Source organism: Xiphias gladius, chromosome 15 (genome assembly GCF_016859285.1).
Source record: "Xiphias gladius isolate SHS-SW01 ecotype Sanya breed wild chromosome 15, ASM1685928v1, whole genome shotgun sequence".
Taxonomy (NCBI): Eukaryota; Metazoa; Chordata; class Actinopteri; order Istiophoriformes; family Xiphiidae; genus Xiphias; species Xiphias gladius.
In genome coordinates this window covers 13,479,043-13,601,613 of record NC_053414.1, presented here as the reverse complement: position 1 = coordinate 13,601,613, position 122,571 = coordinate 13,479,043, and the positions used below count along the sequence as shown (strand labels likewise).

Here is a 122,571-nt window from a genome sequence, read left to right as displayed (position 1 = left end):
GGTTTTCTCTCACCACTCCCATCAGCATCATTTCCAGCTGCTGAAGATTGATGTTCTGAGCAAAGAAAGCTCTGGTAAACCCACTGTATGTTACGTGGCCAGACAGATAGACAGAGTTAGTGACTAGCTGGTGCACACAGTGGAGCATTTAGCAGCTAAATGGTCAGACATTTCCTAAGGACCAATAACAGAGCTAAAGAGAGAGTGAATGTTGGACTCACATTCACCAACTGACCAGAAATATTACTTCAAATAAATGATAATGTTGCTCTGTATCTGCTGGATGTGTAAAACTGTTTTACTAACATATTCGCCAGAACAACTTTATAATGTGGTAATATGTCAATAATGTGTTTACAGCTTGTTACACTGCCCCTAGGTGGCTAAAAATCAGTTATTGCAGATTTAAGCATTATTTGTAATGTTAAGTAGCTAAAACGAAAAAGGAGCCATGTTGCCATTCCCAGAATAATCAGCAAATCTACAACTTTCTGTAGATTTTGGGCACTTGCAACTTATTGTTTTGGTTTACTAGTCTGTATACTAAAAATCTCCGCACTCTTCACCAACTCTCTGTATAAGTTGTGTGATATTTAACAGGTGGTGAAGCTACTGTTGCTCTGTTACGGCTTAACAAGTTAAGTAACTGTTCGCTGTCACATTAGCCAATAGCATTTGACTGTGTTGTTCTAAGTTTGTTTTGGAGTCTTTCTTCTACATCTTTGTATAAATTGTTTAATTCACCTTTTAAAACAGTAACTTATTTTACAGCTACCATAACAGCAACAACATGATCTTCAGCTCTACCGTGTTTCTAAGTGTGTTGATAAAGGACATTTTGAAAAGCTGTGAGGCTGCATGAAATAGGACAATTAGTTTCATCATGGAGCCACAATAATTATAAAAATAGTGATCTTAAGACTTTAGACGCTTCCCAGCCAATGAGTTAAGAAGGGAGTTTCACCTCATCTCAACCTTTGCATTGATTTTCCAGAGAGTGGGAGATCTGGGGATTACTTTGGAGAGCAGCAATGAAGACTTAGCTTATTGGGCCTTTTTTGTATTTGGCAAATGGGCTTGACAAAGATGGAGGAGACAAAATCTAGGGCTTACACCCAATCGGGGGAACTTGAAAGCAGCGCTGGGATGGGAAGCTGGGAGAGAGGGTACCTCATTTAGGAGTGGTGAATTTGGACAGGGTGCATGGGGAAATGCTTAAAGTAAACCACAGAGGCCCCAACAATCATCAGGAATTGAGACGTTTTAAACCTTTAACGGGGGACTGTGATCAAAGCGGCAACGGATCCGCACTTGAGTGTGAAAGAGGAACCGGAGGGAACAGAGGGGATTGTGGGGGATCATGGCAGGTTGAAAACGTAAAATCAGCACATTAGCTTTATAAGGGCGTCAGAATATAGGATGATCAGGGGATCATTGGACCCATGGGGAACCAAAGAGAAGCCAGTATGTACCAAGCTGAGCGGAGGAAAAACCAGGCCACTGCTGACAGAAAAACCTCGCTTATCAAAGATGCAGTTAGAGGAGGAATATTGTTGCTTAACTCTCACAGAAAATAACTTCATACACAAGTTTGGCTTCAAAACTGTAAAATTCTGTGAGTATGTGTTGTCATTTGCAAATAAGTCTCATGCTACCATATCCTTTACTGCTGGTCTTTGTGTTAGAGTCACAAATGAGCAGCTTTCATCAAATCAAACTTTTCTATCTAAAGTTCAGTTTCAAAGTCATTTACAAATCTGACCATCATTCCATCTAATCAGAGAGAGAGAGAGAGAGAGACAGAGAGAGAGACGCCTATAAAACAGTTCTTCCTTAAACCTCCCTATGCCATTTTCTATGATCTATTGCCTACAAAGTGCAGGTATGGACTTCACGTCTCCTTCCCTTTTTAAACCCACCTCAAACAGAGTACAAATTAGTCAGGTTCTTCCCCCCTCTTGCTGCAGCCTCTCCCAGTCGCAGGGCTAATGCAGAGGAGCACTAGCCTTGGGTAGCAGGGGTTCTTGCTATGCTGAATTATAAATCAAAGAGCACTTACATGAAACCACTTGCTAATTACATGTTCACTTTGCTCCTTTTTCTCCTTACCATGTCATTTTGTAGTGGCTGTAATCACTGGGAGGTAGGGAAGGGTACAGAAACCTGTAACTGGCTTTGGGATAATCATGTCTAAGTGACCTAGCGAAGATGATAGCAGTTATTTTCCTGTGATTAGGCTACCATGTGCTTCATTGATGTTCATGCCCACCACTTGCTCACACTTTGGGCTCTGTCCTTGATGTGTGCTCCCCAGCTAATACGCCCAGAATAGAGGCCAAACTGCATGGCTACAAAAGCAGCTCTCGCCCCTCTTCTCTGCTGTACCTTCAGCTTAAGATATTTTTATCCCGCACTGTATTTGTGACTTCCTCATCCCCTTCATGTCCTCTGAGTGTCATTCTCCACCCCCCAGTCTGCGAGGCAAACCAATTTATCACCAGCCAAAGCAGGGCCTTCACTTTGTCTGTTTTCGAGGTGCTCCCTCCATAAGCTGCTCTCCTAATGAAGAGGGTTGCTGCGTCCCTGCCAGTCCACGGAGACTTAAGGGAGCAAGACGTCCAGTTCCAAGCCCAACTTGGGGAGGTAATTACCCCTCCGGTGGACCGCTGAGAGGAGCCCTGCCAGCCGGCCAGAGCAACTCAGACACAGTGGACTTTCGCTTATAGGCCCGTGGCCCAGCCCCCATCATTAGGGAGGCCCCTGAAGCTGTATGTCATATGACCCGAACGGGGGTGATGTGAAGGGGTCGACTCAGCACGCCTTGGCCTGTGTAGCCGGTATTGGCGAAAGGATCAGAGGATCGGTGCCAAACTCAGCAGAGGAGAGGAGAAAATGGGGAGATGGAAGAGGAGGGGCTTTGACAGGAAGAGGAATTAACTGTCAGGGAGAGATAAATAACGAGGGGAAAGCGGGCAGCAGGTGACCCGTGGCAGGGCTGCCTCGTAGGGACAGTGACTGGCTGACCTCCGGTCTGGCTCTCGCAGGGGCCACCCACTGGTCACCTACATCTACATTGTCACATCACCCGAGAGGCTGGAGGTAGATACCCAACACTATGGAATACAGAGCAGCAGAGCTCATGATCAGCAGCAGACAGCCTTTAAAAAAGAAAAGCAATGTTAATGAGTTTGGCCAGAGGAGGAGCTTTAGGTCAAGGAATCAGAGGACACACACACACTGCTCTGGACAAATTTGTGGCCCATATACCACACACTACTTTGACAGGATTGAAAGGACCTTATTCACTTTGAAAGTAACATTTACTCAACCATTGTATTTGCATACAAATTTCATACAACATACAACATATGATGATCTTATGAAATATGATCCATTGTTATACATTAAACTACCTGACAGTATATAAAATTGTTCAAATTAGCTGCACCTCAATCAACTGCAACAGTAAAATGCTGTTCACACGTTCCAATATAAGGGGCCATTATTTTCTGCATTACGAATAATTTTACTTTTAATATTTAAAGTACATTTAACTAATAATACTTAAATTCTTTTCAACACAGGAGTTGTATTTGTAATGGACTGTTTCATATTCTAGTATTGCTGCTTTTAAGTATGTAAAGTATCTGAATAAGTCTTCCTCAATTACTTCCTGCAAATATATTCTTTTAAAATGATCATGCTGAGGCGAATATGATATCATAACCAACTCACGAGGGATTCTTGAGGTTTGGGATCAGAGAATCAGCTCTTTTTCAACTCAATATTTCAAGCAAATTAATGACAACAAATATCATTTTCAGAACTCTTTCACCCAAATAATCCCCCAAAATTGGTAATCATTCATGAAAAAATTACGCTGATTTTACACAAACGATAACCTGATGTTTTGAGAACTGAGGGTCCATAAATTTAAGAGCTAACTTATGCTGAAAAAAAACTCCCTCTGGCTCATGAATAAGTGAATAAATGTTTGCGTTTCTAATGTAATTTACTTCGGTGAGATGCCTAGGATGCCCATCATTCGCTCTCTCTGTTCCCAGTGGTCTGATCCTCCACTCAGGCCAATTTGAGATCAAGTTTGAAAGACAAACTAATGCAGTGTTGGTCTTGGTCTTTTCTTGGGAATCATTGATAGTCACAGTGCCCGGCTGTTTCAGGACATTATTTAGCCTTTTTAAATAACGCAATTATGTATTCACGGCATGTTTTTTTTTCAAAGGATCTGAATGAATTTGGCTTCATGGCTTGGTGGAGAGAGGGAGACAGGCTGGGGAAGTCAGAAAGCATTGAGAGACAGACTATTGGATTGTTTATTTTGGTCTTTTTATGGGATTTGTTTTAAACAAAAGTATGGAATATCACCAGCTTCATTCTTTAACATTTAGCCCATTGTTGATTTTTTTCTTTGTTTGTGTGTATAAATGTCAGGGGTACTTCTGTTTCTGAATATTGTCAATATTGTTGTTGTTGTTTAAATTCTTAATATTTGCCTCTGATCTTAAAAAAATAAGATCCTGTTAATTTCCTAGAACATTTTTTAAGGCTCCTGAAGTGTCTTTATCGTAGAAAGTGTCAGCATAGAAGCAGTTTAAAGGAGCAGACTTTAGATTTATTAAATACGATGGGTCACAGTGAGTAGTTTGATTTCCTGTTCAATGAGAAGTCAATGCAAAAGGATCCAGAAACTGGAGCATTATTTCGGCTCACATTCATAGTCTTGATAAGACTGTGGCCCCTGGGAAACAGTGGCTACCGTAAGAAAAGAGGGCCCAGTTGAGAAGTTTCTGATTGTATGTGCATGTGTGACTGTGTGTGTGTGTGAGAGATAGAACGTGGTGTGAATGGAGCTCTGTGCGCTCCTCCAAACACCTCTTTGCAAAAAGCAGTCAAATGAACCCTATTCCCTAACAGTCACGGTTTTGCCCCGAGGAGAGGTGACAGCAGGCCAGGCCCGAGTCGTCATGGCGATGGCCCGTGCAGAAAGTCGATACTTGGAGGGAAGGGGAATTGAGGGGAGGGAGCAGAGCAAGGGTTGAAGGAAGAGCAGATCAATTTTGCTGTTTGATCTTCCACAGGCTCTGAATAAATGTATATTTTAAGATGTCTTTTTTCCCTCTCTCTGTGCAAACATTGACATTCTTCATGTTGGTTCTTGACTTTTGTGGATAGAGACTTGATTTTATCCAACATCTTGGACTTGTTATTCCTGCAGTGGTTTTCCTGTACTTCTGCAGCCGGGCTAAGGTGGCTGGGCATGGGCAGGGCGCTGAAGGTTGTGGCCACGACGCAGGCACGCTCCTCTTGGCCCGTTGTTGCACAAACACAGACGGCAGCTATTCTGGCCACCATCCATCGCCACACACACACACACACACACACACACACACACACACACACACCAACACACATCATCCAAACCCAGCCAAAGTCATCTGGGCCCATACTAGACTGCTATCAAATAACAGTTTTCTCTCCATCAGTGACTCCTTCGCTCCTGACCACACAGTCATGGATCCTTTAAGGCACACTGTGTTTGGTCAGAACACACACTTCACCTACTTCTTGCTTACACTTGACGCTCAAGACACATGCAGGAGAAAAGACAAACATTATTTTTTATTCAAACACTGATGCAAGAGTGACGTAAAATGCTCCAATGCTCGGATAGTGCCTAATACCAATACACAAATGGTAAACAGTGTTGTGGTTGGTTGCGTTCGGCTCCAGCGGTGCTATCACACAAATTGAATGAATGTTGATGTTACAGTAAAATACAAAAGGCCTTCACGACTGACATTATGAACGGTTGGAAGAATGGGAATTTACATTGTATTAGTTATCACAAATTAATGCTGTTTTCTTACTTATACACTTAAAAGAGTCACTACAAGATTTACTTTTATACTTTTCCTGTCTGGCCATTAGCAGGTTAGTTTTCAGGTCATAGCAACATTATTTGTGATCTGTGGGTTTAAAATGTACCCTCTATAAAGTGCCAAGGGTGTTGGAGGATTTGGCCCGTTCATAGCCCTTCCCTACTCCTCCTACTACATGGGCTATCCATGCTACATCCCTCCATCCCTGAAGTCCTTCTTGTCCTTGATCTGGTTTAAATAACAGACACTGCTGCCATAATTATGATTTTATCTCGTTTAACATCACTGGATTAAAGTGTTTCAAGGTCGGACAGATTGGAAATAAAGAGGGATTTGATCGAGAGTTAATGAATTATACTGACTGGACATTTGTCTAAATTATTTATAGTCTGTATGATATTAAAGCTATGTGGTGATTAGCAATTTAAATGTCTTGAGGGGGAGTTTTATTATGTTCTATATAGGGTATGTAAAAGAAAAACTAAAACTGCTACTTGTCAGGCCATGCCTCTGTAATGTGCGTTCAAAAGACATATTTATTCCCTCGCTGCTTCAGATGCATAAATTATGTAATTGACTGGGAGTGAAACTGTTTTATTTGCTGAAATGCATCACAAGTGCTGCAACACTCAATGCAAGATCAAATAAAATTACATAAGTTAAAGGAACATGAGATCCCAACAGCGGTGACCATGGCACTTCAGGTTGTACAAATTGTACACTTTTTTTTTTAAGGGTTTTTATGATGACATCTTGAAAATAATGTAATTTTCTTACTACTGACCAGCAACAAATATCTGTTGTCTACACACTGTAAATAATACACATACATAATAATGCACAAGTTCTCATTTTAATGTGACGTTAAAAAACACAATCCATGATCCAAAATTAAGGAAAAAGTCCTTTAATGTACGGACTAATGTGAACCCAACAACAACTAAAATGGACCTTTTGGTGAGGTTGTTATCTCAACTGCTCCAAGAGCAAGAATGAAGTTTGTCAGCTTTTATCCAACACAGATGAAAAGTCCTTAAATTGCTCAGGGAAACTGAAAATTTGAGATGTACAATTTCATGACAACTGGATGACTGTTATCTGCTGATGAAGATCATGCGATATTATCGAAAGCTCCAGAACAGCTTCTAAATTGACCTTGTAGTTACATTGTTTTCTCAACAACTAAATCTCAGGTATGGTTTTCTGATGATGTTAAAGGTCAGTTTTTATCATCAAAGTAAAAGTATTTAATCTTGAACATTGGGCCCAGTAAATGTTAAATTATTACATTTTGTATTGTAGGTTACTATTAATGATGCATGCATTCGTACATAGCATTTTATCATTGTACTTGGTTGAGGTTGAGTATTTTATATACTGTTGAGCGGCTTAATCTATAACAATGCATTGTATTTTATAAGATTATCATATATTTTCTAGAATCTTTTGTTGTAAGGTAACTGGCTGCAAAGTAAATGTAGTGGAGTAAAAAGTATAATGTTTCCCTCTAAAAAAAATACACAAAAGTATATATTTTTTCATCTATAACTCAAACTCTGCAAATACACAGTATTTTTGGATTTATCTTAAATTTATATGGCCTCAAAAATTAAGGATTATTCCTTTAATCTGTATTTCACTTTGTCAGTAATAATACCCCCAGAAAATGTGGGTAAGTATGTAAAGTATGTGTGTGTATGTGTGTTTTATTCCACCAAAAGTCTTAAATCTCTTGAGCAATTGAATTTTAAAGCAAGGTAATAAAACTGAATGATCCGCACCTAGAGGAATATTTGACATACAGAGAGAATAGGGGTGCTTATGGGATTCCACTCTGTCAATATGGATCTTATTTCCACTCAGCCTTTCCATTCTATGTAGGCTCAATGTGTGTGTGTGTGTGTGTGTGTGTGTGTATGAGAAAGTGCATGTAAGTTTTCCTCCTTTCTGGAGAGTACTCTCTATGAGTGTATACATTTTGTATTCTACCGTTCACAGCTTAGTGTGTGTGTGTGTGTGTGTGTGTGTTTGTGTGCGTGTGTGTTTGTGTGTGTTTGTATAGGATCCTCCCAGGAGCTGCAGTGGACCATAATGTGCGACCTGCACCGGCCCCCGGCAGCAGACTGTGAGCTAATAACACAGCAGCGGGGCCTGCAGGACTGCCTGTGTGTTGGCCCCTGTGCACCGCAGTGCTGCAGCTCTCCCCTGCCTGACTCCGTGACCTCGGCAAGAGCTAATGAGCCGGTAGGATGGCTGAGCTGGGGCCTTACAGCAGCTGAGCTTTGCTCCAGGTTCCAGATGATGACATTCGTCCTCATTGCTGAGAGACTGTGAAGGAGGAAGCTCAGAGTGAATGTTTTAGTTGACAAAATCACAAGAGTTTGCAGGTTAACATGCAAAATCACATGGGATTGCACATGCACACACACAGCACACACACACAAATATAGAGGACAGCTACATTAATAATTCGCTGATATTAATTATGACATGCCAGTTTGGTGCCATTGCTGAGGGCATGTTAACGTGACTATGTCTGTGAGGACCACCCTTTCCTTTTCTTTGTCTCTCCATCCTTTCCCCGCTTCTCAGGACCAGCCACTGCTACCAGCCAGCCTTAGCCACAGGGACCTAATTAACACAACATAAATTATGAGATGCTGATAAAGCAGTCACTGGTGCAATCGCAGGGCAGCATGCCGCTGTGCCGGCTTTCACTGTCCACACAGCAGACCGACGTGGCCGTCTGTGTTTACTTGGTAGAGTGAGTCTATTTTGCTTGCTTGCAGAGATGTGGGAAAGAGATGTGTGTGTGTGTGTGTGTGTGTGTGTGTCAGGCCAATGCCACCTCAGTGAGGGTGTGCTTAACTCTAGCCTGGCAGTACACCGAGGCTGTGCTAATTACTGCTCCACACATTTTAATAATTTCACTGCAGACTGGCCATCCTTCCATCTTTAATTTTTAATTAAAGGTTTAAAGTTTTATGAGGTTTTAGGCATTTATTCTTACTAAACAATAATAAAAGAAGTAGTCCGTTTTGAATATAAATCGTATAAAAGGTAGATAAAGGGACTTCTTCTTGTGATTTAGATTGTTTGCATGTTTTTTTAAAGGAATAGTTCAACATTTTGGGAAATGCGCTCATTCATTCATTCATTTTTTTTTTTTTTTTGCAGAGAGTCAAGATCGATGCCACCTTCATATCTGTCCTTTACTATCGCATGACTATGTCTTGGCCTGGTGCGGTGACTTCTTGGTGTCTTGGCTGATTGCCAACCTAAAACTGACGACACAACCTCACAAGACTCCAAGAAATCACTGCACCTCACTCGCACAGATGGTGTACTATAAATACACATATTGGTCTCTGTACAATCACGTCATATCTTACTCAGAAGAGCTTCATGCACTTCATTACATTTGTCATGTGTAATATTAAAGGATAAATTCACTTTAAAAAAAACAAAACTGTTAAAACATTATGCCTTTGTACTTTACAACAGATTTTGTAGATGTTCCTCCTGTCCATTCAGGGCATTGCAAGTGTTGTTATAAGATAGATTTGAAAAAATGTATGTGCCTATCCTTTTAAAAGCCCTTATGACCTTCTGAAACATTTTCCACCTTCTGCCTTTCAGAAATTTACACAATATAACACATTTCCACACAAAGTTCCTGTCATTTTGCTTGTAAGCCTTTATCAACTCAGTATCCATTCTGAGCAGATGTCGAACCTGTATGCAATGTTCATAATAGATGTCAAAACATAAACACAATGTAATATTCAACTCACACAATTTCTTTCTCTCATTTGCCACCATGGAGAACACCAAGGTTGGCTGCTTTAGGGAGAAAATCAACCCGCTGATAAATCTCTGAGTAAGGAAAAACTAGCAGTATGGTATCCGGTCCAAAACAGTATATAGTAGTTTTATTTATTTTGCTCCTGTCTTCCCCTCCTCTTCATCTGATGGAGATGCCTGGGAATGAGATGGTTAGAGAGAAGTAAAATGTAAAGTATGACTGATGCTCTTGGACTTTGATGAACAGTGAATATATGTATTTGTGTACATACAGGCACTCACATACACAAGTTAGAAGCTTGTACTCTTTGACAGTGAACAAGGACGGCTCTCAAACACATGACTGCGACAACAGGAAGCCCCTCAGCTAATACAAACATGGTGGCAGTGTTCCTTTGTGGGTTTATTGCACACACACTGAAACCAGAGTATTGCTGGTAATTTTCTGTGAACCATGACTTACTGTTGAACATTTAATATAAAAGAAAAATATCTCTTGTTGTGTGTTTGCATAACCCTTTGCATCCTCACAGTCCTTTTTCCAAGTGTCCTTTTGGTGCCTCTTCAACTTGACCACAAAAACAAAAGGCCATCTCGTCCACAAAAATATATTAATGTTGCATGGCCAAGCATACTTTACAAGGAAGGAATGGGGAATTCACAGTAAAATCAGAATGGCCCGAACAACCCTGTGTGCCCTCCCTTGAAAATACTTCTAAATTGATGTTGAACAGTTCAGCTCCAAAGGAAACATGTTAGATTATTGCATTACTGCAGTTTAGAATTCCCCACTATGGAAGAAATGGGATTCACTGACCGGTAAAATGATGTCTCCAGAAAGTGATTTCCCCCCAAGCCCCTTCACTCCTCAGCAGAACGACTGTTAAACCTGTGCCAGGCGCATTTCATATCTGTCAGGTCAGTGAAGATTCAGTTCAGGATACAAACACAGAGGGACTGGGCCAGTAATGTATCTCAAGTACTGTAGAAAAATGTGGTGAGTAGTCGCTGGAGAGCGGATTGACATCAGAGGAGTTGTCTCCTCGTGTCTCATAAGCTTACAGTACAAATACAATAAAGGAAGTGCATGGAATTACAAACACAACTGCCAATGTCCAAAAAGAAAAAAAGGTCATGAAAACAACGTGGTACATCTTGAGAGTGGAAACGCATTTTATAGCACAGTTATTTATTTGAGTAGATTATTTTTTTAGTCTTTTTTCCAAGAAATTTGCATGTAATTGTTTTTTTATTTTTTTATTTATCCCGATATACATTCGTACCAAAAATTACAATAAAAGTAAAACAAATTTAGTTTGAGAAATGGCCAGAGATACTCATGCATAACAGACCAGCTCTGCACACACAGGCACACGTGGCAGTTAAAAAACTGCTGGCGGTGTGGCTTTGCAGTCCTCCCAAGCATGTGGGCAGCTGTCCCAGAATCCAGTGTGCCTGGGGCAGACCTGAGGTGACCCATCAATGCTCCCCGTCAGCGACAGCAGGGGGCCAATCAAAGAGGGAACTAAAGCGCTGACCCTTGGGTGAGGGTGACTGTGGATCAGGGCTTTGAGGATGCTGAGACCCCTAACAGGCAACACAAAGAGTGGATTCTTTTGAAGTAAACATAAAATCTACATTTACTTTTAAGTACACAAAATGTTTACAGGGTTGTTAAAATCTTGAATTTATGTTCTGTTTACTGTTTGGTAAATATTACTGTCATGTAAAAGATTTCATCCTTAAAATGACATAAATGGAACCTTAAAAAAAACCCGAGTTGTCTAAAACTATTAAAATGACTTTTTTTTCAGTAATTCAAATAGTTTCCATGATGGGAAGACAACTGAGCCAGTCACATTTTTGTGGAAAGGATGAAGAATGGGAACATCATCTTCCTATGTATGAGCCAGAACAACAGTGACAAAAAATTGTGTTGCAAAAGCTTGGCTGAAATCGATACAGCTATACACGTCAACCTTCAAAGTTAACAACTCAAATTAGCATGTTTCTTCGATCTACACGGCAAATGTTAATTTAACTGCCCCTAGTAACTGCTACTGCAAAAAAGTAACAAAGTTGCTACTGCTTGGTTAGGGTAAAATAAGCCCTCCCCAAACACCAAATGACTGTCAGATTAAATGATGAACTGAAAACAAAATGGCAATTTAGTCTGGTTAACAGGCCTTTTTAAGAGAGGATGACAATTATACATGCATCATTGAATATGCAACTGCACCACAATAAAGTCAAGCCAATAAGGCTTAAGGTATTTCTTGGATGATTAGCTGCGATTTCTGGCGCTGGGTGTTTTTTAGAGCCTTGAAAAAATACAATATTAATATTGAAAAAGTCTGCATGAGCGTTGGGAGCAGGCCTGGGAGTATAGGGAGAGACGAAATAGAGTAGACAGCGAGGCAGTGGTCGATAAACTAAGACAAGATGAGAATGGAAGTCTGGAGCCATCTGTTAACTTCCAGCACTTGAGGAGACAAACCTCAGCTGTAGTTAATGTAGACATGTCAGGGACCAGCAAAGAGAGGCAGTGGACTTAAACAACATTATGGGCATGATAGCTAGTTCTAAGAAATAAACGAACGAAACAGTGGGCTAATGAGCCATGAAAAGATAGAACCCAGAGGTACCAGCATCTCTGCCAAAAAAAAGGAAGCAAGTAGATAAAGTGGGGGAAAAACAAAGAAACAAAGACTTTTTCAGCAGCCCTTGGCTCTTGAGGAGAATCAGGCAGCGCTCAGGTAGGCTTGTTCTCTGTTTATCCGAGAACAACAGAGAAATTGGCCGAGGTGTGTTCCTCCAGGTGCATTGTGGGCATTGCCCACGGATGCGCTGTTTGATTTGCGCTCGGCCTTGCTGTTGTGCTTGTCTGTGAGCTCTTGACATGTGCACTGCCGCATGAATAATTGAGGCCTCGCACGCAGTCAGGGTCCAGCAAGCACTGCTTGCTCCCACTCTCTTTCGCTCTCCCTCAGTCCTCCTTTTTCTCTCTCCCCCTCTCAACCATCCCTAAGTCTCTTTGTCTCACTTTCCTTTCAACTGGACTCAGCCAGTCCTTGACAGACTCTGTCTTGAAGATGTTGTGGCACCATAGTTTTAGTGAGATCATAACTGAGCCAAATAGTATGTTGCCCTCTGTCACCCATTACTTATATTTTCCAGTTACTGCCCTGGACTCTTCTGATTTCATCCTGCTGACCTGGGATAGTTCCTCAACTATAGTAATGTCTGTTTGTAGTTATAAGAATCCGTGTTGTTTGTTATGAACAGATACACTGACAGAGTTTTATTCTCCAAAACGATAGAAACATGAAATGCAACTCTTTGATTAAAAATATATCAAAACATTTTAATATGGTGTCCATATGTGCCTGTAAATTATGTTCTTGGCCTTGTTTAGTCGTTTTCGAGCTTCTTTGACTGACACACGCTTGGCAGGTACTCCCGTTGAGTCCATACCAGAAGTCTAAGCCGGAGTGTGAGATAAAGAAAAAAAGCCGTACCTGGGTCAGACTGTTGATGAAGACATGCTAAATCAATGAGAAAAGACTGGAGGAGATGAGAATATATGAGTGGTCTGTCTCTCTGTATCTCCCTCCCACTCTCTGTCTCCCTCCTCTTCTGCCTCATACTCAGGCCAGTACAGTTATCAGCCCCAGCAGATAAACAAGTCTGGCTGCCAGATATAACTCCAATATGTGAAACTCAATCATAACTCTGGAAACCGGCTGGGAATATGAACGGAGGAAAGAGGAAAATGAAAGCTGCCATGCCCACAGGGCAAAACCCAAGGTCCCTTTTGGCAAAGTAAAGCTCCCTCTCTTCCCTCTTTTCTACCACTTATTTATCGTAGAAAGTCAAAAAAAAAAAAAAAATCACCATGCAGCAAACCTTTTTTTCTAACCCCCCTTTAAATTTTTTTTGTGAACATGTTCTCACTAGTTTTTATAGTGCATAGTGGTGAAGATGTGCTTGGTGTCTTCATTCTTGAGTTCAGGACCCCGATAGCTGTAGGGTACATGTTTCTGAAGTCTTCTTCACTCTCTGTCTTTTGCCAGTAGGAACTCTGTGATTTCCACTTGTCAATGAGGGCCAGTCATGCAGAGGGGATGGGACCTGTGCATCAGAGGGAGAGAGAAAAACTTAAAGGGAGGAAGGAAAAAAATACAAGTGAGTGTGTTGACGGGGGGGAGACTAGCTTTGACTGGACTCACTCATGCTTTGACATTGACGGCCCTGGGAGAGGAGAACAGGACTGGCTACCCCAGAGGACCATAGATAGAGGGAGAGAGAGAGGGTGATAGAGGAGGGGGTGAACTGCCAGAGGCTGCTCTTGGCTTTGAAGCGAGGACTAGAAAGGGCTGAGGGCACAGTTAGCCCCCTTGAAGTGGTTTCAGCACTTGTCACTCTTTCAGGCATCGCCTAGAGCTGTGGACAGCTCTGCTCTTTCAGGATGAGGTCCCACAATGGACTCTGCAGCACTGATGCTCACCTTGATGTGGTGGCTTGGATCAATAGACGGACCAGTGAGCCACTGGCACCAGCATGTTGTGATATTAAAAAGTAGCCGAAGTGCGCCTCTATGTCTGCACTTGGCAAACGAGAGGACGCCACTCCTGTCAAGATCATCTCCGCAGCAAGCTGCAGGCTACAAAGTACTGAAAAGCCACAATGGATCAAGCTATGAAAAGGTGTTCTGTAAAAGGATGAAAATGATGGAGAAATGGAAACAAAACAGATAAAAAAGTAACTTTTTTATATTATACTTATACTCAAACGATTGTACTGGTGTCACTTATGGTCCACAACTTTACTATTTTGGTTCATACTCACTGCTTTCGACAGTGTTGGTATCAGACTCATGCAGGCAGCTATTTCATTGAAAATGCTCTAAAAACCCACTGTAGCCGGCTGGTGAACATTTAGCGGCTTAAGACCCAGATATTTCCTTCAGGAGGCCAAAACAGAGCTAAAAGGAGAGTGAACAACAACCATTCGGTAGATGGCCAGAAACACAACTTCAAATGAACACTAATTCAATTCAGTTCAATTCAATTCAAATTTATTTATATAGCGCCAAATCATAACAGAGGTTACCCCAGGGCAACTGTCATATAGAGCAGGTCTAGACCGTACTCTTTATAGTTATATTTACAGAGACCCAACATTCCCCCATGAACAAACACTTTGTGACGGCGACAAGGAAAAACTCCCTTTAACAGGTAGAAACCTTGTACAGAACGTGGCTCATGGTGGGCGAGAGGGAGAGCGAGAGAGAGTGAGAGAGAGAGACAGAGACAGAGAGAGATAGAGAGAGAGAGAGAGAGAGAGAAAGAGATGGGGGGCAGGAGGGAGGAAAGAGAACATAGTACAATACAGGTACCACATAAAGATGTAATATAATAATGACACTAATAATAAAACTTATAATTGTAATAATAGGGTGAATAATAATACAAATAAAACTAAATATAATAATTATAGATGATAATCATAATAATTGAAGCTGTGACAGTTGAGCAGGATCATGGGGGTAGTAGGTGGTTTCCAGTCGCAGATCCAGACTCTGCAACACCACGGGCAGAAATATCTGCAGAAAGCGACAGGAGGAAGGATGAGAGAGAAGAGAAAGCACAAAACTACGGGAGAGAGAAGAAGTCAAGTTAGTCAAGCCAAGCCTGAGCCAGCCCTAACTATAAGCTCTATCAAAAAGGAAGGTTTTAAGCCTACTCTTAAACGTGGAGATGGTGTCTGAAGTCTAATGTTGCTCCCTATCTGCTGGATGTGTAAATAGGCAACTGTTTGCCATGTCAACCTAAAAGGTGATGATATGTCAGGTTATTTCTGCTGCCCTCAAGTCTCACAAATCACGTCACATTTGTAAATTAAAAAACAAAAAACAAAAACTGTCGCTCCCCTGTCACTTTACACCTAAAAGTTAAAGGTCATAATTTACAAGATATAAACTCAGTGGCCGCTTTATTAAGTACATCTGTAAACTCTAATGCAGTCCAAATCAACAGCTCAGCCATAAGCTCTACCTTAAGAAAGATGATAATGTTCAGTTTTGACTGACACTGTCAGAGAGGTCTTAATTTAACTACTGTATTTGTTTATTATTGAGGTCGAGTTTGCAGTGGTGTTGAGCTGGACTGCATTATATTGAGAGATGTTTCTACCATTTTTCCCTCTTCATTTACAAACCAGAGGGGAAAATATATTAGAAACACATTTCAATATAATGTAGTCCACCGCTAATTATGACCTCAGTACAAAAAACATTAAGGTAATTAAAACCTCTTGGAAGGTTTTACAAAAACTGGCAATTATCAGCTTCATAACGGTAGAATATGCAGAGGTGTCGTAATAGATCGCTGTAGATTGTATAGGTGTACCTGACAAAGTAGCCAGGAAGAGTATATCTAATCAGTAAATATTTGCCTCACACACAGCATTGAATGTTTTCCATTTTGGAGGACAATCTTATTTATCTTATATTTCTTGCTATAAAAGCCTGTATCTTTGTGTTAGTAGCCCAGCTCAATAAATAGCCTGAAATACTCCCGCTCCCAAAGTACCCACTAAGTACTATTAGTATTTACTGCCTGTGTTTCCGCTGGCCCCTCTTTCGGCCTCTCCTCTCCCCAAAGATAGATTACATCCAAGACAGCCTATGACCGATGGATGGGGGCACAATGCCTTAGCCTTTGGAGAAATATGCGCTTATGAAATCATAAATATTATCTCAAACACTAATTAGCATTAAGAGCACTGGTGATTTTATTTATCAACTTTAGCCACAATTAATAACCACAGCCTTGAGAAGAGCACGAGGCAGATAGGCAGGACATGTTTGCCGCGTCAAGGCCGTAAACCCATTACACACATAGACTGATTGAGGCGGCCCCACTGGGGGAATAAGTAATTGTGCCTGAGAAATTTTAATTGCCCTGAAATGCATTCTAAATTACACTACCTTGTTTTCAGACAGATGTAACATGGCTGAAGGGCTGGGATAATGGTGGAGTGTCGTGGGTCCTGTAATGGGTTGCTAAACATCAGACTACCTTGCTTTTCTTCTCTTTTCTTTTTTTTAAAACGGATTTTATCCCGTGTTTCTTACTTCTTCTTCGACTGAGGGCTCACTGGGCTAATGTTCAGTGCATAATGTTGCAAAATGTTTTATTTTAAGCTTATATCTACAATAACTTATTTTTTTTAGCCACTTGGGGGCAGAGCAAATAGTTCCATCCTTTTAAGTCGATATGGGAAACTTGTTAGCATCACTTGCTTATTTACACATCCAGCTGTTATGGAGCAACATTATCATTCATTTGGAGTTATGTCTCTGTCCCCCTGATAAAAGTAAGTCCAATTTTTACTTTCTTCTGTTTACCACCTAGTTGATCACTCTGTCTGTCTGCCGTTTGGTGCTCAGCAGGTAGTGTACATTGGGGCTTTAGAGATTTGAGTTGAAAACATCTGCTTGCTGTGGCCGAAAATGACCCCTTTCACACTTTCACATTGATTTCACATACATTTTTGGTAATTTACTTATTCGCTTTCATGCTGAGAGCTAGATGAGAAGATTGATACCAGACTCCTGTTTCATACGTTTGGAAAAAATGAAGCTACTGACAGCAGTAGAAGACTGGAAATGGAATGACAGCTAGCCTGCGTCTCTTCAAAGGTAACAAAATCTGCCTACCGGCACCTCTAAAGGCCTTCACTAATAGACAAGTTATACGTTGTTTGTTTAATCCGTAGAAACACCCAAGTATAAAATATTTCAATCTCGCCGACTGCTTGCTCTGGCTTCATGGTCTATTTAGCAACAGATATTGTGAGTGTTATATATCCTTTCATTTAACACTGCTTCCTCCTTCGTTCCCGAGTCATTCATTCTACAACTGCTAGACGGAATTGTCAGTTGAATGTAAACTTATGTAATTTTTGGGTGTTTGCTGAAACGACTGAAGCTCTTGTTTGTCTTGGAAATTCACGTAACAGCAGCACAGAGACAAGCTAAGAGGCAAGAAAACACATTAAGAAGTATTTGAATGAGAAACATTAAAAAATAAGATAAGAAATAATAGAAATTAGAGAGATGACAATAAAAAGCAGACCGATATGAGAGTAGTATCCATTCTCTCATCTAACTCTTGGCAAGAAACAAAACATGTAGTTCCCAAAATGGTAAATTTTTTACTTCAAGAGTAACCTGTTAATTGCTCCACTAGCTGAAGACATTACCAGTCTGCATGTATGAGAGGCTCATTGGTCTGACAGATAGTGTATAGAACAGGGTTGAAGAGGGTTGAATGGAGGAGAGGAGATGGAGGGGATGAGTTAAGCACAGTTCAAGGAGGAAGGGGATGAGATATCCAGGGGATACGGAGCTGGTGGTGGTGGGTGGGGGGCAACAGGCGGCAAGTGGTCTCATTGCTAATTATCTTTATTGTGCTTCCCTGGCAGTTTTTCTTTGCAGGGCCTGTCATTGGGTCTTGTGTGGAAAGCTCTCCAGAGCCCACCTCAGTGGCCCTTGTCTAATAACCTCTGAAGGAATAACTATGAGGTCACACGCCTTGGCTCTGTAGTATTTTAATTCCTGATGGATTCATCACACTGCCAGGAATGTGTGAACCAGAACCGGTTCTACCCCTGTGCTGTATAGTGGCTAGCGGCAATTTGTAGCTCATGGGCTTTTAGGGAGTTCGTTGAGGCTCACACTGGGACATGGACACCCAAAATGTACGCTCCAGATATGCCGTGGGCCAGTAGAAGCCCTGCCTGAGAGCAAAGCACAGTGTCTGGATTGGGAGAAACAGTCAGGCCATAAAGGTGAATTTCCACCTCACCTGCTTCACACGCTAAACCTCCTACTCTCTGATTCTCACCCTCACTCTGGGGGTGCTTAGATGAGTCCTCTGCCTTGAAAAGTGAAGTGACCACTGGGCAAAAACAAGAAGGCTCTGACAGCTCTGTAGGAGGCGGTAGCTGGATGTTGTTTTTCTCTGCGATCCATGACAAGCACTGTGTTGAATTACCTTTCATTCAAATGCTAACGTGCACGCTCTTTGTCACGGTGGAGCACTCTGAGAGATTTTTGATGATTTGTGTTTCTATGAGATCTTGCAACCCTGTTTTGACCTGCCGGTTGTTACTGAGGATTGCATCACCTCCAAATATTTTTTGTGAAATTCAAGAGGGGAAACCTATCAGATGGATGAAGATCGGACTGATGTGTTTGCAGAAAATCAGTAAACAACATTAATTTCATATGAATTAATAAGAAAGTATAAAGTGGCAATTCTCACATGGGCTTTTTTCTAGTGATACTCTTATCAAGCTGATAAACTTTTGAGGCAAAAGGAGGATATTAAAGTTTTGAACTGATGACTCTAAGTCATTTGACAGTAGAAGCTCTTCCATGCGCCGTTTTATTCATAAAATACATTTTTATGAAAGATGTACTAAATAATTTGTCATTCTCTAGCTTTTAAGAGACCTCATTCAGGCTACGTGCAAAGCTGCTCAACGCTGACAGGGGGGCTTGCCTGCCAACTCTGTAGCAAAGACCTCTGTACTGTACACTTCTACAGAATTAACACAGGAGCAAGTTGATCTTTGTCGCTTCAGGGGAAAACAGACACCATAAGTAAAGCCAGATACGGTTTGAAAGAACCCTGAGATCATACACTGTCTTTAACATCAAAAAAGTGTCCACATGGATATTCTTAATGGGTTTAACTTGGATGAATTATTCAAATCTTCCCCCAATGCTTCTCTCTGGCAAGTGAATCCACAACGCACAAATGGTCATAGCTAAATGCTATCACTCTTTTAAATCTTTATTAGTCAGTTTTTCAGTGCAATCTGTCTTCTGAAAGTTGATCAAAATTTTCTATAACTAATTGGTCTGTTGAGAGTCAATAGAAAGCCAGAGTGTTGCAAACTGTTTTTCTCACTGGACCGTGATATTAAATCTAAATGATTGAAATTAAAAGCGTACTCCACTTGATGGTATAATGTGACAGTGGGAATAGTTCAGTCAACAAAGCCTGTCTTAAAACACATTCACTGTTTGAATTTCAATCTGTGTTGAGACAATATCTCCAAAGTTTCTAGTTTACTTTGGTGGTTTGCCCAGCTATAGGCCACAAGTGTAAAAGCTACTCCCTTCATATGAATGCACGTGTCTTCAACTCACTGATAAGGGTCATATCTTATTCCCTTTATCACTCAACATCACACAGTATATAGCACATACTAAGAATTTGGGCTTGAATTATTACATCATTAATATTTTCATCTGCTAGTTGGCAAATTCAATTTGAATCATAGAGCTCTGCAAAATGATGGAGAATCAGTGAAGAATTGGTCTCAGAAATGAGCAACACAGCCGCCTGCTGTGAACCGTCAAATCATCCTGATTGCTTGACTTTTTGAAGCTCCTGCCACATGTGGTCTGCTTCACGAGGCCCATAAAGAGGAAGCTCTGCTAAAGCTCGGTGGGGCACCCACTTTGATACCCAACCCAACATGGCTTACTGTGACAACACGTCACAGGGGGTCTCTGTGAAGCTAATCTCTAATAAGGGATGAAACGCTGCTTCTGGTGAAGCGGCTGAATGCCAGGTTGATCTTTACAGAACTGCTTTAAGATTGACTGTTAATGATGATGTCTTAAGATGGTTGAAGTAGAAATGTTAATGATGGGCCCTCCACTCTTGGATCTGCTTCTGTTCACTGAAATGCCGCAGTTATTTGTTTATTTCTTTACATTTTTTATTTTATGACACACTTCACTGATTTATTTATAAAAAACCAAATATAACCTAGTCACATATGTAGAAGAAACTTTCTCATAATATCGAAACAAGAAGCCATAATCATTAGACAAAAAACAATAATAATAACAATAATAATAATAAAAGTTAAGCTGTGGATTTATTAAATATTTTCTTTAAAAAAAGTGGTGAATGGCTCTTGCTTTAATGTAAATGAGTGGACAGCTAATCACATAATCAGATGGCCCCTTTTGTTTGTCTTGATTGAAGACTTTATTAAAGTGGCATTATTTAACAAAAAGGTCACTTGAAAAATCTTGCTATAAAAACAGGCTTTGGAAGAACAATTAGAAATAAAAACTGCTGGAATTAAATAAAATCTTTGGATGAAATAACATTTTATAATATTAAGTTTTAAAAATTAATTGGATTATTTCAGTTTTATATATTTATATTCAAGGCTGGATTATTGTGCCGGGCAAAGCGATACCCAGGGGGCTCCAAAAACCCCAGATTGACTCCATGTCATTTGGGTCCACGTAATTTGATTAATCGCAAATTTTCACCACTGAAGTAATATATCATCTCTGATGGCCCCTCCCATCTTGTGGCTCTGGCCTTGAAGAGGGACTCTGTGTCAAAATCTATTCTTATTTTTGTTAATATTGAGCTCATATGTTGTAAATTCTGACAATTATTTTCTTTGATAATGGAGTGATTGTTCAGTGTATCAAAAATGTCAGAAAATAGTGAAAATGCCCATAATAATTCCCCAAAGCCCAAGTTAACATACTGTAATGTCTTGTTTTGTCCGACAAACAGTCAAAATCCCAAAGATGTTGAATTTACTATAACAGAAAACTATGAAAACTAGCCAATGTTCACATTTGAGAGGCTGGTACCAGTGAATTTTTTCTTTTTTTCTTTGTGGCATTTTTACTTAAAAAATGACTTAAACCAGTAATCAGTCATCAGAATTGTTGCCAGTTCCCTGGGGCCCCCTAGGCAGGCATGGTTATATTACATACATTTTAAATAATATGTATTTCTTCATAATGCTGGACGTCCAGCACACAATGTATCGCTGTCGATAGGAACAGACAGCAAAAGCAGACGAATCGCTTATGTGTAAGTTTTGGGAAAGACGGATGACATTAGTGGTTTGAGGTCATATAAATTGAAGCTCACTTTGACCGCCACCTTTTGTCCGGCCATTTTGGGGATTCCCCTCTAGATTCGCAGGCCCTGGTACCGGATTAGGTGGTTTTCCTCTGGTTATAATTTCTTTTACACCTAAAACACGTTAGGTTATATTCCATAAATTTTCAAGCTGTAAGGGCGAAACAAGAGGCAAAGAAACCGCGTGTGCGGTGAAAGGGACAGGTGCATGCAGGTGTTGTAAAAACAACAGTGGCTGTGACACAATTAAGGTAGGCAATGCAATTTGTTTCAAAACACCGGAGTCATAACTCAGTCAAATGTGAACACATGGACATGGTACACATATTTTTTACATTTAGCATGACTTACACTTTCCAAAGATACATTTATCTCCGTTGTTCATTGCAAATTAACGTCCATAAAGCCGTCCATAGAGAAAAAAAAGACGCTCCTTATAAGTCCAGAACTTGCCTGGGAATCGTCAGGTTTTTAAGTTTGCTTTAGTATCAAGGTAATTCACTGATAGCTACCAGTACATCTTATAGAACATATCAAACGCGAACTTTAAATAGTGAATTCGGCGTATTCATTTTCCAAATTGTGAAAAAATATAGGGTAAAAAAACGGGTTGTAGCCGACAACATAACTCAATGTATCCATGGTAACGTTATACTTCCTGTTTCTCCAAAACACCACTGAAAATCAGTGTAGTATGTGAGAGGTTGACGCAGCTTTGGACACGGTAGAGACAAGGAGTTGGCTTTATAATTACTTGACATGTAAGCATCCTATGATGCGTACAGTAAAGTACAATTTTTGCAAAATAGGATAGTTAATAAAGCTAATTTAAGCTAGCTAATAAGTTAGCTAATGTTAAAATAAACTTGCCAGGCGCCTAATGTTGTTGACAGACTTGAACATTAGCTTGCAGAGGCATTCACATATACTTTAATGACACCCCTAACATTACTTTCATTGTCAGTGGATGTTACACTGATGAAGCTAACTTTATATTTTTTAGCTCAGTACTGCGGCACCTACTGGCATGAATCACTTTGTACCTAACTGAGAGGATACTGTACTATTTTCAGATGCTTGCGTATAGTCTTGTAAATTTTAGAGGCAATTGTTGTAATTTACACTGTGACATTTTACTTGTTAGGACCTAAACCCACAAATGACATATCTTTTAGGTGTATGAGCAAAAGAAGTCTGTAAGACAGGTTTATTGCTACTATACCCAGCCTTTACACTTACTAAAATGCAGTACACGGAATTTTGATTTTTAATATTGTGACATTAACTATCAATGTGATATGGTAACGAAATAAAAATGTTAAAAAAAAAAGAATGTATATCCTTTATAGACTATTATATTTATCTCAAGTGGTTTCTAAACTTGAGGTCAGAAGTCCTTGAGCAACTATTCAAATGAAGGGCCGTGAGTAGATACCGATTTACTTTAAAGGGTCACAAGGCAAAAAGGGTGAGAATCGCTGATCTACAACATGAAAACTTACAGGTAGTAGGCTGCTGATATTAAAACATGTTCTTATTGACATTCAGAATAGCTGTTGAATGAAGTGCAAGTTTATTTGGGCCAGAGCTGCAACGATTAGTTGATTAATCAATCGTTCGATCAACAGAAAAATAATTGGCAACTATTTTGTTAATCGATGAATCATTTTAGTAATTTTTCAAGCAAAAAATTTTGCATTTTTTCTCAGTTTTAAAACTTTGTCCACCGCATATCTTTGGATTTTAGACAGCTGGTCAGACAAAAGCAAGACATTTGAAGACGTCATCTTAGACTCTGGGAAACTGTGATGGACATTTTTCACTTTTACAAAAAAATAGTTTAGAAACAAAGTGATAAATCAAAAAAAAAAAATTAACAGTAGAGGTGCAACTAAATACTATTTTTATTAACAATTAATTGCTTGTTGTATAAAACATAAAAAAATAGTGAAAAATGCAAGTCATAACTTTGCAGAAACCAAAGTGACATCTTCAGATGTCTTGTTTTGTCTAACCTAAAGTCCAAAACCCAAAGATATTCAACTTTGTTATTACACATGACAAAGATATCTGCTATTTTAGAAGCTGGAACCTGAGTGTGTAGCATTTTTCAATTTTTTTTACTTGAAAAGTGACTTAAATGATCAATTATCAAAATAGTTGCAGATTATGTTTTTGTCAGTTGACTGATCTATTAATCGACTAATCATTTCAGCTGTAATTCGACAGAATAATTGATAGGGAAAATACGTAAATTAACCCTAATTTGGACAGACTTCTTCACATGTTAAAACAGAGAAACAGTTGTGTAAGTAGCAGCCTTAACAATGCCGCATTCCATTTAGGTGAAACAGTTCCAGCATCCTGGTATTGTGCGAGCTCGCGGGAATATCTTCCTGCTGTGACAAGTGTCTGTTTAGGATATGTTTTGTTTAACAAATAAGATGGCAGTTCATCCACACAGTTTTGAGTTTTTTTTTTTTTTTTTTTAGCTCAAAAAAAAAAACTCTCAAAAAAACAAAACAAACAAAAAAAAAAAAAAAAGGAAAGCAGTCTCTCTGGCATGACAACTTCTTTTGTTTTTAGCTGAAACACAGACCAAACAGACTACTGATGATCTCCCTGTCAGAGCCTGCCATTTCCTACGTAACAGATCAAATTATGAGAGACCTTGCAGTGCAGTGCCGGGGCTCAGCACGGGATTAGGGGGCAACTATCTCAAGGCTGTGCTTCTCAGATAACCGCACCTAAAGCAACCTTTTCTCAAACACACAATTACCAGTCTGCTCCCTCCCCCAATCCCCTTCACCACCTCCCTTTTGAATTTCATCAGGGGCTTAATTAGTATACAAATAAAACTTCCCTTATCTCCCTCTCGCCCTAATTGGCCTGTCTTTAGTTATGCCTGGTGAGTGTGTGTTAGTGTATGAGAGAGCTGGGGCCCCTGTAATTAGGGTGACCGTGTTCACCTTTCCTCTCAGACGCACGGGTGCTCAGGCAGCCCGTGGGGAGGGTGGGGCTCTACATTGTGCTGTAAGCTCACATAAATGTATGTGTGTGTGTTTGTGCGTGAGTGATTGTTTTAGGTGTGTATGTGTGGTTGTATGGGGGTGTTGGGGAGGTACGCTCAGGATTATTGCTCTGCAATCATTCTTGGACCGTCCCAAAGGCGTTCTCATGAGCCAGGAGGGCTTTGGGTGCTGCTGGTTCCCACTGAATGGAAGGGGCATCTTGCTTTTTTCATTCTCTTTTCTCTCTCCTCTCCGCCTCTCCACCCTCTACAACCAAAGTGTTTATCGATTATCTCGGTCCGCTTTCCAACAACTTAATATTGGGTGACAGTGCACCGTGTTCTGACTGTAATTAGAGTTCAGCTCTGAGGTGGGGGGTGCGGGGTTGTGGGGGGCAATTAGAACCCTTTGTTATTAAACTTGATTCATCTTCCTCCTGCACGGCTCTGCCCTGCTCTACTCAGCTCTCGGATGCTTACCAAGGGTATCAGGCCATCCGGCCTCCTGAAATTGGCTAACCTGCAAATTATCATGTTTGCTGCTAGACTACCCCCAGCCCCCGCACACCGCCCCCCACCCCAAACCCATCCTGCCAATTCTGTTCCCCTCACGATGCCAATAACACAGAGTAATAACTGTAAAGATCCCCATTCAAATCCACTCAGATGCCTGGACTTACAATCACAACAGAAGTTCTCAAGAGCCACTGAGAATACATCCTCTACTGTATGACTGCACACCGCATTGAATGAAGGTGTTTTTAAGTTTGATCATGGTATTTATGACTATAAAGGTTTTATTTTCACTCAAATTATGAGTCCTAATTAATATGAAATATTTCAGTTGTAGATACTGTAATTTTTATATCTGCCAAGGTAGTTGTGTTTTGTAGTTATTTTTTTATTTATTTTTTGTTAGTTAGTGCATTGAAAAAATATGGTCAAAGATATCAATGAAATTTGGATGAAGATTAGGCCATGAGCCAGGGAAGAAGTGATTAGTTTTTAGTGGGAATTCAAATCCATTGGCAGATCAGGGAATTTTGCCAGAGGATTTATTAACACTGAAAAATTGACATTTTATAACCTTTCTGCTATTTTCTCATGAACGACTACATTTTCTGGAATGGAAAAAAAAGTGGCTAATGTATATAATGGTTGTCTGGCATGTGTGCTTTGATGAGTGATCCAGATGGAGACGTAAAACATCTTAATGTTTTTATATACCAATAACAGATTTATAGTTATTTGCAGCCGTGGTGGATGTATGCCATACTTTTTATTTATCTTATATCAAACCTGACAGCAACATAGGTACATTAAGTTTTAATATAGGGTCAGATCTGACTCCATTTCTACCAAAAACTGCTTTGCTTTGAAGGGTAATCAGAACTATGTCGAGCATTTTATCATTATAGTTTAGACAGTTGTATGTAACATTTTGTTCAAAAAGTTTCTTACATTTCATTAGAGTGACATTCATCAGTGCAAAAGCAAAAACAACGCAAAAATCAATGTGACATAAGTGAAACTTACTGTATGTTATTGTAAATTACTCTTAAGGGTAGGATAACAGCAGCAAAAGCAGCTCAGTTACCATTAATGAGGGTCTAGACACACTTGAAATTAATTCGATTTTCAATTAAGTCACTTTTTGTGAAAAAGAAAGAAATGTGGAACCTTCCTTCCTTAGACCGTATGGCCTTTAATGAAACTGTATACAACTGCAGTTACCTCTTAAATACTAACTATGTATAGAATACATTTTATTGTAACCGTTCTTTTAAGTGCCTTACTGAGAGGAGTGATATGTAACGCTCATTATTATGCATTTCAAATTAAGTGCAGCTCTTCAAAAGTGGAAATAAATGCTGTCACAGATAGCCTATAGTCAGATCCTCTGATTGGCCAGTGTCTGTTAATTGGGGAACCTTCAGATTTTTTAATTTCAGCTTGGTTTAACTACCACTAAATGCTTTTACACATTAATTACCACCTAATTAATGAGTAAAAGCATATTGCCAAATATATGCTTATTAGGTCCATTGCACGGAAGACTAAACAATTTACAGTTTACTATAGTTCAAGTTTAGATAATTTTTCCTGCCACCACCGAATCAGCCTCCCAACCATCAGTCTAACCAGTCATAGCAAGGTGCAGTAAATTATCTAGATTTCCATTTCTTAAAAATGGATTTCATCTGCATAATAAACATTTGCCTTAAGTGGAAATCAGTAGAAATAAAATTAAAGTAAGCAAATAACCTTGAAAGTTGGGCTACTGCACTGTTTTTTGTTTGCGTTAAGTGTGACCTCAGAATCATCTTATGGGCACAGTAAAATACCAGTTTGACTCAGAGTGATTTCTCACTACACACCGCTTAGGCTTTCTCTTACAAAAATTTAGTGTGGTAGTCCTGGCAAATCTTTTAATCAAACAGACTGAGGTGTGTTATTTAAAGAATCCTGTAACTATTTTATTTTAAATACCACTGTTACTTCACTCGAGTAAAAATAATAGACAATTTGATACTTGTTCACGAAACATAACTGCTGTTGGTAGCATTAGGAAATCTAGTTGTTGTGGTGTCACTGTGAGCAACAATTTAGCAAAAAGAGTGAACTTCCTTCTACCACCACCAATAGAACTGTCAACTTCGTGTTCTCTATTTCTTCACTGCACCAAACATTGTTAGTTTGAAGAGGTGATATGAGTTGACAATATTCTCCGTTCTCTCCCTTCCACTCTGGCCGCCTCCCGAAATCCTTATCCCCCATCCCTCCTCTATTCTTTGTCTCCTCCACAGTCTCTAAGAGCTTGATGTGGAGCTTATGGGGAAAAGGAAGAAGATCAATCCTGGTGTAGCAGCTCAGCACATATCTCTCCCAGTAACGGCAGGACAAGTGTCAGCTGGAGGAGAGGCAGCCGCCATGCAGAGAGAGGGAGAGAGGGGGAGAGAGAGAGTGAACGAGGGGGAGAGAGAGAGAGAGAGAGAGAGAGAGAGAGAGAGAGAGTGAGCTAAGGGGAGAGAACAAGGGGGAGAGGAGGTAAGGGGTGATGGGGGTTGGGGGGAGGATGAGAAAGAGAGCCCTCTGCATGGCAGCCAAGCGAGTGAGCAAGCGAGCGGCGCAGCCCAAGGGAGTGCACCTCCAGTAGACAAAAGATCAATTCTCTCCATTTCACTCTCAGCTCCTGATAACAAGCAAAAGTTCAGCAAGCCCAGGAGCTGTCTTGCCTTTGAAATGTGCATTCTGGTGTGTTACACACATGCCGTTGCACAGTTACACTCTTATACAAGTGGCCTGCACACACAGACAATCACTCTCTCACACGATTTAATTGAGAGGTCCAGTGGTTATTGTGATTATAAATGACTGTCATGTATTTGTTCTCTAGACATGAGAAACAATTATGAGTAGAGTTCATGATGGAGCAACAATGTCTAAAAAAGATTTTCATTGTGTTAAATGAATACAGATAGTGTTTGTGTCTTTGAAATTCTAGATGCAGTCATTGTTTCCTTGATGAGGATACATGTTCTCCAAGTTTGTCATCTGCGGCGTCCAAAACTCTTGATATGTTATTAAATGTCCTTCCCGCAGCAAAAACAGCATCCTCTCGTTTGCATTTGTTTCAAGATAATAAAACAGACAGTAAGAGAAAACAGCACCAGACAGGAAGCTGTTGCATTTGGTCAGAATCAAAACATAATTTGTGACAGCGTGCCGTGCCAAGGGTGTGTGGTTTGGACCGTGATTGCGGGTAACATTGTTATTGGCAAAGGGCTACGGTCAGTCAAACCAGAAACATGCATTTTGAAGAGCTTCATTTTGTTTTTCCTGCGGACACAAGTGTTATTGATAACATTCTCATTTGGGGGAGTTTATGGAATATATTGTTTCCTTCCTGTTTGTGCTGGTACTCAAGTCACAGCACTTGTTTTTGTTAAAATTTTAAAGAGTTCCCCCAAAACCACATGTTTTCGGCTGAGCCATAACATGTTCCTCATTAAAAGGAACAACTTTTTCAAACTTCTAAATAATTGAAATAAATATGTGATGAGATGTCACAATTACATAGGCCATTCCTTTTCCAACACTGACACACTCTCTTTAATACTGTATTTCGAAGTCTGAGCATCTAAAGCTTTTGCACCTTTTCCAGTTCTCATAAAACTCACATTTAGGTCAAGTAAAAAAAAAAACTTCTTAAACATGTTGCCAACGTTCTAGAACTTGAAAGTCAACCAAATTTCACGCAAAAGTGGCCAGAGTTTATCTCATTTTCCTGTTTTGTGTCACTTGATGAGTCCTCATTGTCTATTTTGATCTGTTACTCTGTCTATGAAGATCTATAAGTCTCTGCTGAAACCCAGGGAGGCTGATGGTGTGTGACAGTTCTGTAGCTGGTTCTGTTTAAGACGACCACAAACAGAGAGCAATCCTGTGGAGGTTAGAGCCTTGCCACTTCTCATCAGAGTGAAGCCCAGAGAGAGGGTCACTCTCTGTCAGTATTCACGACAGGCACTGACCCTCTGTACTACAGTGGAGCCTTTTCACAGAGGCTGTTGGCCTGCTCTTCAGCAAAGCTGATAGAGTTTGGAATTACTGTTATTTCCAACCTCCTTCGTCTGGAGTCCAAATGTCATAACAGTGTCTGTGTAATGTACCCGATGATTAGCTTTCTCTCAGGGACCCCTATCCATGGCCTCCAACAGATGGCCTGTACCTCTTTGTGTATGCAGATTTATTCACTGGGAATGTTTACAGATATCGTCATTACGTGGACATCCATAACTAAATAAGCAGTAATTGAAGCAAAAGCTGTCAACCAGTCAGTGTTGTTTTTGTCATGTTCTGGCTGAAAGGAACAACTAGCAGAGAGGGACAGCCAGTATCACACAATTGACCTTTTACATGATTTTCAATTACTGAGGAGAGGAGAGAAACTGAGGGGTCCCTGTAGTGCAGCTGTCTCTGCTGTCTCCTTTCCAGAACATCTGCCCATCGAACGTGGCAGCGGCTCCTCTTTCTCCCCGTGAGGTCGCCTGCCCTGCCCAGGATGGGCAGGTGTGTGCTGGGCCAGGCCCCTCTGTCATTACGCGGCCCAGCTGTGCTGTCACGTCTGGCATAGAGGCGGGTGTCATCCATGACCCTGTCTCAGCCCCCTCGGAGGAGCATACACAGACCTTGACAGGGCAGCTGAGGGTAAAGCCACGCATGGAATATCTATGAAGGACGACCACGTCGTCCCCTCCTTGCACCCTGGTGGGCGCCACCTCCGCATGCTTGCCTACCCTCCTGCCAAAGTGCAGGATGGGCCTTCATCAGCCGTGTCAGTCAATAAAAAGAGAGAACATCACATCTCCCCTCCTGCTGTGTCCTGTGTGTCTTTTCAAGGGAGAGTAACACACTCGGAAAGAAGGACAGAACGCTGGTAGGCACTTTCACTGATGCACTGAGGAAACCAGAATAATTAGTAAAAACCAAATTGATAAGTTTTATGTGATAAATACCCTACAAAGTGTTCACTGTCACAGTAAATTGAAATATGCAGTGCTAATTCTTCCAACAACATGATCTTGTGGAAAACACTGTAATCGACCCCCCCCCGTCCAATTTCAATCAAGCTTCAGCTAAGTGCAGCTAACGTCCTCTCGCAGATTATCCACTGGAGGAATACAGAAAAAAAAGACATACCTTGAAAAGTTATTTGGTACCCTAAAATCCTCAGGACTAGTAAACTGCAATTCCGTTGCAAATTTTTCTTCTTTAAGGTAAAAATGTGCCTAAGTGTTTCATGCTCAGTAGCAGCAGTCTGATCAGGATAATTCATTAGCATTTGTCTCCCAGTTGGCTACACCAGATTTGTCAGCAACTCAGTATTTCATGATATCATTAAGAGTCAGCGCCATATTTCATGCACTTCAAGTACTTGATTTTCCTGGGACAAACATGTTACTAACCACTGAGATACTGACATAACCCTAACTCATCTCTTTAGCCTCTACACATGCCATGGAAGAAACCAGCATCCTCAATGAGTGAGCAGTTTGACTTGGTCCTGGGAGGTGGTGGCTCAGCAGATCTGTCTGCCCCGTCTGCATTTGCAATATAAGGACCTCTGGTCAATGTAATTATGTACTCCATATTTACTAATGGTTTCTCATTCAGCTGCAGAATGGTAATTCTACTCCATAACTTCATGATGGATAAGGCAGAAGAAGAGAGAGATATTCAGTGGAGAAAGGAAGGAAAACAGAGAAATAGGATTGAGATAGACACTGCTGAATCCAAAGGTCATCAAACAGGAGCTGAGAAATCTATCCATTAAGTGACTATCAGTGGTTTAGTCCAGTTCAGATTGTGGGAAATTGTGTCTTAAAGCAATTGTTGTCCCACTGAAACACACAAGTGTCATGATCAGAGCTATGATATGACTGGGAAAAGAGATCAGATGGAAATCGCTTACCGGTTCTTGGAAAGAGGAGGTGAATATTCATTTAGACTGGCCGTGTTGCACAGGTACAGCTGCTCCAAAACTGATTGAAAGCGCTCACATTTTTAAAGGAAGATAATTTTGTGAAAAAAGGAGGGGCAAACAGAACTGCTTTTAATATACTTAATCTGCACAGCATTATCATGTAATGAAACAATATATAACAAAGCATTTGTGAGAGGAAAAAACAATTTGTTAATCAATTGTTGCTTGGTAGCAACGCGGTAATGAAATACAAATGCAGTGTATGATGTGAAAGAATGATCTCATTTATGACAACCTCAATTTTACACACAGTATGTCTGCACAGACATCTCAGAAGGAAATTTAAAAAAAGGAAAGAGTCACATTAGTTTGTGTGAATGAGTGTGAGACACAGTCCTTTTCTTTCTATACTGTAACTTGTTTTCTACAACATGCTGCCATTTGCCCGGTCCTTGAGATATACTTGAAATTTAAACAATCAGAGAATGTTATGCTAGAGATCATTTGATACTCTGACATTTCCGTGAACTCTTCTAAAGTGGTGACTGCAGTAGAGAGACACATACGGGGGTATCTGCTCTGGCCTTTTTGGTCGGCTCTTCTCAGTGGCTTTATCAAATCAAGCAAATATTTCCAAAGGCAGCTGCAGTTATCTAAAGTGAGAGAGAGAGAGAGCCAACATGGTCAAGGGTCAAGTAGTCTTACTGAAGAATTTTTTTTTCCCCCCTTAAGTTTACTCTTAAATATTATTATACATTATTGAATATTATTTTTAAGTGTAATGGGAGTAAGATACTATGGTTTAGTGTCAACGGGAAGCCAGTCTATTCACCCCTGTGCGCAGGCCTGTCGGATGTATGCTGAAAGAAAGAACTCAATTTGTTATTGACTGTACTTACAGTAAATTATATACATCTTCACGCAACATGTTGGCCTTTTGTGTTATGGCTATTGTAGCTTCATGGTCATGGTCTTTTTAGATGTTACCCATTAATATGGGGTATGCAAATTGCACATTCTCAGAGATTTGCCAAGTGGCATTCAAGTGACACTAATACATTGATGATATCAATATATTTGTCTAAGGTATGAAACTAAATAGCCTCCCAATTCCAAAGTGTTGCTGACAGTTATCAAGCCCTGCTTATCTCATTTTTTTTTGTAGGTCAGGGAAAAGAAATCTCTGCCCTGCATAAAGATTGGATTAATTATGCCTTGGTTAGTCTGTCTCCTGATGTAGGGAAAGTTGCCAGAAATTTAGGAGGTATCTTTGATGGCAATCTAAGCTTGAATATCTCAAGTGGATGAAGTTTTGGATTTCTGTGCTGAAAATCTCTGAAATAGGATTTCTCTGACGCTATGCCGCTACCTCCACACTTCTTTTTCAGACAGTATCTATTTTGTCTGTAGCTTGTGCAGAATCCTTTTTTCTGGTTCCCAAAGATTAGGAAGATCATTTCCATCATAACACTTTTTACATTTTGTTAGTGCACATCTTTTAAAGTGCACTGGGAACTGGGAATTTTTGAGGTACTGTATGTTGGGTATAGCTACAGCTGCAGTATATAGCCAGTTTGAGTGTCTTAAAAGTCCATAGTCAATAAATAAACAGCTCCTTCTACACTATGACGGGGCACAAGATAATTTGTGATTATGAGCTGGACGTCCTGCGATTAGAAAAGTCCTATATGAGCTTTAGGGATGCTCATTGATAGAGAGAAACACTGTGTAATTAATTGTTAAGCTGTATAATTTCAAGTTCACAAATACTGTATACTAGTCTTGTCTGTCATGCATTTCCAAAATCGAAAACCCTCAAGTGCACATTGCTGCATCCAAACCAGAATGCAAATGGAGTTTTCTTTTGACCAGCAAGAAATCAAGTATGTGATGTTTGTTTGGTCATTTTTTGAGTTATTGGATTTTCTTAGTGTCAGTAGTGTAATTCCCAGCCTCACCTACAGTGTATACACACAAGTCTGGTGTTATTGGCAGCGTGCCTTCATCCACCGACACCTCCAGCGTCCCTGGTGGCCTTTGTCACAGAAGAAAGAGAATGATCAATATCCCAGTTAAACTAGACTTTCAAAGCTGATCGTAGGGCCTCGTTCTGGGGCCTTCTTCTTTAATGAATTTTCTTTCATTCCACACAAGTTTTTAAACATCAAACAATAAATCGGCCAGGGCACAGTAAAATATTTAGATCTATTGACTGTGTTTGAAAAATGTAGAGGGCAAAAACTCTAGTGGTTTGATGCTGATACAATCTGAACACTTTAATCCACCCGAGTGTTTCCTTTTATCTGCCTGTTTTTCTCCAAAAGAGGGGAAAAGGGCCTCAAGAATGTTCTCAAAGATCCAGCATCTCTTTCTTAAAAGCTACTTACCTTCAACTGCTCCTCTCTAACACAACGATTCTCAGTGTTCTTAGTACCAAGGCACATGCAAAAAAAAAAAAAAAATACATCCACGGCACACAAAATCATCAATTATGTGAGAAGATCAGACAAACCCTTGGATAATCGTTCAACTCAAATGCAGGGACCTGTTTCAGAAAAAAATTCTAATCATAAACGTATGACATTGAATTTCAGTTGAGTAAATTCTTTAGTCTTGTTTGCCCATAATTTTCATCGTCAATAAAATCTCACATGTGGAAATGTGTTGTCTACAGCATGGCAGTGCGACATTAAAAAGGTTGAGAACATGTGTTTTACAGCATTTACAGTTTATTGTAGTAGTGTTGCATTTTGTCATCTTCACCCCCAAAACAAGCCCAGGAACAAAGAGGTGATAAAAATTACATCTGTGGTAAGAAGCCATATTTGTTTTTTCGTGGAAATGGGTTTTGACAAAATAGCTTTATTCTGGCATGAAAGGTTCCACAAAAAACGCAAGTCGGGAGGATTCCTTCTGTCTTTCAATATTGACGGGTTGTTTTTGGATGGTACAAGCCAGAGATCAAAAAGAGTGTCTGAAAATATGTTATGCTGTAGAAACATTTCCTGAGACTCAGCAAGTTTGAGCAGAACTACATTTCAGTCAGGTCGTTGTGTGTATTTAGTGCACATCGGGGATTTTTTTTCCACGCTACAAAATCTTGTCTTTAGGCTGAGTGACATCTCTGTTTTGTTATTTTTGGTCAAAGTCTCATCAAGGTGAACATCAGTGCCTGGGTCTGACCCCTTAAGGAGCCAATCTTCCAAATGTAGTATTAAATTTTACTGTGTGTGTATGCATGTCTTTGCGTGGCTGGTGTGTGCATGTGTGTTTTTGGCTGGCGTGACAGCCTGGCCTTGACGTTAAACATCTGTTGGTTGATTCATTTCGGCTGCAGATGTGGAGTGACACCAAGCCACATCTGCCGAGGTGCGGGCCATCCCTGCAACCTGCCCCTCGTAAGGCCCCAGCTTCACCACCGATACCACTTTTTCTGATGATTGCGTCATTTTCCCTCCTCTCCACCGTGCCTAGTTCACAAAAGTGACATCCTGCTTCTTTCCCCAGTTGTGTACGCTGGAGAGGAGCAGATGCATGGCCTTCGGGAGATGTAGAAATGGCAAACACAATGAAACTCAAGAACCTGGGAAAAAAGCTGTCCCAGATAAAACCTCATCTTGTCTGTTTTTTTTTTTTTTCATTGCAGAATTAACATAATGCTAAAGATATAATTTGCTTTTTGCATTTTGAATGTAGCTAAAACATTAGAGTATAGTGGACAAGACTAGTGCTTGATTAATTGATTAGTCAGTTAACAGAAAATAAATTGTGAACACTTTATAATTGAGAAAAAATTCCAAATACTTACTTTCAAGCCTCTTTAAAGGTAAGGATTTGCTGTTTTTCTCTGTTTATATATCATTGTAAATTTAACATCTTTGGGTTTGGGACAAAAACAAGCAATGAGAACACTTGTTATGGTTGTTTTTTCTTTTTTCTTTTTTTAACCATTTTGTGCACTAAACATTTAATTGACTAATCAAAAAAAAAAAAAATTGAATCGATAATGAAAATAACTGTTAGTTGCAGCCCTAGACAAGACTAGAACAAAATCGACATCAGAATGTATTATGTACTGAATTTACTTGAGGGATGTTTTCAGTATTCAATGAGTATTTTTTCAGTCTGCTTTAAGAAAACCCATGTTAGACAACAATGAATTTATTCCGCCGAACGGAAAGATTGAGAAATCATTTGAGTTTAAGTGACAGATGCTTCTCTTCACTACTGTGCGGCGCATTGTAATCACTTGAATGAATACAGCTTGACTAATTAAGGTTATGCAGTTGGCTGGCTCTCTCCAAACAAAGCCCAAGTAATGTGGATTGTTTTGTAGAACAGCCCCCATAGTATAGTACAGATGAGAGTGGAGTTGATATGCTGTTCAGTCTGTCGTGTCCGTTGGAAAAGTGCTAGAAAGATCAATGTCTAGCACTTGATTTTCAACATCACATTCATGTTTCCACTTAGCTAAAGATATTATTTTTTTTTGTGTGGTAATAAGCTCATAAATCGATTTACTATATTGTCTAGCTGCACTGCTCTCAGCCCTGCTGTTACCATGACGAAAACACAGAGGAATATGACTGTAACAAATTAAACAGAAAGAGCCGATGACTAACAAACACAACCAGTGCGAAGATGATGACTGAAATGCGTTGGATAGCCCTTCCTGAGCTCGCTGTGCATGTCTGGCACAGATAGAGTCCAAGGACGCACAAGGCCTTTGATCCTGTCTCTGTGGCGTCCCAGATGTTCCTGCACAGGGCAATGTCAAGTCTGGTTTATTTGCAGAGGTAATGCCCAGCCATTATATGTACAACTCATCCATCAAACAAAAATGAACATTTCACGAACGCTTTTTTCTTTGCACGACTGAGCAATTGAAGGAGTCTTGATAGACCATAACCACATCTTCAGCTACATGTGCTTTAAAGGGCCCGGGACACAATGTTTAGTGAGGGCGCCCACGGGACATTCCCTCTCCTAGTTAAGGCAGATGTCTGAGGATATTATCTATCATTTGAAGTAAAACTAAATGTGATATTTCATTTCCATAGATGTCATTGAAGTAGAAGCTGTCCTTACTGAAATCCTGAATAATTTTAATCATAAGGAACTCATTTGAGTGCACTCTGACTGATTGAACGTTGTTGAAAAAAGTCTCAACCAGTAGGTGGCAGTATGATACCTGAATCTACAACTTTCCAAATCAAGACTCTTCAGTCATCACTAAGAATAAGCACCCTGACTATTTCAATTGACATCTTGAAATATACAATAAAATCTGGTCCCGTTATTATACACAAAGTGGTATTTGATAATAATAGGTATTTAAGGATTATTATTATATAATATTACAAATCAAACATTCATATTCAAATGCAAAGTCTGATTTAGCATTTTTATCACAGCATAGAATAAAAGCATCCACTTTCTATCCACAAAGCTATATCATTCTACTGAGCAGTGATTTTGGCCTCAGCAATCAATTAGAAAAACAGAGATGAACACATATTTTATATAAAATAAAAACACTGTAGTATCTAAATAAAGGATCAGCCTTAATTTTAGCCTGACCTATTGATTAAACTGTGAACAACATGCTCAGGGTATTTCCAATCAGCTTCATATACAGTGGTTTGACTGATGACTAATGCACTGCTAAAAAAAACATTCCTATCTTAAATTGCATTAAAATATAACTTGACGAGATATAGTTTAAGATCTGGAGAGTACTTTTTTGATTTAGCCTTCTGTTTTTTTTTTTTTTTTTTTCTGTTTTTTTTGTTTGTTTGTTTTTTACTTTTAAAAGATTCTGCAATTATAAAACAATTTCTTTTACATAGAAACATTTTGTTTTGGTTCTTTTTCTGGTCAAAAATGGAAAGGAAATTTTATCTTTAGCTTACTCCTTGTAAATACCAAAAAAAGGTCACCGTAAGGTCTTAAATCATTTTTCCTTTATCAATTTAAATAAAACTGCTTTGGCAGTTCAGCTTCGTGATATTTACAACATCGTCTTCCACTTTGCAACCCCAGTGCAGTATTTACACTTAATGCTTGGAATCTTTTGTAAATGCTTTCTTCTGATATTGACGGTATCAATCTTCCAACTGGCAGGGCAGAGGGATAGGGAGCTCTTGTAAATGCCTATGTGACACCATTTTCCTTCCAACTATAGCTTCAATCCCCACTGAAAGCAATTAAAAGGTAGCTGAAATCCAGAGGACTTAATGGGTTAATTTCTGGGCTTGTTGCTTCGGCAATCGTAGCACAGTGAATTCTCTTTGTTTGTTTCGCTGCTGAGATAAAGGTGGACTTTATTGACTCTTGTCAAGTTACAGCATGATGAAACTTGTGGCTGCACTGAAAACAACAGGCCTCCTGGATCAGACAAAATGATAGGATGCTGAATATTTTTGTAGCTTATTAAGTTAGTTCTCAAAATGCATTTCCTTCGGTTTTTAAAAAAGGGAAGGTGCTTGTACAATCTGCAACATTCACTGCCTCAACTCAGAATTAGAGATTTATTTTCTGAGGAGGAAGAAAAATCAATTAGTGCAAAATTTATTCATGGATTTCTGCAATCAATGCTAGTCCACTCAGAGGGGCTCGGTGGGACCCAGTTCATCCCAGTTAATGTGTTTGAAGGGGAATTACCATTGATGTTGTTTTCCCTTCCTCTCAGGTCAAGGAGCATCTCGGAGCTGTCACGGCCCGCCTGCCACACGGGAGGAACTTCCCTCCAGTCCTCACCGTTACCCACAAGGCACCTGGACAGGAGCGAGGATGATGAGGAGCAGCGGTTGATGTGAGGCAAAGACAGTCAGGTTGGTTGGCTGTGCTGAATCTAACATACCCACTGTCAGGGAGTCTCTCACTAGAGCTAACTGTGAATCCAATCAAGGATGGGAATACGGCCTATTGATTTACCCCACTAAACACACACAATAAACAAATACAGAGGGAATACATTATGTGTGGATTCACTCACAAATGACTTTTATGTCCGCAGAATATTCATAAAACCTAAGCTCTCACTCCCTATTATATTGCTTATCTGCTAGGTGAAAAACAGCTGTTCCTCTCACTCTCTTAATCGGCTGCAACCACTGTAATTTTAATTCACATGACCTATCATGACTTCTTGATTGTTTTCATAATTCTTGCATACTTCATAATGCTGCTCCAAAAGACATTTGGTGTGATCCTCTGAAATGTTCCTTCAAGGATATTCTTTTTGCTCTCCGTATTGATTTCAAACAGTTCCTGCACACAGGCTATATTTCAGGTCAATTAGACATATTTGGGCATTTGCAAATCATTTTTTTCTCTCAGATCCTGGGGCTCTAAAACTGCACTTTTGGCCCTAACAGCATTGCGCAGATTCTCTGTGGAGCTTGACATTTTGATCTGCAACAGAGACTAAATGATAACCGTTTCCTTGTAAATACTGTTGCCTGCGGGGGAGGGCTTAAATAGACCGAGAAAGACTTTTCACTCACTCACTTGTTCATATTCACAACTCATCTAAATATGGACAGCTAAAGCATTTGGAATATAGTGTGCATTGCATGCAGCGGTGTCAGGCTGCAGAGTAAGTAGTGGAAGGGGAGACCCATAATTACAGCAAATTATTGTCCGTAATTTTCTAAATTCCTCTGCTTTTACAATTACAATTACGTAATTATGACCTTTTCCCAGAAAGATAGCAAATTGGTTGTGATTGTTCAGTTCAGACGTTCCTCACCAAACAGTACAGTACAATTCCACTGTCTTTCTTTCTGTCATTCACTTTGTTTTGTTTTTCTTTAAAGAGAATATTTTTAAAGTATTTTTTCTTTCTGTTCATCTATGAAAGAACAAGCTGCCTTTGTTTGAAGTGTTTGGTCTTGGCATCTGTAATGACTCTCATCAGGACTCTCCTCTCAATGAGAGCAAAAACACTCAAATTCATTTATTTTTATTTCAAACATATCATTGACTGCTGTCTGATCTTGCATCCACATCTAAGAGAAAGTATTTATTTGAACCTAACTAACGCCCCTCTCTCCAACAGTTTTAAATATAAATGGAGGAGGAATCGATTAGTCACTCACTGATTTTTTGTATGTTTTTCCCTCCACATCTGAAAAAACATAAAACGAGTAAATAATTTCTTTCAGCAATAAGTGCGGCAATTGGATGGAATATTTATTTTGCCTTTAGAGAAAGTCAGTGCTGAAGTCTGACCCCTGTGTATTGTCATGACAACCTAAGGTCTCTGATACTTCACGGCATGTTGATGACAGCAACCTCCTACTATCGTGAACATGGTGAACTGGCAACGCCCACACAGGGGAAGATTTACATAAACACATTTTAATTGAGCTGCAAATGTTGTCATAAAATGGAGCCATTATTTTAGCACCCCTAAGGGGAAAATCTGCTCATGCAAAAAGAAAGAGAAAGTCAGCCAGTCACATTATGCCCAATGTGAGGCTGCACAGATAGGATAATATTACATTTTTACAGTGGCGCTCTGAGCCATTCCCAGATTGCTGATAGTCTTCAACGCTCAGTGGCTGGCTCCAGGGAAAGATTGCTCCTTGTCACATCCTTATCAAAAGAGCGTTTTGTTCCTTCTCACACATACACTTCTTATTCCACAAGAAGGCTTGTGATCTGTTATACATGTGTAGATCTTTCTTCACCCCCCCCCATGCTCTGCTGAAAATCAATTGTGTTTGTACTGTATGTGAATGTGTATCAAAGAGTCCCCACAGTCAATGCCTCCACTTATAAGGTAATGTACTGACATGGGAGATTCCACTGGGACTGTGCGGAGCTCTCCACGTACAGAGGCTATGCAGCAGAGGGAAGGGTTGGGAGGAGGGGGAACACAGCCGTCATATAGCGTGGGAGGAGGAAGCTGGATTGATAACACACACCACTTACACAATACTATCTTCAAGTGTAAAAAGCAAATATGTCACTACATGCAAAGAAACGCAAACACATACACGATGTTGGCAGTGGCTGGTTTTCAACATGAAGGTCTCCCGACCTGAGTGTTAGCCATGCTGATTAATCCCCCATCGAACACCTATTCCGTTTCACAGACCCACGGGGGAATACACTGTCAATGAGAACTTTCATAGCAGCAAAAAAACTCACCCAGTTGTTTTATTAATCCTTCAGACTTATGAAGTTAGCTGTCCGTGCAGAAGGGGAATTATTCCCATGCATTTCAATATTATATTGACCTTATTACTAGCCAAGTTTAAGTCAGAAATCCATAGTTGCTCCTGTCTGAGAAGTGGGTAGCCCGGCGCCTACCAGCTCCACCTTCCTGAACTCGTTCTTTTACAGCTGAGGTGGGAGGCAGGTCAAATACAAGGCTGGGGTTTTGCTGGATTTAACCCAGCCAAAGGAGAGAAGTGGGAGGATGCAAGTGATGTCCTGTGCCTGTGTGTGTGAATGTATGGGTATTTAAAAGCAATAGGGTGCGGGGCGCATTGTCCTCTTGATGTGTATATGTGATTTTTTTTATGTGTGTGTATGAATGTGTGGATACATAGGCGGTGACAAAAGGTGACCCCTGTGTCAGTGGTTTATTATGTCTGGTTCCTTTGCTAGGCCAGACTCCATTGGCTGTCAGTTTTACTGCCTGACTGTGTCAGCTGGACACTGTTAAGTCTGATGGAGTGTTTTTGCCTCTGAAGCCATCCTGAACAGAAAGGCAGGGAGAGCTTTATAACAGGCTCAGTGACAGGTTCTCAAAACAGGGAAGCCATGAATATGCAAGTTCTTCCACAAACAGCCAGAAAAAAAACCTGCTTGATGTGGCTGAATCTGAAAATAAGCAATTTTGCCATACACAAGCTGCAGCACTGACACTTTCAGCGTATTTCTCTGAGAGTCTCACTGTCTCCTCAATTTTATTTTTGCAGCAGGAGTTGGAGGAAAGAATTCTCCCCTGTTTCACCACTAAGTATTAAATAATGTTTCACTTTACTGTCACAACATAAGGAAACCAGGAAACGCATCTGCTAAGGGATAAAAAGAAATCACAATCATATATTTTTGCGAAGTTATGGCATTTGTGCATTTTTTAATTATGTGATTTTGCACAAGTAACATGTCTTGATTGATTGGGATAAGGACCTCCTCTTAGCTCCAAATGTGCTTCCACCCTCCCATGTTTAATGCAAATTAAGCAAACATGTGCCTTTGATATTGAAATGATCTTGCTGCATTCCTACAAACATTACAGCAGACGAAAAGGAACTGTGTGTGCACTTTCTCACTGTAAGTTAGGTTTACCTCACCACAGCCTCGAGTTTCTTTGGGACCCAGAGTTGCTATTTTATTTAATTTTTTTTTAAAAAACAACTGATATTATAGCTACAAATTATCTAAAAATGTTAAAACAAGTTCAAGACAAAATAATTTCACTCATATTACATCAAAATGTTACAGATTTAAATAAACAAAGCATAACAAGTGACTAAGGTGGGATAGTTGTGATATAATAACTGAGTTTTGGTACCTAAACGAGGCTGCAACTAATGATTTACCTTTTTATTATTTCTTCATTAAATGTCTGGTTTTTTAAAGCATCAGAAAATTGTGCAATACGCCCATTACAATGTGTTTTTTTACTAGTTAAGGAAAAGCAGCAAACACACACACACACACACACACACACACACACACACACACACACACACACACACACACACACACACACACACATATTTAAATGTGTGTAAATATATAATATGACATAATATGACATAATATGATATAATATAATATATTCTAATATAATATAATATAATATAATATACATGTTCTGGTGTACATGTGCTTCAACAAGACAAATACAGTGATTACACTACATGTAATAGTAGCCTTGTGTGGGTCTTAGGAGCCATAGTCTTGTATGTTTTTTTCACACTTCGTGTCCTTTCAGGACACTGTGTTGCATGGAAAATGCACACAGGCTCAGTGAGAGTCCCACTGCAACAGACAAAGCAGCCCAACCTCACTGCTCGGCTCTCCCGAAGAAACAACAACACCGACTCACTAATTACCTGCTATTGGTTAGATAAGCAGTTGTAGAATTATTGGCTCGTCCTTCTCTCAACTTTCTATTTCTTGTTTTTCTGTAGCCTTGTTCACATATCTTGTAGATAGAAGACAAATCATTTGCAAACAGCTTTATAGGTAGCATTTTTATGTCTCCTGCCAGGTGCTTTGTACATAGCAATTGTGGGGGAAATTGTGGAATATTACTGTGAAAAGGGTTCAGGATAGGATCAGATTGGCCCACAGTTAAAGTTCTCCTGGTCTGGCCACCGTTCTGTACAAGGGGAAAGGGTGGTGATGCTATTAACTGTACTCCTTTCCTGTTTAGAAGAAGGGGCTGTACATTCCAGGACACACACACACACACACACACACACACACACACACACACACACACACACACACACACACACACACACACACACACACACACACACACACACACACACACACTCACACACACGGGCACTTATGAAAACATTCTTGTACATGAGCACAGATACTTTCATGTGCACCACCTAAACAAACTTTACACTTAGTATACATTTTACGGCAGATACACACGATTGTGCACTCGCAACTAAATGCATGCACACGCCCTACTGCTCCGACACACTCGTTCACTCAATGACTCTGTCTTCCTCCCCTACTTTGTCTCTCTCTCACTCCGTTTACTGGAAGGCCACTCTGATAGGCCCCCTCATAAGGAGAGACACACCATCCCAGTTGATTCCAGGGGGAGTCCTTCAGAGGCAGCACTTCCAGTGGCTTCAGTGCATTAAAGCTTTTACCTTTTGCTTCTAAAGGCATCGGGACAAAAACAGGCCGAGCTCTTTCTCTCCACCAGGGAGACAGAGAATGCATTGTCTTGTAGAGGACACTGATTACTTAGGAATCAGTCATCAATTATTCAAACGATGGCATACTGTATTGCCTCCACCTTTAGTGACAAGACGGCCTTTCAAGGCTGGGAAATGCATAGACACACCCTGCCCAGTCCACAAGAATCAATACAGGCCTGGGTAGTTTCCTTCCCCGCTTTCGTTTTGGTCTGTCTCGCTCTTTATACCAATGTGATTTTGGGGCCCTGGCATTACACATTTAGGAAACCTTGAAGGGCCAGCTGCTGAGGAGGCCACAGGGGTAAGGCAGGCCACCATGGAGGCCTGCAGGGTTTGGAAGCACGCCCTTGGCTTGTCCCTCAGATCACTCCGCTGCCTTTTTGTCAAATTCTACCCACTCCTGTTGGTCTCTCCACTGCCCCTTGTCTTAAGTCAGCTGATTAGCTGCAAGTGAGCCTGATGAATGTCCGCGTTCATCCACAACACCTGGTTTTCAGGAGAGTGGAGGTTGAAGCTACCTCAAGGATGGAGACAGACGAAAAAAGGGGACTTTCTGCTAGAGCAGTCCAACGATGGGACCACCCAGGATTTGCATACTTGAGGTTTTTACTTTGCTTTTCTTCCTTGCCTCCACTCAACGGTGTTGCCGAGTTTTCCCTGGACCAGACTTCTGGCACACCTCACACTCCCGCTCCTTAGTCACTGTCACTGAAACACAAAGAGCCCAACACACAGCCCTGTGTCCTGTCCCAGACTGTCTGACCTCCCCTCTCTGGAAGCCATCCATGCCTTGCAATCTTTGCTAATAGAATATCCTTTTACTCTGCTGTGGAGCCAGAGCTCTTATTTTGAACAACCACAGACCACTAAAAAAGGTCAAGCATCCCAGGTCAAAAAGACAAACAAAGAAATAAAGTGTAATTCACACCTGATCAGCTGAAGTGGATAATTTCCTTTATTTTTTGCTTTTGCTGGTATTCTGGAGAGCTTTTCTTTCCCTGTGTCAAGGTCAGTTTGCACACCACTGCTGTTTATTTGCAAGCCATTTGGCTTCTTAGAATATGCCTGTGTTGCAGCTTGTGACATGAAAGAAAATGTGAAAGGGAGAAGAAAAAATCATAAGAGTGAGGAAAAGTATGGGAGGAGCTAAAGGGGGGGGGTTCGCTGGAGGAGTTGGATAACAATGGCTGGAATCCAAGGCTGGCTAATAGTATCTGACACACTGCAATTTTGAGGCTTATATCAACATTGTTTTTACAGCTGTAATTAAGCCACCTAATCAGAAGCACATTGGTCGGGACAGTCTGGGGCTGTGAGGGGGCAGACACACAGTGAGCTGTGTTCAGCCCTGCGGCAAGGCAGCAGCACCGCACTGGGCTTGGGCTAGGTGGAGGCCAGCCAAGGGAACTGTGGGTGGGAGAGCATCCTGACTGTGACACACACATGCACACAAATGTACACAAGGGGTGTGCATTGTGCACACTGAATGAGCAGTTTTTTTCTATATGTATGCAAAGATCTCTCTCTCTCTCTCTCTCTGTGTGTGTGTGTGTGTGTGTGTGTGTGTGTGTGTGTGTGTGTGTGTGTGTGTGTGTGTGTGTGTGTGTGTGTGTGTGTGTGTGTGAGAGAATTCTTGTGGTAATACATCTGTCTAAATTGTGTTTTTGGCTGTGTGTGTTGCAATACTCTCCTGGTAACGTGCATATCAGTGTTTATCAAGTGCTCAATTATGCCCAAATCTTACTTATGCACGCATGTGTGCTCAAGTGCATTTCCATGTTTGTTCAGTGGACATTTTATGGTGTGTGCCTGTGCGCAAAAAATAACAGCGTGCACTCGCTCACATGTGTATATGAAAGAGAGAGGGAACATGTGCATGTGTGCGGTCGCCTCAGCCCCACAGAGGTTCACCCCACCCTTGTCAAGGCCCAGTGCCGAGTCACCCAAGTCTCAAATGGCAACAGCACACAGACACACACACACACACACACACACTCACACACACACACACACACAGAGCAGGACGCGAAGCTCAGCTGGGGCCAAAGTCAACAGATGAGCTGGTCTGAACTGGCTCGCTGTGTGTTCTGATTGTAAATTGCGCTGGTGATGATTAGAGAACTCCAGCACAGGATGTCGACTCTTAAAACTGTCCAGAGAAAATAATTTTCTACTATGTTCAGGAAACTTTTTTTCTTTCTCTCCTTTACACTGCTCCCCACTTCAACCACCCCTTCCCTCCCTCTTTAATTTAAACATCATGGGGCTGTATGTGAGGAGGTGGAAGGAGTTGGTGTGTAAATTGGTTTAAGGCCTCCAGAGTAAAAAAAAAACAGACAATGGAGGCTGTTTAGAGTTTCATCTTATCTATGCAAGACCCGTAGATTTTTTTTTATGCTCATGCATACCCATGCATGGACTTATTCCTTTGATGACGCAGTTTTTCTGTGAACATCTGCATGCACTTCTCTTGATCTGTGTAGATTTGAGAACAGGACATTACCGTGTGATATTTCACTGTATCTAGGTATGTGTGCATTAACAGCATTACTTAGTTGTTAATTTTAGTGTGGCTGTCAGAAAGTGGGAAGGAAGATCAATGAGGGCTTGTGTAACAGAGCCAGAGGTTGATGGGAATGAATGATTATCGTTCTGTTCTTTACTTCCTACTCATTGTGTTGTGATGTCATCATCTTGAGACACATAATACTGGGCCAGCCCAGCTTGTTGTTTCCTACATCCCAACAAAAACCACAGCTTTGTGACTCATCACTCACTGACATTACATTGGGCTTGTCAAATGCATTGTACTGAGAAACAAACCTAGATAGATAGATACCTTTTGATGTTGCTTACATTGATTATCAACGTCGGTAACTTTGTGATAGTATTCAGATGTCGGTGGCTCGTCTTTGATTTCCAAAAATATTTTGGCATCAATGAACATACCTAAAATGACAAGCCACTGAAATCAGTATATTTGACTGGACAGAGTCTGGACAGACTTGAGCAGAGTTTGCTGAACGTCCTGCAGTCTGTAGCTAGCTGGCAGATTTTGTCCCACATTCTTGCACCCCTGCTGCGTCACCCAGCTTGGCGACCATGAATGTGTTAGCAACTACTGAGTCCTCTCACCACGTCCTAATTTAGATTTATGTCCTGTTTTAAAGACTTTGCCATTCCCTTCCCCTACAGATGACATTTTTGCTTCTCAGAGGCATATAGTATAATGTATATACCGACTCATTTTTCAAAAATAGAATGCTTTGAGAAAATGAATGGATAGAGGCAAAGGAGGTAAAGATAGGAGAGAGAGAAAGATAAGTTTGTGTGACTTGCTGGAACAGTGTGTCACTGCTTGCCTGGAGTTTGGCAGTAGTTTCTCTCTCCCTTCCTTCTTACTCTCCCTCCTTCTTTCCCACCTCCACAGAAATGTCCAGCTTGATTTAATCAGGGAGCCAGAAGGGAAATCGAACTGGGTGTGGCACCAAAAGCCTCCATATGGGGACAGGCCTGGTCCTGCGACCTAATCGACCCTGGGGGCAAGCTACAAACAGTCAGTGGGTTTGTGAAAGAGAGTCTGTTTAAATTTGTGCAGTCATGACTCTGTATGTCTATGTGTGAGTGTGAGTCGAGGAGGGGAATGACGCTGGCATGGAGCCGGGGAGGACGTTAATGTGTCTCTCAGGTGGCAGCAACAGCACAGTTGCACACAGACTTGTGTTTGACATAAAGGTGGGGAGAGTATTTCCTATCCCACCATTCCCTCCTCTTCCTTTTCCTGCTGTGCGGTTCAGATGTTAGAGCTGGCATTAAATTCCTGTCGTCAAGCTCTGGGTGGGGAATGGGCCAAGTTAGCCGTCACTGTGTCCCCAGGCCCTGCAGGAGAGTTGCAGTCTTTCCCCAAACATGCTACACCTCTGTCTTCCTTTTGTTCCTCCGAATTTTTTTCTTCCCCTCCTCCCTTTCTGTTCTCCTTGTTCCCTCCCTCGTGTTTCATGACTGTTTATGCAAAATGACGGTTCTTCCTCAGCTCGCCGGCTTGTGGTTCACCGAAACAAATAAATAGATCCATGAGGACACAGACATTCATTCACAAACAGTCTTCGCACACCCCACACGCACATAACAAGATGAGAGATGGAGAGAAAATGTAAGCTGTGAGAAGAGAAAGTAAATTAAAAATAAATCATGGCATGGCTATGGAATACAACTCGCGAATGGAGAAGACAACTAACTAAACAACAGATACGGGATTCTTTGGCTTTATCATCTATGTTAAACAATAAGCACAAAAAGTCCAGATTTAACCCTGCTGCCAAATACCTTAGAGGTATGAGTCATTCTGCTGAGTCTCACAGTAGTAAAGATGACATGAGACTCTTAATTTATATTAGCAACATGGTAACAGGACAGTTTAGAGAGGACCAACTAACACCTTGTCTTGCTGAGAGCATGTTATTATAGTCTCAGTATAACCCAGCCGAGGCTGGCTCCAACAAGGGCAGGGTATTGTGCAGCATGTATTCAAAGTGCAGTCATAGGTCCTGTGGGACTTAGTGTGTCTCAGTATGTGTGTGTGTATGTGTATGTGTGTGAATTCAGTGTTCAGGAGAGGGACTTGGATGTGAAAAGACCCAGATTTATACGTTTTGCTCTTGGAATATCCCGGAGATATGTTGGAGGCAGCAGGGGGATTTTATAAAAGTCTTCTCCGGTTTCTCTGGTTCAGCATTTTGTCGTATTAAGGACATTACGTGGTGACAACAGGCATTAAAATACTGCCCCCTCCTCCTCTTTTCCCATTCACACCCGTCTGTCTCTCTTCCTTGCTCCGTCTCTTGCTTAATTCTTTTCCAGACAGCTATTTCTTCCTTGAAAATAGGGTTACAGCCAAGTCACAGTTAAGCTATATAGATGCTCATATTTTCTTAAATGTAAAATGAAACAATTATTTCAGCTGGACTAAAATGACATTTAGTGCAATGGATGACCTGAACAATGTGAATAATGGGAAACAGTGGGAAAACGAGCATACAGGCCGCTGTATGTAAAGGCTGTCCTGAAATTGTTCTTAGCCACATCCTGCTCCAACAAATAATGAGTCTTTCCCTCTCAGATAGGTTGCTACTTCTACTATTACAGCGAGGGCTTCATTTCAAAGGCTTTTTCCTTGAAGCTAAATACTTGTCTTATTCTAATGGTACTCCTGAGAACAGACCGCTTATCCTGATATGAATTGAAAATTCACTAAAGGAAGCAGCCATGGCATGGAATTTGAAGCATAAAACATAAAACAGGGCACGATACTTGAATAGGTGATGCAGAAATATTTACGCTAAGTTCCAGTTTTATTATTAATTTACAGTATGCTTCAGCAAGGTTCACTCATATTACATTTTTAAGAGTCTGAGAAAAGTCAGGAGGAAAATGCATCAGGAGCACATTTCATGATGTGACTACTGTATGTCACATTGCACATTTGTGTGTGTGTGTGTGTGTGGGTGTGTGGGTGTTGTGGGTGCGTGTGTGTTTGCTGAAGACCGTTTGGACATTCAGCCAGATTAAAACCCAATTCATGTCTTGGGTTGCTGTTTCCACAGTACAATAAAGAAATCATTTAGGCCAGAGGAAATGATTAAGTGTTATTAATATTGTGCCAGTGCTCTCTTTGTGGATATGGATGTTAAAGAGAACTGGAAGACCAAAATGGTCTGTTTGGGTGGTTGACTAGATGTGAAACCACATGAGTGTCCTTGGGACTAGCTGGTTCGTCTGTGTGTGTGTGTGTGTGTGTGTGTGTGTGTGTGTGTGTGTGTGTGTGTGTGTGTGTGTGTGTGTGTGTGTGTGTGTGTGTCTGGGCAAGTGCGTGTGTGCATAAGTATATGTATGTGTGTCTCCACCAGCTCTGGCAGGAACTTGGGAAACCACTGGGAGCTCCTCCAGTAGTACCTAGTGTGGACTCATTTGTTGACTCAGAGATGGTTAGAGGGGCAAGTGATGCCATCTAAACACCAGCACAGTCGATTGGGAGACACACACACAAATTCGTGCTTCTATCTTTGCGAGGACACTGATCGACAATAATGCTTTCCCTAGCCCCTTATCCTAACCTTAACCATCACAACTAAATACCTAATCCCAACCCTTACCCTAACCATAACCTAAACAGATTTCTAACCTGAACCCTAAAACCAAGTCTTAACCCTCAAACAGCCCTTTAAAGGTGTGTCAGAAAGTGAGGACCAACCGAAATGTCCTCACTTTTTCAAAATGTCCAGTGGTTTAAAACTTAGACTGGTCCTCACAATGTATAGCCATACAAGTACACAAGAAAAGAGAGAAAATAACATCAAGTGGTGCTGTTAAGAAGCTTTGGTGTATAGCTGTAGTGCAATATGCCTCCTCCTCATAGTAATCCACAGTGGTTTCATACAACTTGAATGACAAAATACACTGGCAGCTAAAGGGCTAAAGGGGTGCATTTGGCTGAGGAGAGAAGAGAGACTGGGACCTGCACTACACTGCCACTCAGGTGTACTGTGAACCTCTGGATGAAACCACATGCCTATTCTCCAGTGGCACTCCTGGACTCTGAGCCTGGAGAAAGGACTTTATTTTCCCTTACCTAAAATGGTCCGGTTTGCAGAAGAAGCTCTGATTCACACATAGCTGGCTGTGTTATTTTTAATTTATTGGACAAAGCCTCAGCTGTGGAAGTCATCAGAGAGATTTTGGTGGTTCAAGTGTACTCTAATGCAGCCCCAAACTGTGTATTAATAGTTAAAACTTAACAGCACAATCAGATCACCAAACCAAACAACACTTAGGTCTCAGTAACAGTCAGCTTCCTGAGTCTCTCACTTAACTCTCTCATTCTTTTCAGTGGATGTCTAGCAGCAGCATTGAAGATATAAAGGTTCAGGTGATTTAAGTATTACAAAATCCAAACAAAATTATGTGGTGTTATTTCATGGAATAGTTATCTTCATTAACATTTTAGTAAATTCCATCTGGGTATTGCAAGCGATACAAATTTATGCATTTCTAGTGGTTACTAATGTTAATTTTCACCTCTCATATTTTGTTTTCACTTATCATACAGTAATGTGGACCAGTGGGAAGCCTATTGTTTAATAGGAAGGCCAGATATAATTTCAGCCCACTGTGTTAAAACACAGGGAGTTGCATCTGGTGAATGGTGGTCAATATCCTCGATCGATGCTTTACAAATTTGGGAAGCCATAGGGCCTGACTGCTATGAATTGTATTATTTTGAGCAGAGTGAAGAATGGACGAATTGGGATTGTTATGTTGTGGGAATTTAAGACCAGTATTTATTTTGTGTACATACATGATTTGGAGTTTGGAATATGAGGCATTTGTTCTGGGTCAAATCACTCCAGGCTCTTCAAACTTTAGTTCCTAAATTCTATAAAAACTCCACATATAATTGAGAAATATACAATACCAGCTACATGAGGGTTCTCATTTTGCTTTTATCAATGCAGTTTCTAGTAAAGCTACTGTACATATTTGATAAGGCATTGTGATTAAATAATGATGAGTAAATTCATATTTCCTCATTCTTCAGGAAGAAGTTCATCTCCTTAAGAAGGGAAATAAGACTGAAGTGTTCCAATGTGTTCTAAATTGGAAAAGAAGACAATTAGGTTGGCTTGTGGCTGTCAGTCAACCCACTGTTGCAAGGTGTTTTAAGAAGTGAAATCAAGCAGGCGAACTAAGGGAGAGGTGGTGTAGTGAGATGGAGAGCCCAGGCAGCCAGGGGGCTACACTAGAGTAGCCGAGTGCTGGGGAGGGAAACACTATTGTACTGTTCGTTTGGAGACATTCTGTCAAAGCTGGCCCAGGCTGACACCTTGGATCACAGTTTGATAGACGGAAGAGTAGCTCTCGCTGACTAGGTCCTATTAAGGTGGATGTTTTCAAAGTTTGGGCCTGGCACTAGGGAAAAAATAAGAAGGACACAGAGGGGAAGTGGAGCCTGAGCGGAGCTGACATGCTTCAAGACCCTCTTCCCCAAACGGGCAGTTGGGGGTCAAATCGCTTTCTTTCCTGCGCCCGGTCTGGCTTGGTGTCCAACTTACTGAATGTCTAATAGAGAGGAGGCTGGAGAGCCTCACAATGCTCCACAAACACACATACTTGTACAGTCACATTTGGAAATACACATCGATATAATGCACATACACGCACCAAACTACAAAGCATGCACGGACGCATGTTAACACGTGCTCGCAAGCGTTCATGCAAGCACAGAACCACACAAATGTGCATATCTGCATATGTAGTTTTGTATTCCATAGTGAGAAGACTGAGTCGTGTCCAGTAGAATTAGTGTACGTAGGTTTCCATGCAAGAATGTTTGTACCCCACTGCATTCCCCTCCTCTGGATCAATGCTCTCCCGCTGTCACAGTGCAGTGAGCAGGCAGAGGCAGTCAAGAGAGGCCTGCTAGACCTACAGAGTCACAAAAGCATTGAGAGGTAGTAGAGGGGGATGGATGATGGGGGCAACACTTGAATGTGTGTGTATGCGCGCTGCTAGTCGTCAGAGAAGGGCGAAAGCAGACACACTGCACCTTGACCACCTATTATGAAGCTCTTTGCCACGATGTCAAGTGAAAGCAAGTTAATTGGGTGAAGCTGTAGAGCATGTTAGGGCGGTGGTTGAGGGCTTGCCGGCTTGACAGTTGAGTGTCAGTGGGACCCAGTCAAGTGTGGCTGAGAGACAGAGCCCTGTCACCGGGCCTAAAGCAGGGCCGCTGGGGCTGTTAGGGAGAGAGACTGACCCCTCCCTGCACACATACTCACACACACTCACACACGCTCACACACACTCACACACATTACACACATTGACACGTACACCCAATTACATTCACTCATACCCTCTGGTGCACACCCACTCTGTCACAAATTAAGATTATTTCAGAGTAAATTAAATAATTATCTTTTCTTAAAGTAAGTTAAAAGAAAACATCTGATTTTGTTGTAACAAGTAGGAGTGATGGTAAAGTAATAGTTGTATTCAATGATTGTTGAGCCATGACAAAAGTTTACTTGTTAAGTTTGGATTTTTTTTTTTTTTTAAATACATTGCTTGTGCAGTTAATGGTGCACATGGAATAGAAACCAAAGTCGTACAGTACGTCATGTTTTTGTTAAGTTGTTTTGAATGTATTTTACAAAATTATTTATTATAATAATTATATCAAAAGAAATATTTATAACATCTCCAATGACAATATCTTATTTTTGTTTGTTTTGAAGGAAAACCACTGAATCAGTTGGCATTCTTTAATATTTTTCTCTCAATATTATCAGTTAATCACTATCGATCAGAACTTAGAACCATGACTTTAATTGCTATTTTATCTGCCAAACTGACCAATTTGTATCATTGTTATAGTGGTTTTATTGTACAACAAATCTGGCAAACCCACAATTTTTCCCTTGTAATTCCAAAAACTGAAATAGGTTACCCATATCCTTGACTGTTTTAAACATTATCTGCATTTTCAGTGGTTTGAATTTCTCTTTTCCCTGAATGTATTCACTAATTAAACTGAAATGAGTCGGGTACCTGACAAGTTATTGACAAACCTAAGCAGAACTTAACGAAAGAGGCCCCAAATGTTCACTGTTAAGCGATTCCCCGGGGAGGGTTATAGAGCAGCTTTGCAGATAGTGTCGGAGGGTTGCTGGATGCCCATTTATCTTCCTAAAGCTCACATTCAATCTCCATCACACTGTCAGATGGAAATGCGACCCCCTCTTTTGTACCATTGACACACCAGAATTGCTACTCAGTGCCCCTCTCTCAGTATGACAAAAAGACCCTAATTAGACAGGATTGAATGATAGATGAGAGGAAGATGGCCTTGGCCTCCAGATCATTGTGTTTTACGCCATTTATGGCTGTAATATTTGTGCCGAGCAGTGTGGGAATCAAGCTTGGCAGCAGATCCCCTGCAATGGGTGTCTCAACATACTCAACGATCCATAATGTAGGCCTTATGAAACTGATGGGCCAGAACACAGTCTCTATTCTGAAAGGCACAAAGCATTTGACAGGGTTGTTAGGACTTTGTCCAGCCACAGTCATCATTTAGGCTAATTCTGTGGATTTGTTTGTATCAAGCAGAGCAGAAGTATAGAATTCACCCTCAGAGCTCTGCCCCCAAGTTTAAATCCACCTGCTCTGTGTCAAGGTGTTCCTGAATTTCCAGTTTAGTCAAAAAGTAACAAATTTGTGAATTTAATGTATTTTTCACTAAAATTTAGGCCATTGACTTGAATTTAAGGATATACTGTAATTGATCAAATCCAACCCTGCAGCTAGACACAAGCCCTTTGACACTGAATGAATCACTTGCCTCAGGCAGCTCTGAAATAATTATGTTAATTCGATTATCCTTCTAACAGTACAATATTTATGAAGCAACCGATCTCACCAGATCCACATTGCTCAATTTTAAAGGTTAGAGTCATCCTAAACATATTCTTTGAAACAAAATAGTTGGATAAGCTTCATGGAGAAGTCCTCTAACTGGTCTTTAGCACTTACTGAGCGTTTCATACAGTGTAAACTCCAGTTATTCTTGCAGACTGAACCCCACAAGTATCACCTTAAACCTGAGCACCAGCTTAGTGCAATCAGATACGCTTTTAAAATCTAATTCCTTAAACATTTCTACCATTGTCCAATTGTTAGCCCCCTGTCTGATTCTACTTTGTGACTCCCTACTCCTCTACTAACAGCTTTGTAAACTGCTTAAAGGACCATTACTTCTCATTACTTCCTGTGTCATAATGGGCTAAATGTACTATAAGCAGTCAAGTCAAGCAGTTAAGTTAAAAGGCTGTAAGCAGTCAAGTCATGAACACTACCTCTGTGATAAAATACTTTTTTATTGCCATCTCTGTGTTCTATTAATCATTTATTATCCTGATCGTAATAGAAAATTACTGTAAATCAGTGTTATGAAAAATTAAATTCACCTCAGTATGCAGAATATTTATTTATACTGTGCATGGTATATTTTGGTCGCCAAAAAACTACAGTATTCACAATAGTCCATGGACATAATTATAGTCAGAAGAGTCATTGACATTGCATGATAAAGCTCAATATTAGTTATAAATATCACCAAAAAAATAGATATTCGAAATGGTTATTCTAACCTCAGCAGTTGGCCTTTTTACTGAGTTGCTCAATTAATTTAATTTTGTAACTACTCATGACATACTGGATCACTTTTTATCTTTAGGTGAGTTAACAAATTGTGGAATAAAACTCTACATTTACTAAAGCCACTAAACCACTGAAACTATACACAGAGTACGACTTGCCAACATAATGAACTGGTAGGAGTATAAAAAAAGATTAAAAAGTAAGGTGTTATGTTTAGGTCAGCATAATTTAACATTAACAATGTTATATAGTTTTTTTTTCATCACTATCATTATTATTAATCACGTTGTACAATGTTATTTCATCCCACTGCCAACAACTTAATTCACTGTATTTATACTGTAATTACATGACAGTCTGTAGTCTTACTAGAATTTGGTGCCGTGTAATTCCTTAATTGCATAACAATTTAAACATTTCAATGAATGTAACTATACAGAAGCTGTGATGACACAAGAGACCACTTTCCTTATTTTTCCATTCCGTTGTAATTAAAAAAAAATAAAGATAAGTTTGGGGTCTAATTTTTAAAAGTTCCTAACAAAGAAAAAAGGGACGAGAAAATCAATAAGCCATTTTAGTCTCTATCTATCAAAGCGGATTCCTTCTTGTCTGTTTTAAAGTGGGGATGTGGCACTTTAATAGGATAGCGCGAGGCTGTTTGAAATGTATGCCAATGATTCCTGTCATTTCATGGCAGCCTGGCCATGGTTCACTGAGCGCCCACTTCTCCCCTGTCAGCCCGACTGGAGACAAGCATTTAGTTGCAAACTTTGAGCAGGTTGCGCAAACCAGAAATGATGTGACTGCTACTTCCAATCCCCATCCTTCTCTTTCATGCTGCAATGCCACTGGCGGTCAAAGAAACGGGAGAGGAGTGTGCTTTCCCTCATTTAACTGAAGAACATGCTGATTTAGTAAAAACCTTAAAGGTGAATAGACAAGATGGGGGTCGAGATGACAAGAAAAGAAAGTATGGGGAGGAGAGGGTGAAAATAGGAGCGGTAAAAGGAGGCAGGAGCTTAGCACAGGGGAAGTCAAAGGTTATCAGTTGCCTTTTTTTGCCATGTGTCAAGCTCCAAGGACAACTGCTTTGTTAAGTTTGCTGTCATTGTATTAGTTAAACCAAACACTGGATTTAGGTTTGTGTACTCTCTCAACCCATAGTGTTTTATCCAGAGGATTTCAGCTTTCATTCCTCGTGCATGGCCACGTCATTTTTCAGGTATTGATATATTGTCCCGGCCACACATTTTTACCGATTCAGGTGTTTTATTACTGGGCCAGTAAGTCAGTAACAAGTAGTCCTGCTGGCTAGCTGACAGTTTGTGTGCATCAAGGCCATGGCCCTGTATTTTCTGCCTTGTAGCACACCAAAGTAAAATCGCTTGTCAGGCCGAGGTGTCTGTGAGCTGACAAGATGCCCCAGTGACATTTCAGCTCGAAAGAGCAAGTGTCTTGCAACCGAGTGGTCAAATATCAGAGAATAGGTCAAGCAGGGCGGAGCTGAGTGCTATCCGGAAGGCCAGTCTCTACCAAACGCCAAACGCCCCCTTGACTTTGACAAGTGGGACTGCCGGGGGGTCAGTGAGGGCAGCGAAGGGGCGGCTGTGCGACGGAACAAAGTGATGTTCTGTTGGGCATGGCCAGACAGTGTGCACCTTATTGGCTTCAAAAGGGAAAAGACATTGACATTGATTAATCTTCTTAACCCTCCTGAACATGAAGAGAGTGGTGGGGAGCTTAGCATGGGGGGGGGGGGTTGGCAGCCCCATAAGATGGGCCACTCCAGTGGTTTGTACGGAGCATGGCCCCCTGAAATGTACTCTGACATTCATTAGAATATCTTTGACACCTATCATGGGGGAGCCAACAAGGCAAGAGGAGAAGAGTACTGTCTCCAATGATCTCAAGTCACCCCCAAAATCTTTTAGATTGTGTCATGTGAGTGAAATCACTCCTAGCTAAACAATGGTAGTTTATCAAGAGAGGACAGAAAGTCATGTGTTTATTTTGCATTTGCAGTTTTGTTTATTGTAGTTTATTTAACAGGGGCTGCATTAATTAGAATACAAACTCAGAAGGAGTTTGGTGAATTGTGTATTGATATGGCTAAACAGATCATTTTCATCCACAGTCGTTGGGACAGTCCCCAGTTGGTTTTTTGGCACCAATGCACACTGGCGCATAGAGTTTTGAGTGAAACAAAGAAGCACCTGAAAATAGTGCATGCCTTTGCATATACAGTAATGCGTCATTTCTAACGACCAGTCTCTGTTATAAATACGTAAAAGCCTCTACTTTTAGCTTATGCCTTTTGTGTTTTTCTGTTGTTTTTCTGTTTTTGTTGAATTTTAATGGAAACAGAAAGAGAGAGAGAGGGAGATAGATAGATAGAGAAAGAGAGAGAGCATGTGTCAAAGTCTTGACAGCCATCAAGGCAATACGGCGGTGCTGACATAAATATTTAACACTGAGGGGCAACCTACAGCATGTCATGTCACGGCCGTGATTAGGGTGAACGGTGACCCCCTCTCATATAACATGGTTTCATGTTGGAGAGTGGTAGGGGGGCATGTGTCAGCGCTTCATAGGCTCCATATCAGAGGGCGGACGATCCTGCCTTTAACCCTCATTTCCATAAAGCCATTCCTTTGGAACAGTGTTCCCCACAGGTCTCAACTCCCTACCTTGCAGAACGAGCTGCCTCTGAGACTATGAGATCAGGTCTGTTTGAAGTGTGTTTATGAATCTGTGTGTGTGTCACTCTACTTGACATCAGACCTCTTAAGAGCCTGATGGTGTAGGTCCAGGAAGCAGAGCTGTTTATCATTCAGCCAACATCATTTGGTTGTTTCTCATCGATTGGTTCAAAAATGTTTTTCCAATGTTATGTCATTGTTTGCAGGCCGTCAAGGGTTAGCCCCCTGTGAATAATTCCAACCTTAATTGGAAAGAAATCCATATGTGGAACTTAACTTGCACACAGGATCACAGTACCTTGAAGAAACAATTACAAAGCATAGAGAGGTAATCAATTGCTGAGCCTCGCCATGAAATGTCACCAGATGAAACTGAAGTGGTATTAGCATTTATCAATGGCTTTTTCTAAAGTATGAAGGAAATAAAGTACAATTAAAGACAGTTAGGAGTTGCACATTCCATATTAGCTAAAAACTAATGTATGTACGTATATGTATGTATGTAAATTAAACCTCAACTGCAGTGTCTGCAGTTAATTAATAATTGATTTACTTTGGCAGCTGGTGTTTTTTTTTTTTTTTTTTTTACCCTTTAACCCTCTGGTGCTTACACAATGTTTCTAAATCTTCTAATAATCCATTTAAAGCATCATATGCTTTAAATAGATTATTAGAAGATCATAATGGTGCTTTAAATTGATTCAATGCAGCTGACACAGTCAAATGCAGTTATGCATTCTCTAAACACACCTACAACTTGATGGAGAGAGAGAGTGTGTGAGAGAGAGAGAGAGTAATGAGCTCGCTCTTTTTCTGGAATCTTCCAGTGCAACAGGCCACAGCTGCATAATGTTAGAATTTATTCAAGGTTTACTGGGGCCAGGCCTCCCTACTGTAAGTTAACACGTTTATCATACTGATGCCTTAACCTCCACTGTTGATTTGTTGCTTAGATTGCCCCAGAAGGAAATGGATAATGCTAAAAAAATGAATTTTAGTTAGTTGATGTAAGTAGGTATTTAAAACACTAAAAGATATAAGATGGATTCAAGGATGAAGTAACTTTTTGAGTAAAAAAAAGTTTCTAACTTAGTCTACCTTTATAATCAGTATTCTTCCAAAGAAATTATGTCTGTATTGAAAAGAACACAAAACTGCAAACAAATAAGTTTTCTCTAACTGGATAAAAAACCTTATTGATAACAAAAAATAAAAATAAAAAAACATGTTTGCCACAAAAGTAGGACAGACGCACTTGACAGGATATAATTTACCTTCAGCACTTGGGAGTTTACTCCTTTTCCAGTAGGCTGAGCCGATAGCTCTTCCGGTAGATGACATATTACACCAGTCCTGTGGTCATGCCCAGGCTCCATCTATCCTGTTCTTTGTCCAGTCACATATCATTCTGTGGGCTCCCTTAAGTGCATCTGTGTTTGTTAAGTGCCCAGACCGTAGACCGTGGTGTTAATCCAATTTGTCCTTAACATTTTTTCGAGCAGTTGCCATGTGGTTGGGTGGTTAAAGGAGGATAGTGACACACCTGGGAGAAAATGAAATAACTCTCCCAAGGTACAGGGATGGGATGAACTTGAAGCAAACAACACGAGAGGGGATGAAGATGGGCTGTGAGTGCTGTTACCTGTCCCCGTAGTCGTTTACACTCACACACACTCACACACACTCACACACACACACACACACACACACACACACACACACACACACACACACACACACTCACAGACATACAGATCGTCACATATAGTGAGAGACAAAAGTCTCTGATTAAATTTTAATGGGAAGCCTTTTTAGGCCAGCTCTATTGTCTTTCCCATTAAAGTCTCGGGGATACTGGTATCTCTCTAGTGAACGGTGACAATAGAAGGCCCTCATATACTTTCCTCTCCACCTCTCTTGCAGGGAGACGGAAGTGGGATGTTATTATTATTTCATGCCCCAGAAGAGTCCTGTGCTCACTTTAGGGCTTGGTCACAGCGGTGGAGCATCCTGCTCGGGGAATGCTCTGAGAGGTGCTCTGAGTGCACATACCATTGTTCACTTCAGGTTGTGTGCCATTTTCTTACATGCCCCCAGAGCGCAAGAGAAGCGTTGTTATTTAAGCCTTGCTTCGCATGGTAAAACAAGAAAAGCATTTAGTGCTCCAGAGCGGGTCAAAGGTGATGGGTAGAGTAATGGACAAGCAAACTGTAAAATCCTCTTCACAAGGCCTACACACAATAAGAAAACAAAATGAAGTCTTAATTACAGCAGCAATATAAAAACACTAAGTACATATGGTAAGTGTCAAGTATTGAACATTTTACAACTGTGTTCACAAGCTTTAAAGTATTGCAAAGGCCAAAGCCAGTGTGCAAGAAGGTGCAATAGACTTCATATAAACAAGTTTTTGTCAGGATTTCTTTTCCCCTGTATCATACAAAGGCCTCATGTTTCAAGGTGCTAAATTAATCTGATTACTGATCAGCTGTGTTTTGTCTCACATCCAACAAATAAATTACACCCTAAAAGACTGTGTTGGGAAACATTGCAATACAACCCGGGATGAGAGACTACTATCCAAATGAAAAAAATTCCAACCAAACTTACTTATTGATTAGTCGTCAGTGGTGACTCTGCAGCTTGTCCTGTCCTCTGCCACCTTCCAATTTGGTTGGAAGTAAGCCTGCCATCTTTGTCCTCGAGGGGGCCCTGGGTTGTCCATGCTGTTGCTTTTTCATGGGGAGGTTGTCAGAATCAGTAGTATATGTGAGAAGAGTTGCCTCTGTTGGGTGCTGTGGACATTGGCTTTACTAAAACATGGTGGAGCAGCCATTGGCATTTGAGTTCGGCTTGTCAGAGTGTTTCTGTTTGTATGATGTTATTTCAGAGTGAGAATAGAGAGGCAGGTGGATCTGAATATGGCTAGCTTAAGTTCCGCTGGAGTCCTGCATTTTCTCCAGAGGGCCTTTAGCTTCCAGAAGGCTCTCCAGACTAGCTCAATCCCTCCTTTACAGTCTGACTCTGTCAAACCCATGGCTGAAGCCAGTTTGCAGAAGTCATAAACCAGTTTCCTTTTAGCACTCTGACGTTATGTGTCACTATCTCCACAGTCCCATGGGCAATTAAATGTTTTCAGTGAAGCCTTACTTGCAACTATTGTGTGAGCAGGAGTTTGCAATATGTCCTTTGTTGTAATTTTGTTCTTCACAATCCTTTGCTACCATAACAAATACTTTTTCTAAACTTTAGGTACAGAATACAGATGGTTTAATTTCGATTTGGACTGATTGGACAAAATATAAATAACACCGATTATCAAATGCTTGATTTACAGAAAGGCCACTATTTGGCTTCAGAGCATGTCCTCAAGTCCTCTTTGGATTTATTTTTTACAATGCCCATGCTTCAGAGCATCTGATAAAAATTTAATGATGTTTACATCTGATTACTTGGGAGGCTGAGGAAGCCATTCTGTTCATTAGATCACCCTTGTAATTGAATTCCTGGCATTCCTGGCTTGTGGATGCCGTGAAGGGAAAAAGGGGCATTGTGAGGTGCATCTGATGGTGTAAAATGGTTTCAAAGTTCTTTGGCTGTTACAGAAAATTGCGGAATAGATGACTGCTGATATCATCACAGATCCACCGTCATATCTATGTTTGCGGACATCTCTGGCTTCCTTTACTTATATATTCATCTAGATGCGTCGCAATTTGAAAGATGAGTCATCTGTCATTCAGCTTTCCAGGCATTATGCATCTTGCCCTACAGATTTGAACACCAGACCAAATGAAATTAGACATTTTATTTCAAGTACCTCTTGTTTGTAATATACATAGCAAGGATGGTCACTTTCTAATGAATTAATTACACAGAGCAAATATAAACCATTGCCTGTAATCAGATGTGACCAAGCCTTCAGTGTAAATGTTGAATTATAAATTTATGTATGTATTCCTCTGTTACAACCTTTCAGTGGCCGTTGTTTAGGGAGTTGGGATTGTTGGGTGTCTGTGCATTCTGAAGACATCTGAGAATATAATTAATGAAAAATAGACTAGCTGTGACCTTTTGAGCAAAGTGACTGACACAGATAGACAGTTACAATCTTTTAACCTTCAGAAATGTCAAGACAAACCTAAACTCTGTGGCTGGGCCCGCTGACACCTGTCCTCCCTCCTTTCGCGGCCTGCATGCCACAGTATGAGTCTCCTTATGTTTACTATCACCATATTGATTTGTTTGTGAAGAGGCTGTGCTGCCCATTAAATATTCACAGCTTGTTTTTCCCTTTTACCATCACTTTATTTTAAAAACTAATTTGTCTCCTTGACCCTTTATAAGTCATGTTCTGCTTATGAGTTGTAGAAACAAGATGGCAAATCCTTTCTACCATTAATTTTTTAAATCTCTATTCTTTTGAATTTCTAAATCCCTTTATCTCCTATGGCAGTAGGCTCATTTTGTCTGGAGCAGTGCTTCAAATAATAATGCGAATAGAGCTCCCTCACACTAACAGTTCTGATAACTATCACTGTCTGTGCTGTTACACTGTACTCCGAGGTAGTTCATAGGAGGGACTATCCCATCCACCCTTGTAATTGATTCATAGGATCATGCTATGATTTTTCCACAGTGAAAATATCAAAGACAGAAGATTTCAGAGCCAGAGTCAACTTCATCCACACTTCCGCTAACCAACTCAAAGTTTCCTCATATTGATTTCAGAGGGCGGCACAACTTTTCTCTTTTTTTGCTTGTTGTTTGTTCTTTTGTTTCAACAGAACATTGTTAAAAACAGTGGAAAAGTAGCTGAGGCAGAATAAAGCCCTCTTTTTTTGATTTTTATTTTTTTTTTCTCCTCATTCTTAATTCTGATGTTCCCAGTGGAGCAGAGACTGAAGTCTTTGCTGCCGTCAGAGTGATTAGGTGTGGCTGCGGAGGCCAGCTTCCTACCCCCGTCTTCAGCAGGTCCTAATTTCATGTGAGTAGCTGAAAGGATGTGTTTGCGTTTATTTGCGCCTTTTATGTCGAAAAACTTCAAAGGCACCCCTCTCCTCTTCACCTATCATCAATGACAGATAGTGCACCATGGGAGAGAGAGGGAATCACTATCTTTCTTTATTTATTTGCTCTCCATCTGAAGATGAAATACACCACACATACACCAAAACCCCTCCCGAAAAAATAAAGGGGCATGGGATTGATATTAAGAGGGCTGCAGGTGAGGGGCATCCGTTAATATGTTAATGTAATCCTCCTGTTAGGTGTCTCCAATCCCCTGAAGATGGGCAGTAATCAGTTTGTTCCTGTCTGCTGGCTTTCTGGGAGGGAAAGGCGGCACTAATCAGAAGTGGCGTAGCACTCGCACATGCCAGGCAAAGGGGAGGGGAGCGAGATGACACCTCACGGATTTATTACCTCCCAATCTCCTGAGCTGGGTGAATCCAGCATAAAATAGGCAAAATAAATAAAGCTAACCACCATGTTAACCAAACATGGCAAATGCGAGCTAGGGAATTCTGAATCAAGACACACCTCTTGAGTGCTGTTTTGCCTTTGTTCTGAAGCTGTTAGTATTTGTCTGCTTTGCATATGTGAATTATTATCTTCAATTCATTGTTTCTATGTCTTCATCATTTTGATTTTATATACTATGAGTAGAGCGTAATACATTTTTTTTCCCCCTGACCATGACAGAGTAAGTTACTACTATACAGTGTAGTATACTGCTATTCACTGTACTGTACTGTATGTGTAAAATATCAGACAATCATGAAAAAAGCACATTTAAATTTCCTAAAGCCCAAGGTGACGTAATCAAATTGCTTATTAACTAAATTGTGCAGTAACATAAATCTACCATAAAGTAATATAGGTATACTGTCAATATACACACAATTTAAAAGTCATATAAAACTAGATTTGGATTCTGAAAGCAGCTTAACATTTTCACGCCTAGCGCTCCTGTTTATTGTAAAATTACTGTACAACAAAAAAATCTTCCCTTGTTCTGTTGGTTATGTTTAGTTTGCGTTATCCAAAGTGATGTAATCCCACACTATATGTAGTCTTGGTTGTTAGGCCATGCCCCTAATAAGTTTTGCAATTGAGCCTCACATTAAGGCTTTGACCTTTTGATGTAACTAAACTGGCCTTTTCACCCACAGACATTCACCTTTGACCTCTGTCACTCTCAAAACTCTGAACACAGGTTATGAATTTAGTATTGATTATATCTTGTCTAAAAGATGTTCGGACATTGAGCCCTTTTCAGTTTGTGATTGATTGAATGGGAGATTACATATTCGGTGAAGTATCTGTGGAATATATTTCTGACCTGGTGCATTAACTCTAAGAGTGTTTCAGTCGTGTGATTTGAGGCTCACCTGTTTGTCAATCATCAGCTTCATCAATTTTCATTAACAATGTACCGACACGTATACCTACTGCAATTATTCTGGTTTTCTTTTCCCCTTTGTGGTAAAGCTCTTTTCTTTTCGAAAATGGTAGAAAATGGTATGAATCTTTCTAGAATTTAAGGTTACTTTTTCTCGTGAAGGGCTGGTGCTCTTTGTGTTCATCCTTCTATCTGTTTGGCCATGTGTCAGTCTCACTTTTTCCCTTTCTGGCAGTGAGCAGTGGAGTCATGAAAGCAGTATGCTCTCTCTCGCTCTCTCTCTCTCTCTCTCTCGCTCGCTCTCGCTCGCTCTCTCTCTCTCTCTCTCTCTCTCTCTCTCTCTGTGCGTGCGTGCGTGCATGCGCGTGCGTGCGCGTGTGTCAGGACACGGCAGTAAAGGTCAGTGCGATGAGTTCAGGAATGACAGGAAACAATGAACCTTCCTAGGTCCAGTAAATTAACCCATGTCACGGGCTGCTCATTCCTACTGATCAATACTGAACACTTTGCTTTCAGAAAATGAGGGTCATCCTCCTTGGGCCCCAGCGTCCCAGGGGACGGACAGGAATGCTGATAAAACAATCACCATAAAGAGGTTCCAGACTCACAGCTAAAGAGTGAGTACTAGAGGCTCCTCCAGTGTCAGTGTGTGTGCTAAGAGCCACTTGCTCTCCTCCAAGCCCCCTAACACTGCTAGCTGCGCTCTGACAGGGGAACGGTCGATAAAGTGGATTTGAGATATAAATGTTTCCCAGAGCCCTCTCCATCACTTGGAGACACCTGCAGGCCGGGGCACAGCGACACAAAGGGTGGTTCTATTCTGCCATCTCTGTCACCCCCCTCGGAGCAGCCTGTTTAGAAATTTGGTCCCGGAATCTAGCGTGTACAGTGCTACTAGTAAGGCTTGTAATCTCTCACTGCTTTGGTATTTACTTTTATCTCTCACCAAATTTCCTGAAGTAATTGAAGAGCTTAAAAAAATCCTAAGGGAGTAATATGCTTGGGAGCCACAGGAGTTAGATAAAATGTCTTGAAAACTGAAAAAGTATACACAGCATCCCAGTGGCAGCAGCAGTTTTAACCAGCAGTACCTCCTTCTTTAGCCACACTAATGGTTCTAGGAATTGGAATATAGTTAGTCCACCAGGCCAGAATACATTTCCCTGATAAATTGTCATGAAATATGGTACAGACACTCATAGCCCACAGAGGATGATTCTGAATAATTTTCATGATCCCTGACTTTTCATCTAGCACCATCAGCAGGTCAGAATGTTTACCTGTTCAACACTTGTCAAAGGATACCTATAAAACCAGTGATTGAATTTCTGTCCTACTCAGTTGTACTTTGAAATTAATGTCAACATTAGCAGTGTAAAATTCTAAGGACTTTACTTACATGATGGTGTGGTCTGGTGGTATGGGCTGGCTCAAAGAGGAACAACTGTATGTGCACAGTTTATGATATTTTAGATAAAATACTTTGGACTGTCATCATGTTTGTCCTATTCAGAGGTTCTCCAAATATAGATTAGGTGGGTTATTCATAACAAATCCATGTCACTAAAGGCAGTGTGGGCCAACATAAATATGAGATTCCATTAAGACCGTAATGAACAGTTGTCCGCTGTTAGCACCAGACTACCAAAGGCCTAAATATTACACACTAAATATCATTACATAAACATTCAACAATTAACTTTCATGTTCACATACTAACGTTGGCATCTTAGCATGATGACTAATGAAAGCTGATGAAAGTCTGACTGTAAGCCTGAGCCTGACAGACGGAAACTAATGCTTACTGTGCAGAGGATAAACCCCTCTGATTTAGACAACAACATGGCCATTTTTATGGCACTGTCCTCATACCAGACCTCACATTTTGTTACCCTTTTTTTCATTTCTGTTGTTTCGTGCTCACATCACAACAGTACGCTTTTTTTCGTTTCCTCCAGTCTGGTAGCCTGGTATCAATAGCATTTTCTGCTGCCATCCAATCTCACAACACCACACACAAAAATGTGTAGAGACTAGACACACACATACACTCAACCATCGATGCCTCCTGACCTCAGCTTGTGGTTGCTGCTGGCTGCCCAGAGCATATTAAAGGCTTAGATAAAGGGAGCTGGAAACTGGTTGGGGCTGGCCCATCAGCCCGGAGAAAGTGCTTGGAGCAGCAGATGCAGTGGCGGCTCAGGGAGCCCTTTTTCCATTAGGAGTCATTTCCAGGTCCACCCTCAGCCGGTGACAAAGTGGTCTCCGTGTCTTTATTTTCTGCTGATGCCATGTGAGCCAGAGGGAGGGAGGGACTGTCATCAGTTACTGCTGCCGCCACCCCCTAATTGCAGCCAACTGTCGATGCGTGCATTTGGACCTTTTCAGACCTACATTATTTATTGGGAGAAAAATATTGTATTGATTTTGGATGGCACAGTGAGATATAAGTGATGTTGCTAAAGAGCTGACAGGACACTATAAACTTTTACAACAGTGTCATAGCTGTACTTTGCTCACATAAAATTAACACGTTTGAATATAATGTAGAAAGGAGAATGACTGCATTGCAGGGAATCACAAATGTGAATCTTCTGTGCTGCTTCCAGACTTTTGTTCACCCTTTCTAGTCTTCACAGCACCACTGGGGGCTAAGTCAGTTGTTCTTGACCTCTTGTTGAGTGAAAAATGCAAAAATAGCAAAAACATATAAGACCTTTTTGAAAATTAGAAATAAAAACGAATGAAAGCCAATTGGGTGAGTGACATATTTAGCCAATCAGATGTCTTAGTGAAGGAAGACCACCAGTCAGTCGTCTTGAATAGAAACAATGCCCAAGATAACCGGTTGAATGCTCATCCAGTTGCCGGAAAAGTCATTTCTTTCTACACCCTCTAACCGAAACAGATGTCCCCTTAGTACTCCCCAAGCCAAATGAGTAGAGTTTTGGTCCATTTCTGCTAGAGCCACACTAAAACTCACACTGATTTCTATGTAATACCATGGTGCCTGCAAGACCGCAAACATTTCTGTCCTCTCAGTCCTTGTAGTTAAGGATCCATGATACCAGTATGGAATTGAGTGTTTCAAGCTTCCACAAAGCAATGCTGTATGTACTATTTGGAAAAATAAATGCTCATCTGTTAAGTCTGTTTTAGTCTTTTTTGGGTCTTTTACACGTGAAGCAAGCTTATCTAACAGGGAAATGGAGAGTAATGCTTGTGCAGTAGGGAGTATGCTTGACTTTGTCATGGTTAGTCATGGAATAATTTATTATACTACATTCCAAGTCAGTGTATTATAAAATATAATGAAGAAAACATCACGTTATATTTATTTTATATTTCACTTTGCTACCTAGGGTAACACTGTATCAGTTACCTCTGCTCATTTCAGTCTTTCAGTCATTTCAATCAGAACACTTTGTTTTTGCAGATTCCTGCATGATATTCACTGTTAAAACATTTTCAATTCTAATTGTATGTACTCTAGTGGTCTCACCACCTTATGAAAAACCTGGCTGCCATATTTATGTTTTCTGAACTCCTCAGCTTTGCACCTTACCCTCAAAGTGAATGTGAGGTCTCTTATTTTTCAGTGTACCGACTTGCCATACTGTGTAATTCCCTCCAGTTGGGTCGCATTATAGAAATCTGTTCATGATCCCTTTCCAATGCAGTGACCTCATTACCTGTAAAGACTCTTAGTAGATGTTTGGGCACATTAGAACTGTTTAGTGGTGTAGGGGCAATGAGGTACAAGGCCTTATTTTGGCACCGGCTGTGGGCACTCCAGGAGTCCCAAGAAAAATGCATACAGCCGGATTGGTGCTCTGCATATTGAAGATCAGTCCAAGGTTCATAATGAAACACATGCATGTGGCGAGTGACACGTATAATCCAACTCTAATCTTTTCAGACGTTTTAACAAGGCTGACAAGTCATGTAAAATCAAAGGAACCTCACCATAAAATTCAGCATATAATAGTTAGCACAGCTTTGTTAAAGAAAAAAGAAAAGAAATCACGTTGTTACTGAAAACACAACTGTTTGCCAAACTACCACTTTCTTTTGTTTTACAATAGTTTTCAAATAAAACAAGGCTGTCTTTCACAGGCAAGGGAGGGCAAGGGCTTTGTAAACCACTTTCTCCCTCCCTTTCCCTCTTTCAATAAAGACCCTGTGCCTAGCATACCTGCAATGTTTGATTCCATGTAATTGAAACAAGGCGAGAGTGGGTCCTTGCCAGCACATGGCCTCACCATTTAAGGTAATGTTTGCACTGCTAAAGCGGCTAATGAATACAAGTCTTGGGAGCTGGCACAGTGATTCCCCTCACCAGGCCTGAAAGCGCCTCAGGATGCTGTCCCCTTCCCTTCCACACAGCTGTGAAAAGTTTAAAAAGCCCGACCCCATAACATGAAACGGTGAGGGTGAATACAACTACAATTAAAAAGGGGGGAAAAAATATTACTTTGGCATCCTGAGGTCATTATCCACAGTTTATTGCCATTTGTACAGTGCTTTTATTTTGCTTTATATGAGGAGGATTGGCCTTTAATTGCAGCGTTTGCTTGTTTTTCCTTGCAGTGTTTTTAATTTCTGAATGCTTGTATGCGTCAGGGGAGAAAAAGCCTGTGTACCTTCAATGACCCCATGAGTTCCCCCAACAGAATGATGTGTCCTATCTTAAACCCTCTGCTCCTGGGATTCTCCTCAAAGCTCATGACAAATGCAGCAGTAGACTATAAGGTTCTTCAAAATGTTACACTCATAATTGGTGCTAATTTCATTGGGGACAGACTCTGAATGTGTTCATTTCTGACCCTTAACAGGAAAGGTGAGTCTTTGTACAGTTAAACTTTCAGTGTCTTTTCTTTGGAGCAAGACAAGAGTTGTTTATTCCACAGTTGAAAGCAGCAGACAAGGTAATTTCTAAGTTGATATGATTACGATCTCTGGATCGGAAATGATAAAAGTTCAGGTTCAAGGGTCAGATTAGAATATTTGAATTTTTTTGGGGTTTATTTGTATGATTTACAGAGAATAATTGCAGTTCCACAAATTGCTTTCATGTGATTACATCAACAGCAGCAGTGCTACACTGTAAATACAACTTATTTCACCCAGCTTTTCTGTGACCGAGTGTGACACAACACAGACTCGCTCCACACAGGACCAGACCACATTCAGCCAACAGTACAACGGTTACATCTGTCCTAGGAATTAAGAACACACTTGAGGCCACAAGCCACAAATACTACACAGAGTAAATGCTGCTTTTCAGCTATGTTACTTTTCTTGTGTGGCTTGCTCTATTGAGCCCTTTGACAAAGGGTTTTAATCCACTAACTAGACCAGAGAGCACCCTAACTGGCCTAATCCAGAGGCTCTCTGGGGCTCTCCCAGGTACTGATTGACTGATTGGTGGAGATGGATGCTATCTGGTGTAGTGCAACTCCACTGGGCATTTAAACAACATTAACGTTACTGACTAGGCAGAGAGAGGGAGCGCATTATGAACTGTGAATGATAGTCTCCTGACATATCAGTAGGTGCCATGACAAATGCGCGTTTTATGACACTCTCCAGTGCCTCTGTCAGCTGGGATGACAAATGTAGCTAATGTGTTTGTATGTGGTCAGGGTGATGCATGAATGTTGAGTGAAGTCCTCAGTAACTGTCCTTTACTTGTAATTTAGCAGGTTTCTTCAAATGTAATGTGATGGTTCGCTAGATCTTATTTTAGCCCAAATAATCTCTTTTACAGCTATTCCAGATATTCTGACAGCAACAATGACATAAAAGATCAATGTCAGATTTTAGCAGAAAAGGATAAAGATTTTGAAATGTTTTTTTATAACTGCTCATTCCTTCAAGCTTTCAGGCATCCTAAAGGGTCACATGACGCTTTAAAGATAATGGAATGTGTTCATTAAACTAAAAATGATGTCTGAATAATATATCCTGACCATACAATATAAAATTATGCTTTTGCATGACATGGAAGACACGTTCTCATTTTTAAACTGTGCTGCATCTTATTTAAAATATGCACAGAATTTAATTAATTTTTTATATCTCTGTTTATGCCATTCATTCAGCTGAAACATAAGTATGACATATTTTGTCACTATTCATTTATATAGATTGTGAAAAGCTCGCATTTAGATATTACACCAATAATAAACATATCTGGTTTTACTAAATTAACACCACTTATCCATAAATACATTGGGTTTTTTTTACTAATTTTTCAGTTATTATGATAGCAGGATATCATACCTTTGAATTATTAACTCTTGATTTGAAAGACTGAATATGAGCATTAAGAACCTTTTTGCAGTTGATATGTCACACTTGTATTCAATTCTTGAAACAAATCTAAAATGGGCGGGATTATATCCACTAAATTCCTCCTTCTAAGGGTTTATTTCCTTGTAAAATATGTCTATATCCTGTGCTCGGATCTCATTAGAAAAGTGTGTACCCACTCGAGTGTGCGAGCCCTCGTAGAGCTCAAATCTTGGGAGCACCACTGTTGTAATTAGAGATTGGTTCACATAGCATATTATAGTGATCTTTCCTTTGTGGGCAAAGCAGCAAAAACAACTTCATCTGACATCTGACATTATAATCTACATGATTTTACTTTCTTTTTTTTTTTTTTTTTTTTTACATTTGACTGTATTGAAACAACAATTTTGATAATAAAAAGGAACATGTATTGCTGGAGCATAATTGAGCACAGCAATATTAGACCCTAATTAAATTATACCCCTCCCCTTTTATAGCTAAATGATAATCATCACAAAGATTCACATGCCCATTTGCTAATAGATATGTTGAAGTTATTAAAGTAATCAGCAGCAAAGGAAATCCATTCAGAATTGATTGTGGAATATGCTGATTGTGGCATGGTATTATTTTGAGGTAGAGTCCAGTGTGGGAGTGATCATTAAGAGATCCTCCAAATGAATGGGAATTATCCTTATTCTGAAGAGGGGGCTTACAGGAGTGAAGGCTTCTCACTGAAACAGACCTTAATTAAGAGCTCCAATGTTATTATCAAGCAATCGCAGAGAGTCTCTGCCACTGGCAGATTCCTTTCTGAGTGAAGTTACTTGGATACAGTAATAGATAAGTTAGGTTATTGGCATGCAGGTAAGAAGCAAGCCTGGGTATTATTGTCAGTTAGAACAAAGGGACAGTTCTATTGCCGAACTTCAAACCTCAAGTGCAGTCTGTCCTTCAAATTCCTTGTGTACACTTCTTTTCATGCTTAAAATGCCTTTTCATTTCATTTGCATGCAACCTTTTCTATCTTGATCCGAGTAAAAATCAATGCTGATTAGCCTGGTAATATGATTATGTGCTTCTGGAATTGATGTTTGCTCTTAAACCAGTCAATGCAAGTTAGGTATGAAACCATGCATTCCTTCAGATCAAATCACATTAATACCTAATCATCCAGAATGAGAGAAAAAAATCATTTGGTGACAAACTCATGTTAAATTAATTGTGGCTTTTCCAATTTTCTTTTAAAACTAAAAAGCATGTTGGGTTCAGGTTGATATTTTTAGAATAAAGAAGTCTTAAAAAAAAGTGTAAAAAATCATTTTTGTTTTAATTGCCTCTATTTACATTAATTGCAAGGAAAAATAGGCAGAAATTCCATCAAATATCCATAACTCAGTTTGTCTTCTTGGTCATTTGATGACTTTTTGTGATTTTAAATGTGAGTATAATTTAGGGAACCCTAACGTTTTAGCTCATAATAGTTGTGGAAAAGTGAAAAAAAGAATTTAAAATGTAAGGCAATAGAGTGTTTTAAGAATGTGGAAAATATGCAGTTTTAATCACTCATTAAAATGAAGTTCAGGTGATATCAGTGTTAAAATCAACCCATGAAAAATTCTGAAATAATCTTTTCATCACACTTAAAAAGAAAAAGAAAGAAAAAAAATCAGTTAAATCAGAGGAGACACCCAATTTTCGTTCTTTCATAGTAGAAGCAACAGCACATCTTCAGCGTCTGTGCTTCGTTTTTATCTTGTACTGTACGAGCCCTGTGGAGTGCATAGAGGAAAAGGGTACAATAGCGTTTCAGACCTATCTGCTTTGCATTACTGTGCCAACAAGTGCAGATGCCTCTTAAAATGCACAGGAAGTCCAGACGAGGAAAATGCTCAGGACGGAAAAAAACGTGAGCGAAGGCATACAGTCCAGTCTAATGAGATCTGTTATTCTGGCCCATTTTATACCCACCTAATCACACGCTCAAATAGATTCTGTGAAACCCCATCTCCCTTTGAAGACACTCCCACCACTCATGTGATCTGATTAGTATTTTACATGAGATACCCGCCCGAGCCAATTATGAGACCTGACCAGAATGTTCCAGTCATTTGATGGGCTGGAGGTTCAGTGAGGTGGAATCATAATTTAGGGCAGTTAAAGACAGTACCCCTGGATCAGTGCCTCCCATAATGCACTGTAAAATAGGTGGCCCAATTAGAGCCTACCCAGGAGCACTTTCAGTCTAACCTGGCTTTGCCTGCTCAAGCAAAATGATTAGTCGCCAAATCCTATAGAGGAGTTTTTTTAATTTTTTGTACCCCTTCACAACTTTTTTTTTTTTTTTTTTTTTTTTTTTAAATTTTGTTAGCTTTTTAATAGTAGATAATTGCTACAAGTTTCAGAGAAATTGTCTACGAAATGATAGTTTTCCTTAATCATTATTACAAAATTCTCGTGTGTTGCTACTGACAGATCACACTGCACATCATAAGATTAAATGTGTGCTTAGGTCTGAACATTTCACAGAATTTTAGAGTTTTCCTTATCAAAATTAAGTTTTTGTGAGAAGTATATTTCATTTCTTATTTTATATAAAAATACTTTATTTGTTGGTGAATAAGTAAAACCATGGCGACCATCATAGCACAACAATTTGTTTAAGTTTTGTTTTATTCTCTTTGGACAGGGTAGACAGAGATGGTGGCTCCAGAAGAGGGTGCCATAGATCAGAATCCAAGCACGCTCTGCCTTTTTTTTTGCCTTCTTTTCTATCTATGAGCTGTGGTGCTGTCTGGCAACACACACACACACACACACACATACACACTCACACACGGATTCTGATCAACTAGGGTAGCACGCTCCTAGGTAGCTGCCTATTCTTCTGCAGAGTTTATAACTGTCAGCTCCAGATTCAGTACAGTATAGCACTGTTAATTATCATCCAGCAAGGCCGAGAAAGAGAAGACTTATTCAGAAAATACGAAAAATGAATTTTAACTGTGAGGAAAGTAATTATGCTTTTATCCTCAACGATATTTTTTTCTATTTTTCTCATTCTCTCCTCTCTTTTCTCTCTCTTGGTCTCTCTTTCTCCTCCAAACCAGTGTGTGTACTCTCCCGCAGGACCTAGGTGAGGAGTTATTTCTGCATCTGGCTTGAGGTTCCACCGAGCTTTTACATAATCAAATCAATATTGCTATGATTCACCCTCTGGCAACGACTGCCTCGTGCAAGTTTCACTGGTGATGTTTGGCAGCTTACGAGATAAAAAAAGACAGAGAGTGAGAGGAGAAAAAAACCTTAGTTAAAAATCTCTGGGCTATTGATTTCTTGCTTTGTTGGTCCTTTCCCTACCGCCCAGCTCCTCATCATATTCTTTTTCCTCCCTCTCCTTTGTTGTGTCCTCTGTGTTCCAGGTGTAATTTTCCACTCAGGTAAATAAAGAAATGGTCCGACAGTGAGGTGGGGTTCTGTGCTAAGGAGGGGCCTGAGGTGTGGCGAGGTTTCTGTGTGAGGACTTTCAGTAACCCGCTGTGTGATCCATCTTGATATGTTGACGGGCTATAGACAGGAGGAGCACACCCAACAGAATCCTCAATAAAAGCAAATATGACAGGCAAATGTTGAAAAGAGGGGGAAAAAAACACACGTACCGATATCTAAAACACAAAGACAAAGCCCTTGAAAATACTACAGTGAAAGGCAGATCTTGGCACTAGTATTTCACTTGTTATTGAACTGGGTGGTTGAGAATAGGTGTGAAATGCTAGGTATCATTACACAGCGCTGGAATGACATGATGAAAAGTAAGAGAACCCGCTGTACTCCCTAAAATCAGCAACAAGCATCAGAGACAGACAAATTCAAATCCACGGCTGAAACAGTACACAAAAAGTGTGATTAGGTTTGCAGAGTATCTCCACAAGCAAAACCAAGGCCTATCAAAGCCAGCCTCTGAGTGGTAAAACTCATTCAGTATAAAGTGTGTTTTGGTTCAGTAGAGTGGAATGAGCTCATCCAGATATCCTCTCAGATGATATTCGCTTTTTTTTTTTTTTTAACCCTCTTATATCTTCATAAATCTTGCCCAAATATGACTTAAAGGTTCGTTGAGAGCTTGAAGCTCCTCCAGCCTTTTCATCTTAATACACTTGTGCTGTCTGGACAAGTTCAGCGCAGTCCTGTTAGTTGCCGCACCAGAGCATAAATCCTTCCTCTTTGTCACTTTGATCAGCCTCCCTTCCTTTCCTCAAGCGTCCATGAGGAATGTGAGAGGGTGGGGGACAGCGGGTGGACAGGGAGCACAGGGAGAGGTGACAGGATGTGAAAGGAGGAGGAATGAGAGAGAGAGAGTGTGTGTGTGTGTGTGTGTGTGTGTGTGTGGGGGGGGTTGTATATAGCACATATCGCTTCGCATTGATTCGGTCCATTTGGTGGACTGAACATGAACCCAATAATCAGATCTTGCTTAAGCACGCGCTTCCTCAGTAATTGACTCTCGCGTATTGATTAAGATGTTGATGTGTCCCAGTCCTGCTCCTGTGCTAATGCAACTGAGAATGAGCCTGACCCCCCCCCCCCGCACACTGACACCAACCCTGACACACAGACGCATCACACACACACACACACACACACACACACACGTGTACATGCATGAACAGTCACACACACGCACACACAGAAACACGCACACACAGAAACACACACATGCTGCCGGAACAACACTGTCATTGGGCTCAGTCTAATAGATAAAGCTGTCATGCCGATGCTGCAGTGTCTCACAGGGCCAGCAGACCAAATTAGCCAGTCAATAATTTATGTAGAATAAGCAAAGAGAAAGAAACACAGACAGAAAAGTGAACAACACAGGGTGGAATGGCAGCGATATACAAATTACCGGTAGACTTGAGTGTTGGTTTAAAATGGTAAGTATATGTGGGTCGGTGTTCATTTTTATCTTTTATTTTCTAAACTTCTATCCAGTAGGGGCTTCTTGGAAACATTATATTTTTATGTTTTATATAACAGAAAAGATGCACACTCCTTTCCATGAATATTGGACATTTGAGGGGAAGACTTGACAAATTGATTTGTTTACTGTCGTGCATTGTAACTGTGCATGTACATGCACAGGATGTGATAGTGGGATTTGGTGACCCCCCCCCAAATGAACAGGTTCATGTACAAAAGAAAAAATGTAGGTTATAAAATCATATTTCTAATCATAGCCTGAGCCCTGCGGTCATTATGCCATGCTCAAATATAATTTTGCGATGGTAACTTGAAAAATAACTTTATAGTAGTAGTTGTATCGTGTTGTAAGTGATTTGTATCTAATGATCTTTCATATTTAAAAAAGAGTCAATCAGAAATTAAACAGTTTGAGAAATTGAGTAGAAAATGTTTAATATATTGTACCTGATGCTATAACAGCCATGGTATGATGTTTAATTTTCCGTCCTTTCAGTGTTTTAGTAGTGTCCCTTGTTTCAGCTTTCTAAATCTCAAAATGTTTTTTTTTGTTTTTGTTTTTACTACTACTTGGAAATTGCAACATAAATAATTGTTTTTATGTTACCACAATGAAATAAAAGCCCTAGTACATGGCAAATCCGATGCGGCTGTTACCACCATATAGTATGTTTTTTTATGTTCATGTTTGTGATACTTTGGCAATGTCAAGGTACAATTACTGGACTGGAGAAAATGCATCCAGAGGTTACACTGGCGCATGCCCCTAGATGATGATATTCCAACTTCAGAGCACTTCTATTTTTAGTGTTACCATCCCAAAACACATTTTCTTAAAAAAATGCTAATTATAGTCAACAACATGGCTTCAAACAGCACCCTTTTCTTTAGACTTGACTGATAGTTAAGCTCATCTATTGTCTCATTTTTTTATGAAAAATTACTCCATCAGAATAATATCAAACATTGTGTAACCACATAACAATCCACAAAGACCCTGAGTTTCAAATCTGTGTACTGTGAGTGTAGTTAATTAGTAAGTTGGTTTCCTGGTTCAGTAATTGTACGCATTACTTCGAGTATTTCTCTATATAGTTTTTGGGAAAAGTGATATGGTACAAATGTGTAAATATATTATTAGTAACTTTCTCTACATTCATAATGCAGTGCTATTTCTGCATCCCAGAAACAGTCTGATTTCTGTTTGAAATTACGAGAATTTTGGCATTAAACATTACGTTATATTCATATGGCAGGTGCATTTCCAACATGAATGACATTATTTCCCCTTATGCTTTTTAAGGAGCAATTTAGGCTCCAGTGTCTTGCTCCTGAGGACAGGAACCATCAACCTTACAATGGCCAACCCATTCTAGTTAGCGTTAACAGGTGACTCAAATACTATATAAAGAATCAAATAGTTGATTTTTTTTTTTTTGCTCTTTTCCTTTTTCCTTTTTTCATTTAGCTCTGATATTAACAGATTGCTTTTACCAGAACAATAACGTTTATTTGAGCATTGATGAATTTGATATTCTCTATTGGTTAATATAGTCAGACTTGAGCAGTCTGCAGGTTAGTTAAGAGCTTGGTGATGGTTGTTAAGGGCATTAAACGTACTTTAAAATGAAATGAATTCAACTTGTATAAATTGCTCGATATAATAATTTACCAGATAAAGTAAAATAACTTTGATAAACAGATGTTAAGCTTGTTAAGCATCTTACAAATCACACAAAATTACCAAAACTCTTACTGAAATGTAACCATTGACCACAAAATATCTTGAATAACATTTGGTTGATATGAAGCAGTCTGATTCCTTGCACATAAAGCTTCTTTTTTGCAGATTATACTCACTCTGACATAGTTTATACAAATATTCACCTTTGATGCTCTTTAGATACTCTCCCATATGGCCATTTTGACGAGCTCTTGAATGACAGTAGTATCTGTTTTTACATTGTGTTGTTTTGTTAGCCAGCGTAGATGTTTCTTGATTTCCATCACTTTTGAAAAGTACACACACACATACACACACAGACACACACACTTACCAGTAACTTAACTATTAAACAATGCAGGGTTACAATGGCAAAGCATACGAGCACCCTTGTTTGATATTAACCCTTATCGTGATGGGACTGAAAGTCCCATGACAAGAAAAGATGTTGCCAAGGATCTTGTAGAAAAGACCGTTGTGTGTTTGTGTCTTTTGAAAAGCAGAATGCATGCATGTATTTCTGTGTGTGTGTGGCCTTCAGGCCTCTCCTAGCCTGCTCCTGCCCCAATGGGAGGGCTGCCTGTAGCGAGGTGAACCATCCCTCTGAACCAACCACCCCCTCCCTCCTCTCTCCCTTACTCCTCCATCTCTCCCAGGAGTGGACCGACACCTCTCCGCTGGCCAGAGGGAAGACCAGCGCCTCTCCTGGGCCTCCCTCTATGTCTCCAATCAGCCTGCGCTGCCATGGCCCTAGGGCTGCTGCGATGTGATAATCTCTGCCTTTTGCGTTATGCATTGCCCTGATGAATTCATCTTGTGACCACCTGGCACTCGCTGTTAGGAATTCAAGTGTTGTTTTTGCAGCAGAGGCTGGGCCGAACGCTGTGAGGGACTGTTTTCTGACTGTCAGAGAGACCCCCTTCTCCTCCCTCCCCCTTCTCTTCATCTCTCCTCCTCCAACATAGACAGAATGTTTTAACCTCGCAGAAGACCCTGGCATATCTGCTGTTTAGGTGGCAGGAGTGGGATTCTTCACCTCAGCAGGACCTGTGTGGGAAAAAGCCCTGCTTGGTATTTAAAAACGGAAGGGCTTTTTGCTGTAAGACAAATTGAAACGCAGGAGGCTAGAGAGGAATGTGGCTGTCAGAGTCAACAGCTGCTAGTTTTTCGCTGTGAATAATCACTGAGGTTGACCCATGGAAGCTGAGGATTGTGTAACACACATTTCACAAAATTAAAGGTCAATGCAAACATATGGCGAAGCTTTTGCCCCATAACTTTTGACTTTCTTCAAAGCTGCTTTTGTGACCTCAATTAAATTATGGAAATAGAAACTTTAGGCAGACAGAATCACTGTTGTGTTTCAGTGTCTGGCTTTATAATACAGGTTCAATCGAAATAATGAATTAATAGATGCATTTTTCATAAACCTTCAGCAGAAATGTGTGCCCTGATGCTGAAGAGTCCAAATTTGAATATGGTCTCACATGTACACTATGTAGTCACACTGCACTTGAAATAGCTTGTGGCTCAAAACATTAGAATTTCATATTTTCTTCTTGGTTGCTTATGTGTGTGCATGCGAAAGAGAGAGAAAGAAAGACATAGTGTGTGTATAAGCAAGAGAGCAATAAAGTGTCCATGTCCTTGGCATCACACCAAATCTATAATTTATACTTTTACATAATTGGACTTTGCCTTTGCTGCTTATTGATTGTGCATCCTCGACTTCTCATTTTTCTGCAAATGACAGAGTAGCATGGGTAAATATTTTAATAAGCCATCTGAAAAAAAAAAAGTGAGACACTTCAGCAGGACTTGTCCCATGTTTCAGAAGGAGAAACACAATGAGAGCCCACCAGGTGATGGCACACACGTTACAGAACCTGGCCATGTGGCAGTACTTTTGATTTTACACTCATTTAATCATCTTTCGTTCGAGCCAAGCCAGGACACAAAACAGAGGCACTGTTCTCACCACTGGGTCCCTGAACAGGACATTTTTTTCAAACCCTCAGCAATGTACTTTTTTTCCACAAAATGAAAATAATCAAATGAATGTTCGCCTTGTTTATTATGCCTCACCATGTTCTACTGTAAGTCGATATGATAAATTGTGCTATATACCAGGCACGCTTGCCAGGAAAATCTGATAAGAGAAATATTTACCCCCACAGTTCTGCCAGTAAACCACCAATGATGGATGAGCAAAGCATAAAATTTAACATTAATTTGCCAGACACTGCAATTTTGAGCCCAGAATGTACAATGAAATTTACTTTTTGTCTGAATTTCCAGACAAATTGAAATGATGTATATTTGTGGTGGAGCTATCCGTTCTACTGAGTGCCATTCTCATTAAAAAAGATTTGCCAAATACACTGTTCTGAAATGTATCTAAAATTGTATTTAAAGTCTTAATTTATCTAAGGTTGTGATTAGAAATATGTATAGTTACATAAAAACTAGAATGGCACTCAGTAGAGCGCATATCTCCACCAAAGCCAAATATTGACGAAAATGTTGAAAAATGCCTTATCTTGCTATGTTAAGGAAAGTGATTAAAAAAAATTCCTGGATTTGCAACTTTAATTGGATCCACAGAAAAAAAAAATTATGGGTTATTCCCTGGCCCATGCCCCATCCCTCCACCAAGTTTGGTAGTACTTTTTGAATAATCCTGCCCACAAATAAACAAACCAACAAACAAACCAACAAACTGACACGTGTGAAAACAGAGCCTCCTTGGCGGTGGTAATAATATAAAAATGAGTAAGCAACAAAAGCAGTTTCCTTTGTTGTTGAAAACATTTGACATGCTGGCAAAAAAGTTGCAAGAGACAGATTTTAAATAGGGCTGAAGTCCCTAGTTTTGTAGTCTCAGCACTAAGTCATCTAAGACTCAGACAAGTATGATACATCTTAGGGCCAGAGTTCCAAGATGAAATATTAATAAGAGAGAGGTAGCTTGCCAGGCCGCTGTCACTCTCCTATCATCCACAGGACTTTGGACTTGTTAGCCAGGTAGCTACAGGCGAAGCCCCATGGCTGAAACTCTACAAGGAGTTGCTGAGTGGGCAGGTGTCTTTGTGTCAAACCTCTCACTTGTTTTCCTGGACTAACTGTTTGTATTGCTCTGCCTCTGATCATGAAGGGTAACCTTAATCGTGGTGGGTGAAGCCAATCTTTGTGAGCTGTCATTAAAACGGCCCCCACGGGCATGGTAGTGCGGTAGTAATTTTGCACTCAAGGGCTATTGATGTCGCCATCTAAAGAATCACTCCTCTTTTTTTTCTTCTTTTCAACAAGCTGGCTTCAAATCGCTCCTATCTTAATCCTCAGAACAGTGTTTGATTGAACATGACAGGACTGTAACTAAACTTGAAAGGGGGCTCAGAATACATGCTGTTGTTGTGACTTTCTTTGGAGGCATCATCAGCTACTTTTCAGGAAGTTTGAGGATCCAAATTTTGCTGAAATCCTTGATGTTGAATTCTGTTATTTTAATGTGTGTATGCTCGAATACCCGCAATTTAGTGTATGATTAAGGTTATCAAACAGATTTACAGAGCAGCAAGGGCCACCATTTTGTTTAGTTTTTGAATTTGGTAGCTACTATTTTTATTTGTTACCTTGTGATTGAGGTGGTGCAGAAAATACAAGTTGAAGCTTCTGACCAAACTATGATAGACTTGAAGCAATTATACTTAATTGGGTCCGACTGGTTCCCTTAAAGCTCGTCCACTCACTTCCCAGTTGAGAGTAACTTGGTTAGAAGTCAGGACTGGAGTGATGCCATTGCTCCTGGCATCTGGTGAACTTTCACTGAGTACTGGATGGATGCATGGTTCTTCCTTAACCATCTTCCATACTCACTGTGAATACTGCCTTAATGCTGCCTAGTTCACAGTCACAGCTGCGTACCATTGGAAAGGACGGGTGGATCAAGAAATATGAATTACCCAAATGTCTCGTGCTAAAACCAATATAGTTTAGGAAGGGATAAAATGTCTTACAGATTTAAGTTCTTGCTATGATTTGATATTAAAATATTGTAGATTATTGACCTTTAATTTTATTAACAGCATACATTTCTGATCATTGAATATATTTAGGGTGTATGTGTGTGTATTAAATCAGAGCAGAAAAATCCCTGGGTGCTTCTGACGTTTAGTAATCACCCACTATGTTGTGCTTCTCATTTAGGGTCTTCCTCCTGCTCCTCTATGCTGCTGCAGACTAATAAGCTTGTCCTGTAATCACGTTAGCTGCCCTGTCGGCCCCAGCCAGGGGACCTAATTGGGACAGAGCCTTGGACAAAGTGAAAATTAATAACTTTTGTCAAGCTCCTGGCGCATTGTCTTATGAAGCAGTGCAGGTCAATTAGAAAGCGTGATACGATAAGGTCCAAGCAGAAGAGGAGAGCTGACTCAATTAGGACAGGGACTGGACTTGTGAGCCCGGAGTCAGAGATGGAAATAGAGAGAAATTTCATCCCTAAACTGTAGGTTAATTTGCTGCAGAAATGGAATGTAAGTTGCATTTAACTGTCTTTTGCAAGTTAAGGGGACATGGCATCATACAGATCCACTGGAGACATTTATGATCTGGAAACATTTTTCTATCTCCACACCAAACAAGATGTAATGGTTTTAAACAGCTGCCTTAGTCAGTGTATATGTGTACACATAAGTGCAAGTGTGTGTGTTTGCAGAGAGCTTGAAGGGCTGTCACTTGGATAGACTGTTCCCATGCAAGCAGTACAAGCCCCCGAAGCACGTATCAGTGATAAGCATCGGAGGAATTGTGTGAAAGCCTTTATAGTTATAATGGATTGGCTGACGCCAAACTGGAAAACTCTTGATGTTTTCTCTTCCCTCTTTTATCTCTCCCTCCTGAAAATGATGTGTGGGACCAAGTCCAGGAAGAATGTCAGTGAATCAGTGGCCAGGTTTACTGGAATCACTGGCTTCCTTTCCTTTTTACACAACCATCATTAACGGTTTGTTTGTCGTTAATCTTTTATTACGTAGCCAACGACAGAAACGTGGAAAGCTTCAAACTTGATCTGAGCATGCACGCTGTCTGTCATGGCTGCTTCCTTCCTCCCCCTACATGTGCTAATGATTCAAAGTATCTCAGGACTGCCACAACACATGTAATTTAATTATCAGCTTTACTTTGTGTCAATAGTGTCTGCAAAACACAACCGGCTCAGCAGCAGCCAAGAAGTGCAGGGTTGCAGATAGTTTTCTCTGGAGAGGAAGAACACACTTATCTTTGATTCAACATATTGTCCCCGTGTTTCCTCTCTTCCCATTACCTTGCCTCCCTTGTTACTTCCCTTTGTATAGCTACTGATCTTAAAATGTCCCAATTTTGCTCTTAATGTGACACGGTCGTTATGGAGTACAGAGAGCCAAAAGTCCTGCCCTGCTTCCATGATAGTATATACTTGTGCCTGATGGCTTTGATATGTCATGGCTGACAATGTCTGGACTGGAACCTGACAAAATCTTCAAATATTCTTTCAAACTATCTCCAGAACTGGAGATATGGCTCAAAAATATATTTAAAGGAAAGCCTAGAGCCATATGCAAAGGTGTGGCACTGCTAAGGTTCACAGTCTACTAGCACTTCAGTTCAGAGTTTCATCCTGCATGAAATCAGACTCACAGCTGTATGTATTATGGGAGAGGTTACAGTATAAATAAACAGGTAAGCTATGACACACTTTCCATTGCTTACAAGAAAACAGCTGGCACCATGGATACTGATAGATGATGTAGTGCTTGACCTGCTTTTTTAATGTATCTTGCTGTTTCCAGGTCAGTGCATGACATTCTCAAAACAAACCAATCTATCTATAGAATCAACACATGATTAAACAAGTAGTCAAATGAATTTAAGGACAAAACATTATTTAATTTAAACTACACACCATTACCATTGGTCTGTCTAAACCCACAACGATAAGACCGCACAGGGAAATACATCAAAGGGTTACATGCATAATTAAGTTCTGGCAATACAGAACTTAAATGTATATGGTGTTTCCTGAATTCTCTGACACCACTGTTTGAAGATGGTGAAGTACCTTAAGTAAGCATCGCAAATGTGCAAACAGAGGTGGACTGTACGGGGCAATTTTGTTTTTTTTCATTCATTTTTCATTTTACTTGGCACCCGGCACATGAAACAATACTGAGTTGAAGTGACCTGAACTGATCTGAACTGTACTGTACTGAATTCAGGTCAACTGAACTGAACTCAACTGAAATACACTGACTTGACTTGAGTGATACGCTGTTCTGAGCAGTGAATTGGATAAGGTGTTACTGACAATGCTTGGCAAAACCACTAGCCTGTTGTGCTTGAGGCACGACTGCAGCTCCTAATCCAGCACCATGAAACTGATAAAACAGCCAGTACATGGTCACATAATGTGATACTGTATGCATCATGCTGTAACATGAGGCAGACGTCTCCATCGGTACTTTCCAAGTATTCCAATTGTTAGCAATTCAATCTTGGGCTACATCTGTGAGTAACCTAGTAAGCAGTCCCCGCTGCCACCACATTATTGTTCTCTCCCCTCACTGTTCCTTCTTGTGGAAGTTTCAACTCCCTGCCATACAGGTAATGCAGACAAATGGGGCTTTAATGCTATTCACAGTCCCGTCCTACATTCCCTCGCTTTGTCATCAGTTTGCCTCCCCTTTAAATGCATTTCTCGACCTTAAGCAGCACTTTATTGTGGCGTGTTATTTTGTCCAATTCGATTAAATGGACAGTAACTGGGAATCCATTTGAAAATAATCCTTGCTCAGGCCTCCTCTGCCAACTCCATTAACTGTCATACTTGTCCAGAAGCCCTCCCGTGCAATGAGCAAATGTGTAAGTTGATGCATCATCAATAACCATGCAGAGAGATTTGCACAGTCTTTAAAAAGTAAAACCTTATATTTTATGTCTTTCCACTGAGGCAGCAGATCAAATCAGCAACAGCACAGGCCCTGCTCTAATATGTTTAAACACTGATGAGACGCAACTCTAGACTCCCCTGAATGGGACCACGGCACTCTCACTCTGTGTCTCAGGGTAAAGTGGTCTCATCCATGAAGTTATGAGTGTAGACACAGACACCAGTGCTAGTTTACCCACATTAGAGACTCCTTCTCGGGGCTTTCGAGACCCAACCCCCCTTCTCACATCTCAAACATGAAATACTTGTCTTTTGGAGTGGTCTCCCTCATGGAACTTTGAGAGGGGAGAGGCAGGAGCTTGGGCGTGTGAATCCCTGTGGTGAGTGCTGCTCCCTGTGCTTATTTCATGGATCTCTCCCTGCTGTCTGATGGGACACTCTTGATGCTTTAGAGTAAGAGGACACCAGTGCCCTGAGCAGCCTCTCAGATTTATTGAAACTTCACGTCCTGTCCCGGTAGCTCATTTGTCAGGAGACCTAATTTACACTGGCCCTTAAGACTAATTGCAAATTTGCGAAAAAATGCTGATGTCGTTGGAACTGAGGAGGGCTTTTTTGCTCCTCCCTCAGTGTCCCTTGCCATGCATTCGCTAATGCGTTTCATCTGTAGAGCATAAAATAGACAGTGTTTCTTTGCTGTGTGTGAGTGAGAGAGAGAAAGGGGTAGGGTGTGTGAGAGAGCAAACAATCCAAGATAAACCCCTAATGGGACTACTAACAAACAGGAAATCGTGACAAAAACACAAACAGTATTTACTGTTTAATTCAATTCTGGTAGACCAATGCCCTCCCATCTTCCCTATCAAGTTATCAAGGCCAGAAACAATCCCCGAGACACTGGGCCACATGGCACTGTCTATTTTTGGCAACCAGCAGACACCACATGACAATTAGCAGTACAATTATCCCAGCCACTGGGTAGCTCTATGTGCAGATGGCAATTGCTCCTAATGAGAGGATTTCTATAAAGCAAAAATATATGCATACAAAATACAGAGAGATCCATAGTTAAATATCTGTTGTATGCATTTTTGTTTATGTAAAATGTTACATTTTCTGCATTACGTTTCTGCACATACATTGCAGCTGCATACACACAGAAACTGAATGACTGCATGTAGTTTTATGGAAATGTCTTAATCATAGAAGGGTAGATTCCTGAGGTTTCTGCAAATATTCCCCGAAAATGTAATATGTTTCAGACGGTAAAAATTCTGAGAAGAAGGAAGGTCCGTTGTTAAAGACAGATCATGGTTTCACCCTGACCATTAGATTGCATTTCATTTATACGCCTCCCAACAAAAATGTTTATATCCTTAAGAGGGTGTGAAGTATTTTGTGCTAAATGGCAGAGCTGCGGTGTACTTTGTTCTGGGCAAATGTGAGTGCAGAGCACATGCTGGTTGATTTGAGGAATAATATGCAACCACATGACTCAATCAGGAGATCTCCTTTCTTCATCAAGGTTTAGACAAATTCAGCATACTTTGTGGCCTTTTTCATATGCAAGAATTTAGAAACTGACAGATTCTTGTCATGGTGAACATGTTTCAGGAAATCTCCTTTGCATGTATGCACATGTAAAAATTTTAATGAGGGTTTCCAGTAATTATTTTTTTTTCTGTTTCTCATGAATTTACTTTTTACGGCTCTTACATCTTCAGAAAAGCTTGTATACTATCCTTAAAGACATGTTGCTTAAATGCAGCACACTTATACACACACACAGGAAAAAAGGCCTTTCTGGCAGCTTCGATGAAGCAGTTTTGGCAAAGTATTTCAGCTAAAAGACACAAGCACAGAAAGAAAAAGCTGTTTAAGGGGAGTTTGAAGGGTCCAGCAATTATCCGATTACAAAAAACATTATATGTCAAAAAGAACAACAACATGTAATTGGCTTGGTGTGTTAGAGCTGCAGAGGGCCAGATGTAGAAACGTGTGCATGCCTGTCAATGTAATGGCTAACAGCTTGACCACACAGTCCATAAGGCCTGCACCAGGAGGGCTCAAACAGCAATAAAATCCAATGCTAGTATTTGTTAGTACTAGACACTCCAATTTGATTGGTAAAATTCACACTCTAATGGGCTTATAAAGGATTTCTTGGGCCCAGAACAATGAGCTGGAGGGCTAGAGCAGTGCCAGGTCATGGACACCCAGCGATTCACAACATCCCCCCCTTCTGGGCATGCTTAGTTTCCTCCATATCCACCAGTTACCCTCTGCAGCTCTGTTAAAAAGCCAGCCGGGATGTTCCAAAGGTATTTAATAGTAGTGTGGGGGGGGGGCTTCTGGACCTCCCACACTTAGGTTCAACCACAGAGCCGTGGCTTTTCTGTTTCGCCCCACCCCATCTCTGCCTCTCTCTCTTTTTTTTTTCTTTCTCTCTCCCCGGCAAAATGTGTAAGTGTAGAAAAAAAAGCCTTTAACCAGAGGCACCTTTCTCTCGCACCTTGCCCAGTTGCTCCCCTTTTTGGTGAAGACAACACAGAGGGATAGTGAGCCCACACATAGGGAACACATTTACCCAGGCAAAGGGCCAGAGCATTGCATTCCCATGGACCTGCTAGGGGAAAGAACTGCAGAGCACATTTTACACGTAAATATTCAGAATTGGATATGGCACATCCTCTCTTTTTTTTTCTGTGTCCTTTTTTTCTCCTCTCTGTTTCTCATATGTCTTATCCCCTTCACTCAAATCAGGCTTCCATGTTTTGACTGACCATGTTGGCCACGGTGGCCAGGACAAGAGTAAAACAAAAGCAGAGAAGAGCTTTGGATTCAGTTGATTTTGATTTGTATTGCGTCAGGAATTCAGACTTACATTTTATGTCTGTTGTTCAGAAAGGACAGCCAACTTTACCTCATGGTTCAGATATTTGTGGGTAGGCAGGAGGAGAGCATACTCAACACTCACTCTGTGAAACCACCATGTGTTTTCTGTGTGTTTGTTTTTGTATATTTGTGCATATGTCCATTGAACTGTCAATGGTAACTTTAGGCCTAAGGGCTTGTTTTGTTTTGTGCATGTGAACGTGTACAAGTCTGGTTGCTTCTTGAGATCATTGTGTGTAGTCATATCTCCAATTCCCCTTTGAGGTTCTTAGAGCTGATGCTTATCTCTATTTTCATCTTGTACATATGTAACTGGCACAAATGAGTGCTCAGTTAGAACTGTTTGCACATGCAGCCACATTTGTTTTATGCTGCCTGCCTAAAACTGTCCATCAACTCCTTGCTTTGGTGGCTGTCTGTCAGTTGTTTGTTGTGGCTGTCAGTCCTATGTGCTTGATGTAATGCTGTGTTCGATACTTGCTACAAAACCATCTGGCCACTAGTACTGATAAAGTTTAAACTTGAAGTTCAGCTAGAGCCTTATTTCTGTGTGTTTGTGTGTGTGTTTCTGTGTTTGTAATAGCAATTTAGTGAAGTGTTTATGTGATCTAAATCTCAGTTTGCGTTTGTTTCTCTTCCCTAGTGGTGGTGATGGTGGCAGTGGAGGGATTATGGAGTGGGTGTTTGCTCCCTTTCAGCAGTCTCTCCACATGGCCTCCTGCCTCCTTTGTCTTTTTATAGCCTCCTTCTGGGAGACGCTGCACTCTCCCTGAATGCAACACAAGCCAAAACACCTCTCAGTTCCTTTGCCAGAGCCCGTTACCCAGGGAATACTGCTATTCCTCCCCTACTTTACTACACACACCTTCTCTCATCTCTCACCCCCCACCACGGATCCTCCATTCTTCAGCCTGGGCTGGACACAGATTTTTGTTTTTGGAGCACGTGAGCATGAGGGTGATATGTGAGTCATAGTGTTACATTTGAAATACAAGCCTTTGGTTTGAAGTATGAAAAGTTTAACCTTATGGGTTCTTGAATTATTATCTTCACCTTTCAGTCACATTCATTTCATCACTTTCATTTTGTCTTGGAAAGAATGTGGATCATTCCTTGCACAATGAAATCATTCTCACAACTATGCTGATTTATAGTAAAACTATGCTGACCGATATGGGCTGTATACCATGGTCTAGCAAATGTCATTTAGTGTTGTCAGCCCCCCTTCAAGGTTTGAGAGACAGCTTGTTTCCCAAATCACACTGTGATTGTGAGCATTATATAAAATTTTGGTTTCAAGGCCATTTCCATGGTAAAGGTGCTATAAGTAAGTTTTTCCTATCGCTACAAAGCCAACGTTAGCATTAACAGCTGTTTACTAATCAGTATAGAAAAAACATTGCGAGTTAAGCATCAAACTTTATTGCTTTACTCACCGAGAGCTGTCTCCAGCTGTGGAAAGCAACGGCAATGTTAACTCTTGTTTTGCTTCTGTTTCTATCACTTCTTTTATTTGCCGCCAAACATGGTTTGTTGCCCTCTGGGCAGCACTACGTCTTCATCCTCTCATGTTACACTGAGGGCAGACTGACTCACTATCTCCTCTTTAGGTACAAAGTGCTATTACGAGACAGTACGAGCCAGAGTTAGCTGGTTAGCATGCTAACTTCACTAGATATTTCTACAACACAAAACATAGATTTCATTGACATAACAGTGAAAAATCATCATCAGTGAAACATTTGTTGCCTTTATTTTACTTTTTTTGGCAACGTTGAATTATCTTTATGTGGTAATGTAGTTGTGAATAAGGAGAGCTCTCTTGGCAATTATGTTCCTTGATCCACAAACATCCAGATATTTGAGAGATATGTGTTTGAACAGATATGTGAACAAAAAAGGCCAATATTAGCATCTTGCAGATGTATATGTTGGCTGATAAGTAACAAAAAATTGTAGTAAGGAAATGTCTAACTAGGTTTAAAGTAATTTAGATACTGTGTCACCATTACATATTTTGTCCATCGGGGAGCACTGAAAAGTTAATTTTTCATTGTTAGCACACCCCAATTTGTATGTATCTTGGTCACATTTCTGGAAAAACAACAGACAAACAAAAAACAAATCAAATAGATCTGTATCAAGACTGTTTGACTGGAAATAGACTGCAGCCCACTGTAATGCTGCATAGAATAAGCAGATATGAAAAACGGATGTAGAGGTGGCAAGTTTATTTATCATTTAACACCATAGCAAAATGAATAAAAAACTATGGCTGCCCAGAAGGTAGAAAAGTTAATGAAAAAAATTATATTATGTCTTTTAAAAGTGGTCGGCATGCAGTATTAAAATTTATACATGTAGTTAATGGGACATAACAAGCCAAACCACCTCAATGGCCCAGGGAGAGCAAGTCTTTAAGGTGTTTTTCTTTGCTAGCCACATAAGCCATTACTTAGTTTTGGTATTTCATGTGTTTACAGTTTAGATAACTTTTTGCCCCTTTCCCTGTCTGCTGGAAGCTTTGCACACCCAGCCCATTCCTAACTGGCTCTGGCCTTCTTCCTGTCTCTGTCTCTGTCCCTCACCACACCCACCCTGCACTCCTGTGTGGCATCAGACATACAGGCGTGCCACTGCACTGACATGGTCATTTATCTTCTGACCGCCGTGGCATATGGAGAGGGCTGGCACTGCACAGATGTCCACTAAGTGCTGATGAAGGGAGTGAGGAATGGATGGGCTGGGGCTAAGAGGATCTTTGCTGGTGCTGCTGGAGCCTGGTACTGCTCTGCCCTGCTGGTGTTATTAACTTTAGTGTACTGAGGAGGGGGCAATGAGGCTATTCTATAAAGTATGTGTTTCCAGATATCTAGGAAAATGAGTGAGCATGTGTCTGACTTTACTCTCTCTCTACCTCTGTTTGTCTATACCTCTCTACCTCTGTCTATAATACATGTGTGTGTGCGGGCTAGTGGGTGCTGCACAGGCTAGTGGGTGCTGTCTGGTGGAGCTTGAGTGTACTGAGAAGAAGGAGGGTGTGGATTAAAGCTGTAGGTAGACCAGAGGGAGCCTGAAAAGAATAATTTGCAGCTTAAGGCCAATAGCTTCAAAGTCATGAATCCTCAGGGGTGAGCCAGCCAGGCTCTGAACCTGTCAATGGTAACTTACTCCTCGGATAGCACGCCAAAGACTTCAATAATGACATCACCCAGGCATGGGGGCAGGGGATAGGAGCTGGGGTTGGGTAAGGGAGAGCTGAGAGATGGGCCAGCTTTCTGGGGTGCAAGCACGGCCCTTCGGAGCACTTTGAAGTCCCGCTTGACGAGGGCTTTGCAGCTGCCTGATACGGGCCATGTTGTTCTCTGCGCGGATTGGCCACAGAAGCCACCAGGGTGGCTTATCAGATTTATTGAGGCTTAGCGGTTGACGTTGAGAGTGTGTATGTGTGATGAAGTGTGTGTATGTGTGTGTGGAGGTGGAACCGGGTGAATAGGGAAAGGGTCATCCCTCTAACAATCCACTCGTCCCAGTTAATTTAGACAGTACCCTGGGGTCTGACAGTGAAGAGGCAAGACTTTGCACCACCCCTCTCTGGAGTACTTAGGACTTGAGCCCAGCAAAGCACTTATGTAGCTTCTCACACGAAATCCACCTTTTTTTCTTTTAATAATGCTGTTGTGGTCATAGTCGTGAGGTGAAATTAAATTTGACAGAGCTGTATTTATCTCCCCATGTAGACCTACTGTATTTTATACTATGGGCAACATGATCAAATTCTTTACTGCCTAATACCACAGTCTGTCTGCATCCAATTGGTAAGTTTACCACAAACTAATAGGATGTGGATATGTTACCTTGAATCGCGGTGTTCTTGGAGAAGAAAGTGCGCACCACAATCTTGTCTGTCAGATTTCCCAAGCTAAGGTTTCAGACACACACTTCAAAGTCCCTCTAATGAGTGGAAAAACATTGCCGGCTCCTGCACGACATTAAAGAGTGCCATTTTTTCTGTGTTGTTGCTGTGTTATATTTCACAAGCTTTCCCTTCAAAATGTTAGCAACTCATTTTCACCTCCAGCACAAACAAACAGTGAAGTTTTGCCTATTGTAGCCAGTATCAAAGGCAGCATTTGTTAACAATAAAATGCTGGTTTGAAATAGCTCCAACACAGATTTTTGTGCTCAAGCACTGGCCAACATTTTTCTATGCCACAGAAATCAAAAAGGGGAGAAATAGCTGGGAGAAAGAAAGCAATATATAAAGTGTGTAACGGCATTGCCAGACAAAGTACACTAAATATACTCCAGTTTTATTTAATTGCTCAGTTGTGAAGGCTTTGTTCTTGCTGCTGTCATCTTTTCAGTTATTTTTCCATTTTGATCAGCAATGTGTTGTTTGGGGAACTTGGCCCCTATTAAAAGCGTATCGAGTTTGGGACTTGCTTCCCAGCCTCCGTAACAGATATGGAGAATCGATAAGAGCATTACCCGTCTGTGACAGAATTGCCCCCACCCCTGCTCCTCTCATGTCTAAAAGGATGGCTGTGTGACAAGGGGTCTTGCTCACGCTCCTGATCACATTATCTCTCGGGTGGCATAAGCGGTCATTAACCCTGTGGTGACACCTTGGCCAGAGAATGGTGACTGTCAAGGACATTTGATTAAAAACTTCAATAGATCCAGCCAGTGCATGTTTAAATACAGCATGTTATCAATACAATTGAGTGTTCTGCTTCTGCTACAAGCTATTTTGACAGCAAGTTTCTGGCCACATCAGTATCTGTTTCTCCACGGTCTCAGTCGCCTGAGCTGCGTTTAGCTCCCTCAGCATCAGTACCAATTCCATTTAGGGGTAAAAATGTAAAATTCTCCCTCGACTCATTCCCAGGTGGTATTTGTGAGAGAGAGAAAGAGAGGAATAGTTCAGAGAGACATACAGAGAGGATAAAAAATGAGCAGTGGAGTTTGTTCAGGTTCAAGATGCATTGTGTCTGTTGGCAGCTTGTTGGGCCAACATTGTTTGACGTTCTACCCCTAGTGCGTTTGTGAGCCTTTGAGGGCTTTATGGCTCGGTGTGACTCTGCCGCCAATAGGTTCCAGATGCCGCCGGTGTGGGAACCGGGGAGTAGAGTGGGAGGGGAGACAGGGAAGAAGCACAACCAGGTGTGACCCATTGCAATCTGGGATGTTCTCCATGGATATTCAGACTAGTATGCATGTGTGTGCTTGTTGAAGAAATAGGAGGATGCAATGTGTTCTCAATCTGACACTGGACAGACAAACAGACAGGTAGACAGAATTATGGACACACACATACACTTACTGACTTGAATACGCAATCTTCTTTTGTTAACTGCGTACTTCATCGTTCCTGCAAGTAGCCTGTGCACACACCCTCTGCCAAGGCACGGAGTTCATGGTTTGAGTCGCGTTGTTCAGCACATTTGCTGCTGGCATCAGTGAGGTCCAACATATGGCAGTACTCTGAGCTTTCAAGCCCAGCATTGGGGCTCCGAACAGAACCTGCCAGCTCCACAGTGGCCTACTGTAAGGGAAAATTGTCAGCAGGACCATTTAAGGTCCCAAACCACAAGCACTGATAAATCTCTACATTTCTCTACATAATTGCCTTCAATCCGGTGTCCCTTTTCGAAGAGGCCAGGAAGGAAACAACAGAGAGAGAGAGAGAGAGAGAGAGAGAGAGCAACAAAGCTTAACTGGTAAAAAAAACCCCAGAAATGCTCTGAATGCTGGCTAATTGAAGTTTGGTTCTGACATGCATTATTTAAAAACAAAGATGGGGGTAGGAAGAGGTGGGAAGAGGTGGAGCTGAGTTCAGCCAATGTGCTTTTCACTTAAGAAAAGGTCAAATATACAACAGGGGAAATTTGCATTGGCAAAAAGTCCACAGTCACTGAGGACATCTTAAGTTGAATGATAGTTGTCTAAGTTCATTGCAGGTTTTGGCATTTTATTGTTTGTATCAGTGTGGTCACAACATGTAGACCTAATATAACAAAACAAACATAGCTAAAAAGCCATATAAGGATGTCTCTGGAAAATCGAGAAGTGGATTTCCTTTGGTCATCATAACATGAATTCACTAAGCAAATCTGTGTATTAAACTGAGAGTAAAACAAGAAATGTGTGTGTTGTTTGACATCTTTTCAAATATTGACATACATACTGTACAGCTTTTATCGTGCATATGTGAAATTTTTTTTTATTAAAAGTTGTTTGGTTTTTACCACAAGTAGCTAGTCGTGTATCAGTAGTCCGACTGACTAAAAGTGATATGCAGGAGTGTCCCAGAAAAATGAAACACCGAACAGTATCATTTAGCCCCTATGCAATCATTACGGGATCGCAGCTAATAAGTTTTGTGTTTTGGATTAAAATGATTTAAGGCCCTGCTTTTTTTTCTGGAGAAGAAGTGAAAACACTTGTTTTTCTTTTTTTTTTGTACAAGGCAAAATGCTAACCCGTGGTGTTTTAATTTAAGATGATGGAAGTTAGAATAATGTATTAATGTCAATAGCCCTCAGCCTCATAGATTTAAAAATAACTGCAGTATCTTACCCAAAGAAATACTCTGCTTGTGTAAGGCTTGTTACAGCAAACATGTACCTGCTATGGTTCTCACAGGGCTGCTACTGTTGTCGATAATCTCTACCTCTTCAATCCATCATCTGCAAAATAAACACAAGCCACCCCCACCTGTGTCTGACTTAGAGGGGTGAGGGCCCGTTAACCTGTTCACACAGGCCACCGGCTCGGGGCTGCCGATTCCCCGCCTCTCTGTTTAGATTATTTCCACGGAGGCGGGTGACTCTCTTGTGTCACTGATAAGAGCGCAGCAGGGTGGTGGCAAGAGGGTCAAACCACAAGGGGAATAAAAACTCAGGAAAATACCAGAAAAATATCTTTATCCCCTGGAAAAAGTACTTTTTTCCCCCCAAACTTCTTCACCATGGCACAAGGCTATTACACTGATAGAAATTCTTCTCCTTCCTCGACAGTCTGGCCCCGAGTACGCGAGGGGCCAGAGTCTTAGCCACATCTCAAGCTAATTTACAAAGATCCCGAATTATTCTCTTATCTTGGGCTTTAAAGGTTGTAAGGTTGATTAACAAGGCCCTGTCCTGTTTATCAGTTTGGGGCTGGGTGTGGAAAATAGCCTGCGATAAGTGCATAGACCATTAAACATTCTATTTCCCCTAATATTTGTCGGCAACCATCTGCTTAACTGATCTCCCTTCACTTTAATTAAAAGGGATTCCCGTCTTGTTGGGGTCATTATGTGCTGGCGGACGCCAGGAGAGGGGTTTGTGATGAGTTCAGCGTTCCCTCTGTCCCTGGGTTGCCAGAGGGCTTTTTTCATCCTCCCTTCCACCCTCTTCCGAGTTAACCCCTTCATGTCCCGCTGCACTTCCACCTTGTTATTTAGCAGCTGAAGCAGACTAAAGAATTAGTAAGTCCAGCAGTTCTAAAAGAGATCCAGTGTGTGCTGGTAAAAACTTTTCTCTTCAGTGTATAGATATTCAGAGTATCTCCCTCAACTCCAGGGCATGAGACTCTGGCTGTAATGGTTTGATTTGCCCAACACTAGTTGGATCGATGCGGCTGTTTACAGTTTCTCCCTCTCTCATCCCTTTTGTCTTTTTTCTAATTTAGTGTTCCCAAACCATGGACAGTGGTCTGAGTCTGTCTGCTGTGCTTGCATCTTCGCCCTCCATCCCACTCTCCATCACTGTCCATTGATGTTTTTCCCTCTCTCTTTCTTTTCTCCTCTTCCTCTCTGCTTCCCTGGTTGGTCTTGGAAAAAGAGCTGCATGCCTCCACACTTCTGGACAAGACTGATGGCTCGTCAATAGCATTAGCCAGCATTGCAGGCCTCACTGGTGTAGAACCAAATCAATAAGGCCCAGTAAAAAGTCTTATATGTGTATGCGGTCCATCCCAGCCAAGGCTCGTGTTACCACAGATAACTTTTTATAAGAATTCAGGGGTCACCATCTATTTCTTTCCCTTTAATTCCACATTCCTCAGCTATTCACTAAGATTTATAAGTGCTTCTGCTCACAGACATCCTGTCTCGTTTAGTATAATTATGTATTGCACCCTTTAAAAAGTTGAAAGAAATGTCTCTCTTCATTGTTACACTAAATATGGATTTAAATTTAGCAGCTCTGGGATAAAGCAGTGACATATAAAATCTTTTCTGCTCTCTCCCTCTATATTCTGGTAATTTACCTTCTAATTGTATTGTGCAATTACAATCAATTAGTCCTCAATGAAAATTGATTTCTGCTTTCAGTAAGGTGACTGGATGGTGTGCGGGTATATGTGTGCACGAGTCTTTTGGAATAAATCTTTAAAGATAAATTTCAAATGTTTGAAGAAACAAAAATCAGAAATCACATTTAAGAATTTTGAGTATATAGTATATATAGTATATACAGTTTACATACAGAATTATTTGTATCATTATGACCTGCACATAATCACTAATCTGTTTTCACTGACAACTTTATACAGAAACACATACTGATCGTCTTGAGCCTTGAGAGATTCACACAGTGAAGTATTGCAGAGTGCTGCAACACTGTCTGGTTGATATTACTGTGGTCACTACTTAATACTTCTTTCAGTGACTGATATCTACTATTGATATAGGTCAAAGATTGTTTTTGTGTATAGCTCAAAAAAGTATTTTTTTTTGTTTTTTTTGTTTTGTTTTTTATAGTGAAGTGTTGCTTTAAAAGTTCTTTATCCTCTATATCATCTATATTTGTGAGTCTGACCTTTAGTAATTTTCTGGTGGCAGATGGCTCTTCCTCACGATGACACTTTAATAAAGTGCTTCTTTAAAATGCACAGTAGAAAGCTTGCACCTCAGAGACCTTTTTTTTTTTTTCTTTAGTTTTTTTTTTTTTTTAGTTTTTTTTGGAGTTCTCCAAGTATCCTGACTTGAAAACAGTACATTGCATAACATTACTGTAAAAAAAAAAAAAGTTCCATATCACCACATTTTTGGAAAAGTGAGATGGAAAGTGAATCTCTTAGTTAGTTAGTTACTTACTTAGTTAGTTACCATTAGCATTAGTTAGCATTAACTGATATCTGAAGATTCTGTTTATACCCTTGCAAGCTAAGAGAATGACAGCAGCTGATTTTGCACTCTGGCAGTGCTTCTGCCTGTGTGGGATTCGCAAAAAATGATTTCCTAATAACAAAATTGATATCAGTTTGACTACATGTTTAAGCTGTGTAATTTTACAATGTCATGGAGTGGAATGCTGTCTAAGTAGTCACCACTATCACTTTAAAGTTGGATTCTTCTGTCAGCCCCCTATTGCATGATGTTTTAATGTTCTCTCTGCATCGGAATTGGTTCTTTCTGAAAGAACTGGCTTCCATCCACAATGAAAAGACTTGAACTGGAGACTGTACGTGCTGTGTGTAGGCATGTGCAGCCGAAACTCTTTGTAGGCACTATTGACTTTCATTTGAATTTTTAAAATAACCTCTGGAACATGTAGCCATGCCTCAGATGCTTGAGTTGTGCTGCTGCTAGTGGCTGGAAAAGAGGGCTGTGTCCTATTTATTTGTCCTATATACTGCACTTGCCTGTAAATATGAAGGTGAATATGATGTAGTGATTTGTCTCTTTTCTCTGTGAAGTACTGGTCTACACAGGTGTACAATGCTTGGATAACCGATCTGATATCTTATTGTAAGTCAACCATACTTATGCTGGAGCATAAAGCTGCTTTGGAAACTTATTTCTGACACAAAACATTTAAACTTTATCTAAAAAAGAAACAATGCGTAATTCACAGTCGCAGACTCCTGAATGGACTGACAGCAAATTAATTACTAATCCTGGAAATCTCTAAGGTCAGACAGACAGACAGATGGGCTGATGAACACATTTGCCTGTCAACTTTCCAGTTCAGACACAACAAAGCTCACCCTGGCTGTCTCGCTTCTCCCACGGCAAAGAGCTCTGCCTCTCAAAGGTCAGCAGAGGGCCAGAGTGTTTGTCAGGCCGATCGATGGCCTACCGCCACCGTCAACATGCCCACTTATGTAGTGAGGAGGTCAGCCCAGCACTCACCGCCTCCTTGGTGGGAGATTGTCACCAAGGACGTGAGCGTGTATGTGTTTAAGATGGGTGGCTGAGGATATTTGTGAGAAGTGGGTGAGTGTCTCTTACTAACCCTGCATATAATCAATACCATCCAGCACTATTATTCTGAAATGTTGTGTGTGTGTGTGTGTGTGTGTGTGTGTGTGTGTGTGTGTGTGTGTGTGTGTGTGTGTGTGTGTGTGTGTGTGTGTGTGTGTGTGTGTGTGTGTGTGTGTGTGTGTGTGTGTGTGTTGTGCAGTTGACAACAATGACGGAATCAAGGAACTGGCGAGTGACAGAGAGGAATGGTTTCTAATTCAAGGTCAATAAGGCCTGTGTCACTCCTTCACTTTCACATAGGGGAGGGAGGAGGCATAACACGGGTCGCTTTTGCAAAATGACCCTGCATTTGTCTGTTGTCGTTTTCTTCAGTGTCACACTGTTGTTCTATTTTTAAAGTGTTTTTTCTTTAAAGGATTCTAATATACATAGATGCTAATATTCTTTATTTTACAGTATGTGGACTCAACAGTGAGAACACTGCGAGAACTTATAGCACTCATAGAGGAATAAAAAGGCTTTTTCATCTCAACAAGCATTTCTGTTTTTCAATATATTTTGTGCCCTTTCTTAGTTGTATTAAAAATTGAAGCCTTTTTAAAGTACATTCGGTTTGAGTTTTCCCCCCAAAAAGAGTGCCTTCATGAGTGCATTTAATTTAATTTCAACGTGATCAGACAAAGGTAGTGTATGTCCGTTGTTTCCCTCCTTCAGTGACCATCTTACTAATTGGCTAAAACCAGCACAGCCTTCTTCTCATGCCAGTACATCTTTTAATAACTCTATTAATCTAATCGTCCACTAATTGGTCAAGATAGCCTTTTCCCTAATGATTTTTATCATAGAGTAATTAAAGAGCCCAGTAAAACCTGCTGAAATCACAGTGTGTCTGGTTAAAATGGCTTGATTGACACGTTGTTTCGTGGCTTCTTTCCCCCTACATTATAGAATTTAAGTTACTTCATTTTAATAACATTTTCCAAAGAACACAATTTACTGATTATTTATAAGTCCAGGTCTGTCCCATTTGAATAAAATGTGATGACAAAATGCCAGTGACTGATAAATCTTTAATATAAAAATTGTACAAGAATTCTGATACAAATTACAAGAGGTATTTGGACAAAATATGAATAAAATTCCATTTACATCCCAAAACCCTTATGCATTTTATGCAAAAACCATAGACAGTTATGATACAGAAACAAATACAAGAAAGGCAAAAAGGAAAGAAAAAAAAGAAAAGAGTCTTTTAAAAAGAGGACCATTTTTTCCTCCTGTCTGCAAATGGGAAACACCTGTTTAGGTAACATACAGTATTCATGAGGCTTTCAAATCACCATTTTGACACCAAAGTGATACAAGCTCCTCTGCTGTGTTTGTTCTTTGCAGTGCGACTATGTAGCCATGCAACACTGTCGAGTGCCAGTGCCATAACAGGGGCTTTTTAAGACACAGACACAAATGCATTGGATACACAAAAACACAAGTGAAAACAAAAAAAAAGTCTAAATTCACCAGGTCTTCAAGCTTATTTATACTTTAAGACTGTAAAATATGATCGGCACAATGGAAAACATCTCATGAATTTACAGTATTTTTTTTTCAGGATCACTGACATTTCACAGGTTCCAGTTCAAATTAATGAGGGTGGTTTTTTTTTTAGAGCATAACATATGAGACTGAAGCATCTATACAAACCCACGCATGTGTGTATTTTTCCTTCTATCTGCATATTTCTTATGATGTCCCATCAAACATTTTAATCCCACTTTGTTCCATGAGCTACATCAACTGGACAGTTTGCATGCCGTGTCACCTCTGGTCCTCACTCACTCAGTGATGTGAACAAAACGGACAGTGATTAACAGGTCAGCCGCTCCATCTTCTTCTCCCTGTGTGTGCTATGTAGAATTAAAGAATAATTGATGCCTGACGCTCCTCTAATCAAATATTAAAGATTCACTCCAGTGGTCTGGGCCAGTGAAGCACTCTAAGTGACATGTTCCTGCCATCCCATAGCCTGGTCACTAGGTAACAGAATGCACCTGGGCCCATGTGGTTGGAGAAGTAAGAAAGACAAAGATTGGATTGGGGGCTTTCTCAGAGGAGTGGGGGAAATTGATGGTCATTTCTCAGAGGAGGGCAGAGTGTAGGGGAGAGGGGTGGAAATGTGAGGGGTGGCTCGATCGCTCTCCAGCAGGCAATCAAGAAGAAGCCGGCGATTCGTCCTTAGGAGTCCTGGCCCTACTGCTCTTTCGGTATCTTCTCTCCCTGTGTTCCCTCTCTTTCCTCCCTGCCTTGTTAAGTGACTGCCGCAAGGCTCCAGCCAGACCACTTCCTACGCCCAATCCCTTTCCTTCATCTCTCCCTTCTCTCTCTCTTGCCGTCTGTCTCCCTGGCTATGCTGGACAATCGTTTGTGTGTTTTCCCAGCTGTTTCCAGCATGTTGCAGCTCTGAGCTCTGATGGCATGACCAGCACAATGCAGGACACAGAAGGAGCCCGTAGGGGTTAGGAGAAGGGTGTTGTAAGGGAGTCTCTTCTATGATATTCAGCTTTCTGTCTGGCACACACAAGTACACAGATAGAGAGGTCATGCACCATTGCTACTGCTTGAGAAATGGACAGCAAAGAACAGGACATAAGGAATGTGTAAAAAATGAAAAACAAGTCTGAAAACTTGTGTCTTCTCAGATCAAAAAGGGCAGAGAAACTGAGCTTATTGGGCACAGCACATTTATATTAAAATAACTTTTAATACGTTGGGTATGTACAGCTCTCTGAATTCTAGAGAGTTCAATTCAATCTGTGAATATGCTGGCCTTGTTAATAGACTTTCTTCATTTAATCTCTGTCCTCTTTAGGTAAAATGTCTCAAATTATTAGCTAGTAAACATGTCGGGATATTTATAATCAAATAATAATAATGACAAGGGCCTTGGTCTTTCCATGACTGAGTGCTAGCTCTCACCATTCGCCATCATAGAATATTAGCTTTCTGTGTAGTGGCAAAGGCTATAATGTTAATGCTAGATAGAGAGTTTCACCTCCTGTGGTGTGAATACTCTATTTTTCCCTGCCTCTGTCTCTTCCATCACTAGAGGTTAACAAGTCATCTAGTTCTTGTCATCCTTCTGGCCTGCAAGTAGGAAGCACATGTGAGTGTGTGCCACTCTCCTCCTCCGTGCCGCATGTGTGTTGTGTGTTAGAGAGACAGCTGTCAGCAGGGTTCCTGGAGTAGCACTTTTTTATTTCTGCCAGACGAGGGCCGGGGGGATTGAATGAGTGAATGAGGCAGCAAGCGCCTCAGTGAAACCCACTCCTGGGAGAAGGCAGGGGTTCCTGTACTCAATTTTCCCTTCACTTGGGATAAACAGGCAATTACCCATCCCTTTTTCCTATGCCATGGCCGTCCGGTGAACTTAAGCATACACTATTAGTGTGTGTCCCTGTAGGACCTGCGCTGTGGGGTGTGGAGGTGGTAAGTGAGTGGCGGGCTGAAGAAATGGGTAAGGCGGTAGTTAAATGACTGTGCTCTGACAGACAAAGAGAAAAACAGAATGAGAGAAAGGAATTGAATGGAATTGAATTACTAGCGACCCTGAATAAGAATAAGCACACGTAGAAAATGAATAGATGAATAGAATTCAACTAAATCGAATGAGTCAAATTAAATTGTTCAGAGCACACACTCTGTCCTTTTTTTCTCTTTCTGTCAGTGTCACAGTCATGTCAGCAACCTTGGCTTCTAGCAGTGTAACGAAGTGACAAGTGAGATATTAGACAGAAGAAGCTGGAATGGCAGGGACGCCTCCAGGTAACGGAGAAGCAGCACATTTTTAATGATCGTTGCTGTCATCCTTTCCTCCCTAGTCAGCCTTCCACCTCCGCAACCTTTCCATCAGCCTCAGCTCTCTGTCTTGCTCTCTTTATCTCTGAGAAGAGAGGACTGAAAACTGCATGTGTCATATAGGTGGAGTCGTAAAAAAGACATGAAATATTTTACTAGAATAGGTCATGTCTATATTGCAAAATGGCTTAAGTATGAAAAAAATGGAACTTAACACTTATGGATGTAAGGTGTTGTGAATACTTTACAGCACACCACATAACACTGCATATTTTTCCCTCTGTGTGTAGCACCAGTCAAGTAAGAGAAGATCTCCTTGTATAGTAACACATGGCATTGCTAATATGTTGATAAACAAGTCAAACTGAGGAACAATCAATTTTTTGTCTTTTTACAAAAAATATTCTTATACTGGACAAAACATCTCCATGAAGATACATCACCCACCAATAAATACCCCTTCCCATGGCTACTTTGCCCAGTTACTGGAAATATTTGTACCGTAAGACAGTCATTTGCATGTTAAAAATGGCTGCAGCCAACAGCTAAGAAAATGGCAATGTTTTTCAGAGAGTACATTTGTAGCTGACACTCAGCAATGGAAACCGATACCAAAATTATCACAGCAAAAGATTTAAGACTCAAGTGCATCATGTTAATCCAATGGGGCATGATTTAAGTACAATGTCACACTGAAACATCTTTTCTTAGGCAAACACTTTTGTTTTGGTCACAGTTGAAGGACTATTTTCATCTTTTTTCTCTTTTTTCAAATCTATGGGACTGTCATATTTCATTAAGATGTCTTTTGTGAGAACAAACATGAGCTCTTCATTGCTAACTTTGAGAATTTCACAATAATGTCATGCTTTACACAGATTATCTCACTAAACTGCTCAAGTAATTATTTTGATCATAACTTGTAACCTTACACAAATTTCTCCTTAAACATAAAGAGGAGAGACTTTATCAATATTTAACTCCTTTTGTGTTTGTGAAACAGCAGTTTATATTCAGTCACACCTGGATTAGTTTTGAAGCAAGACACTTTGGAGACCCTTTCTGAATACATTGTTTTAGAGATAGGGGAAGATCTCAGGCTTTGTTCAGGGAAGTTTTCTGCTATGAAACTGTGTTTGAAACTGAGCACGTGCAAAAAGAAACTGGCACAAGTATGTTGAAGGTACTGTCATTTCCCTTGGCACTGTAGCCATCAATGACCCCAAACAACACCTAAACTCACCATTGCAAAACTCCTCATTATAATAATATTACACATCCCCTTGTATAGATGCAAAGTGCAAAAACTGAATTAGTATACTAAAGCTCATAAACATAACAGACAAAAAAAATCAATAGAAATACAGAGAATGATATCAGTGTAGGAGCCTAAAAAAGCATGCCGGCAACCTCTGAATACCTAACAAGTAGATAAAGCAATTCACATGATATTCTTTTTTTCCTAGGACTCAGTTTAAAACATGTCTTTGAAGCTAACATAAATGAATCAAGCTAGTAAGATGCTACCTCTTTCTTGCCTATAGCTGGAAGTATTGTACTGGACTGTAACATAAAACCATAAAGAGAGAGAAAAAAGAAGCAAACAACCATCAACACAACTCTTTTACACCAAAAGCCTCTTGGGACATTATTTACAGATGAAGCTGTCATGCTTTTGTAAGGGGATCATTTAAAAGCTATCATTACACAAATACAACAAGAAGATTTTCTTTTTTTTTTTTTTTTCAATACTATCATTTCTGCAGGCAAAGTCACAAATAAGAGTTTGAATAGATTCTTTGGAGACGTAAATAAAAACAAAGTGGGGAGAAGTTTGAAAGGAAAGATGAAGGGGCATATGAAAAAAACAAACTGGAGTTTTGTTATAAAGTAAACTCCAAACTCAAGAGTGTTTTTTTGTTCTTCCAAAGAAGGAAAAGTCAAAGGTCACAATAATAAACTGTATTTAGAGTCAATGATTTTATAGAGGGACATAGAAATGTCTTGCAATGACTTACAGAGGACGGGCAGGAGGCCTACAAGCACTAAGCTTGTATTTGATGGCCCTGGGCTGGGGTTAAAAGCTAATTTGAGGAGGAATAAGGATGAGGAATGAAGGGAGGAGCGGGCAGACTGACAGGAGGGTAGTGTAGAAAGTCATTATTTAGTCTATTATTGTAGAGAAGGGCATGTTTTTATGGAGGTTGGGGTTCTGAGAGTGTCGGTTACGGCTGCGCACAGAGCTGAACACCATGTTGCAACCAGGGATTTTGCACTTGTGCATCTCTCGCAGGTGCACAGTCTTGTAGTGCACGCGCAGGGTCCCTTTGTTGCTATACATTTTGTGGCAGATGTTGCAGAGGATCCCACTGCTGCCACCATTACTGCCCCCGTTGGACGAAAGGAGGAATGGTGAGGAGGAAGGTTCCAACCCCTCACCATGTCCTTCTCCTCTTAGTTCTCCAGTCTCATCCCGATGCCCCCCTTCAGCTCGCCTCTCGGCACGGTGGGAACAGTCCTCTCCCTCGCTGTTGCCCTCCTCCTCATCCTCTTCTCCCTCCTCCTCCTCCAGGTCATCCAATAGGATGCCTTCATCGCTGCCCTCATCTGACTCATGTGAGGAGTGGACACTGCTGCTGGATTGAACACTGGATGTGGTGCTCAGGTCCAGCACCATGTAGTCATCTGGCTGGCCCTGGGAGAAGCCATTTATGTGGTGATTTTTAAGGTCGTGGTTGAGAGGGTGGTAGGGATATTCATTGCGCATGGGGGAACGGGCATTGTGGTTCAGGCCGGTGGGTCCGAGGTTGGCGCATCCGATGCCCATCCCAGCCATAGGGTCCAAGCCCATGTGGTGCCCGGCGTAGATCTTGGCCAGTAACTCGGCTCGCAGGTCCTTGGGCAGTGGCGTGAGTTGGGGATCCAGGACAATGTCGTCCAGCTCTTTGGTCAGCAGTTTGCGGTGCAGGTTGATGTTGGAGCTGTGCCTAATTTGGGTAAACATAAAGTTGTCATAGATCAGAATACTGCAAGTGTAGTGGAATAGATTGCCTCTTAAATACAAAATGGCCATAGTGTTGAAATCCATGTATTTGTACTTACAATAATTTATTTTTTATATTGTCAAGTTATCTCACTTCTGAGAAATGGTACCCAGCTATAATGATTCAATATCTAAGAAACACTACATGTGTAATTATTCTTACTACCAGGCAAGGTACACAGAAATTCACACAAAGAGAGAAATCCACCCTGCAGCTCTCCTCAGAACAGTGCACTAGCATAGCACAGAGAGAGAGCACCCTGCTAGTGTTTACTGCTGTCAGCATGTCTGCACTGCACAGCCCTCAAATCCAATAGACTCTGACTCAATTAAATACTCCACCATATTGAATGCGAGTTTATCAATTGATTCGAGCTGTGGTAATGTGATAATCGAGGGGAACTGGATAGCATATTAGCACTAGGCCCTGACAGCATTATCGCATTCGCTCCCTATTGGAGGTGGCTTAATCGAGCACGTCAATGAACATGTCTTTATGTAGCCCTGGATTTAATTAAGATGGGCATTTTTTCCCAAACACAAGGCAACTGTATCACACAATGTGCTACAGCTGATGAAAGAAAGTAAGTAACAAGTGCCATGCGTAAGCCAGAATACGATTAGTGAGGATTTCAGTTAGCATACAAAGCCATGCTAAAAGATGCAAGGTGAAATGGGCTTGAAAAATCATATTTAATGCCTTTTCGCTCCACTTGCAGAGTTGCCAAGCCAGACTAAGTAAAAGAGGACCCATGGCACATATGTCACATTAAAACTGCAGAACACAGAAAGGAAACTTAAGCAACTAATGACCGGTATCAGATATGACATACACAAAGCTCACTCCTCTCATATCAGGTCAGCACTTAAATCAAATAAGAAAAATATGCAAACACTCAGTGCCTTTAATGTGAAGGGTTTCCATGCAGGGAGGGCACGTGTGAAAAACAAAATAAAAATCAAAAAAAGAAAAGGGTCATCCTTAGCAGGACGGGCAAAAATGGAGTCACAATGGATAGTAGAGCTTACCAGCAGTGGCAGGGTTGATGCAGTCAAAAAGGGTCCCTTTCCTTTAATTATTTACTTCCCTATCCGACATTGTCCTGCAAGAGGTAAAAATACATTCATTTGAGGGACCCTTTTCTGTGAACCAAGCAACCAGGAGCCCGTCCACTCGAGCATCGTCAGCATTGAGGAGAGAGAGCGTGGCAAATCGATTGGCTGTGGATGTCGCTGCATGTGTGTGTGTTTGCACGTGCTTGTGTCTGTCAGAAAATATACTACCTCCATACAGCAGGAGTCCGATCAAAAAGACTATATAAATCCTCTGTTTTTTTGTTTTTTTTAATCCTTTGATAGTACAGTTGCACCGATATGGTTTTAGCTTATGGCTAGAGTATGGGAGTCATGATTAAATGTCTGTAGCACTTTATCCCCGTCTAGTCAAATGCATGTGTGGACGCTTGGCTGTGAGAAGTCAGAATGCTTCAGGAAAGTCTGAAAAATGGCATAATCAATGGTCAGTGCATAAGAAAATGGGCACAATTTCTGCAGGGGTACCGGCCACCAGGCTTTGATGTGAAGAAGGGCCATAGATTTGCTCAGTTAAGCCTGAAGTTCAGGATGCTGTTGATGATGCTCAAGTAGGCAGGTCCTTTGCAACATGTCTCCATCTCTTAAACAACACCTTCTCACTGCTAATAAGCTCAAAGTTAACCATCGCTATCTCAGTTTTAAGATATTAAAGTCAAACATGCTAAATATCATGCAGTAAGTAGTCTGTGCTATAGCTAAAGTAGCCATTTAAATACTCAAAATGCACACAACCACAGTATCAGAATATTACATCAATATCTTAATGAAAAATATTCACAATTACCACTACAATCTCGTTTTGAGATGTTTTTGAGATATAATGTGTAACAATTTGGAAATTATTTAATCTCAATAGCTGAAGCAGAGAGAGAGGGTCCAGTTTATGATTATTTGCATAAACATTATTAAATGATTTCAGATAATATTTTTTAAAATAATAAATAATTAAATTACTGTGTCAATGCTTCCTTGCCCTAAATAATCACAATAAATCAGCTGAATCTACACACAGTGGGCATGATGCACTTATCCCGTCATTTATCAGATTTAGACTTTCTGCCCCATTTCCCACTTCCCTCCATCCCTCCACCTCAGTACGGTCTATCTTTCCTCCCCCAAACCCAACTCCTTAGTCTCCCCCCTTCCTCCATCTCTACCTCCCTGTTGGCCAGTAATGTGGCTTGCAAACCAATTTGACAGTCTCATCTTCGCCCAAAAGATGGGGGAGGCCTCCAGAGAGCCCATTTTTGACTGTGCAGAGGAGGTAGAGTGAGAGTGTGCCTGTCCCAACCGGCATTAATCATCTGATGGCCCTTGCCCTTGTTTTTGTGTCAGTGTGTATATGTGTGTCTTCTAAATGACTCATAATGTGTAAATGAGATGGAAAGCTGAGTGGTATTAAACTGACACCAGTGGTTCTTTGTCTTTCCTGTCACTTGGGGGGTGTTATGAGGTTTTGGCTGTAAGTGGGAGGACAAGAGTTTTAGTAACATTTATCACTTTCTGTCACTGTTGTATCTCCTTTGCAGTGTTTCAGTCTGTTCAACAGCATAAGCTACAGACAACGATTTGAGTATCCGCAAATAAAAGAGTGGGTAAACATTAAATATTCATTAGATATCACATGAAAAACATTTTTATGTACAAGTTATGATTAAAATTACTTGGAATTCAATGGATGACAGTGTGCTTGCGTGGGTGTCTATATGTTATTAATCTAAGAAAGAAATAATTCCCCTTATTCTCCTCAAAATAATCACAAGGAAACTGTCAATGATAAACCAAAGGGATGTAATATTTCAAGTTTCCATCTTATAATCAGAGGATATTTTAACTTGGGTGAGTGGCTCTTGCTAACATATTCTCTCTATGAGCAGCTTGCCCTTTGTTTATAAGAGACAAACAGAGAGCTGATTGTGGAGCAGCGGAGCCGGGCCCACATGCTGTGTGGGGACCGAGGGAAAAGGAGGGAGACGGAGAGAGGAAGGAGAGGGAAGGAAAGAGACTCTCCAAGATAATTAACCTTCACTCTCCGTTTGCAGTGGCCCATGCAGGGATGACGGGTTGTGCACTGCTGCACCATGAGAACGTGGAAGAGGGAGGACACCTACTTGGTGTAGCGACATAGAAGGAGCAGGTTAAAACGCTGGAGTGAGGTTAAAAAAAAAAAAAAAGAAGCAGGAAAGGCTGATCAAAATGAGATAAGTAAGGCAAGTCTTGTCACCATTTTAAAAAATATGATACACGAGGCTAATAATGGTGATGATTACTGGTATGTATGCCTTTCCAGCAGTTAATCATGCAGCTTCTTCAACACTTCTGCCGACGCTACTCGCTGCCCGCAATAAATATGCAATCATTTACCTCCATGCAGCAGGCGGCCAGGAGGCTCGGCGAAAACACCCCACTGTAAAACCACACAGCACACACACTAACAGTATGTTGCTCTCTGTTTTACACTCAAAAACACACACGTTACTGAACATGCTTGCTCAGGGGCACAATGAAGAGTTATCCTTTCCTGTATGTGTGTGTGGGAGGATGTGCAGTATGCATTTAAACGCGTTTGTGTATGCATGTGTGTGAGATCTGCTGTTCATTCTACAGCCTCATAAATTTGGCGGGGATCCAAACTAAACAAACACGAGTGATACTTTTTTTCCGTGGCAGCACATTTACAGTGTCCTACTCTGACAGTGTCACTGGCTCTTGGTTGTTTTTCTCTGTAGATCAAATGACCTCTCCTCTGTTTTCTTCTTCACTTTGATATTGGAGCTTTTGATGCCGGTGTCTGATGGTGTGTTTACGTGCCTTTGGCTTTTCACTCATGGACTAATTAGATATGCAGAGGTACTCAGACTTCCCTGTTGCTGGTTGTCAACAGCTGTTTGGAAAGTATTGAGAAGAGAAAGCCAGGGATGACTGCATGTTATAGTGCCGCTTTAGCATATATTATTCAGCTGTAAAAACAGCAAATAACCACTGGTTTACCTTCCTCTTAGAATTTATTATTCTAAAATTCAATGTGGTTATTATTATAATGGTTCTTTGTTCATTTTTATGTATTGAAGAGAATTTCTTTGTGTTAATTATTAAGTGTTGTTTTTATTGTCCTTAATGTCTGAGGTGAAACACTGCCAACACTGTTGGCGAAAAATTCACATTAGGAGAAAGAATGGAGTTTGACTTGATCTAATTTACTGGTAATAAACATCCTAAACATTATTTTGTGCACATATCTTTGTACATGCAGTTTCTTTATCTTATCAGAGAAGATGCTCTAATGAAAGCAACCGAATTATTTCCTCATTTTATTGCTACCATTACACTCAAATATGCTGTACATTATATCATTATAGGATTATCCTGGGACAGATTTGATGAGAGCCCAGCTTGTGTACTGACTTGTCTCAAAGCCCCAAGATTCCTCTAGCTATACAATACCCTTCCTCTGTTTTTTGTTCCCTGTTTTATACCAGCAGCAGAGTAATATGTCCCATATGCTATCAGGTCTTTATCCCCCACAGAAAAAGTATGGAAACAATAGTGTGCTTAGGTCTCACCCACCCAGAGCTATACAGTACACCCCTGGCTCAAAGATGCATTATGTTCACTATTGTCCCTCCTTGTTACAAAGTTATCTCTGTCTCCCATATGTTCTACCACTTTACATGTTAGAATGGCATTTATATGCCGGTGTTTCTCATCATGGAGTCAAACTGTCTCTCTCTCTCTCGCTCACACACACACACACACACACACACACACACACACACACACACACACACACACACACACACACACACACACACACACACACACACACACACACACACACACACACACAGACACTTGTACTTTTATCTTTGTCAGGACACTCACTGACATAATGCATTCTCTAGCCTCTTACCCTGACCTCAACCATCACAACTACATCCCTAACCCCAACCCTTACCCTAACCCTAGGCTTAACCGGATTCTTACCTAAACCCTAAACCCAAATCTTAACACTGAAACAGCCCCGTGTGGCAGAGAGTGAGGACCGGCCAAAATTTCCTCACTTTCCCTAAATGTCCTCACCCCGTAAGGTATAGAACTCACACTTGTGGTTCTCACAAAGATAAAAGTACGAGTGCACACACACATACACACACACACACTGACACAGGAGGTGAGAGAGCATAGCAAGAGTTCATCTTGAGGTGTTACCTTTTCTCGCTACAGTGTAGTCTAATCTATAAACCCTCTGTGCCTGTCTAAAGCATTCCACTCACCCCTGGCTTTGATACCAGATGCCTGGCTGCATATTTGTGAAAATGCACCTTCCCCTCTCCAACCTTTTCCCTCTTCTTTTCTTACAATTAGTTTTTTCTTCTCACTGTTCCATTGGCCATTGGGGGGGTCATGGCAGCAGATTCCAGTGTAAACGGACTAAATTACATAACTGCACAAAGAGCAGGGCAGCTGTAGGAATTTAACTTCTTGATTTACAGTAATTCACTAAGTATTATCTGCTGCTTACCAGTGGCACTTTACTCCTTGAGCTAGCTACAGGAAGTTCTCTTTTTTTCAGTTTACAAAACTCTTAGGTGTAACTCCTACTATCATTGAAACCTTTTCTCATGTTAAATTCCACAATAAATTTACTATGGAACTTTCTTTTTGCTATTGGTAAAATATTCGTTTATATGAAACAACTGGTTTACAGCATTAGGAAGCTAATTACAAAGAAATAAGTTGTATACAAGAATAAATAGTTTTCTTCGTTATCTATTTGTAAATATCCCTGTGTGTGCATCCAGATGTGTGTGTGTGCATATGTGCGCATGTTACACAGCAGGCTGGTTATGCCTCAGGCATTCTCTATTTCTAAAGCCTTGTCAAAAGAAAGGGGGCTAACAAACTCACTGGTGGCAGTACAGCACACTGAGACAGTGGATGCTATAATAACCCTTTGTGTCATCTTGCCGCTGTCGGCACAGCTGCGTCAGGTGAGCAACAGGGTTGCACCTTCACTAAACCAACTTATCTCCTGTTCTGCTCCGCTTGCTCCCCTCCCCACATCCGTTCTAATAGAGTCCCAGAATCACCAACTCCATTTACATGTTGCTAATGAACAAACAGTGGTAGGAACAGATGCCACTGAAACAACAAATGTAATAAAAGGCTTGGGGTGGAAAATGGAGTTTCAGCGAGTTTGGAAGGAGGGAGGTCGCAGTAATGGAAAAGAGGGGCATTAACAGTGTGTGGGCAAGACAAAAAATTGAAGAAAAATATAAAGCTCCATATGGGAAGATTTATTTGCCATTTATGAGGCATGCATTAAATTGCAACTTGCTCCTTACTAAAATTACACTTGTAAAACTCACTTGTCATGGACAAGATAAATAGTATTTGGACATCTCTATTCCCACTAAAGAACAGAATGAATAAGACTGTTATGTAGAGCATAACAGATAAAGTGTGAGCAAGAGAGGTATTTGTTACAACTGAAGAACTGTGTATTTTGGAGGGGCGGGGTATTTACAATTTGTTTCAAGGTCCATTTTACATTATGTGCCTGCTGTGTTGAGTGACTGCATAACTCAGTCAAATAGCCATAATTGTTAACATGACTGTCAAGGAAATATTACTGTCTGTGTCACCAAACCTGAAATATGAATTCACATACAGCTGTTTTGATATCTGTTTAATTTTTCTAATAAAACTAATACTAATGGATATTATTACTAGCTCTATAAAAGGATTGTGAAAGAGAAATTCTACTCATTTAGCATGACTGAACGCTGGTTAAGTTAAAAGTCACTCCCGAAAAAAACAACAAAAAAAGAAAGTTGTTTGTAATCCCTTTGGGAGCCTAAGGGTACTAGCCCCTACGTACTAGCCCAGGGCACTAGCGATGTGTACGTACCTCCAGCATGTGTTATAGAATCAACCTGCTGCCAGTGCTGCTGCAGTATACATATTCTGTGGAGTGAGTGTGTGGGACTGATATGTGCTAACAAGCGCAGGTGAGCATAGCTCGCCTCACCTCCTAATGCGCTAATAAATGCAGTGGTTTGACAAACCGCTGCCTATGTTAATATATGCACCTTCACCTCCCTGTGACAAGGTGAGGTAGTGAGGGCAGGTAAACAACACACTGCAGCTGGAGGGTTGATGGGTACGGCTCTAGTGCTTGTATGAATGTGTGTGGATGTGTTTCTCATCCTGACACCCTGCTCTTCTGAACTTTGACTTGACAAGGAGCAGATGTCCCTGAATCCATTAGCTACAGTTGTTAAGTGATAGCCTGTGCAGGTACATGTCATACAGTAATGAATTACTGCAATTTAATTTTGTTTTATTAACATCAAATGAAAAACAATATCTCTCACAAGAATTCTAATTTCTATTGAACTTGTTTTGAAATTACTTTTATAAAAAACCCCATATCCTTACAAAAAAATAAGTATATTCTGGAGATTTATGTAGTGCCATTATTTAAATTGTAATGGATAATAACGAATTAAACATTTTCATCGAACCTACCTGCAACTGTTGCAATAAAATTAAAATAAATTGGTTACATTACCAACTTCTAGCACTAACCTGTCTCGGCTCCGCCGGGAAGGGAAAGCAGCATTGCAGCCAGCCACAGTGCACACATGCATCTCTTTGAGGTGCACATTCTTGTAGTGCAGTTTCATGCTATAGGAGCTCTTGAAGCTCTTCTTACACACATAGCAGATTTTGGGGTCAGGACTTGAGCAAGGATCTCCCTCCGGTGATTGAGAAGAAGGAAATTTGGGTGGGCTGGCACCGTAGCCCATTGAAGAGATGAAGCTCTCATGCAGGGCAGCCATACTTGCAGCAGCGGCAGCAGCTGCTGCCATGCCTCCATTATAGAGGCCATACTGGCCCATACAGAACATGTCATAAGTAGGATCATTGAGTTCTTCCTTGATCTTGATAGGGGGCTGATGAGGGGAGGGTGAGGAATGGCCCTTGCCTTCCATTTCCTTTCTCAAATGGGCTTCCTCACCACCCTCATCATCCTGTTCCTTGTCCAGACCCCTTCCACCCCTGCTGTGTTTTTGCTGTTCCTCCACATCCATGAGCTCATCGCGGTAAAACATCTTCGAATCAGAGGTTTCAGACTCGTTCTCAAAGTCTCTCTCATGGTCCTGGTCCTCAGAGGTGAAGCTGTCCATGCAACGTAGCTCACCAGAGCCTCGCAGATCATTTCCACCCCTACTGTCACTACCAGTCCCTTCCCGGCATTCATCTTCACTTTGTCTCATTATGCCTCTCAGAGCTAAGCCAGGGCTCATCTCATCCTGAGAAGGGGATTGCTGCCCACTACCACCACTGTGGTTCCCAGTACCACTGCCACTGTTGTTGCTGTTACAGTTTCCGTTAATTTTGATATTGTTGTGAAGTAGGGATGACTGGTGATGGTGGTGATTTTGGTGGATGTTGTCATCATCATCCTCATCTTTGTCCTCGTATTCATCTGCCACATCAATCACTTCCTTCTCTATCTTCACTGGCATGCTAGATTTACGAGGCTTCTTTTTGGGTGTGGGGTCACTGCTGCCACTGGTGAGGTCCTGATTGGCAGTAGGTGTAGGTAAGCGGTGGGACATTGGTCCTGCCTCTGACACGTGAACATTATTATGGGAAGCCACAGCCGCAGCTGCCAGGATTTGCTGTTGCTGGTCCATCAGGGTAGTACTGTTAGTGGTGGTGGGCAGGATGGGGCTGGTGGGCAGTGACACTGGAGGACTGACGAGGTCAGCAGGGGACAGGAGTGTACGGTAGAATGGGGGCACTGGCTGGACTGGCTGCACTGACTTCAGGGAAGGGAACACCAGTGGACTTTGCAGGGGTGACTGAAGCATAGGATCTACCGGTGGAGTAGTGAAGCCCAGTGGTGGCCTTCCAGGGCTGGTGAGTGTGAAGCCACCATTCTTGGTGCTTGAGATGACAGGTGTGCCAGTGGTTGAATTGGCACGGATGAGGTCCTTGTCGCGGTTATTTCGCAGCATGGGCATGTGCAACCGTGGATTGGGATTGGCACTGTGACGGTTGCGGCTGCGAAGTGAGCTGAAAACCATATTGCAGCCCTCAATGGTGCAACGATGTTTAATCTTCAAGTGTACAGCATTATAGTGTATCTTAAGTGTGCCTTTGTCATAAAAGGTTTTGCCACAAGAATTGCAGCACACACGACCCTTGCGTGAAGTGGCTCCCATGCGGCGCATGCGATGCATCTTGGAGGAGAAGGAAGGATGGGTGATGGTTTTAGACTGCTCGTCCTTTACAAAGTGGTGGTGGACCTGGTGGTCACTCAAGCTGTTGGGTTGCTGAGGTTGATTTTGGGCCTGCTGTTGGCCCTGTTGCTGCTGAAGCTGTGTCTGCTGTTGCTGCTGTTGTTGAACTTGCTGGGTGGAAGGGGTTGGCGAGATGGGTGATGCCCTGTTGTTAGGCTCTGTCTTGGGTTCAATGTTGTTGTTAATCGCTCCCAGGGCTCCACGGCTAGGGCTCTGGCCTGTGCGGAAGGGTGACAGGGAAACATCTGACTCACTGGTCTCCACCTGTTCACCTTGGTTTGGCAGGCTCGGCTCCCGGAGCCGGAGAGCAGACTGCTCCATAGGCAGGCCATTAGGGGGCAGGCCGAGCATTGGGGCAGAGACTGGGTTGATGTACTGGAAGGGCAGGAGGAAGGCTAAGCTGTTAGGGATATTCTCGAAATGGTGAATGCTCGACGGGCTACTGTTTTCCAGATGTGTCAGGAGTCCCGGGCTGCGGGTCCTGTTGTTGCTTTCAATGAATGTCCTAATACCGGAGTCTGTCTTGGAGGAGGGAACTGTTACTGCCTGACCTTCCTTCTCCTGAATGGCCATCAGCTCCACAATGGACTTGGTCTCACCAAAGCGCAAGAACTGCTGCAGGGTGATGATCTCTTCTTCTCTGGACATGATGGTCCAGCGGTCCAGCACCTTGCCTGCAGCATCCTACATGCCCCAGAAGACACAAGAGAGAAGACACAAATACAAACCATTATTGATTGTGCATAATCAGTGTGGTCAAAGGAGAACATAGAGCAGGGGTTAGTTTGTAAGGGTGAGCTTTTCAGAGACCCCTGGAGCGACATCCAACTAACAGAGATTTGTTGAAAATCTCTCCCCTCCCTCCTTTACATCTACTTTTTTCTGTAAGTTAGCCCTGTGAATGTGATCATTAATCACACAATGGTGAGAGTAGGCAAGAGTTTCATTGAGTCTCAAGCAAACAAATCAAAATCACTGAGAGGGGGATATCAGCAGGTCTGTGTCACTTGCAACACTGTAGGTATGATAAGCTGTAGGACTGACTACAACAGCTTTGTAAAAGACATTTACTCTTGTTGGGACTCTCTCTGTACACAAACGGTACCTAGGGATATTTATAAAACTGTGTGAGCAGGGGAAAAAATGGGTAACAGAAACAATAGAATAATTAATGCAAACCACTAATCACACCTTGGCTTGCAGGCAATTTTCTCAGCGTGTTCTGTCTCTAAGGCTTGAGGGAGGATGGAACTCCTACACCATGTATCAGGGAATAGCTTTGGACATTCAGAGAGAAAAACTCATGTATATTTAAGGTTGTGTTGGAGGATGCCTTGACAGTGACATTGAGCTTGTATTCTTTTCATTGGGCAGGCTGCATATTTATCATGCTTTTATGTTAGTGAGATCCAAAGGATGTATAACCTTTGTTACCTTAAATATTAATCATATCAATATGTTAGTAAGGTTTAAAGGATGCACAACCTGTTTCCCCTTAAATATTAATGGGGAAATACATTGTAATAAATGACCATGTCATTTAGGGCACTCAACTAATTATGCATTTTTAGTTGACAGTGGCTGAAAAAGGGCAAAAAATGTAAAATAACAAATATTAACAATAGATCATTTATAATAACCCTTGGCGTTTCCTATTCCTTCGTTCCTGTGTTTCCATCCTAAGAGACCAGAACTACTCTGATGTGACTTGAGCGTGATTCCCTTTACTTGGCTAGAGTCTTAGACTCCTTGAAAATGTACACATTGTCAAAAAAAAACAGATCACAAAGGATTCTGGGAAAATAATCTTGGCAGATCCTGTGAGCTGACTTTGTGGTTGAGCTGCTAAGTTTGACCCTGCGCTTTTGTCCTTGTGTATGAACCCACATCTTTTCCTGCTTCATAGAACTGATGACAGAACCCTTCACAAAATTATACTCATACAGTAACTTCTGCCCCAGCAGTTATTATATAAGATGGCAGGTATGAGTTTTTGTGTGAACAAGATAGAAATAGATGAGAGAGAGAGAAAAAGAGACATAGTGTAAATACTACAGTTCATACACAGGTTCCTGGGGGACCAGGCGCAAGTGACATCAAGGGAATAATGCAAGTGATGACAATTAGTCACAGTGAAATGGTAACATTTCAGATGTGCTGCTAGCTGCTGGCATCTATAAAACATAAATGGCAACTCTGGTGAGTAAAAAGCTGTAACAACCAACTTCACAAAGCACAAAGGGCCTGTAAGGAGAAAACAGAAGATAAATGTTTTAAGAGAGACAGGGAAAGAGATATAGTAAGGGAGAGACACAGAGGAAGAAGAGCAGAAAAACAGAGAAAATAAAAGTGAGTGGTTTCATATGCCCTCAGATATACTGGAAAAATAGATTCTTCTGAGACGAAACATCAATAGTCACTGGGGTATTTGTTGTTAAATATACATTAAAAAACATTTTACACTTTCATTCTGTGTGCACACTGGAGTTTTTGCCTGGAGGTATGACTTTAAATTCTAGCCTGGGCACTATTATTTCATACTGCATGGCCATCTGGGCATTAGTACTTCCATTTGATTTAATTGTAACAAAAAAAATGAAAGCAAATTAGAAAGTGAATCTTTAAATAGTTCCACATCCAGAACATTTCTTATGAAATTGTAGTTCTAAGAAGTGGAGCAGTCTTTTGCTATTTTCTAGTGACAAAAAAAGATTCATTTGCGAGTGTTACACGTTTAAATGCGCTAAGGTAGCCAATGATTATAACTCTGATTAAAAGTAGCAAAATTCTGAATGCAATTTAAGTACATTATTGCTATGAATAGAGTGTCCGCTTCATAAGCAGTAAATAGCAATAGAGAGAACTTGCATTTTTGGGATCATTGATAGGCAATGTTTAACTCAATTTAAGCCAGTTTAAGACATCTTAATATCAGTTTCCCACTTTTGTTTGTTCTTCAAAAGAAGATTGGAATAACATTCATAAGAACCACAAGTTCCCAAAAAGGATGTAATTTTAATGGAGCTCCATTACTAAATGCTAGGGATTAGTCTGAAGCAATAAGTAAAATCATTAAGTAAAACTACAAAAGCTTTGCATTTTTATACATATCAACAAGATGGCTTGACCAATGTTGCCCTTCAAACCCACACACAGTTACCCAGCCCTGTCTCAGTCAGTGACTGGATAAAACAGGGTTTAGACATTTATTTTATCCTCTACTAGTCCTACCCTTTGCCTTCACTTTGCCACTCATGAAGTCAAACAAAAGCCGAACACAATGACACAGGCTAAACTGCAACCCATTATTGTGTGGAAGGGCCAGGCAGCTGTCAGAACAGGTCAACAGTTCTGCTATGCACTGGAGCCTGTAAGGAGGCTACAGGATGCAATCCAAGCCCTCCTCATTCACTGGTCAATTGAGTTTTGGAGGCCAGTCAACAAGCATTGAGGTTGGAGTCGGGCTTAGAGCAGAGAGTCAACACGAATTCAAAAAATGAGCAAATCAGTCTAGAAAAGGATGTGAAGGGACAAACTTGATTAGAGTTCAGACCATGTGGAAACTACTACTGGTTTTTATGCCAAAAAGCCTTTCAATACATGGCTGTTTGTTATATGCTATTGTAGTACCTAATTTAAAACACTATATTTTGCAATACATAATTTTATCTTAAATTCCACACAAAAGTCTTTAATGCAGATAACCCCCATAAAAATATCTAAACAATCAAAGGTGAGAAAAAAATATGCATGAATTGTACGAGAGTGGCTATCCAAAGGATGTTGACCCATATTTTTAGACAAACACAGGCCCCTGTAGTCCTTACCACAGTAAGCCTCACAACTCCACTCCCCTGCATTAGCCTTATGTTGCTGTGAGAGAAACAAATATGCCATTAGAAGCCCTTTTACAAGTAGGCACTCGTCTTCCAATTAGCTTAATGTGGCCCTCTTTCCCCTATATTTTCCACACGTGCCCCACCTCTTCTTGTACACTCCCCCCAGGAAAATCTCATTAATCCACCCCTCCCCCATCTCCACCACTGCTATGACATATTAGTCTGTCATTATGCATCCCAGAGTCCTTTAAACAATACAGCTAAACCTCTGTTTGCCAGGTTAATGACTATTAGCCAGTAATTACAGAAGAGAGACGATAGGGTACCCACTTTATCTGGTGGACAGCCTGCTGCTATTAGTTTATTTTATCTGCCTGCCTCCATGTCTCTCAGAATTAATCTAGCAACGGCTGTATTTATTCATCTCTCTGCCCCTGCGATGCATTCTTAATTCATGGTTGTCTCTAATACTGTGGTTCTGGATGTTGTGTAGTGAGTGTGTAGTGGGGTATCCACCTTGCAAATTGCTGACAATGAGGATGAGCAAATGATGGCCTTGTCATGGACCAGGGCACCACTGTCAGTTAAAACAAATCTGGCAATTATGCAATTAGCAGGTTATGCGCTGGGCTGTATTAAGAACCGGGGTGTGCAGCATTGTTAGGTTGCATAGTGTGCATTAGGGATTAACAGCTTAACATGTATATGCTTTTCACTAATCATCGCCTATCATATTCAATGACTAAGTCTATTTGGCAAGCATGAAGAGAGATGCTATGCTAGGCACACAGCAAAAAAGGGAAAATATTAGCTATGAATACATCGTATTGACCTGTGCCTGTTTACACTAGATCAAATGGGAGATCTTCAACACTCAAAGAGCTTGTGTCACATAACATCTCTGATATTTACATTTTCATATTAACATATAAACTGGTATGATATGCACTTATGTACAAACTGTGTAGAATGAAGGCTAAACTGGTTGCATGTTAACATAAGGGCAGTTCAACTGATTGTAAGACGGTATCACTTGCAATAAGGAGGATCCGTTCTCACAATGGCAAAGTGAACCATGGGAACCACATTGATTCACCAATCACCTTGCAGTGAATGCGATCTCCACAAAGCCCCCAGGGAATCCCAATTGATCTCCAGTCCTGCTTTCAGATCCAGTTCCTTTAAAAAACTGCTCCATCCCTGTGTTCGCCACTTCAGGGGAGGTTAAGCAGAAGTTCCTTGTGATCTGAGAAGGTCTTGAACCTTGGTGCTTCCTTTTCCATATTCTGTTTCTGCCCCCCACCCAACCCCATCTCAGGCTGTATGAATAATGCAGAGGATCTAGTGGCAAGGGGTGCCATGGGGGATGGGTTCATGCAAAGCCCACTGCCTGGAGCCATCACATCAGAGGGCAAGAGCTCCCAAGACACAGGCTGCTCCCCCATTGGCTCACTAGTGGCAGGTCAGAGGTCATGTGTGAACAACCAGCTCTACTTCTTCCCCTGTGATGGACCACAGGGAAATCGGTAGCTACGTCCAGACGTGGGTGGAGGACATTTGTAAGAATCATAGAGGTTTAAATTTGCACTCTGTGATCATTGTAAATTCCTCCTTTATGCTCTGCACATCAAAAGAATGTGTTACTTCAGATGTGGCCTTGTGTATCCACCTTAGATGTTTGATATTTTCTAAATTGCAGAAGTAATAACTTACATCTTTACAGTAAGAGGACTACTGTACATAGGTATATAGTTTAATAAGTCAACAGTAAAATCATGTCATCCTATCATCAGACACACAGACAGAGTAGTATCCCTGTGGAACAGTAAGTACCAATTATGTCACCTTGTTGTTGCTTATAATAGGGCGAGGCATTTTACAAAATAAACCATTGCTTTGTGAACTGAACCTTTTTGAAATATGTACAGGAAAAAAATTAAATCTGTGGTAGCTTACCGTGTTGTTTGGTTTACATTTATCTTTTAATATATCAGATGGCATAAAGTAGCAAATATCAGCCAAAACAAATAAAGTTTTTTTTTTTCAGAAACCTACCCACACTGTCTCTCTGGGATACTCTGACTAGTATTGTGCAAAGAAAAGCATATTGGTGTCATCTTGTACATCAGCAGACAGCCGTGATGCCTGGAAGTGGACTGGTTTTAATAAGTGACAATTTACAGTTACATTTTGGTGGCAAATGAGGTACAGTAGATAAAACAGCTTCTGAACATAGTCCTATATTGTATTTTACTGTCCCTTATTTTCTTTTGCTTTTGTTAATTTGCACACACCAAAAGCTTTATTAAATACGACAAATATGATATTCACAATCTTTAATGGTTAAAAGATGACGGCCATTAATTTCGGCATCAATGGAAGATAGCCTTGTGGAAGAGCATATGTAGCTACATAGACAAAAAAGTTAGACTTTCCAAATCCTGTTTTCCGTATAACGTCAACCCCTTTAAAAGACAGCTGACATGGAAATACAGGTGATTCAATAAAGTCCAGACACAACCCTCTGCACAAGCTCATGTTCCTGATTAGAACGTGGAACAGATGTGTTCAAGTTTGATTCCTACTTTATAATTTAATTAACAACCATGCAAAGGGCATTGCCTTGGTCAATATTATGCTCATGACTGCTAGAGAGGGCTGCTTGTTGGGCTCTGGTGTGAGTAAATGTGAAGAGGCCAGAGGGCTTATTTCACCAGGCCAGATGCACTGAACAACCAACAAGCCGCGAGATACCATCCCTTCACCTCTCAACCTGATTTAACTCATGGTTTTGGTTAAAAATTAATGACCTTGTGTTAGTTGTTGCTAAGGGCACACTAATCGACTGGAGTGAGATTTATAGTGCAGTTGCAGGCTGCAAGGATGGGGAGGGGGATCAGGCGGGGTTGTTATAGAGGACTTTACTACAGACGAGTGAGTCACGATCTGGCACATTCCACGTTCCAGGTGGCCTTTTGTAAACAGTTTCCATTTCTTTTCCAACTGACTTGTCTTTTTTCATTATCTCTTTTTTTAAAACCAACCTGTCATTTTTAAAAAGGTCTCCTAACCTCTGATTCATCCAACCCCCCCTGACCTCCACCACCATAATCACCACCCTTTTGTTTTAAAGCTGTCCTGCAGCATCTTTAAAAAGTGGAAAGGACAGTCCTTTGGCCACAGCCCAGCAGAGGTGCAGATGGGGCAGCACATGGAAGCCATTTCAGGGCCTGTGCTCTGTAGAGCAAAGTTGAATGTTCTTTGAGTTCAGAACCTCTAAAGAACCGCCTTGCAACAGTTAAATGTGAGCAGCGTCTGGGTCTGGACTGATGTATTGATTCCCTGTCTCTTTTCACAAAGCATGCACAATAACGTTGGCTTGCCTCACCCGACTGTGCTAAGGAACCGTAGCCATCGTCAATGTGTAAAACTCAGCGGACCTAGCACTGAGCTAGAGGGGATGCTTCAGAGAAGAGGGGTGCAGTGATAGAAGCAGCAAGGGTACGCCTGATGGTTCACATTAATTGAGGATGATTTGTGTGATCTCCTGGGTCTGGATGCAGCAGCCAGGTCTGTCGTGGGCCTGGGAGACAGATGTGGGGGCCGCTGTGCTCCCTCCAGGGCCAATGGAGAGCAGTGAGGCGGCTGAGAAATGGTCTGTCTGTCCACTGTGTGTGTGTTGGTAGATATGGGGGGGGGGGCTGACAACCTGCTTTTCTCTCCCTCTTACATCACATCTCCTTTGTCTTGATTACTACTTTGGCACGAGGCCGGTGCAGAGAAGGTGCATTAACATATGCTCACAAATTGCTCTTTGGCCACATAGTTACATGTTTGTACTGTGTCTTGATGTATCAGTCATTTCTGTTTCTCTTTTGTGTAATACCCGCCCCTTATCACATTATATCCCCAGGCTAGTTAAGGGTTACAAACACAGTCTTGGGTAAGTAACTTTGTTTCAAAAAAGTGAAACTTAGAAAAGCATAAACCTGTATTTATTTCAGATGAAAACTTTACATGAGCGTTGCAGCTCATAAAACCAGTACGTGATCCGTTGTTTCTTAATGTACAGTTTTGAAAAGCTGCAACCTCAATTGCAAAAAATGTGTTACCTTTTTCCTGAATTTTCTTCTATGCTTCCTGGAATGTAGCATAGATCTCCACACAATCAAAAAAATCCACACATCACTTACTGTTACTGTGTAACAGGAAATAGATGTGAACGGATAATGGATTGTACTGTAGGTAAACCTCCCAAGTCGTTTTGTTTTGGTCTAGCTGGGAACAGACAGAGGTGTCTGTAACAGACAGACACACTGCATTAGAGGAGCTTTTCAGCTTTCTCCTGTGTTTTTGCTATGGAGCATGCAGAAGGAAAGAGAATAAGCTAATGGACTCTTTACTTAATGTGATCAGAGCCATTATTGACATGCTGCCAGGAAGATGCAAGACCATTAACTCGAGCCTCTCTCTCTGGTACCTTCCCTCCGCCCCACTCCTTTCCCTGACAGTATTTCACCGCTGGCCTGACTCATATATGGAGGAAGGGCCACTAGAGGGTCTGGGTGCCCCAAAGGAGTCTGTGTCTGTCATGTTAACTAGGAATCGGTTGGACTGTTTGGAGAATTGGAAACAAGATGTTGCTCGGGACTTGGCTTGGCAGCCTACCATGCAAATTTAACATCTTGGGATTTAAATCAATTTTTATCAGTCTGTTACATGTTGTCACTGACATACGTTCTGTTTCTTGTTACTTTGAACTTTTCTAATAAAGCTTTAGATGGTACAAGTTTTTTTTTTTTTTTTTTAATCTGTATTTAAAAAATAATTAAGGGTGAGTTTTGTGCCATATTATCTAGACACTAAAGAGAGAAAATATAAAATGAGTACTGGCATTTCTGACACCTCAGAAAGAAATAAAATATAAGAAAAAAAAAAAAATCTATTGAAGGTACAACCTATAGTAAATTATAAAACTGAACAAATTAACCAAGCTCCTTCGTTTAGCAAGATTTTCATTTCTCTTTTAAATTTTATGATAAATAAAAATTCACCTAAAGGAAAGCACCCACGCAGTATTGTTTCAGTATTTCTAGATTTCGATGTATGTATAACAAAATTTAGCTATACAAAACAGCAATTGCAATTTCTACTTTAATGCATACATTTTTGCATAATATTGAAGGCCGTGATTCAGGTTGAAAGTAATTGTACTGAGTTTAATTAATCAGCTATATTCTTTTTTAATTGTTTCTCAGTCTAGTTTGGCACCTCACAAATATGTTATTGAAGGAAGAAGACATTTTTTTATCTCCACAGATTAGAAAAGGATGAGAGAAATAAAAAGAAACATTAATAACAACACTGTAAATTACAACTAAGGCTGAATGATAGAAGTGTATTAGTCTGTGTTAAGTATATTGTTGTTTTATCAAAGTGAAATAGTGCATTGAGTGGGTAAAATAGTCCCAAATTACAAATGGTGCATACTCCATGTTTTTAAACTGCCTCACTGGAATTGTTGCCTGGCATGTAAGTTGGCTCATTCATCTTGGAGGCAGAGGGTGCCATTGTGGCTACAGTGTAATTTACACTACCCTAACCTATGTGCCAGAACACATCTATCCCTGTGGCCCAGGGGCTCATATTGCCAGCGGCCCAGAGGATGTTCGTGTTTATGTGTGCATGCATGCATGTGTGTGTGTGTGTGTGTGTGTGTGTGTGTGTGTGTGTGTGTGTGAGATCATGTATGTGTGCGTCTGTGATCATGTGGATACAACAGGAAGTGGTGCTCGGGTCTCTCGGGGCATGGTTCCAGGTCCCTGGGCCTGTCTACTGTCATAAGTTCCAGAATGGTGATTACTTACTGCAAAAATAAACACCATTACCATCTGGTGCTGCTTCTTTGTACTGTAACTTATACACCAAGAAAAGCTGTAGACCATCAAGAATGGAGAACAATAACACAAAAAAATCAAATCCGCACTGTA

The 122,571-nt window shown here is 40.9% G+C and overlaps 1 protein-coding gene and 2 long non-coding RNA genes across 8 annotated transcripts in view; 1 reads left to right on the top strand and 2 right to left on the bottom strand.

Annotated features, from left to right (window-relative positions):
- The first annotated feature begins 21,726 nt into the window (after positions 1 to 21,726).
- On the top strand, positions 21,727 to 61,967 carry LOC120799826. Of its 2 annotated transcripts, none has more exons than XR_005708893.1 (3): positions 21,727 to 21,939; positions 37,874 to 38,015; positions 61,910 to 61,967. It is a non-coding gene; the product is annotated as an uncharacterized LOC120799826 (long non-coding RNA). The 2 variants fall into 2 exon arrangements; XR_005708894.1 differs by lacking the exon at positions 61,910 to 61,967 and adding an exon at positions 43,598 to 43,752.
- On the bottom strand, positions 33,141 to 40,473 carry LOC120799827. The gene is made up of 3 exons (XR_005708895.1): positions 40,342 to 40,473; positions 37,846 to 37,958; positions 33,141 to 33,217 (listed from the first exon to the last, which is right to left on the bottom strand). It is a non-coding gene; the product is annotated as an uncharacterized LOC120799827 (long non-coding RNA).
- A 35,535-nt stretch (positions 61,968 to 97,502) lies between the features above and the next one.
- The window catches only part of bnc2 (basonuclin 2), a 174,886-nt gene continuing 149,817 nt past the window's right edge, over positions 97,503 to 122,571 (bottom strand). For 4 of the 5 annotated variants that reach the window (XM_040145226.1, XM_040145228.1, XM_040145225.1 and 1 more), the window contains 2 exons: positions 111,019 to 113,426; positions 97,503 to 103,276 (listed from right to left, as the gene is read on the bottom strand). In XM_040145226.1, the coding sequence (XP_040001160.1) occupies positions 102,454 to 103,276; positions 111,019 to 113,426 (3,231 nt within the window). In that variant the 3' untranslated portion in view covers positions 97,503 to 102,453. Of the gene's footprint in view, positions 103,277 to 104,361; positions 104,436 to 111,018; positions 113,427 to 122,571 lie in introns of all 5 variants that reach the window. The other variant, XM_040145229.1, reaches the window with a different exon arrangement.